The sequence below is a fragment of the Rhinoraja longicauda genome, chromosome 3 (genome assembly GCF_053455715.1).
Source record: "Rhinoraja longicauda isolate Sanriku21f chromosome 3, sRhiLon1.1, whole genome shotgun sequence".
NCBI classification, from domain to species: domain Eukaryota; kingdom Metazoa; phylum Chordata; class Chondrichthyes; order Rajiformes; family Arhynchobatidae; genus Rhinoraja; species Rhinoraja longicauda.
This window is the reverse complement of record NC_135955.1, coordinates 18,129,906-18,274,084: the sequence shown is the minus strand read 5'-3', so window position 1 is coordinate 18,274,084 and position 144,179 is coordinate 18,129,906. Positions and strand designations below refer to the sequence as shown.

General features: G+C 43.5%; 2 protein-coding genes across 9 annotated transcripts in view; both read right to left on the bottom strand.

Annotated features, from left to right (window-relative positions):
• Positions 1-52,320, bottom strand: part of ccdc171 (coiled-coil domain containing 171) — a 240,743-nt gene extending 188,423 nt beyond the window's left edge. The window contains exons 1-13 of one of the 6 annotated variants that reach the window (XM_078394873.1): positions 52,244-52,320; positions 50,518-50,704; positions 47,712-47,856; positions 43,629-43,803; positions 40,251-40,441; positions 25,499-25,645; positions 22,974-23,066; positions 16,002-16,162; positions 15,683-15,821; positions 11,458-11,560; positions 6,662-6,768; positions 2,753-2,842; positions 1,827-2,027 (exon numbers count right to left, since the gene is read on the bottom strand). In XM_078394873.1, coding sequence (XP_078250999.1) covers positions 1,827-2,027; positions 2,753-2,842; positions 6,662-6,768; positions 11,458-11,560; positions 15,683-15,821; positions 16,002-16,162; positions 22,974-23,066; positions 25,499-25,645; positions 40,251-40,441; positions 43,629-43,803; positions 47,712-47,856; positions 50,518-50,651 — 1,686 coding nt within the window. In that variant the 5' untranslated portion in view covers positions 50,652-50,704; positions 52,244-52,320. Of the gene's footprint in view, positions 1-1,826; positions 2,028-2,752; positions 2,843-6,661; positions 6,769-11,457; positions 11,561-15,682; positions 15,822-16,001; positions 16,163-22,973; positions 23,067-25,498; positions 25,646-40,250; positions 40,442-43,628; positions 43,804-47,711; positions 47,857-50,517; positions 50,705-50,991; positions 51,116-51,681; positions 51,738-51,862; positions 51,921-52,243 lie in introns of those variants that run through there. The other 5 variants (XM_078394872.1, XM_078394874.1, XM_078394870.1 and 2 more) reach the window with 5 other exon arrangements.
• Positions 52,321-75,319: 22,999 nt separating this feature from the next.
• c9orf72 (C9orf72-SMCR8 complex subunit) lies at positions 75,320-133,881 on the bottom strand. Of its 3 annotated transcripts, none has more exons than XM_078394867.1 (10): positions 133,810-133,874; positions 132,771-133,263; positions 125,903-125,998; positions 122,735-122,799; positions 103,965-104,037; positions 96,059-96,175; positions 90,046-90,281; positions 89,887-89,944; positions 88,314-88,423; positions 75,320-77,368 (listed from the first exon to the last, which is right to left on the bottom strand). In XM_078394867.1, the coding sequence occupies exons 2-10, from the start codon at positions 133,212-133,214 to the stop codon at positions 77,182-77,184; spliced, it is 1,386 nt and encodes a 461-aa protein (XP_078250993.1). In that variant the 5' UTR covers positions 133,215-133,263; positions 133,810-133,874; the 3' UTR covers positions 75,320-77,181. The 3 variants fall into 3 exon arrangements, with proteins under 3 accessions (XP_078250993.1, XP_078250995.1, XP_078250989.1); XM_078394863.1 differs by having other exon boundaries at positions 75,321-77,368; positions 133,801-133,881; XM_078394869.1 differs by lacking the exon at positions 96,059-96,175 and having other exon boundaries at positions 133,801-133,881.
• Positions 133,882-144,179: the final 10,298 nt, after the last annotated feature.

Genomic DNA, 144,179 nt, shown 5'->3' with positions numbered 1-144,179 from the left:
TCCTCCAGTTTGCTTTTGGTCTCACTCTGGCAATGGAGGAAATCCAGGACAGATAAATCAGTATAGGAATAGGAAGTGGAGTTAAAATGGTTAGCAACCGGGAGATCCAGCAGGCCTTGGGAGACCGAACACAATTCGGTGAAACGGTTGGCGAGTCTACGTTTGGTCTCACTGATGCAAAGGAGGCCACATCAGTAACTCCGAATGTGGAAGATGAAGTTAGAGGAGACATGTGAGCCTCTACCTCACCTGAAAGGACTGCTGGGGTCTCGGAATGGACGTGAGGGAGCAAGTATAGAGACAGGTGTTGCTTCTCATGTGGTTTCAAGGGAAAGTACCTGGGAAAAGGGTAGTTCGGGTGGAAAGGGATGAGTGAATGAGGGACAATAGACAATAGGTGCAGGAGGAGGACATTCGGCCCTTCGAGCCAGCACCGCCATTCAATGTGATCATGGCTGATAATTCTCAATCAGTACCCCGTTCCTGCCATCTCCCCATACCGCCACTATCCTTAAGAGCTCTATCTAGCTCTCTCTTGAATGCATTCAGAGAATTGGCCTCCACTGCCTTCTGAGGCAGAGAATTCCACAAATTCACAACTCTCTGACTGAAAAGGTTTTTCCTCATCTCAGTTCTAAATGGCCTACCCCTTATTCTTAAACTGTGGCCCCTTGTTCTGGATTCCCCCAACATTGGGAACATGTTTCCTGCCTCTAACGTGTCCAACCCCTTAATAATCTTATACGTTTCGATAAGATCTCCTCTCATCCTTCTAAATTCCAGTGTATACAAACCTAGTCGCTCCAGTCTTTCAACATATGACAGTCCTGCCATTCCGGGAATTGACCTAGTAAACCTACGCCACACGCCCTCAATAGCAAGAATATCCTTCCTCAAATTTGGAGACCAAAACTGCACAGTACGCCAGGTGCGGTCTCACTAGGGCCCTGTACAACTGCAGAAGAACCTCTTTGCTCCTATACTCAACTCCTCTTGTTATGAAGGCCAACATTCCATTGGCTTTCTTCACTGCCTGCTGTACCTGCATGCTTCCTTTCAGTGACTGATGCACTAGGACACCCAGATCTCGTTGTACCTCCCCCTTTTCCTAACGACACCATTCAGATAATACTCTGCCTTCCTATTCTTACCACCAAAGTGGATAACCTCACACTTATCCACATTAAACTGCATCTGCCATGCATCCGCCCACTCACACAACCTGTCCAAGTCACCCTGCAACCTCATAGCATCAAGGAGGGAGTTGCGGAGGAAGTGGTATCTGCACGACCAGGGGAACAGAGGTGATGCAGGTGAGGAATTCATTTGTGACGGGGTGAAACCACATTTACTAAAGAAAGAGGACATCTTGGATGTCTTAGAATGGAGTCAGTGGGTTTGCAATAGAGATCTCTATCCCCATCTCAATTTGAAGAAAGGTCCTGGCCCAAAATGTTACCTATCCATGTTCCCCAGAGATGCAGCCTGACACACTGAGTTACTTCAGCACCTTGTGTCTTTTTTTTTGGCCAGAGGAAGCATCAAGGTGGGTACAATTATAATGTTTAAATGTCATTTACACATGGAAAATAAAGGTTTGGAAGGGCCAATTGCAGGCAAATAGAAACAGCCGAGGAAGATTCCTTAGAGACAATCATACAGCATAGAATCAGGCTCTTCAGGTCTGAAGTTTCGACCTGAAACATCACCTATTCCTTTTCTCCAGAGATGCTGCCTGACCCGCCGAGTTACTCCAGCATTTTGTGTCTATCTTCGGCCCTACATATATTCAACATAAGAATTTATCTTACTGTCCATCACAATACCTCCACATCCACTTGATGAGCTCGTGTAAGCTTTTGAATTTCATTTTTAGCTTCAACAATGGATTTTTTTTCCCTCTCAAAGCAATGTTTCACATTTTGTAGGTCCATGCTCATAGCATCAATAAGAGCATCCTTTTCAGCACATTCGCTTCGCCAGTGGTTTAACTTTTTATTTGTAGCTGCCAATTCTTCCTGAATTTTCTGTGCAACAAAAATTGATGTTTATTAAAATAAGACATTCTCTACTTCTCATTTGGCATGCAAACCATAGAAAAATCAGTTACTAAATGAAGAGCATGAAAGCAAGTAAGTGTGTGAGAGAGAAATGAATGCAAGGCAACAGCAATTGGGCAAGTGGTCAAGACAGAGCAATGCTAAATACAACAGCATAAGAGAGACATGTGTGTAAAACACAAATTGGGAGGCAGCATGAGACTTTGAAAGAATGCATAAAAGTAAAAGGTATCAAACAAGGCAATGGAATATAGAACAAGGGGACAACCAGAGGAAGAATGCCTCAGGGAAGCAAAGTGCTTGAGGGAGAGATAAACATAAAGTATGCTGAAAAGTGGGTTAAAGTAGGTGAGAGGCGGGGAGGCGTATTGGGGAGGGGGAGAAAATGGGAGACAGGGGGTAGCGAGGAGGAGAAGGAAGAAAGGAGGAAGTGGAAGAGGGGGAAGGGTAAAAAGGGGGCGGGGAGAAGGAGGTGGGGAGGAAGAGGGAGGGGGAGAAAGGGGAGGGGGAGAAAGAGGAGGGGGAGAAAGGGGGACTGGGAGAAAGGGTGGTGGGGAGAAAGGGGGATCGGTGAAAGGGAGTGGGGGGAAAGGGGGAGGGGGGAAAGGGGGAAAGGGAGAAGGGGGGAGAGCGAGTGAGAGGTTTATTTATATAACTGGAAGAGTTACATCAATGATCAAAGAACGTCGTACCTCACGATTTTCATTTCTTGACCAAATCAGTTCTTTATATGCCTCACACTGCTCATTTATCTTGTCGTACAAATCCTTCACTCTGGTTAGCTTCAGCAAAAAATAAAAATATGTAGATCAGAATATGTATTAAAGTTTGGTTCTGCATAATTCAATATCTAAATGCTTCAGTTTTTGTTTCTACAGAGCCATGCACATTTCATATTTTATACCCATCCAAATGGGATCATTTTCCTTGTCACAAATTGCTTATGTTATGTTTTGCATTTAAATTTTTAGTTCAAATATTTGTACTTTCTAACTTTCATGGTTGACAAATTTGACAGCAAATCCAGCAAGAAATTGTCTGTCAAACAACAAAACTATTCCTGTTCATAAAAATTCTTGTTTTATCATCTTTTAAAATTGTTTATGCAATGATACCATCTTTGTACTGATATTTACTTGGGGAACAAAATTTCGTACACTGCTGCTGGCAACTGGATTGTGAGAGAGATGGGGAGAGTGAGAGAGAGGGAGAAGGAAAAAGGAACCAACTTAAGCACTATAAATCTATTGTTGTATTTACACCATGCTTTTGTTGAACCGCAGTATCTAACACCAACACTATTCAGCTGACAATTTTTACTCTTGGCATTGCCCATATTGCACAAATGTCAGGCAAATAAAATTTGACCACTCCCTTTTGTGCAAAAAGTGTGCAAGCTCCTATTGCATGTGGAACAAAATCAAGGCAGTAACAGATTTGTTGTTTGCAGTTTTGAGCCTTCAAATTGGTCTCAGTACAGCCCTTATTGTCTCTATAGTGGTTTACCTCAAGCCAAGACTGACTCAAATCTCAGTTAGAAATACAAAGGTATGCTCAAAAAAATCTGTACTCTCTTACTTTTTCCTCTTGCAATGTAAGCTAGGTCATATTTACAAGGAGAGACAATACTGAATAAGATATATAGACATCTGTAAATGCAGTATTTTACCCAGAGTAGGGGAATCGGGAGCCGGTGGATAAGTTTAAGGTGAGGGGGAAAATATTTACCAGGAATCCGAGTTGCAACTTTTTCACACAAAGGGTGGTAGAGGAAGTAGTTGGGGCAGCTACTATCACAACGTTAAAGAAACATTTAGACAGGAACATGGATAGGATAGGTCTAGAGGGATATGGGCCAAAAACAGACAGTTGGGACTAGTGTAGATGGGACATGTAGGTCGGCGAGGGCAAGTTGGGCCGAAGCTTCCACGCTGTATGAGTCTATGACCTGCTGGTCCAAGTCATCCTTCCAAGTTCCTGCCAATCAAAACAGATCCATAAAAACAGCACAACAGATAAGACCAACTCTTATCTGCCTGCACCTAAAAGGTGCAGAGGTGGTTCACCAAAATGATGCCTGGATTAGGGATTATTAGCTATAGGGAGAAGTTGGACAGACCTGGGATTGTTTTTTCTGTGCCTTTGTGATTGCCTGGAATGCGCAAAAAGAATGGTAACATTTGCAAGGCTATGGAGAAAGGTCTGGGTGATGGAAGTAGCAAGTTGTTTGGATCAAGAGCCAGCCCAGACGCAAATGGGCCAAATGGCTTCTTTGTCTTGCAAACATTTCACAATTCCTTGACTCCACCTCACTACGATTATCTACCTCTACAATATTCACAATAAAAATAGTAATTACTGGAAAAACTCAACATACTGTGGAAAGATAGTTAGTGTTTGAAGTTGAAAAACTGCATCTGTAGTTTTTGATTTTCATCCACAACACTGTTGAGTGGTCAGTTAACTCATTCATCCTAGAGCCCCAACTCTAAAGAAGCTGGAAAAATCTCCATCTATCGAATAATCAGGATGCATCCTGCCTACATCAGTGGAGAATGGGTTGGACTGCAAGGAAATGAACATTTGGTCGAAAAAAAGCACAAGTCACCAAGCATCATGATAGCATTGTAGCACAATGAATGACCAGCATTGGTCAGAAATTGGACTGTTTGCCTAATTGTGATCCAGTCCACTATTCAAGCTATCTTTAAATTGGAAAAGGGAACAGACACCGTCTGCTAGTGTAGAGGTCAGATGACTCAGCCTACTGTTTTGAGCTGGCTAAAGATGCACCATGCCAAAACTGTTAGCGTGCCATGTTCATGTGTGGAATCAAAAAGAAGTCTGTTGGATACTGGGGCAACCCTTGAAAATGTTTTCAGTAGAACCTTGCATTGTTTAAGGTATTATGAATGCTCAGATTGCCAGTCTATGCTTCTACAATCCATTGTTTTTTCCTCTTTAACCAGCTTCAGACAAAGCACTATTTTAGGAGTTCCAATAATTTATCTGTCTATAAGTTTGCTGACCTACAGATCACATCAGAATGGTGTCAAGAAGCCAGCTGTCAATGGACAAGTCGCTTTAATTCCTGTAGACACAAGAATCTGCAGATGCTGGTTTACCAAGGAAACACACAAAATGCTGGAGTTAATCAGCAGGTCAGGCAGCATCCCTGGTGAACATGGATAGGTGACATTTCGGGTCGGGACCCTTCAGTTTGATTGCAGGGGTAGGGGGGTAAAGAAAGTTAGAAGACTGGAGGGGCTGCCTGACAGCTGAATCTCTCCAGTGTTTTGTGTCTGCTTGAATTCCTGTGGTTGCTGTAATAACAATACACTATTATCCTTCTGATACACTCCACCAAGTCATGTGTACAAAAGCATATAAGACTTTGGATAAGTGACATTATACTTTGGGAATTAAAATGTAGTTGGGATTGTGCTGCGATATGTCAAAAGCATGTCCTCAATATGATATTAGCAAAATAATTACTCAGAAATCATTCTTGAAGATTCTTTAGAAGTTAGGTAACGTGACTGAAGTAAAAATAAATCAATCAGAACAGCTGTCAATGAAGCAGGGTGACCAACTTAAATTGGATAGATCATCAGATGCAGGCCAAAGCAACAGTCCCTCAATCCACACAAACTAAAATGAATCCTGGTGGTTAAGCAAGAATGAATCACAAATTTGAAATATCTATTGCAATTGTAGCTGGCAGATTGTGTCCTTTTATTCCTTGTATGGCTGTGAATCAGTCTTTGGCACACTGTGACAACTGTAGGGTCAGTCACAAGTCACTGTACTTGTCTATCTCAAGACAGATCATCAGTTGGACTCCAAAGCCTGTGATTTATTTTCCCCGACAGTTCATTCTTCTTTCTGTCAAACTATTCCCTTTGGCTTCCACGAGAGCCACCCGTCCTTGTCTCCACTCTGCTGTCTGGCACAGTTTCACAACTAAGATACTTTTGGAGCCAAAGCCTGCTAAATCAATCCCTTTGCACTGCTGGGGATCATATGACATTTATCCGAGTAACAATTTATCACGTTCTAGTTATTTTTGCACTCAATTGTTGAGCATCAGCAGATTTCTATTAAACATCTACTGGACTACTGTATATTCCTGATGCTGAGGCATCAAAAAGATTTTTTAAACAGCTGTTCAAAATGGATTTCTATCATATTCAATGCCCTTTGAAATGCAACATAATCATCTCAACTCTACTTTGCAAAACAAAGATGCAGACATATAAAACACATGACATTCTGTAATCTGAGAATGCAATCTTTCTGTTGGTCTGCTCATCACCAAATAGCCAAGTTAGTAAATATGCAAGGAAGCATTAGAAGATATATTTTGCAACTTATCAGACAAAAGCATCATTAGAATCCAGTGCGGCATTTAACAAGTTCATATCTGAAATGATGAGGAGGCACTATAATATGGTGTGTCTTTCTTACTTGTACTCTCCCATCAGATGTCAAAAACTATCAATGCTGGACTAAACTTTTCCATGCCATTTGTAATGAGTGGATAGTTAATATTGCCACACACCATGGGCTGGATCTTAGGCACCAAACAATGCGAGTGTTACCTCATTAGACGTATCTTCCAGCCTTCTCTGGTAATCTGCCATGGTTTGCCTCAAATTCTCAAGGATGATAGAGGGGTTTAACAGCTTATCTTTGTCCCTTACATTGACTAAAGTAGAAAAGGGAAAGATAAATAAGCTTTTAAATTTTATATCATCACAACATAGTTAGAAACCTCAGCCAAAGAGTAGACAATTTAGTCAAAAATCACAAAATTGAAATGACATAAAAAATGAAACCTCATCCCAGGTATAGGCACCTGTATCCCTGGAGTGCATCACTGGAGGAATTTCAGGAACTGAGAGTAAGCAAAAAAGGAGGGCAAAAACGGGACAGGAGATAGCTCTGGCAGACAATATTAAGGATAATCCCAAGAGATTTTATGTACATTGAAGGGAAAACGGTACTTAGAGAATGGGGCTCCTCAGGAATCAAAATGGTCAACTCTGTGTGGAGTCACGAGAGATGGGCAAGATCCTTAGAGTATTTCTCCTCTGTTTTTACCACTGAGAAAGACATGTGGACCTGCTAATGGGGCAGTCAATGGAAGTGTCTTAACGGCAGTCAGTGAGGCCCTGGTCTGTCCTTTTTTTTTGCGCTTCCAGTTTTTTCCCCTCACTCTCCCTACTACAATCAGTCTGAAGAAGAGTCCCGACCCGAAACAGAGTTCTGATCTGACTAATTGAGTTACTCCATCATTTTGTGTCTATCTATGTCATATGCCTTCTTGACATGTATTGCCATAGATGTAAACTAATGCATTTCAGAGGGACAAAGCACTGGGATATTGCAAACAATAGCAGGATATTGCATGGTATGATGGCACAAAGGGACCTTGAATGGTATGTTCACATATTCTTTTGAGTAAATTGAGGTGGTCTATATGGTAATTAAAAGGCATATATTTTCCAGATGCATGGAATAGTAGTGAAATTAGTTCAAATTATTTACAAACTTGTTTATTAACGATTTGAGTACAGGTCACAATATTGTAGGACATATGTGGTGGTGTTGGAAGTGGTACTGAGGAGATTGACAGTAAGTTGCACAATTGTTAAATTGTGAAAAGTGATAAGTGACAGAGCATGAAGATTTTCAGAAGACCTTTGATAAGGTGCTGCACCTGAGGCTGCCAAACAAGATGAGAGCCCATGGTATTAGAAGGAAGATACTAGCATGGATAGAAGATTGACAATGGCAGAAGGCAAAGAGTGGGAATAAAGTGGGCTTTTTCTGGTTGGCTACTGGTGAGTAGTGGTGATCTGTCAGGGTCAGTGTTGGGTCTGCTACTTTTCACGTTGTATATTAATGATTTGGATGATGGAATTGATGGCTTTGCGGCCAAGAATGCGGATGATACAAAGATGGGTGGAGGGGCAGATAGTGTAGAGGAAGTAGGAAATCTGCAGGACAGGTTGGGAGAGTGGGCAAAAAAGTAGCAGATGGAATACAGAGTAGCAAAGTGTGCGGTCATGCAATTTGGAAGATGGAATAAAGGTGCAGACTATTTTCTAAATGGGAAAAGGATTCAGATATCAGAGGGGCAAAGGGACTTTGGACTGTCGGTGCAGGATTCCCAAAAGGTTAATATGCAGGTTGAATAAGTAGTAAGGAAGGCAAATGCAAAGTTAGCATTAATTTCATAAAGACTAGAATATAAAAGCAGTGATGTAATGCCCAGGCTTTATAAAACACTGCTCAGACTGTATTTGGAGTATTATGAGCAGTTTTGGGCCCTATATCTGAGGAGGGATGTGCTGGCTTTGGAGGGGGTCCAGATGAGGTTTAAAACCATGATCCCGGGGATGATTGGGTTAATGTATGATGAGCGTTTGAAAAACATTGCCTGTACTCGCTGGAATTTAGATGAGAGGGGGATCTCATGAAACTTACCAATAAAGAAAGGCCTGGATAGAGTGGATGTGGAGAGGGTGTTTCCACTTGTGGCAGAGTCTATGACCAGAGAGCACGGCCTCAGAATAAAAGGAGGTACCATTAGAAAGGAGATGAGGACGATTTTCTTTATAGTCAGAGGATGGTAAATCTGTTGAATTCGTTGTCACAAATTATCAGTGATGGCAGCCTCGCCAACAGTCTGTCTGCCTTTTCGTCTTTTTTGTTATTTTTAGTGTGTTTTAAAAGTATGTGTTAATGTTCTCTGGTATGTTTTATGTGGGGGGTGGGGGAGGGGGTCGGGGGAAACTTTTATCCAATCTCTTACCTTGTTGGAGATGCGATTGTTGCCCGGATCGTATCTCCGGTTGCTCTGCGGCCTAACATAGGCTTTGCTTGAGACTGACTTTGAGCCCCACCGAGGGGGTGTGGACTTGCCATCGGAGCCTGCGATCCCTTGCCTGGGATCAACGCTCCAACCGCAGCCTGCAGATTTCAACATCAAGGAGCTCCGCAGTCTCCGGTAGAGTCGGGAAGCTCGGCAAGCCCTGACCCGGGGTCCAATCGCCCGGCGCGGGGGAAGCTGAGATCCCCCCGATGCAGGAGCTTGATCGCCCCGATGCGGAGGGACCGACCTCCGGCTACGGGAGGACAAGATTGCCCTGACAACGGAAGGTTCGAGTGCCCCGACCACGGGAGAACAAAGAAGCAAGAAGATTGAACTTTTTTTGCCTTCAATTACGGTGAGGAATGTGGGGGAGTCGCTGTGGTGGATGTTCATGTTAAAAATTTATTTGGGTGTCTTGTTGTTCTTTATTGGTATGAGTATAGGAACAAAGAGGTCCTTCTGCAGTTGTACAGGGCCCTAGTGAGACCACACCTGGAGTATTGTGTGCAGTTTTGATCTCCAAACTTGAGGAAGGACATTCTTGCTATTGAGGGAGTGCAGCGTAGGTTCATGAGGTTAATTCCCAGAATGGCGGGACTGTCGTACGTTGAAAGACTGGAGTGACTGGGCTTGAATACTCCGAATTTAGAAGGATGAGAGGGGATCTTATTGAAACATATAAGATTATTAAGCGATCGGACACGCTAGAGGCAGGAAACATGTTCCCGATGTTGGGGGAGTCCCGAACCAGGGGCCACAGTTTAAGAATGAGGGGTAGGCCATTTAGAACGGAGATGAGGAAACTTTTTCACTCAGAGTGTTGTAAAGCTGTGAAATTCTCTGCCTCAGAAGCAGTGGAGCCAATTCTCTGGATGCTTTCAAGAGAAAGTTAGATAGAGCTCTTAATGATAGCGGAGTGAAGGGATATGGGGAGAAGGCAGGAACGGGGTACTGATTGTGCATGATCAGCCATGATCACAGTGGCTCGAAGGGCCGAATGGCCTACTCCTGCACCTATTGTCTACTGACTGCATGACAAATCAAATTCCTCGTATGTTGCAAAACATACTTGGCCAATAAATTACTATTATGATTATGAAACAGCAGTGGAGGCCAAGTTTTGGGGTATTTTTAAATGTGTCTATCTTTGGTATAAACCAGCATCTGCAGTTCCTTTTTATTACCCTTTTTGATACTGTTGGGGGGTGACCCGTTGGGGGTGAACAGCAGCAGCAGACATGGCTGTGACACTGACCCTGGCTCTGAGGCACAGCGGAGAAGTGCAATGTCAGGCAGACTCCTTGTGATAGGAGACTCATTAGTTAGGAGGCCGACAGGGTATTCTGTGGCAGCAATTGAGAGTCCAGGATGGTGTGTTGCCTCCCTGGTGCTAGGTGGTCCAGAATGTCTCTGAGCGGCTACATGACATTCTCAGCGCAAATGTTATTGTGCATGTCGGCACAAATTACATGTGTTGGGAAAGGAATGAAGTCTTGTAAAATGATTATAGGGAGTTAGTCAAAAGGCTAAATGCAGGACCACCGGGATAGTGATCTCTGGGTTACTCTCAGTGCCATGTGCTAGTGAGGATAGGAGCAGGAAGATAGGACAGATGGTTGTCTGGCTGTGGAGTTAGTTCAGGGATTCAGATTTTTGGATCATTGGGATCTCTTCTGGGGCAGTACGTCTCTCCGTATAACTTAAGCCTTCCAGTCCTGGTAACATCCTTGTGAATATCTATTTCACCCTCTCTAGCTGTAGAAAGTAATTAAAAGTAAATTCACACAGTGCATTCCATGTCCATCTCTGTGAAATTCTTGGACTTTAAAATGGGAAAAAGTGAACTGCATTTATCAACCCAAGCTATTAAAATGTTTTTCAATACTATAGATTTTTTGATTTTTTTTTAGAGATACAGATTTTAGAGATACAGCGCGGAAACAGGCCCTTCGGCCCACCGAGTCCGCGCCGCCCAGCGATCCCCGCACATTTACACTATCCTACACACACTAGGGACAATTTTTACATTTACCCAGTCAATTAATCTACAAACCTGTACGTCTTTGGAGCGATCACTTCTATTATCTTCTGAGAAAACACAATGTTGTCCTAAATAACCTTCCTGAGTTGGCAACAACCAAGCTGTTTGAGAAGTTGCAGTATTTTGGCTCAAGGAACAGAGGAAAAAAAACATCTGGTTCCTTTCCAGGCATTTTACTTAGAAATCCATGAGTGCCTCTTTCCCTGCAGGAATTAGATACAACAAGCTCGCTCTTTACTGCCTGTCACGCTGACCCTGACACTTGTAAATCAAGCACTGGTTCAACAGCAATAGGCCCAAATTGTGTCACCTTTGCTCAGTCTGCTTGGCCATTGCACTGCTGGGAAGACACTCATATATCATCAAATCTTGGCATGTTGACAAAGGGGATTATGAAGGCATCTGCAGAACTCACACCATGCAATGTTGCTTGGAACACTGACAGCTACATCAGTCATTTCACACCATGAACTAACCTGATGACCATGAGCCTGACACAGCAAAATTAGCCAAAAGGAGTTCCAGCTCTCTCATGCTGCCCCCATATGCCTCTTCCAGGAAAGCATGACGCTTCTTTGCCTTATGATAAATAAAATTTGGCTTCAATAAATATATTTCCAAAGGAACTAACATTCAGAAGCATGGAACAGAAGCAAATAACATGTAATTACATTAAACCCTCATTTTAACAAACCCCTTTATAACGGATTTTGGATATAGCCGACGAACCTGCCCCCCACTCTCACCACCTCCCCGGCCTCTTAGAGCCCCGGATTCTGTTGCCATTCAACTCGCAAGGTGCACCAGCAAGCCCTTCTTCACCCACTGCTCAGTCTGGTTGATGTGTCTGTTATTGCGGCTCACATTGTGGCTCCTGTGGAAAGCTCTTTCTTCGGGCTGCCACCACTGACAGGAAGTGCTCAGTTACTGTGGGGCTCACTCCCTTCCCACCTGCCTGTTGCTTCTTTCTGTCGCCGTTGCTTTGTCTGCTCCCCGCTCGACTGCCTCCATCTCCTCCTACCTTGTCACCATGTCCACTTGGCCTCCAACCCCCACACTGGCTCCTCCTCCTTCTCCCCCAGAATCACCGACATACTCCACCTGAGATGTGGCAGCAGGTGAGGGGGGGTAGCCCCACGGTGACCAAGCATGTCATCGTTGGCAGCAGCCAGAAGAAAGCACAGTCGCCAAGGACTGCAACGTGAGCCGCAACAACACCTCTGTCGCCAGACCGTGCGGTGGGTGATGAAGGGCTCGCTGGTGCAAAACAGCGACATCGGCACCTTGTTTTCAGATAAAATGACAAAATGCTGGAGTAACTCAGCAGACTGAATCAGCCTGCAAAGTGTCCCGAAGTCACCTATCCATGTTCTTAGCGATGTTACCTGACCTGCTGAGTTACTCCAGCACTTGCGTCCTTTTGTGGAAATATTGAATATTGATGTGTTGGATGCAGAGACTGTTGGGTCAAATGTAAAGATCAGTCTCGGATATAGGCCATAAGGAATTGGATAAGGTGAGGTTGGTGTTTGGTGAGGCAGAAGCAGGTAGAAACAATTAGTCTGCAAGGACAACTCACCTGTGGATTTTGGGAAGGCGATATGGGGTTTGGGAACTATAAGCTTGGAGGCTGTGGAGGGGAGATTGGCAGAGGCGATGAGGTTGGTTACAGTTTGGAAGATGATAGCCAGGGGTTCATCCGTGTCGTCATGGTCAAGAGGTAGGTATGAGGAGATGTCAGAGTAGACAACTGGCCTCAACACACTGGAGGTCAGCCCACCAGACTACATCCTTTGTCCCTTGTCAATGGATTTGTTAACAATATTGGGATTGTTACTGAGTGAGTGGAGGGTTGCGTGTTAGAGGAGGTGTGGTTAGAGTGGGTATGGGAAGTGGAGAAGTCAAGATGGTTGATGTGCTGGCAGTCGGAAATAAAAAGGTGCAGCGAAGGTAGAGGCTGGCAGGAGGGGTCCAGGAGGTGGCACATTGGCGCAGCAGGTAAAATCCTGCCTCACGGCGCCAGTAACCCAGGTTTGATCCTGCCCCCGGGTGCTGACTCTGTGAATTTGCCTGCTCTTTCTGTGACCCTGTGTTTCCTCCTTGTGCTCCAATCCAAAATCGTTGAGACGTAGGCGTAAACTATGTCACTGCTGAGGTCGGCCATTCAGCATTGGATAGGGATTCCCAATCATGAGGGGATGGTGAAAACCTGACCTGTGTTGGGGCTGGGGTCAGACCCAGGTACGAAGGACAAAGGGGAGAAGGGGCCTAGGGTGGCACCTTGGAGGGAAGATGGGGGCTCAGAGGGGGGAGAGGGTGTGTGCAGGGTGGTGTAGGAGTGGGGGGCACATGGCTGAGTATGGCTCAATTAGTTAAAGTCAACATATGTTTATTAAAACCAAATAATGGTTTCAAAAAGATATTGACTGGCTGGTTAAATGGGCAGATGGATGGCACAGCTAGCAGATCTGCTGTGTCACAGGACCAGCGACTCAGGTTCATTCTTCAGTTTCAGCTTGTGTGGGGTTTGCATGTGCTTCTCATAACCATGTTGATTTGTTTCCTCCAGGTGCTCCAGCTTTCTCCCACATATAAAAGACAGGCAGATTGGGTGATTAATTCACCAATGTAAATTGCAAACTAAGTGTGTCGGTGAGTAGCAGTAACTGGCTGCAACTGATGGGAAGGTGGAGGTGGAAGATGGAGAATAAAATGGGATTAATGCACGATTAATGTAAATGGATGTTTGACGCATAGGATGGATTCAATGAACCAAAGAGCTGGTATCCAGGCTGTTTAATTCTATGCGTTCTTTAATGCCTCTAAGCAGAAAATTGTAGTGTTACATTTTAATATTTAGAATATCAATTTAGAATAGAGTCAATATTAACAAATGGACAAAACTCTCCGAGTCCACGCCGACCAGTGATCATTCAGTACACCAGCATTATCCTACACACTAGGGACAATTTACAATTCGCAGAAGCCAACCTACAAACCTGCACGTCCTTTGAGTGTGGGAGGAAAATGGAGCAACCAGAGAAAATCCACGTGGTCACAGGGAGAACGTACAAACTCCGTACAAAGTCGGAATAGTCCTCATAGTCAGGTCCTTGTGCTGTAAGGCAGCAGCTCTACTGCTGCACCATTGTGCCGCCCTGAGCACATTAACAAATTCGACCCCATCGAAGCCCTTGGCACTAGGGCAGTCCCAGTCTTTATTGGGAAAGTTAAAATCCCTTATGACAACCCTAGACATAAGGAACTGCAAATGCTCGTTTGCAAAAAAAGGACACAAAGTGCTGAAGCGACTCAACAGGTCAGGCAGCATCATTGGAAGACATGGGTAGGCAACGTTTCGGAACAAGAACCTTCTTCAGACTAATTGTAGTGGGGGGAATGAGCTGGAAAAAAGTTGAGGGTAGGACAAAACTGGCAAATAATAAATGGATACAGGTGAGGGATGTGGGAGAAATGGGTGCACATCTGGGTGGGGCACAGGGAAGGGAGCTGCCCTTTCCCCTTCCCCCTGCTCCCTTCCACTGATATCCCTTCCTCTGGCTTAATATTTAATTCCTTTCCTTAACATGGCCTTTTGTCTTCTTTTCATTTCTGTTCTTTGTCTGCACATCTACCAATAAAACCTCCCCTCACCTGTATCCCTTGACCAGTCATCACAACGGTATCAAAACTTGTTGTCAAGGGGAATAACCATATGCAACTGCAGAAGATGCAACACCTGTCGCTATACCTCCTCCCTCGACTCTGTCCAGCGACCCCGACAGACCTTTCAGGTTAGGCAGAGGTTCACTTGCACCTCCTCCAACCTCATCTACTGTATTCGTTGTTCAAGATGTGGACTCCTATACATCAGCGAGACCAATTGCAGACTGGGCGATCGTTTCGCGGAACACCTTCACTCAGCCCGCGTGAACCAACTTGACCTCCCGGTTGCTGGACACTTTAATTCTCCTTCCCATTCTTACACAAACCTTTCTGTCCTCGGTCTCCCCCATTGTCAGAGTGAGGCCAAATGCAAATTAGAGGAACAGAATCTCATATTTCGCTTGGGCAGCTTACAGCCCAGTGGTATGAATATTGATTTATTTCACTTCAGGTAGCTCCGGCATTCCCTCTCTCTCTATCCCTATCACTAGCGTCTCATTTTCACCCTACTAACAGCTGACGATGGCCTGTTTCCTTTATCATCGTTACTTTTTTTGCATATCTTTCATTCATTGTTCTTTATCTCCACACATCACCATCTATATCTCTCGTTTCCTTTATCCCTAACCAGTCTGAAGAAGGGGCTAGACCCAAAACGTCACCCATTCCTCTCCAGAGATGCTGCCTGGCCCGTTGAGTTTTTGGGTCTATCTTCGGTTTAAACCAGCATCTGCAGTTCCTTCTTTCGCATTACTCTTACATTCCTCTGCTTTACACTTTCCCTGGCCCAACCGTTCACTGTGAAGGCACTGGCCTGATTTGATTTCCCAAAATGCAACACCTCACACTTATTATTCTATTACGTATGTTTCACCCAGCTGATCAATATCCTGCCGTAATTTTTGAAAACTATCTTCATTGTCTAACATACCAGTGTCAGTTCTTGTAGTCATTTTAATCTTGCAAAACTGCAAGTTTAAAGGCTTAAAACCAGATACAATGCAGCTGAATGTTTTCCATATAGTTTATTCTTACTTTTGTTACTTCGTCACAAAGATTTTCAAAACTTTCCTCGTGCCTTTGAAGTCGTTTTGAAAGATCGGCAATTGCATCATTCTTCTCTTCCAACTCAACTGTCAATTGAGTTTTTGTAGCAGTATATTCCTTTTGTAATCTTAAAACACATGAAGTTCATGTTTTTGAATGTAAATAAGACAAAACAATCAAAATTGTGCTTCAATGTTCTTGTGAGATTATTAAACTTTTTACCAATGATTCACTTATTGTCCTCAAAACACAATCCATTGGAAAATCACACCCCATACTAGGCAAACTGCTCTATGTAAACGCTTACTTCTGTAATTGATCTGTCGATTCTACAACTTTTGTTCTCTCCCGTTCATACGAGAATTCAACATCCCTGAGTTGTTGCTTGATCATCTCCAAAGTTGACACTGCATTTGTATGGCTCGACTTTTCCACTTCCAATGCATTCTCAAGGTCACGTATCCGTAACTACACAAAAAAAAACTAGAATTCAAAAAATTGGTGTCATCATAATTGGGGAAACTATGATAATTGCAGCTGAAAAATTGCATAGGTATTGACCATTTCGTAGATTAATAAAATAAATGTTTAATATTGTAAAGTTATATATTGTAGCATGAATATGTGGTTTAATTGCACACATTCCAAACCTGAATATAGGTTGATTTAACACATATCACAAGTAATTGGAATAATTTTTACCTAAATATGCCGACCAATACAGTTCAAGAGTCACCTAAAATGGCGGCGCTGCCATAGCAGCTGCGGCTTACCTGCGGTCCATTTGTCTTTGTGTTTTTGTTGTTTTTTTAATCTTAATTGTAGTTGTGATGTCGTGTTTTTGTGTTTGTGTACTATGTGTGTATGTGGGGGGGAGGGGGGGAACTGTAAAATTGTAAAGAGGTGTCCCTTCCGAACGGAGACCCGACCTTTGTTTTCTGGGCCGTGTCTCCGTTCCCGCTGCGGCCTACCATTGGCCCAACTCCTGGAGCTGTCGGCCTCCAGGGCTCCGGTTCGCAGAGTCCGCAGACCGGACTAACCATCAACGGAGCCGGCCGTCCTCGGAAGCTGCGGGAGCGGCTGCGACTCGCCTTAGGCTCAGGCCGCGTGGATGCCGACATCGGGAGCTCCGGCAGCGGCAGCATGTTCGCCCGCCCCGGGTCGCGGGGCTTGGGTCGCGGGCATTTCACCGTCCGGCGCGGCCTAAAATAGGCCGTGGGATTTTTCTCTGCTGGGCGGGGGCTTCAATGTCGGGAGCCACGACCGCCCCGACGTGCAGCAACAGCGGCAGCGTGTTCGCCCGCCCCGGATCGGACTTATCATCGGCGGAGCCGGCCGTCTTCGGAGGCTGCGGGGCGGCTGCGACTCGCCTTAGGCTCGGGCCGCTGCGGACCATCCGGCGCGGCCTGCAACCACAACAGCCTGACTGCGGGAGAAGACGGCAGGAGAAGGGAAAGACATTGTGGCCTTCCATCACAGTGAGGAGAGGACTGGAGGAGACTCACTGTGATGGATGTTTCTTTGATGGATGTTTCTTTTTTTGTGTGTTTTTGGGGTTGTGTAATTTTAATGCCTATTTAGTGCTTTTGTTGTTGGACTGTGGGTGACTGAATTTCGTCCAATTTGGATGACAAATAAAGCTATCTTGAATCTTGAATCTTGAAGTGTAATGGAATGGCAAGACAGACAAAAATGGATGGAAGTTCAGGAAAATCAACAATCTCTGAGAAAGGATGTGCTGGCTCTGGAGAAGATCCAGTGGAGGTTTACAAGAATGATCCCATGAATGAGTGGGTTAACATATGATGAGCATTTGACGACACTGGGCCTGTATACGCTGGAGTGGGGGGATCCTTATAAGGATAAGGGGGGACCTCATTGAAACTTACTGAATAGTGAAAGGCTTGGATAGAGTGGATGTGGAGAGAATGTTTCCACCAGTGGGAGAGTCTGGGACCAGAGGTCACAGCCTCAGAATTAAAGGACGTTCTTTTAGGAAGGAGATGAGGAGAAATTTCTTTAGTCAGAGGGTGGTGAATCTGTGGAATTCTTTGCCACAGACAGCTGTGAAGGTCAAGTCAGTGGATATTTTTACGGCACAGATAGATTCCTAATTTGTACGGGTGTCAAGGGTTATGGGGAGAAGGCAGGAGAATGGGGTTAGAAGGGAGAGATGAATCGGTCATGATAGAACGGCAGAGTAGACTTGATGGGCCAAATGGCCTAATTCTGCTCCTATCACTTATGACGCTATGACCTGAATAACAATTAAGAAGTATAGTGGCAATTTTAGCATTCAAAGCTCATGTGCAATGTGGACAATCATGTACAATGGTGTTCAATAGAAGTTGCTGACTCCTAGTTAGGTTCAGTAAAGACTGTCTTAGCAATTTGCACACATTTTAATAGGAATTGTCCAACACACAGTACACACAGACTGGGAAAATCAGGTTGGAAATGGACCCCAGAAAAGAGAGTTTGTAGAGTGCCTTCGAGATGGATTCTTAGAACAGCTTGTACTGGAGCCTACCAGGGAGAAGGCAATTCTGGATTTAGTGTTGTGTAATGATCCTGATCTGATAAGGGGACTAGAGGTAAAAGAGCCATTTGGAGGCAGTGATCACAACATGATAAGTTTTACTCTGCAAATGGAAAGGCAGAAGGGAAAATCGGAAGTGTCAGTATTACAGTATAGCAAAGGGGATTACAGAGGCATGAGGCAGGAGCTGGCCAAAATTGTCTGGAAGGAGGCCCTAGCAGGGAAGACAGTAGAACAGCAATGGCAGGTATTCCTGGGAATAATGCAGAAGTTGCAGGATCAATTTATTCCAAAGAGGTGGAAAGACTCTAAGGGGAGTAAGAGACACCTGTGGCTGACAAGGGAAGTCAGGGACAGCATAAAAATTAATGAGAGGAAGTATAACATAGCAAAGAAGAGTGGGAAGACAGAGGATTGGGACTCTTTTAAAGAGCAACAAAAGTTAACTAAAAAGGCAATACGGGGAGAAAAGATGAGGTACGAGGGTAAACTAGCCAATAATATAAAGGAGGATAGCAAAAGTTTTTTTAGGTACGTGAAGAGGAAAAAAATAGTCAAGGCAAATGTGGGTCCCTTGAAGACAGAAGCAGGGGAATTTATTATGGGGAACAAAGAAATGGCAGACGAGTTAAACCGTTACTTTGGATCTGTCTTCACTGAGGAAGATACACACAATCTCCCAAATGTTCTAGGGGCCGGAGAACCTAGGGTGATGGAGGAACTGAAGGAAATCCACATTAGGCAGGAAATGGTTTTGGGTAGACTGATGGGACTGAAGGCTGATAAATCCCCAGGGCCTGATGGTCTGCATCCCAGGGTACTTAAGGAGGTGGCTCTAGAAATAGTGGAAGCATTAGAGATCATTTTTCAATGTTCTATAGATTCAGGATCAGTTCCTGTGGATTGGAGGATAGCAAATGTTATCCCACTTTTTAAGAAAGGAGGGAGAGAGAAAACAGGTAATTATAGACCAGTTAGTCCGACATCAGTGGTGGGGAAGATGCTGGAGTCAATTATAAAAGACGAAATTGCTGAGCATTTGGAGAGCAGTAACAGGATCATTCCGAGTCAGCATGGATTTACGAAGGGGAAATCATGCTTGACAAATCTACTGGAATTTTTTGAGGATGTAACTAGGAAAATTGACAGGGGAGAGTCAGTGGATGTGGTGTACCTCGACTTTCAGAAAGCCTTCGACAAGGTCCCACATAGGAGATTAGTGGGCAAAATTAGGGCACATGGTATTGGGGGTAGGGTACTGACATGGATAGAAAATTGGTTGGCAGACAGAAAGCAAAGAGTGGGGTTAAATGGGTCCCTTTCGGAATGGCAGGCAGTGACCAGTGGGGTACCGCAAGGTTCGGTGCTGGGACCCCAGCTATTTACGATATACATTAATGACTTAGACGAAGGGATTAAAAGTACCATTAGCAAATTTGCAGATGATACTAAGCTGGGGGGTAGTGTGAATTGTGAGGAAGATGCAATAAGGCTGCAGGGTGACTTGGACAGGTTGTGTGAGTGGGCGGATACATGGCAGATGCAGTTTAATGTAGATAAGTGTGAGGTTATTCACTTTGGAAGTAAGAATAGAAAGGCAGATTATTATCTGAATGGTGTCAAGTTAGGAGGAGGGGGAGTTCAACGAGATCTGGGTGTCCTAGTGCATCAGTCAATGAAAGGAAGCATGCAGGTACAGCAGGCAGTGAAGAAAGCCAATGGAATGTTGGCCTTCATAACAAGAGGAGTTGAGTATAGGAGCAAAGAGGTCCTTCTACAGTTGTACCGGGCCCTGGTGAGACCGCACCTGGAGTACTGTGTGCAGTTTTGGTCTCCAAATTTGAGGAAGGATATTCTTGCTATGGAGGGCGTGCAGCGTAGGTTCACTAGGTTAATTCCCGGAATGGCGGGACTGTCGTATGTTGAAAGGCTGGAGCGATTGGGCTTGTATACACTGGAATTTAGAAGGATGAGGGGGGGTCTTATTGAAACATACAAGATAATTAGGGGATTGGACACATTAGAGGCAGGAAACATGTTCCCAATGTTGGGGGAGTCCAGAACAAGGGGCCACAGTTTAAGGATAAGGGGTAGGCCATTTAGAACGGAGATGAGGAAGAACTTTTTCAGTCAGAGAGTGGTGAAGGTGTGGAATTCTCTGCCTCAGAAGGCAGTGGAGGCCAGTTCGTTGGATGCTTTCAAGAGAGAGCTGGATAGAGCTATTAAGGATAGCGGAGTGAGGGGGTATGGGGAGAAGGCAGGAACGGGGTACTGATTGAGAGTGATCAGCCATGATCGCATTGAATGGCGGTGCTGGCTCGAAGGGCTGAATGGCCTACTCCTGCACCTATTGTCTATTGTAATATATGTACATGTATTCAACATTTGCCATACAGGATCTAACATTACAACCAAGTGTCACAGTGACCAGACTGCACAAAACCCTGTTTTACTAGGAAGCCTCACAACAGGTAATACAGAAGCAGTTAATTGTTGGCAGAGAATAAACTATTTTGTAAACATTCCTCTTCCTCTGCAGACAAGATTAAATACAGCTTCATCAAAACAAATGTTTAGTGAATTGATACGATGATTGCGAGGGCATTTATTCCAGCCGCAGTGGAAAGAAAAACAGCATTTCGGATCAGAAACCCCTCATCAGTCACAGTTTTGCCATACAAAATTCCACCCTCATAGAACAGTATTGCACAGGAACAGGCCCTCCAGTGTAAGGTCATAAGGGATAGGAGAAGAATTAGGCCATTTGGACCATCAAGTCTACGCCATTCAATCATGGCTGATCTATCTTTCCCTCCTAACCCCATTCTCCTGCCTTCTCCCCATAACAGTTGAAACCTGTACTAATCAAGAATCTATCTATCTCCACCTTAAAAATATCCATTGACGGTCTCCACAGCCTTCTGTGGCAAAGAATTTCACAGATTCTGACTAAAGAAATTTCTCCTCTTCTCCTTCCTAAAAGAGCATCCTTTATCCTTAACATCCTGGACATCACAAACATAAAACGGTCATTCTCACAGACACATAGGCTCAGAGCGCACAGAAACAGGCCATTTGCCACAGCTTTTCTTGCCGACCAAGGTACTCTATCTATACTAGTCCCACCTGCCCACATTTGGCCCATATTCCTCTAAACCTTTCCTGTTCCTGTCTAAGTATTTTTTTAAATCTTGTTATAGTATCTGCCTCAATTACCTCTTTGGCAACTCATTCCATATACCCATTACAATCTATGTGAAAAAGTTGCCCCTCAGATTCCTATTAAATCTTTCCCTTCAACTTAAACCATGTCCTCTGGTTCTTGATTTCCCTACTTTGGGTAAAAGACTCTGTGCATCTACCCTATCCCCCTCCAGCTCTTTAGCACTCCACACCCCTTTCAGTCTGAAGAGCCCTGACCCAAAACATCACATGTTCTTTTTCTCCAGAGATGCTGTTTGACCCTTGAGGTAAATGGGGTGGTCAAAAAGGCTTTTGGCACATTGGCCATCAGTCAGAGTATCGAGTATAGAAGTGGGGATGTCATGTTGCAGTTATGCAAGACATTGGCGAGGCCGCATTTAGAGCATTGTGTTCATTTCTGGGCACTATGTTATAGGAAAGTTGTTGTTAAGTTGGAAAGGGTACAGAGAAAATATACAAGGATGTTGCCAGGACTCGAGATTCTGAGCTATAGGGAGAGTTTGAGCAGGCTTTATTCACTGGAGAGAAGGAGGATGTGGAGTGATCTTATAGAGGTTTATAAAATCATGAGAGGAATAGATCGGGTAGACGCACAGAATCTCTTGCCCAGAGTAGGGGAATCGAGAACCAGAGGGCATAGGTTTAAGGTATAGGGGAAAAGATTTTACAGGAATCTTTGGGGTAACTTGTTCACACAAAGAGTGGTGGATGTTTGGAACGTGTTGTCAAAGGAGGTAGTTGAGGCCGGGGCTATCGCAACAAGTTTAGAGGGATATGGGCCAAACGAAGGCAGGTGGGACTAGTATAGATTGGATATGTTGGTCAGTGTGGGCAAGTTGGGCCAAAGGGCCTGTTTCCACGCTGTATGACTATGACTATGAATAAAGTCCTAGCCTGCCCAAATCCTCCGATAGCATAGTCACTCAAGTCCTGGCAACGTCCTCGTAAATCTTCTCTGCACTATTTCCAGCTTAACATCTTTCCTATTGCAGAGTAACCATAAATACTCCAAATGTGGCCTCACCAATGCCTTGTACAAGTGTAACATAACATTCCAATTTCTATACTCTTTATCCTGACTGATGGCCTATATGCCAAAAGTTTTCTTGACCACCCTATCTACCTGTGATGCCACTTTCAAGGAAATAAATAGCTGCACTTCTGGATCCTTCTACTCTACAACACTCCCCAGAGCCCTGCCATTCACTGTGTCGGGCCTGCCCTGGTTTGGCTTCCTAAAATGCAACACCTCGCACTTATCTGAATTAACCATTCCTCAGCCCACTTGCCCAACTGATCTAGATCCTGCTGTAATCTTTGATAACCATCCTTGCGATCTACAATACCATCCACTTTAGTGTCATCAACTAAACTTCCTAATCCTACCTTGTACATTCTCATCCAAATTGTTGATACTCAACAGGTTCGATGCCTCTAAATACTTTTTGTTGCTTTGATAAGATTAAAACTGATGAAAAGTAAGATTTATGCAGCTACCTACAATTTGTTGTTTCAATTAGGATAACTGAGATTTACCTGAATAATTTCAGAGTTAAACTTTGACTCCAGATGGGCAGCCCTTTCTGCCTCAATATTTTCTTCCAATATTTTCAATCTTTGTTGTCGCATCTGAAAGTCATGCAATTGTGAGATTCAGTAATACAGTGGGTTAACAGACATGCATAGATATTCCTGCATTTTTAAACATTTAAACTTTTGGTAACAATAAAATTGAACTGGTGTGTTTGCATTTAAACAGCCCAAATATTGATGCACCTTATTTTTCTGCTTGGATTTGACATATTGGTGGGAAATTATGTGAGGATTCTGATAGCAAAGAAAATAACTGGATAACACTTAGCTTCACAACTTTCAAACGCCAAATTGTCACCCAAATTTGAACAGAGGGAACAAATTCTTTTAAGTAGACGTAAGGAACTTAAGATAATCTCTCGCACCATAAAATGGATCCAAGAAGCCACAATAGGAATGTACAAATCCAGGAATTATATCAACAGTTATAATTAAGTTCATAAAGAGAAGTCATTTCAAGCAAATTTCAACATGCACGTTGGCGAGGAGCTTTTATGGATTGTTCCACTTAATTAGGTATAGTACATAGAACATAACTGTATCGCACAGGAACGCGCCATTTGGCCCTCAATGTTTGTGCCTAACATGATGCCGTTAAACTTATCTCACCTGACAGTACATGATCCATATCCCTCTATTTCCTACACTTCCTACAATTTACAAATTCGCAGACGACACCAGCATAGTGGGCCAGATATCAAATAATATTGAGATGGAGTACAGGAAGGAGATTGAGAACCTTGTGTTCTGGTGTCAAGACCTTTCTTTTAATGTCAGCAAAACAAAGGAGATAGTGATCAGCCTAAGGAAGCGAAGTGGTACACATGCCCCAGTTTGCATTGATGGCACCAAAGTAGAGATGGTTGGAAGCTTTTCACTGTACCTTGATACACGTGTCAATAAACTAAATTAAAAAACTAAACTTGGAGTCCAAGTTCATAGATCATTAAAGGTGGCAGCGTACATACATGGGGTGGTACAGAAGGCGTGTTGTATGTTTGCATTCAATGCCATGGGGCATTGAATATAAGAGTCAGAAAGTCATGATGCAGCTTTATAGGACTGGTTAGGCTGCATTTGGGGTATTGCATATAGTTCTGGTAGCCCCATTACAGGAAAGATAGAGGCTTTGGAGAGGGTGCAGAGGAGATTTAACAGAATGATGGTTTACCGTACAGATTTACAGAATGCTGCCTGAATTAGAGGGTTTCAGCCACAGGGTTGGATTGATTTGGATTGTTTTCTCTGGAACATCAGAGGTTGAGAGGAATCTTGAAGTATATAAAATTATGAGATGCTTAGATAAGGTAGACAGTCAGAACATTTTAGCCAGGTGGAAATGTTCAACACTAGAAGCATAGTTAGAAAGTGAGATGGGGAAAATTTAATGGAGTTGAAAGGGGCAAATTATTTTCTTACACCAAGAGTGGTGGGGGTCTGGAACACATTGCCCGGGGTGGTGGAGGAGGCAGATAGGATAGTGCCATTTAAAAGGCTTTTATATAGGGATAAGGATCATGTACACGCAGATGAGATCAGTTTAACTAGGCATCATGTTTATCACAAAGATTGTGGGCCGAAGGGCCCATTTCTGTGCTGTACTGTTTTATGTTTCATGCTCTATGTTCTATAACTGAAAGCTTGTTGTACATAGATATCTCAGGTTTCAAACTGAAAGGAATGCTAAAAAATATACAAAGAGTTGGAGTACTCAGTCAGTCAGGCAATATCTCTGGAGCACATGGATAGGGACCCTTCTTTAGATTGATTTTGGTGGGAGGGGGCTGGGAGGAAATCTGGAAGAGGGGAGGAACGGGGTAAAGCCTGCCAAATTAAAGATGGATACAGATGAGGGGGAGGGTTAATAGGCAGATTGTAGGACAAAGAGCAGGGATGAAAAGACAGACGGCGTGCGACAAAAGGATTGAGGAATTGTAAATTGTGAAGCTAGAGGAAGAAATGTAGATAGAAGGGGGAGAAGGAGGTGCAAATCTGCTCAAGGTACAGTCGTTAGAATTATTAAACGACAGCATCGAGTGGAGGTTATTTCTAGTGATGAGAGAATCCAAAACAAGGGAGCACGTTTAAATTAGACTGCCAGTCAAATGAAGTCAGGAAGTATTTTGTGTCACAAAAAGTGAGCAAAAATATGGAACACACTCTAAAGGCTGGAAATAGTGGTTGAAGAGAGCTGCCCTGTCACTGCTCTGTCACTTTTTCCCAGGAGAAGTCATACTTGATACATGTATAAACATATCCTTATTTGTGGCAGAGAAGCAAGCCAGGCCGTCTCAATTCAAGCCTCAAGTGGGCAAACACGGCATTTTTTCCTGGCTGATTAAGTAACTTTGTTAAGAAAAATACTATGAAGATTATACACCGTTTTTGCAGTCACTTGTTATTTTGAGCAAAGAAATATGACTTAAGGTATAACTTTGAAGATTAACCAGAGGCCCGTATCTGCTTACCTCCAGCTCTTTTTTCAGACGCTCCTCTCGATCAATACTGTACTCAAGTTCTTTTGCCTGCCTTCGCAATGCTTCGGTGAGACTACTGCGCTCAACTTCTAGTTCTTTTAATCGTTTTTGCAGCTCAACAAACGTTTGCTCCTGGTCCTAAAGTAGAATCGTCAACAATTTAATTGATTTTTAAGAGTTTTTCTTCAAAAAAACTGTAATCTTATCCAAAAATGTTCAAAACTTTTAGATAAAAATATTTTTAACTTCAGCAAAAACAAAGGAGAGTTGTTGGAGGAATTCATGGGTTAGGCAGCATCTGTGGAGGAAAATGGACATTTGACATTTCGGGTTTAGACCCATCATCTGGTTAACGGAGAAAGAGTTGGGGAGTGGTGCCAAAGTTGGCTTGGAACAAAAGCTGCTCCACATAGCTTGAGACAGGCATAGCTGGCCCCCATGCGTCCCATCTTTGATTTGTAGAAGGTGGGGGGAATCAAAAGAGAAATTCTTAAGGGTGAGAACAAGTTTAGCTAGATGGTGGATTATTATTGAGGGGAGCCTGTTGGATCTACATTCTAGAAAGAAGTGGAGGGCCCTTTGGCATTCCTGAATGGGATAGAAGTGTATAAGGAAAGGATGTCCATGGTAAAGATGAGGTAATGGAGGCCCAGGAACTTCAAAGTTGTTGAAATAGTGAACGAATGAATGAATGAATGAGTTTATTGGCCAAGTATGTGCATATACAAGGAATGTGCCTTGGTACTCCCCTCACAAATGACAACACAAACATACAGTTAACAATTAAGAATAAAGCATAAACACATCAAAACAATAAGGATACAACAGTAAGGTCTAAACATGTGGGTGAAAATAAACCAGAGCAAAAAAGAGACTACATACTTTGGTTATTGAGTAGAACTACTACGTGTGGGGAAAAAAGCTGTTTTTATGTCTGGCTGTGGCTGCTTTGACAGCCCGGAGTCGCCTTCCAGAGGGAAGTGCTTCAAAGATTTGCGGCCAGAGTGAGAGGAGTCAGAGAAGATCTTGCCCGCTCGCTTCCTGGCCCTTGCAGTGTACAGTTCGTCAATGGGGGGGAAGGTTGCAGCCAACAACTTTCTCAGCTGATCGAACGATCCGTTACAGCCTCCGGATGTCGTGCTTGGTGGCTGAGCCAAACCAGACCATGATGGAGAAGGTGAGGACGGACTCAATGATAGCAGTATCGAATTGGACCATCATTGCCTGTGGCAGATTGTGTTTCCTCAGTTGCCGCAGGAAGTACAACCTCTGTTGGGCCTTTTTGACTGTGGAGTCGATGGTGGCCCCTCATTTAAGATCCCTGGAGATGATGGTTGCAAGGAACATAAATGACTCCACAGATGTGACTGTGGTGTTGTTGATGGTGAGTGGGGGAGGGGAGGTGGAGCTCTTCAAAAGTCTACAATTAGTTCTACTGTCTTAAGAGCAGTTGTTGCGATGGCACCAGGTCGCCAGCTGTGTCACTTCCCGTCTGTAGGCAGATTCCTCCCCATCCTGGATCAGTCCAATCAGGGTAGTGTCATCTGCAAACTTGAGGAGCTTGACAGAGGAGTCTGCGGAGGTGCAGTCATTGGTGTAGAGAGAGTAAAGGAGAGGGGAGAGTACGCAGCCTTGCGGTGCTCCTATGCTGAGGGTTTGTGAGTCCGAGATGTGCTTTCCCAGCCTTACATGCTGCTTCCTGTCTGTCAGGAAGTTGATGATCCACTGACAGAGGGGTTCAGGCACAATCAACTGGGAGAGTTTGGAGTGTAGTAGCTCTGGCGGGGCTCATGTTGTCGACCTCCCCGTGGTGAGCCCTGTCAACTGACCTCAGTCAGGCGAACGACAACAACAGAGACAGCAGAAGCAGCTTCATAACTTCTGCTGCATCAAACGCAAGAAGAAGCAGCTCTGGCACAATGGTGTTAAATGCAGAGATAAAGTCCACAAACAGAATCCTCGCATAGGCCCCCTTGCTGTCTAGGTGCTGGAGGATGAAGTGCAGGCCTCGGTTGACTGCGTCATCCCACTCTCCCCTCCTGCCCCCACTCTCCCCCTCCTCCCCCCCTACCCCCTCTCCCCCTCCTCCCCCACCCCCACTCCCCCCTTTCCGCCACCCTCCCCTCCACCCAGTCGACCGCCACGCCCACTCCCCTCCGTGGAGCCGTTGGCTGCGAAAGGCACTTACCAGTGCCCGTGCATTCAACGCTGACTGCCGACATGCGAGTCACTGCCGGGGCGGAGCGGGGCGAGAGGAGAGGCTAGGTGAGAAGGGGGAGGGGAGGGAACGACTGAGCGCGGGCGGGTGGGCGGCGGCGGCCATCTTGTTTTGGCGAGTGAGGAGCAAATGAAGTCGAACGTGGAGGATTGTGACGTCAGACGCTGAGGAGTTTCAGGAACTGGGTTAGAAAGTGAATTTTTAAACTTTAAAATGTCTGTAGCTTTAAAAATGTAGCTTCAATTTGAATGAGTTGTTACATAATATGCCCAAGATTATGGTGAGTAACGTGGTGCGAAAATTGTGGCGCTAAGGTGCACCGTTTTGGCTGTGCGAAGCACCAAAGTTATGGTGTGCACAAACACACGGACAGAGAGTTTTAGTAATAGACAGACAGACAGATAATTATGGCATTTAAAAGGCTTTGAATAGGTACTTGGATAGGAAAGGAATTAGGGATATGGACTAAAGTGGGCAAATGGGATGAGTGCAGGTAGACATCATGAAAGCATGCGTCTCTGTGCTACTCCATGGCTATCGATTTACTAAATCAAAAGCTTACAAATCATAATTTCACCTTAATTTTTTTCAATGTGCATTCATTGGAGCCAAAACGGTACAGGTGCACAGGGGGGGATTTTAAAAAGAAAATGAGTCGAGGAGAAAACTTTGTAGCCGTAGCAAGGGTAACAAGGAGTAAAGTGGGATGGGGAAATTGAGGATATCAGTTTACAGCATTATATCTAACCACTTCCAGTCCAGGAGGTCATCAACCTGAACATAAGCACCATCATACACAGGATGACAAATTTTGGGAATTCTTTACCTCAGAGGGATCTTTAAGGTGATATCACTCCTTAGATGGGGTAGATATGTGAAATACTTTGGACAATGCACTGATCTAACTCTGTAATCATACACCATGAATATTCGCAAGGTACATTGTTCATTCCAGTCTTACCTTCCTCCTATTTCAAAAACATCAGCAGTCTTACCCATTTAAATAACAGTTATGCCTTGGAAAGTTAATTTCAAGAAAGAAAATGTCTCCTGAAGTATTTTATTAATTGCTAGAAATTGAATATCATTGGCAATGCCAACATTTATTGTTCATGCCTAACTGTTCCACAAATGAGACAATTAAAAGTCAACTAAATTGGTTGTAGTCTGGAGTCATATACAGCGCGAGTGGAAAGGCAGATTTATTTCCATAAAGAGCATGACGAACCAGATATGTTTTTAAACCATAAGATTTGTAATCAGTTACTGAGATGAGTTTATTTTTAAATTCCACTAGATGGGCGTGGACCCGTTGGGTCCAAACCTCTCCTGCAGGCCCAGCAACCCCCATTGGGTCCAAACCTCTCCTGCAGGCCTGGCAACCCTCCGTCCAAACCTCTGCTGCGGGCCCGGCAACCCTCTCCCAACTGACGACACTCACCCACTCTATCCCCCCTTAAAACTCCCCCCTTAAAACTCCCCCGGGGCCGGGGGAAGAGGAAAGGGGAGAGGGAGACACTCACCTCGGCCCCGGGTGGCCAGCAGCAGGAGAGCTCACCTCACCCCCCCCCCCCATTGGCCGCTACTCCCATCACTCGGGCGGGTCCCGCCCCCCCACCGAGCGGCAACCTTCTCCAACTGCGCTTGCGCAGATCCGGTGGCCATCTTACCGTTGTGACAAAAGATGAACACACAAGTATTAGATCAACGGGCCCCAACTGCGCATGCGTGGACCCGTTGTGTTCCCATTGTGACATCGAACACGGAGGTATTACTGCACAGGCGCGGTTAACGGGCAGGGAAAGTGGAAAAGGGTTTTATTAAAGTTTAAAAAGTGATTTTAAAGTGAAAAAGTGAATAACTTTTAAAATATAACAACCATTTGAACCGCAGGCCAATGGTAAGGTTGCGCTATTGTGTACCGTTTTGGCTATATTTCGGGTATGCACAAACAAACAAACAGATAGATAGATAGATATAGATACATATAATACAAAATTCAATTTCCCATCTGCTATGGTGTGATGCATTTATATGTCCAGATCAGTGGTCCAAAACTCAAGGTGCGAATCCAGTGACTTAACTAATGCATCACCACACCTTCGAGAGATGTCCCAGAGGCAGTGTACAGAAACTCTGTACAACAATTTGGATATCTGACCCAAAAAAACCCAGATTGGAAACTTTGCAGAATTTTGACCAAAAACGTCAGCCATTCCTTTACTCCTGCAGATGCTGCTTGACTTTATGAGTTCCTCTGGCAAATTGTTTGTTGTAACGTGAACAATAGACCATTTGACATTATCCTCATGAACCAACCTGTGGCAGATGGAACTGTCCACGACAGTACGAGTAGAAGTGACCACTGCATTGCCTCTGTTTCCACATGGGCATCTTCACACCAAGGATATCCTCCATTATGCTGTGTGGTACCAGTTGGTGTGAGTGGTTCAAAAATATAATTGGCAGCTCAAAACTATGAACCATGTGCAGCAACAAAAATGTTCTCTGCCACAATCAATTACCTCAAGCGAAGAGGAAACAGAGCAAGGATGCAGAGTAGAAGAGGGTAAGTACCAAACAGTTTTGTGACACTAGAGAAAATATACGTTCCTAGGTGGACAGTGGGGCAAGATCTGAAGTATGCAAGGGAGCTTGATTAAAAAACTAATGTACAAATGAGCAAATGCAAGCTAAACATTCAATGAATAGAAAACAGTGTTTACTGTACTTGGAGAACTGTATACTGATTCTTGATTGCTTATATTGATCTAGAAAATTGGCTGACAGTACCGTCTGCTCCAGATTCAATTTCTGTTCTCAAGTAAGATTTCAAGATCAATGGATTGTCACATGTACCAATTAAGGTACAGTGAAATTTGAGTTCCATTCAGCCATACTAAGTAAAAAGCAACAAGACACGCAACCACATAAAATAAAGTTTAACATAATCAGCAGAAAGGACAGACAGACTGTTGGCGAGGCAGCCAGTGCTGGTGGCGCCACCCGGAGGGAATTCAGTGGGATGGTGAAAACCTGACAGGGATAAGGGCTGGACGGTTCTCAGCATTCCTCCCCCTCTCCCATGTACCCCACCTGGACTTGCATCTATTTCTCCCCTCCCCATCTAATTCCAGCTACATTCCTTTCTCTAGTTCACAATAAGCAACTCTTTGATCCTTTTGTCTCACACATTCTATCTCTTCATCTCTCGCCTTTGCCCACCATCTGCCTATCAAACGCATCCCCTCATCTATATTCACTTATTACATGCCAGGCTTTATCCTGTCCCTCATCTCTTCCAACTTTTTCTCCCCCCCCCCCCACCCTTCTACAATCAATCTGAAGAAGGGTCCCAACCCAAACCGTCACCCATCCATGTTCTCCAGAGATGCTACTCCAGCACTTTGTGCCATTTTATGTAAACCAGCATCTGCAGTTCCTTGTTTCTACTTCCTTAGAAGATTGTGGGGATTTGGTATGTTGATGAATACACTATTTAAGCTTCTTCACGGGTGCAGTAGGGAGCATCACGGCTTGTTTCAGCAACTTAGGAATGAAGGAGATTACAGAGGGGTCGACACAGTGGGGTCCTTCGCAGGTTCTAACCTCTCCTAAAGGTGATCCATAGGACAAACTGCGTCAAAAAGTCAGCCAATATCAAAGACCAGCACCACCCTGACCACACTTTCATTTCACTCCTACCATCTGGAAGGTGGTTCAGGAGCCTGACAACCATGACCACCAGGTTGAAGAACAGCTTCTTCCCAACAACCATCAGGCTCTTGAAGTCTACATAAAACTAGCTTGAGCCACTGTCTGGTTGCACGAAGAACCTCGGGATTTTTTTGGTTAATAATTTATTGAATATTCTTGTTGATTTTTATATATTATCTGTGTATTGCATTTATAGGTCTGTTAAGCTGTAACAAGTCCAAATTAAATTGTTCTGTTGTCAGCACACATGCAAATGAAAGACTCTTGACAAATTGAAGATCCAGCTTTCCATTAAGTCTTCCAGATGACAAAGACTGCAGACACTGGAATATGGAAGAAAATAAAAAGAATGCTGGAAGAACTACATAGGTCAAACGCCATCAGCGGAAACAAAAGGTTTATGTCCGAGAATAAGCTGATGAGGTTTGGGAGGCAAAAGCCAATGACAAGGGAAAGAATAGTATCCTCACATCACCAGTTACCTGGGTCAGTCCCAATCTCGGATGCTGATTGTGAAGAGCTTGCACATTTGCTTTGTAATTATGGGGGATTCCTCTATGCTGTAGTTTCCTCCCAGTCCCAAACTATAAACTTGTGTGTAGATGAGTGGTTGAATCTGGGGGAGCTAATGAGAATGTGGAGCATATAGTCATAGAACAGTATGGAAACAAGCCTTCTGGCTCAACTTGCCCATGACAACCAAGTTGGTACTCTGGGCGAGTCCCATTTGCCTGGATTTGGGCAAAATCCATCTAAAACTCTCCATATATATGTCCAAATGTCAGATGACCTTAACTGTGTCATAGGCACAGCAATGATTAGATCTAAGAACATTTGGCAACAGAAATATCTGTGGATTTAGTAATTATGTTCGTGAATTGGTTGATTTTTTTAACCTAAATAGCTTTGCAATCAGCAGTGTTTACATTGCTGTCACAAAAATGCATACAAACTGTTTATTTGAATTTTGATATATGAACAAAAAATAGAATCCAAGAACCATTGGACCATACTCAAGGCAAAATAGTTGTAAAAACAAAATCAAGCATACTGGGTTAAAGAATTTGACCAAGATGGAGAAGAATTTCACTGGTGGCATTTGAATAAATCAAAAAAAATCTTATAACATGTAAATTCATGCCTTTTGGGAAGACAAGGATAGCACATACACAAAGAACCCTTAGGACTACCGTGGAACAGTATACTCTGTATACAAGAAATATAAGAAAATAACTGCAGATGCTGGTACAAATCGATTTATTCACAAAATGCTGGAGTAACTCAGCAGGTCGGGCAGCATCTCGGGAGAGATTCCTTCTCTCCCGAGATGCTGCCCGACCTGCTGAGTTACTCCAGCATTTTGTGAATAAATAGAATTACTCTGTATACAATGCCCAAATACAAATTTCGGCAAAAGAACCAAAAAAGCCTTTACAAGCTTTCGAAAGATGAAATCAAACAAAGCATTTGAGGAACAGAAAGCAAGGAAAGAACTCAAGCATGAAATTCGAAACCCAAAAAGGCCGTGAAATGTCATTAGCAAGTCAGAATAAAGGAAATACATATATTAAAAAACAAGAGGGTAACCAGGGAAAAGGTGGGAATGCTCATGGATAAAGGAGAGAATTTATGCTTGGTGACAGAGGGTGTAGGTGATGTACTAAATGAGTACTTTGCACTTGTATTCACCAAGGACACAGAGGACAGCCAAGATCCAGTGGGGAAGACTAATATGCTCTGGCCATTTGAATTCAAGAAGGAAGTGTGTTGGGGCTTTTGAAGAGCGTTAAGTTAGACAAATTCCGGTCGGATGCAATCTATCCCAGGTCATTCAGAGAGGGGATTACGGGAGCTTTCACCAAGATCTTTGATTATTCTTTAGCCACAGGTAAGGTCCCAGAGGACTGGAGAATAGCCAATGTTGGTCTTTGCTTAAGAATGGAAGTAGAGATAATTCAGGAAATTAGAGGCTGTGGGCCTCACATCAGTCTCTGGGCAGAATCATCAACTTTCGTAGGTCACACAACGGGGAATACACCACGATCCTTATCAATGGGGTCAATGTGGAGAGTGTCCAGCTTCAAGTTTCTGGGCACTCACATTTCGGAGGACCTAACATGGTCCACTAACACTGCTGCACTGGTCAAGAAGGCGCAGCAACAACTGTTCTACCTAAGAACACTGAAAAAGTCTGGTCGACCCCAACAGCTGCTGATGACCGCTGCACCATAGAGAGCATCCTAACACATGGCATCCCTGTGTGGTATCTCAGCTGCACGGAGGCAGAGAGGAAAGTTCTTCAGCGGGTAGTCCATAGAGCTCAGAAGACTATCGGAACACAGCTACCAGCCTGGGAGGGCATCTACAACACACGATGCCTCAGAAAAGCCACCAGCATCCACAAAGACTCTTCACACCCCAGCAACAGTCTGTTCGAACATCTACCATCGGGCAGACGATACAAGGCCTTCTACGCCCGCACCTCCAGACTCAGGAACAACTTCATCCCCAGGGCCATAGCTGCTATGAACCGGTCCTGCTGAGCCGGATGGTCACATCGCACAGTGAACCGGCACAGATCTACTTGCACTTTATTCTGTTTTAAAACTGTTCTGATTTGTTTCATTGGGTTGTTTAAATTAATACTGATTAGCTAATTGATTTATTGCATCGTATGGGAGGCGCATTCCCAATCTCGTTGTACCCCTGTACAATGACAATAAAGATATATTGTATTGTATTGAATAGGATTTACATTACAAAGTATGGGCTAATTGGGAACCCTCAGTATGGCTGTTTACAGGAGGTCATGTCTTACAAACTTGAGAGTTTTTTTTGAGGAAGTGATGAAGGTGATTGATGAAGGCAGGGCAGTGGATGTTGGATTTTAATGAGATTTGATAAAGTATCATGGGAGGCTGATCCAGAAGATTAAGATGAAGGGGGTCTTTAATGACTTGATCAGTTGGATTCAGAACTGCCTTACTCAGAATACAAAGAGTTGTGGCAGAAGGGCATTATTCTGGTTGGAGGCCTGTGACCAATGGACTTCTGCAGAGATCTGTGCTGGGACATCTGTTGTCTGTGATATATATTAAAAAAGGACTTGGACATAAAATGGAGATCGGGTGATCAGCGAGTTTGCAGACAACACCAAAATTGGTGGAGTTGCGGATGGTGAGGAGAACCGTCAATGTATAAGCAGAATATAGATCAGTTACAGAAATGGGCAGAGTAACCACAGATGGTGTTTATTTTGAGCAAGTGAGAGGTTTTGCACTTTGGGAGGCCGAATGCAAGCAGAAAGTATCCAGTTAATGGCAGATCCTCAACAGCGTTGATGTAAAGAGGAATCTTGGGGTCCAAGTCCATAGCTCCCTGAAGGTGGCCACACAAGTAGATAAGATGGTAAAAAGGCATGTGGTATGCTGCCTTCAGTCAGGGTATTGAGTATGACAATATGAGGGATGGTGCATTTCAATTATGAAGAAGGTTGGGATTGTTTTTCCTGGACTTATGTGGTAACTGATAAAGTTATACAAAATTATGCATTGACAAGGGATACAGCTGGAAATATTCCCCCTTCACAGAGGTGTATTCAACTAGAGGGAACAGAGTTGGATTAAGGTTTAAGAGATTTGGAAAGAATCAGAGAATTTTATTCACCCAGACAGTGGTTGGATTCTGGAACACACTGCCCAAGGAATTGGTAGATGCAGTGATCTCAGAAAAAACAGGGATATTCACACTTGTATTTCTATACTGTTTTGTATTACTGTAGTGCCACACAACACAACGGAGGATATCCTAGGTGTGAAGATGCCCTTGTAGAGATAAAAAGAACACGATGCTTCAATGGTGCTTTATTTGTCACAGTGGTCATTTCTACTCTTGTCATGGACAGTTACTTCAGACACAGCTAACCTCATGAGGATAATATCAGATTCATTTACCCTTCACATTTGTTTAGATTAGAGATGGAGCATGGAATGTATGGCCCACAGAGTCCATCGATCACTAGTTCTGTCATCCCATTTTGCATCCTAGACACTGGGGGCAATTTACAGAAGCCAAACTGCAAACCTGCATGTCTGGAATGTGGGAGGAAACCAGAGGACACGGAGAAACCCCAAGCGGTCACAAGGAGAACGTACAAATTCCACATAGCATCCATAGTCAGGATTGTATTCAGATCTCTGGTGCGGCGAGACAGCAGCTATACCACTCATTGTTCTCCACCCATTTCAGACCCAATCTAGCAGCTGTGTTCTTTGGGACTTCACCTATTCTTTGATGATGGTATTTGTCATGAAGGTTGAAGACTGACTACCTTATACAACCTGCGACTTTCAGTGCTGCTCTCAAATGTAACTCAACTACATAACCCAAAAAAGAGTATGGGATAATCAGGAGAAAATTTCCCTCCCCGTGTTGGACCTTAACGCATTGCATGGATTCTGGTGGTCAATATTGCAGACTTCGACCACTTAAATAGCACTGTGCAACTCTTTCTGGCAAGATTATCCTGCTGCTGGGATAGAGATTGTGATGGAGAACTCATTACATGCCATTTCAAAAATCAGTCTGAAGGGACCTGACTAGAAAAGTCATCTGTCCATTCCCTCCATGATGCTGCCTGACCCAGCACTGTGCTTTGTCCAAAGCACCGAGTTTCATTCATCCAACATATGGACATTCCTATGTACGTGTGATCTCCCAGATTATTAAATTCAGAAGTCTGACATATGTACATACGCACATTCCCACAAACACCAGAGCTAGTTTCCTCTTTCTCTACGTAATTATTCTTCCTTATCAGTCTTGTATGCTTTTATTGCAATTCATTAAACATTGTGAAGGCATGATTATATTGAGTGACTTTTTTGTAATCTCCAAACTGAGGACAAAATCAACTGATGAATGCCTGTAAAAGTGGGACCTTTCATTACCTGGGGTCACTCTGTACTAGTTTCCTGTCCAATTCGGTGTTCATTCAACCTGCTCTTCAGAGCACATTTCAGACAATGACCAGGAGAGGTCATTCGGCTTTCGTCAATGTTTTATAGAGGACCATAAACAAATCCACCTTCCCATTAAACTTAAAAATTATGCTCTTGGTTTTTCCTTTCTCAATATTGTTTTCTTTTTAGTAGTAGTCCTCAAAAATATTACAAGAAAAACAATATAAAAAGAAAATGCATTGTGAGTTTTTGATGAATATTACTTTACCTATGTTTAGTATCATTCATTGAATAAAATAACATACAAGCAGCTCCAGAACAAGTCAATTTAAATTACTGAAAGTTAAGCATTCTTACCCTTAAAACTCACCCTTAAAACGTATAAATTTTAATTTTATTCAAAACTGAAAGTAGCATAAAATTCCAGAATAAGACGAGAAATTTTATACAGTGAATAATCTTTCAATTGTCAACTCGGAGGCTAAACAGGATGTCACAGAAAGCACAGGAAGTTAGAAACAAAGTATGGTCAAAATCAAAATGGAATAATTACAATTGAGGCAATATTCTAACCCAAGTTCAAATATTGCGGCATCGCTCAACACTCTAGGTAGCCAGGATACCAATTGTTTCCAGGACAAAAAAGAAAAATACATTAGACAGAAAGTTTGCAGAAATGTGATTTTCACTGTCACAAATACCACACTAAATAATGGAAATATTAAAAAGTGTTTTTTGGTGGATCTGGTTAGTGAGAAGTTGCATCATGCAACAGAAAATAAACAATATTTTGAAGTATGATTCACCAAAACAAAAACAATTAATTAAATAACTCATCCATATGCAGGTATTCAGTAGCTATTGCTTTGCAATGTTGCAAAAGAGAGTCACCGCTCCAACGCCAGCCCTTTTACAATTCCATCCTTCCAATGAAGAATCAATGAAAATTTGTGTTGTGAGAATATGAAAATGCAATGGGTGCTTCTTCTTATCGTGTCCACATTTGCTATATATTGTGTTTCAGCCAAAACTGAACACAACTCTTAGCAATATTGTTCTCTGCAAGGTCCTCAGCTTTGCATTCGTGCTCCAATAGAGGACATCTCAATAGGTGCTCCATAGTCTGTGGTTCAGTGCCACATATGCAGATGACGTCTTCAGTGTCTATATAACCCCACTTCTTGAGAGTCTCTTTACAACGACCAGTACCAGCTCTCAGACTGTTGAGGCATTTCCATTCAGCCCAGCTTGATTCGGCATCTGGAGGAAGTTCTTCTTTGGCACTTATGAACATGGATGTTGTTGATGGGAGATTGGCTAGTCTCCCTTCCCATAATGCAACTTTAGTACCTTCTGCTTCAGCATTTGGTTCAACTTTGTTGAGGAAGCATTTCCTGGACTTTAACTGACTCTTTGTGGGTTCATGGCCGAATAGGGGATGTTGTACATCTGTGGTCTGGCGATGGCGTTCTCTACTGCTTGCTGCACTGCGACGAATCTCTGGTGGCACTATACCAGATAGGATGTAAAGGCTGTCAGTTGATGTTGGTCTAAGACATCCAGTGATGGCGGCAAGTTGTATTGATGGCTGGATCAATCCTCTTAGCATGGGCTGATCTTTTGCCAGACTGGGCATGCAAAATCTGCCCCTTGACCCAATTGTGAACTTTGGGTTCTCAGAGTGTTTCCTAGTGTGTACTGTTAAGACCTTGAATAAACCCACTTTTTCAAGGAACTCACCACTGTTCGACCAGATTATTTAAAAATGTCAGTTCCAATCCGAGCTGTAATTAAGAGTCCCATGTGAAAGCCAGACTCAGGGTACAGGTTAAACACAAAATTCCCTCCAACACCAGGGTTCAGAAAGAGGCAAGCTGTTGAGATTGAGAGTACAGTCATGCACTTTGCTAGAGGGAATAAAAACCTAGACTATTTCTAAATAGGGAGAGTATTCAGAAATCGGAGGTGCAAAGGGATTTGGGAGTGTTGGCGCAGGATTCCCAGAAAGTTAATTTGCAGGTTGAATCGGTGGTAAAGGAGGCCAAATGCAATGCTAGCGTTCGTTTTAAGATGACTGGAATATAAAAGCAAGGATGCAAGGCCCCAGGCTTTTTAAAGCGCTACGAAGGTCATAATATCCCAACTAAGCTCATCTCCAAACGTGTGGAACCTGGAGCCAGCACTCCTCTGCAACTGGATCCTCAGCTTCCTGACCAGATTTCACTTATCCTAGGGTCAGTGAGGAAAAGTGATAAATCATCCTCTACAATAATTCTCAACACTGGTGCCCCACAGAATTCATTCTCAGCCCTCTACTATACTCCTTACACACTCATATATGTGAAATCAAATACTAATTCAATTCAATTTCCAAGTTCGTAGACAACACCAACATGGTGGGCCAGATATCAAATAATGATGAGACGGAGTATAGAAAGGAGATTGAGAACCTCGTGACTGGTACCAAGACAACAAACTCTCCCTCAATGCAGCGTGCAATTTGATGTGGACAATCACATCAAAGCTCTGGCCAAGAAAACACACCAACACCTCTACTTTGTTAGAAAGCTTAGGAAGTTTGGAACATCCCAACAACCCACGCCAACTTCTAGACATCGTGGAAAGCATTTTATCGGGTTGCATCACAGCCTGGTCTGGGAACTGCTCCATCCAAGACCACAAGAAATTGCAGAGTTGTGGACGGGGCCCAGACCATCATGGAAACCAACCTTCCTTCCATTGACTCCATCTACACCCTGCAGACTTGATAAGGCCACCAGCATAATCAAGGATCAGTCTCACCCTGGTCACTCCCTCTTCTGCCTTCTGCCATCAGCGTTTTTTTGCACAAAACCGTATTGACTCTTCTTAATTAGTACCTGTTTTTTCAAGTGACCATCAATATTGGTCCCTTAATTTTTTTCCAATATTTTCCCTAGTACAGATGCAAAGCTAACCAGCTTTAACAGTCACTTCAAAAATGTTTCCAGTGATAGATGTTAAAATAACTGCCCTGCAGTTTACTTCTGTTTCCTTCCCTATTTAAACAAGTTACTCTTGTTATTTTCCCAATTTAATGGAACCTCTCCATAATCTCAGGATATTAGAAAATCCTAATCAACTCACCAACTGTCACGGCAGCCATTTAGCTTTAGTTTTAGAGATACAGCATGGAAACAGAGATTTGGCCTACTGATTCCATGCTGACCAGCGGTCCCCATATCTTAGTTCTACCCTACACGAGGGACAATTTACAGAAACTGATTAACCTACACATCTTTGAGATGGGGGAGGAAACTGGAGTACCCGGAGAAAATCCACATGGTCACAAGGAGAACGTACAAACTCCGTACAGACAGCACCCGGATCTCTGGTGCTGTCAGACAGCAACTCTACTGCTGTGCCACAATTTATTTTAAGACCCTAAAAAAGTCCATCAGAATCCAGAAACCTGTCAACTCACAGCTTCCACAATTTCCTCAGTATCATTGCCCTGGTGAGTATTTTTCCAAGTTCAGCCCTCCCTTACAATTTACATCCTACAGCTATGCATAGGATGGATCTCAACTTCACTCAGGTGAAGATGCAGCAAAGTCCCTGCTTAACTCTGTGTATGCACTCAAGAAAGCAATGACATGCCTGATCAGATGTTGTAGAAGCTATTCAAGAACTCATAAGAACAATGCATGTTTTGAGGACATTAATCATCCAGCTCAAACTTTAAGTGCATAACACCAGCAAGATGAAGACAACATTTTTCCATTAAAGTGAAAGAAACAATTTGGAAAACATGCTGAGAAACATATGTACACACAATATTAGAAAAAAAAATATTGCACATTGTTACCTGCAAGATAGTATTCATTCGATTCCTTTCAGCTATCAGGAATTCATTTTCTGTATCCGAGTTCTGAATTATCTTCTCATGATCCTCCTGTTCACTTTGAAATCTCTGCTGATCATCTTCCCTTGCTTGTTGCAAAATTTGTAAAGTCCTTTCCAAATTCTCCACTTTCTGCTGAAGCTCTAAATTTTGTACTGTTAATCACAAAGGAGAACAATTTACATAATACCCCAAATAGTTGACTTAATTTACAGTGCTAACACTATTTACAATGCTGATCCACAGATTTAAATTTCAAATCGCAAATCATGACCATACACTAACAAGCAACTTTGGTTGCTTACTGAAACCATTGGATCCTGTGAACACAAAGTTGTGATATAAAACTGTAACCATTCTGTTAATCATATCCAAATTTCACATCTCTAATTTTCCTAGTCTATACATAGTACCAATCCAGTCATCAATTGCATAGTTGTTGAGGCCATTATCTTGCAAACCTGTCCTAATCACATCATTCCATCATCTAATAATGAAGAAAAGTAAAATTGATAATGCCAGCTTGACCAGACAGAGAAATGATTCTGGAGTTAACTTATCATGGCCATTTAAATATTAATTGTTCTCATTAATCCAGGAATTTATTCTCCCCTCGATCCACTGGAATTTTCCTAGTGACTGGTACAGCACTCAATTTTAGGGAGGTACAGCACTCAATTTTACACTTTCCACCACACCACCATCTAGGAATCTAAACAATCCTTCCAGGTGAGGCAAAGTTTCACATGCACCTATCCAACCTTGTCTAATGCATTATGACCCAAAACGTCACCTATCCATTTTCTCCAGAGATGTTGCCAGAGTTACTCCGGAATTTTGTTTCTATCTTTAGTATGAACCAACATCTGCAGTTCTTTTTTATTACATGATCCCTTTTGCACGCTTTTGGTCCATATCCATCCAAAGCTTTTCTATCCATGTATCTGTCATGATATCTGCCTCAGGTACCTCTGGCATCTCATTCTCTATACCCACCACCCTTTTGAATGAAAAAAGTTGCTCATCAGGTTCGCATTGAATGTTGCCCCCTCTTAACTTAAACATTTGTCCTAAGGGAGGTTACACGCAAACTGGAAGAACATCGCCTCATATTCAGCTGAGGTAGCTTACAAGGGTCAAGAGTGTTTAATTATCATATGTATCACAACAATTTGACAAGTACATGGATAGATAGGTTTAAACAGTTATGGGCCAAACACAGGCAGGTGGGACTAGTGTGGCTGGAACACGTTGCACATTGTTCAGTGTGGGCAAGTTAGGCCAAATGACCCGTTTTCACGCTGTATGGCTCCATCACAAAACAATTAAATTCTTAAGTGCAATAGCTTAACAAGCCTTTAAATGTAATACACAAATATACAAACCTATATATAAAACCATAATACTAGGCAACCATAATAGTGCAAAAAATTCGTAGCACAAACCAAAGACACAACCCAAAGTAGTTAATAATTGCTAAGGTCAGTGCTGTATAGAGTTCAAGAGCCGAATGCTTGCTGGGAAGTAGCTGTTCTTGTAATCAGTGGTCACGGCTCTTAAGCCGTGGAGGAAACTATGTCTGCTCAATTTCTCCTTATAGCTAATTCCATCTATTCAGGCAGCATTTTGGCGAACCTGCCAGCCTTCCTCCCACCCCCATCTCACTTTTCCAGTTTTCACATCCCTATTCCAATCAAGTCTGAAGAAGGATCCAGATCGAAAAAGTCATCCATCCATTTCCCTCTGCAGTGCTGCCTGACCAGCAGAGTTCCTCCAGAATTATGGTTTTTGCTCATGATTCCAGTTCCTTGCGTCTTTGCTCCCTTGTTGGTTGGTCAACATATTTATCAGAAAAGCATCACACAAAGATTCCCCAAACAAGGAAATGGCAGACGAGTTGAACCGGTACTTTGGATCTGTCTTCACTAAGGAAGATACAAACAATCTCCCAGATGTTCTAGTGGCCAGAGATCCTAGGGTGACAGAGGAACTGAAGGAAATTCATATTAGGCTGGAAATGGTGTTGAGTAGACTGATGGGACTGAAGGCTGATAAATCCCCAGGGCCTGATGGTCTGCATCCCAGGGTACTCAAAGAGGTGACTCTAGAAATCGTGGACGCATTGGTGATTATTCTCCAATGTTCTATAGATTCAGGATCAGTTCCTGTGGATTGGAGGGTAGCTAATGTTATCCCACTATTTAAGAAAGGAGGGAGAGAGAAAACAGGAAATTATAGACCAGTTAGTCTGACATCGGTGGTGGGGAAGATGCTGGAGTCAATTATAAAAGACGAAATTGCGGAGTATTTGGATAGCAGTAACAGGATTGTTCCGAGTCAGCATGAATTTACGAAGAGGAAATCATGCTCGACTAATCTTCTGGAATTTTTTGAGGAAGTAACTAGGAAATGGACGGGAGCGCTGGTGGATGTAGTGTACCTTGACTTTCAGAAAGCCTTCGACAAGGTCCCACATAGGAGATTAGTATGTTGAAAGACTGGAGCGCCCAGACTTGTATACACTGAAATTTAGAAGGATGAGAGGGGATCTTATTGAAACATAAGATTATTAAGAGATTGGACACGTTAGAGGCAGGAAACATGTTCCCAATGTTGGGGAGTCCAGAACCAGGGGCTACAGTTTAAGAATAAGGAGTAGGCCATTTAGAATGGAGATGAGGAAAAATATTTTCAGTCAGACAGTTGTAAATCTGTGGAATTCTCTGCCTCTGAAAGCAGCGGAGGCCAATTCTCTGGATGCTTTCAAGAGAGAGCTAGATAGAGCTCTTAAAGATAGCGGAGTCAGGGGGTATGGGGAGAAGGCAGGAACGGGGTACTGATCGAAAATGATCAGCCATGATCACATTGAATGGTGGTGCTGGCTCGAAGGGCCGAATGGCCTACTCCTGCACCTATTGTCTATTGTCAAATTCATCTTGATCCTTATTATGGCAAATTTGATTTGTCCTCTTTTTGCATGTTAAACCCTGCCAAGATTACTATTGCAACCTTTTTGTATGCATCTCTTATTTCTTTATCTGGTGGCCTATTACATATTTATACCTGCATTTGCTCTCCTTTGCTTTTCACAGCTACATCAAAATGCATTTCAATTCTGCATTATGATCAGTCAAGCAATTTCGCATCATTGCACTGATATGATTCAATCGGCTCCAGATTTAATTCTCAGTAATGAGTAGGCAATTCACTACTTTATAAAAAGCCAATGTGTCAATCACTCATTTTTTGAAATTCCACATAGGAAACTTCAATACAAATGAATTGATGACAATGATATTGATTAGTTTCCTCTACAGTGCACTTTTGATAACATTAATGTACCTTTCAATTGTGCGTGTATTTTATGTATAGACTCTATTCTGTCTTCTGAAGTAGTTCGCACCACACTGGCTTCCTTCTTAGCCACAGCCAAGTCATACTCCAGGGTCTGCCGCATTGCTTCTCCTTTCTCCAGTTGTGCTCGCAACCTAGCAACATGACTTTCAAATGCTGAACGCTAGGAAAATAAAACATCAACTGGTTAAACCAATGTAAAAAATATAGTACGTGTTCTCCTTAACTATTGCTTTGCCATTAGAGGGATATGGGTTAAATGAAATCAGCTCTGGTAAGCAACTTGAGATGAGTTGGGCCTGAGGACCTGTTTCCATGCTGTATAACTCCATGACTCTAACAGTGATCTTCAGCTTGGGACATAAAGCTGTGGACAGTAGAACAGCATGGATTACTTCCAGAAGAAAAACAATGATTCCATGAAGTATAGAATAATTCAATTCAGATTAAAAGTCCTTTGTTGTGCCAATAGAACAAAGATGTGCAATTCCTGTTTCACATAAACGTGTATCATTTACAATTCAGAGAGTTCAGTTTACACACTTTCGACAACCTGATTCCTAGCAGAATTCCCAGCATACGACAACCTTTCTCTCAAGGCTAGCAAGTCAAAGGAGATCGTGATTGACTTCAGGAAGCGAAGCAGTACACTTACCCCAGTTTGCATTGAGGGCGCCGAAGCAGATATGATTGAAAACCTCAAATTCCTCGGTGTAAATATCACCAACAACTTCTCCTGGACAACCCATATTGAAGCAACGACAAGAAAGCACACATCTCTACTTCCTTTGAAGGCTTTGAAAATTCGGCATGTCCCCTACACTCTCACCATCTTTGACTGATGCACCATAGAATGCATTTTATCAGGATGCATCACAGCTTGATTTGGGAACAGCTCCAAGACCACAAGAAATTGCAGCTAATTGTGGATACAGCCCAGACCATCACACAAACCAACCTCCCTTCCATTGACTCCATTTACCACTCACGCTGCTTCGGCAAGGCCAGCAGCATTATCAAGGATGAGTCGCACCCTGGCCACTACCTCTTCTCCCCTCTCCCATCGAGCAAAATAAATAGTGTGAAAAAGCACACCTCCAGATTCAGGGACAGCTTCTTCCCAGCTGTCAGCAGGTAACTGAACCATCCTACCACAACTAGAGCGATCCTGATCTATCTCATTGGTGACCCTCGAACTATCTTTGATCAGACTTTACTGGCTTTATCATGCACTAAACGTTATTCCCTTATCATGTATCTGCACACTGAATTACTCAATTGTAATAATGTATTGTCTTTCCGTTGACTGGTTAGCAAGCAACAAAAGCTTTTGACTGTACCTCGGTACACGTGACAATAAACTAAACCACTGATTTCTGTATCTTCTCACCATTTAGAAAATCGTCTACGCCTTTATTCCTACTACAAAAATGCATGACCATATGACGCGGGGATGGCGCCGCGGTTCGATAGTGACCACACCAACACTCGCAGTAGATTGAACTCAAATGGTTTATTCTATTTACAGTGGGAAGAAAGTCCATAACTCCAAGGTCCTATTTAGAACAATTACCTCTGTCATACGTCCCGCCCCCAGTACCAGCTTAGTTGGGTCCCCTGCTAAGTGCGAAGAATTCGCTAAATTTTTCACCAACAAAATTGAGAATATTAGAATGAACATTTCCCCTCCCACCCGTGACCTAGCTGTCTCACTAGTCTGTTCATCTAAATTGGACTGCTTCCAACCCGTCACTCTATCCTCCCTTGCAAAGCTTGTCTCCGCTATGAAACCTGCAACCTGCCCCCTTGATCCAGCCCCCACTGCCCTTCTGAAGGATGTCATTGCAATAGCCGGTCCCAGCATCCTCTCTATTATCAACAGTTCTCTGGCCACTGGCACTGTTCCAACCAGTTTCAAGCACGCGGTGGTCCAGCCCCTACTGAAAAAACCTAACCTAGACCCCACCTTGCCTAGCAACTACAGACCCATTTCCAAACTGCCATTCCTGTCAAAAGTCCTTGAAAAGGCAATCCTAAACCAATTAGTGCCCTACCTGCACCAAAACACCATCCTGGAAAGTTTCCAGTCAGGTTTCAGAGCCCACCACAGCACAGAGTCTGCCTTGTTGAAGGTACACAACGACCTGCTTCTCGCCATCGACACCGGCGATTGTGCAATCCTGCTCCTTCTCGACCTCAGCGCAGCGTTCGATACAGTGGACCACACCATCCTTATTGACCATCTCCGGTACGCGGTTGGCATTGATGGCACTGCCCTGAGCTGGTTCGCTTCGTACCTCAAAGATAGGAGTTTCGCCATCAACATAGGCAGTTATTCCTCTGCTCCAGCTAGCCTCTCCTGCGGAGTTCCACAAGGCTCCATCCTAGGCCCCATTCTCTTCTCTCTATACATGCTCCCCCTTGGCCAAATCATTCAAAGGCACGGCATTTCTTTCCACTGCTATGCCGATGACACTCAGCTTTACCTCCCCCTGAAACCCAACAACCAGTCAAATTTAAACAGCCTCTCACACTGCCTTGAGGACATAAAATGTTGGATGGCACAGAACTTCCTCCAATTAAATGAGAGCAAGTCTGAGGCCATCCTATTCGGCCCCCCTGACTCCATCAAATTGATAACAGGCAGTCTTGGAAGCCTATCCTGCCTAGTCAAACCGCATGTCAAAAACCTCGGCATGATATTTGACTCTGCATTAAAATTTGATAAGCAAGTCAACGCTGTGGTAAAAGCCAGCTTCTTCCAACTTCGAACCATAGCTAAAATCAAACCTTTCCTCCAATTCGACGACACAGAAAAAATCATTCACGCTTTCATTTCCTCCCGCCTAGACTACTGCAACTCCCTATACACTGGGATCAGCCAATCTTCCCTGTCCCGCCTGCAACTGGTCCAAAACGCCGCAGCGAGACTCCTGACGGGTACCCGTAAAAGGGACCACATCACCCCGATTCTGGCCTCTCTCCACTGGCTCCTTGTACGGTACAGAATCAACTTCAAGCTCCTCCTATTCACGTATAAAGCCCTAAATGGACACTCCCCTCCCTACATCAAAAATCTTCTAACCCCCCTCTCTAACTCCAGGTCCCTCAGATCGGCCGACTTGGGGCTATTCACTATCCCGCGGTCTAGGCTTAAACTCAGGGGTGACCGCGCTTTTGCGGTTGCAGCTCCTAGACTGTGGAACAGCATCCCTCTCCCCATCAGAACTGCCCCCTCCATCGACTCCTTTAAGTCCAGGCTCAAAACATATTTCTACTCCCTAGCGTTTGAGGCTCATTGAGGAGGCGCTGTGAACTGTTTGTGTGCTACTGTATGTTTTCATTTTTTTTCTATTGGAACCTAATCAAGTGTACAGCACTTTGGTCAACGTGGGTTGTTTTTAAATGTGACTTGACTTGACTTGCATGGGGGCCCTTGCATTAAATATATGCAAATTAGCTTCCATTCTCCTTTATACCTTATAACACCTATGCCTTGTCAAACCACTGGACTAACATAGTTGGTTTGGAGGTATAGTCAAATAGAAGGAATACTCTACCACTGTCTAATTAGTATCAATCCAACCCGACAGCACAAGCAAACCACCTCAGAGGTGATCAAGTTGTTCCAGTTCACAAGCAAACTTCCAACTTGTGCAGGTTCCACCAGAAACGCCCCGAATTCGAAAGGTCACCCTTTAGCCATGCATCTGAAATAGCCTCCTATCCTATACTCAAGAACACTAGAATTAATCCAATTGTTCCCATTTTTATTTTCCCAATTGTCAATGAGGCCTGTCCTCTTCAAAATGTCTTACTTTTGTTTTGTGAGAGTGCTCCACAAGTACAAATATTAATTGTTATATTAATGTCATGAGGCAATTCTAATGATTACTGATCTTAAGTTATGCCATCAAACCAGACACCTGTATAACAAGAAAAAACACCCAGCAAGATAATTACACACAAATTACAATTTTACTCAAGGTACATCACATTGTAATTGATGCAGTAAAATACATTAGTTTTCTCCAAAAGTGAATGTGTTTTTAAAGTACTTTGCAACCCTACCTCTTCATTAAATTTGCTGGTTAATTCCAATTTTTCTTTTTCCATTTTATTCAGCCTCCACCTGAAATCTGTAGAATTGAAGCTGCCATCCCCAGGTTGCAGATATTTCATTTGATTCTGGAGCTGATTAATATTACCGTGCAAACTGAAAAAAAAAGATATAATGCCATACATCCCAAGGCAAAAGAAACCTTGTATCACAAAACAATCTCAAATAAAATAATTTGTCTAAAGAGTCACAGATCTCCAGGTTAGATCCAGAGTTTTAAATAGGGTGGTGATTAAAGCCCATACGTTAACGCCATTTGAGTTTGTTTCAGACAGGCACATGAATCTGCAGGGAATGGAGGGTTCTGGACACGTATCAGAAGAGATCTAGCAAGTTCCTACCTACTACCAAACCTGGCCTTGTCCCAATTCAGAACTTTAACTTATGGCTCACAACTATTAAGAGCATTGGTCGCTGGTCCCAAAAGGCATGCACATAGACTCTTCAGTCACATGCCATTGCAAATTTCCTAAAATATCTCTTTGCCCTCTTCCTTCCACGGGCCGCAAATTTACCTAGACTATCGTGGACACCTCCATCCCCTTTCTTGATCACTGTCTCCATCACAGGTGACAATCTACTGACATCTATTATAAACCTACCGACTCACGGGGCGAGGGGAGGCGGGGGTGTGGGGGAGGGGGGAGAGAGGGTGCTGCACCAATGCAGGAGGGGTTTGGGCCCAACGGGTCCACTTGGTCTAGTTCATGTTAAAAACACATGTGGAATGCAATGGATAGTTCCACACACAATAGAAGTGAATTTTGGAACCACTGTTGACAGTCTTTATGGAATCTTACAGCCTGGGAATAAGGGCAGCCAACGCATCCACACTAACTGGGCCACCAATAATATTGGGTCCAAGAAGAGCTAAGTGACAGGCCTTAACGACTACCAACCATAGCACCCATATCCAAGATGAAGTGCTTCCAGAGCATGGTTTTGGCACATTATCAACTCCTACCTTAGCAAAAACCTCGACCCACTACAATTTGTCTACTGCCACAATAAAACTACAGAGGATGCAATCTCACTGGCTATTTACTCTGCATTGGACCACTTGGACAATAAGCACAAATACGCTCTGGCTGTTGTTCATAGACTACAGTTTGGTGTTCAACACCATCATCCCCTCCAAATTTGTTATCAGGCTCAGGGGCTCTGCTTATCCCTATGCAATGGGATCCTCAATGTCCTCATCAACAGACCACAATTGGTACGAATTGATAACTACACTTCCTCCTAGATAACCATCAGTACAGGAACAAGGGAACCTCAGGGCTGTCTTCTTCTTCTGTCGTATGTCTTTTAGACCTGCAGCTCCGTTGAGGCGAACCAGGCCAACGTGTCATCGTTCAGGTCAATCAGACCTCGTTCACCATTCGGTGGCCGGTATTTGGGGCAACTGGTGACTATGTGCTCCACTGTCTGTGTTGGTTCCCCACACTCGCAGAAGGCACTGTCCACGAGACCCCACCTCTTCATCGCTACTCCATAGCGTCCGACGCCTGTCCTCAAGCGATTGAGGGTTATCCACTGCTTTTGGGGCAGGTCCTGGCCAGGGACGTCCATGGGTTCACCGATGTAGCGGTGTAGCCTAGATGGTTCCGCTGACTTCCACTGGTCTCTCCATCTCGTCTTGACCCAGGTGGCCTTGGAAGTGTCACTCAGGGCTGTGTGCAACTTGAACCCCCAGGAACCGAGATTACAAAAAATAGCGGGCACCTCCTGGTTCACCACGGGTGCTATCCCCCCTACTACAGAAGGGATCTACAGGAGGCACTGCCTCAAAAAGGTAGCCAGCATCATTACCACCCCGATCACATTCTCATTTCATTCCTGACATCATGAGGAAGATATAGAAATTTGAAAACAGTTACCTGCAGATTCAAGAACAGCTTCTTCCCAACAACCGTCGGGATATTGAATGGTACAAACACTCTAAACTATGAACTACAAATTGTTTTAGTTTCACTAAGGACTTTGGGTTTTTGCATTATATTGTTGTTGTTTTGTTGTTTATTAACCTCTTGCCTGATCAGTGGGTGCCCTATATTAATCTCATTGCCCAGCACCTAGTCCATAGCCATCAATGCGTAACTAATTCACGTTTATCTGGACACTTAAGTACATTCAGCGACGCAACTTCAAACCCTCGTCCACTTCAAATATTAAAAGTTATACAATTGACAACTGAGAGTAAATTAACAGTTAACTTCATATCAGAAATGGAGCTCTTTTTAAAACAATACAGGTAAAAGATGGGTGGGAGTTAAATTAATTTTTTTAATGATCAATTTCTTAAAAGGCAAAAAAAGCCTCCTTCTCATGTTGACTTTCATAACTTTTTAATCAGGAAGACCTTACTTATTCCCATCTTTTAGAAAAAAACCTTTTATGGATAACTAAGCTGTAATACAGAAACACCCCAGAAATAGAAAATAAATGAAATAAATGAGCAATTATGCTTGCAGCAGGGTAAATGCTGGAACAACTTTACCCACATGCACCTCTTCAAATGTTGGCTAAAACCAGCCAGGATTCAGTTTAAAGTACAAGATTAACTGTCATCAATGGCAAAACAAACGATATGCCTTGGTCAATACAAATAGATTCTTTTTAGTCCTAGATTATTTCTGTCAAAGTAAACACTATTAAATACACAAAACGCTAAATGGCAAGGATCATTAATAATACAGCTTTTTATTGAATGATGCATTTTGTGGTCAGTAATAATTAACACTGAAACTACATTACCTTTCAATTTCATTCGAAGGATTTTGCTTTTCCCGAGAAGGCGTTTTTGGAATGATAATATTGCTTGATCCCATAACAGTTTTCAGTTGAATAATCTGGGAACCGTCACCTGTTCCAGCTCGGGTACGTCGCATTGGAACTTGAAGATCTGTAGCAGACAATACTTCGCCCCTACATATTTTAAATTCTGAATAAGAGGAGAAAAATATTTTCCGGATTTTCGTGAGATTAGTTGCATGACAAAAAAAATGTTATTTCCTTTGTATAAATTTCCTGGAATCTGGAATTTATGGGAACATGATTTACAAAAAGTACCCTTATTAGTTAACATGGAGCGTATGGAGTTAGTAGACGTTAAGGGGGTCTCAGATTGGGGGTCATTATGGCCCCAACTACGAATGATTTAGCTGATGGTTTCAATCAAATAATATCAAAAAGCTAGATTGCAGAGACACAAGTTCAGAAAACACTTACTACTGACTCCTTCCCGCCCACCCGTGTATTCGTCCCGGCTTTGCGACCACTTCGTGCTGGAGAGCACGGAGAGGGTAGTGTTTGTAACCAGGGGCATCTGGCTCTCAGAGGTGGGTCGAGAAGGAAAACACAATCTCTGGAAGCAGGTCAGCTGAAACGGCGGGGGGGGGGGGAGCGGTTTCCTAGCTATCAACGGGCGGCGGGATTGGGAAATCAAAGGGCGGCAAGACACAACTATTGCGTTTCACAGTTGGGCATTGTGAACAAACAGCGCCGTGTAACCCTGGCCTGACGATGCTGACCTTGGGAACCCGGGTCAGAGGAGGAGGGGGGCTGCACGGAAACCGGCTCCGTGGCAGAACGATGGACCTGTCCGAGGGAGGCCATCCCAAGCAGAGGTGAGGGTCAGATGGGAAAAGGAGAGGGTGAGAAAAGGAGAGGAGGGTGGGAAAAGGAAAGGAGAAGGGTGAGGAGAGGAGGGTGGGGAAAGGAGAGGAGGGTGGGGAAAGGAGAGGAGGGTGGGGAAAGGAGAGGAGGGTGGGGAAAGGAGAGGAGGTTGGGGAAAGGAGAGGAGGGTGGGGAAAGGAGAGGAGGAAGACCACGACGAGCGGGTCGGGTTAAGAGGGGCTGTGCAGGCTTGGCCAGGCGGCAGCAATGACAATGTCCGGGACGTGGGTAAGAAAACTTTACCGGAGTTGGTACAGGAAGGATGGAATGACAGATACTGGTTTACACCGAAGATAGACACAACATGCTGTAGAAACTCAGCGGGGACAGGCAGCATCTCTGGAAAGAAGCATAGGTGACATTTCAGGTGGGTTGGACACCCTTCCCCGGAGTGTCCCAGCCCGCTGGGGGTGGGGGGACGGACCTGCTGCGCCGCTTCTGTGAACGTCCCGCAGCCTCTCCTCGCTGCGTCGCCACCGCGGGAAGTACGGGCGGTTTAAAATGGAACCGGCGGCTCACTGACTTCCGGTCCGCGGCGGCGTTTCCGGCAGCAGCGGGAGGCGGCGGCAGTTGGAAGACGGTTGGTCGCCTGGCGACCGGTGAGAGAGAAGCCACGCGACCCCCCCCCCCGACCAACCGCCGCCTCTCGTGAGAGGGGCAGAACGGGGGGAGGGCTGCCTTGAGCCGCAGTGCCCATCGCATCTCATCTCATTCCCCGTAGTGCCCATCTCATTTCATCTTCTCCCCGCAGGCATCTCATCTCCCCCCAGTCATCACCTCCCCGCAGTGCCCATCTTCTTCTTACGTTTGAGGCAGCAGAAATTATGTAACGCCCTCCAGGCGCTGTCGCCACTGCAATGTGCTGTTGTCAAGGGCCGTGAGGTCTACCCCTCCACCAGGCAGACGGAGGACAGTGCAGTCGAAAATGACGTGCTGCGCTGTTTGCTGGTCTGCTCCACACATGGAGGCTGCTGATTAACGCAACCCCCAACAATGCATGTTGGCATTGTACCGCCCGACCCCTGTGCGGAGCCGGTTCAGGGCGACCCACTCTTTGCGGGGCATGTCCGAGCGGGGTGGGGCTGTGGTGTTCGGTGCGACAGTGAATTGAGGAGGTCGCGATGTCTGTTCCCAGCTGGTTCTCCATGCTCCTAGTACGTTGGAACCGGAGCCTCAGAAGGTGGCTGCATGACGGGAGAAAGGGTGACGAGGTGACAGGCGTTGAGGTACCAGTTGCTGTGAATCCTGGGCGAGGTGGTGCAAAGGATGTTTGGCGTCCGATGGGGCCTTGCACACCAGCCTATGAGTGAAGAACTCTCTGCGAAGCTTGGCGGGTGTGATACCTGCGAGCACCGCATGGATCCGTCGGAGTAGGGCATAGGCAGCCAGTGATGATCTGCATGGTGTTGTTGAGGGTGGCATCTAGCTTGCTGGTATGAGCGCTGCGGCACCATGCTGGGGTGGTGTACTCAGCGGCGCTGTACACGAATGCAAGACTACTGGTTCGAAGAGTAGATGTCCTGGAGCCCCATGACGATCCGGCCAAGTAACGCAGGAGGTTGTTCCGTGCCGAGTCCTTCACTGTTTTCCAGGCGGACAGAACGGAAGAATCCGGGAAATCCAAGGGCGGAGGAGTTTGCTTCATGACCAACAATAACTGGTGCAATCCTGGAAATATTAAGACACATTCTTGTTCCTGCTCGCCGGACCTGGAGCATCTGACTATCTCATGCCGACCATTCTACCTTCCCCGGGAGTTCAGCTCGGTGATCATCACAGCCGTCAATATTCCAACGCATGCGGACACCGAAGTGGCACTGTCGGCTCTACACGATGTGTTGTGTCGACACCAAAATAAAAACCCTGATGCGGCTACGGTGGTGGCTGGGGATTTTAATAGGGCAAATCTCAAAAAGGTAATGCCCAACTTCTACCAACACATCACGTGCGTCACCAGGGGGGGATAGAACTTTGGACCACTGCTACACGCCGTTCAGGAAGGGCTACAAGGCCGTTTCTCTCCCTCCTTTGGGAAAATCTGACCACGCTGCCAGTTTCCTGCTGCCGGAGTATAAACAACGGATAGTACGGGAAACGACAGTGACGAGGGACGTAAAGCGGTGGTCTGACCATTCAGAGGCCATGCTGCAAGATGCACTGGGCGATGTCGATTGGAATATGTTCCAAGCAAGTTCCAGAGACGTCTGAGTTTGCGGAAGCAGTTACGGACTTCATTGCAACAATAGCCGATAACATCATCCCCACGTTAAGGGTTAGTATCTTTCCTAATCAAAAACCCTGGGTGAACAGGTCTATTCGCGCTGCTTTGAATGCTCGCACCGCTGCTTACAACTCCGGCCTGGCATCAAGCAATATGGACGACTATAAGGTAGAGTCCAGCCGACTGCGAAGTGTGGTGAAGGATGCAAAAAGGAGGTACAGGGACAGGATGGAGTCGCAGATGTAGCAGCAGGACCCCAGGCGCTTTTGGCAGGGGCTACGGACCATAACTAACTACCGGTGCAGCCCCCCCTCAACCGGAAGTGCCGGCACCTCCTTAGCTGATGACCTGAATTCTTTTTACGCACGGTTCGAGACGGGCAATATCACCCCTAGCTCGCCATCTAAAAACAACACCGACAGTGCGCTGGCTAGCGAGGCTGGAAGGGGATCCACCGGCGGGGATGTGCACATATTCTCGGTGTCTGAGCACGACGTGAGGTGGGTTCTGACGCGTGTGAACACGAGGAAAGCTGGAGGCCCAGATGGTATTGCTGGGCGAGTACTAAAATCTTGTGCTACTCAGCTTGCTCCAGTGCTCACCACAATATTTAACCTTTCCTAGGCCAAGTCCATGGTCCCTGCATGCTTCAAAAGATCCATTATTGTACCGGTGCCAAAGAATGCCTCTCCAGCTTGCTTGAATGACTACCGACCGGTGGCCCTCACCTCGGTTGTCATGAAATGCTTCGAGAGACTAATCAAGAACCACATCTGTGCCCTCCTTCCTCGCAGCATGGACCCACTGCAGTTCGCATACCGTCCGAACAGATCCATGGATGATGTGGTCTCCCAGGTTCTGCACACCGCTCTCTCTCGTCTGGACAGCCAGAAGGGGGGCTATGTGAGGATGCTGTTCATTTATTTTAGTTCAGCTTTCAATACCATAGTCCCCACCAGACTTGCTGAGAAGCCCCTGGAACTGGGGCTTAGCACCCCTCTGTGTGCCTGGGTCCTGGACTTTCTCACGGCCAGGCCCCAAGTGGTCAGGATGGGAGAACAAATATCTAGCCCCCTCACCCTGAACATAGGATCCCCCAGGGTTGCGTCCTTAGCCCCCTACTGTACTCCTTGTACACACATGACTGCGTGGCCAGGTTCAGCTCAAACTCCATCATCAGGTTTGCTGATGACACTGTGGTGGTGGGCGGATCTCCGACAACGATGAGAAGGCCTACCGGGAGGAGGTGGCTGATCTGGCATTCTGGTGTCGGGACAATAGCCTCCTCTTGAATGTCAAAAAAACTAAGGAGCTGATTGTGGACTTTAGAAGGGCTCAACAGCCAAGGACGTACATGCCACTGGAAATAAATGGGTCGACTGTGGATAGAGTGAGCAGCTTTAAATACCTGGGAGTCCATATCAAAGAGGATCTGACATGGACAACACACATTGCCGCACTGGTGGGTAAGGCAAGGCAGCGCCTTTACCGCCTCAGACAGCTGAGGAAATTCAGTGTCTCTGAGGATCCTTCAATGCTTCTACTCTGGGGCTGTAGAGAGCATCCTGTCCGGCAACATCACAGTCTGGTTTGGGAACAGCTCTGCCCAGGACAGGAAGGCCCTGCAGAGAGTAGTGCTTTCGGCAGAACGCACCATGGGAACTACACCTGCCCCCCTGCAGGATCTATACATCAGGAGGTGCAGATCAAGAGCAAGCAAGATTATGAGGGACCCCTACCACCCCAGCAACGGACTGTTCCAGCTGCTACTGTCAGGAAAACACCTCCGCTGTCATGCTGTGAAAACGGAGAGGATGAGACGAAGTTTCTTCCCACAGGCCATCAGGACTGTTAACTATCATAACTCCAGGGACTAAATTTTTTTTCTGTATTAATTTTAATTTATATGCTGTAATTGTAATTTTTTTTTGCACCATCCGCAGGCATTGCCACTTTCATTTCACTGCACATCGTGTCTGCGTATGTGACAAATAAACTTGACTTGACTTGAGACTTTAGCACGGAGAGCTTCAAGATGTTGCTTGTAGGTCAGCTGCCGATCTAGTTTCACCCCGTGAAAGTAGGAAATGGGTTGTAGGGTAGGGGTGACCCATTGAGGATGATGATTAGCTGGCGTTGAGCTTCCTTGTTGTTCAGGTGAAAGGCCGTTGTGGTTTTTGCCATACTCAGTTTTAGTCTCCAGGTCTTAAGGTAGCCCGCGACGTTCCATATCCGCCGAGAGCACATCCTCAATATTTTTATTTATTTTTTTTTTAATTTTTTTTTTGAAAAGCATATGTACAAATCGAAATTTAAAAAAAAACACATTTGTTACAAAGTTCTTACATAGCTTCAATTTTTAAATTTTTGAAGAGAGAAAGTAAAAATAAAAATATAAAACTATAAACTTGGGGAGAGAGAGTAAGAGGGTTAAAAAAAAAAAAAAGATCTAACAATAAAAATTAACGGGAGTAGATCCGGGAGACAAAAACCACAGCTGTACATCCAACCCCCAACTCAAGTTTCAACTTTTTATTTAAATTTTTTTATTTTTTTTTATTTTAGTCCTGTGCCAAACCCATTTACTTTTCTAAAAATTCAATAAATGGAGACCATATTTTTAAGAATAACTCAGGTTTGTCGATTAAGGCAAACCTTATTTTTTCCAAATGCAGGGTCTCTGTCATTTCCATAGTCCACATTTTAATTGTGGGGGTTATTGGTTTTTTCCAAAATTTAAGTATTAGTTTTTTCGCAGTTATTAGACTGTAATCAAGAAAATGTACCTGACTTACTGTAAAATTTGTAGTATGTTCTGATAATCCTAATATAATTAATTTTGGGTCCATATCTAATTTTTTATTAATAACTTTAGAAACTATTTTAAAAATCTCCAACCAGAAGTTTTGCATTTTTATACAAGTTACGAAAATATGAGTTAAATTAGCTTCTTGAAATTGACATTTATCACACATAGGAGAGATACTAGGAAAAATCCTATTTAATTTCGTCAATATTTGACCAACTCTTGTGCGAGTGCAGTAGGGCCAAGTCATCTGCGTATCCATGCTGACGCGAGGTCATGCGTGGCAGATTGCTGATATAGAGATTGAAGAGCATGGGGGCCAGTACCGAGCCTTGGGGGACTCCGTTTCTTAGGCGTCGCAGTCGGCTAGATTGTCCGTCGCTGGTCTTGAGTACAAAACTGCGGTTGGCAAGGAACTGCACTAAATGACGGTCAGGGATGGTTCGGAGGAGCTTCAAGATCAAGCCCTGGTGCCACACAGTGTGACCCTTTTCGAAACTGTCTTCGATGTCATTGGTCAGCTTGACTATTTGGTGGGTGGTGCAGCGTCCACGCCTAAATCCGGCTTGTTCAGCGGGTAGTTGAGGGTCAACGGTTGGATCGAGCCGGGCCAGGAGAAGCCGCTCGAGGAGCTTGTACGGGACACAGAGGAGTGAGATGGGCCAATAGTTCCTTGGGTCGTCCACAGGCTTGTTTGGTTTTGGTAGCACAATGACGCAGTGCCCATCTCATCTCCCTAGTCATCTCATCTCCCCGCAGTGCCCATCTCATTTCATCTCCCCGCAGTCATCTCATCTCCCTAGTCATCTCATCTCCCCGCAGTGCCCATCTCATCTCCCCATGGTCGTCTCATCCCCCTCGTCATCTCATCTCCCTGCGTGCTCATCTCTCCCTGCAGTGCTCATCTCATAAGGTCATATGGAATATGTAAATTTCCCCAGATGAATAAAGGAATATATTAATAGTAGAATTAGGCCATTCAGCCCATCAAGTCCACGACCCATTCAATCATGGCTGATCTATCTCTCCCTCCTAACCCCATTCTCCTGCCTTCTCCCCATAATCTCTGACACCTATTCATCTCATCACCCTGCAGTGCTCATCTCCCCACAGTCATCTCATCTCCCCGCAGACATCTCATCTCCCCGCAGGCATCTCATCCCATCTCTCCACAGTGCTCATCCCATCTCCCCACAGTGCTCATCCCATCTCCCCGCAGTGCTCATCTCCTTGCGGCATCCAGAGTCACACCGTGGGAGGGTTGGCTGACTTTGCAACAGGGGTGCATTGTAGAGGAAAGGTTGGAAGACAGTTAGTCGCCTGGTGACCAGTGAGAGAAGCCACACGGTTCCCCGATATCAACCGTCATCCCTGCAGTGCTGCCGCCTGGTACCGTGACTCACGAACGGCCAGCTTGGCCAGGAGCAACCAGGACATCTTGGGTTATACCCATTCCCTTATCCTCAAAGGTGAGGATGGTGGGAGTGAAGTGTAGCCAGGATGCAAGGAGCAGCCCTTTCAGATATTCCAACAGAGGTTGCAACCTACCATCGTCTCTTGTGGGAGGGACAGAGCTGATGGGGGGTTGCCTACAGCTGCAGTGTTCATCTCTCTGCAGCGTCGAGTCACACCGTGGGAGGTGGGCTGTCTTTGTAACGGGTGTATTATGGAGGAAAGATTGATATATCACCACTCAGTAAATGCTGCACTGTTAGAAGCCCATTGCTGTATGCTGAACAACGACTATAATCAGCACAGGAGCTAGATGTCACCCATTCCTTCTCTCCAGAGATGCTGCCTGTCCCGTTGAGTTACTCCAGGATTTTGTGTCCATCTTTGCTACTGGTATTATGCATTTAAACTAGATAGGCAAGTGGGCAAGATCTATAGCCATGTTAAAGCAGATGGGAGGCTAGAAGTTGAAACAGGAGTCAGGTTCAGTTGACAAGTCAGGCAGGAGCACAGCAGGGATGGGGAAGGACTGTTCAATTAAATAGCTTTTGTTTCGAAGCTAGAAGCATGAAATGTAAGGCAGATGAACCCAGGCATGGATAGATACATGGGACTGGGATATTATAGTTATTACAGAAACATGGCTGAGGGAGGGACAGGATCAGCACCTTAATGTTCCAAGGCACATGTGCTACAGGTGGGATAGAGGTGGAAAGAGAGCAGGGGGAGATGCATTTTTGATTCAGGAGAAAATCACGACAATGAAATTACGGAGGGAGTAACAACAATGACCCACTGCGGGTATGGCAAGGCATCCAGCACATCACCAACTACAAGACCAGCAACCGCACGACTGCCGACGGCGACGCCTCGCTGGCAGAGGAACTTAACTGTTTCTTTGCTCGTTTCGAGGTGAAAGCTACAGTGGCAGACATAACACCCTCTCCAGCACCTGACAGCAACACCTTCACTGTGCAGGAGTATGATGTTAAGCGCGTGCTCAGAGCAGTGAATCCCAGGAAAGCTGCAGGCCCCGATGGTGTGACGGGCAGAGTGCTGAGGGAATGTGCAGACCAATTATCTGAGGTCTTCACAAAAATCTTCAACCTGTCCCTTTTAAAATCCACCATCCCTCCCTGCCTGAAGTCCGCCACAATCATCCCACTGCCGAAAAAGTCTGTCATCAGCGGTCTTAACGACTACCGTCCGGTAGCACTCACACCGGTCATCACAAAGTGCTTCGAGAGACTGGTCCTGCAGCACATCAAAGCCAGCCTCCCACCCACCTTCGACCCACACCAGTTTGCCTACAGAGCAAATAGGTCTACAGGGGATGCCATCGACACTGCTCTCCACACTGCACTGACCCACCTTGAACACCAGGGGAGCTATGTGAGGATGCTCTTCCTCGACTTCAGCTCTGCCTTTAACACGGTCATCCCGAGCAGACTGGTCACCAAACTTTCTGACCTTGGATTTTCCCAAACCATCTGCCAATGGATCAAGGACTTCCTGACCAACCGCCCCCAGACCGTCAAAATAGGCCCTCACCTCTCCTCCACCATTACACTGAGCACCGGCCCACCACAGGGCTGTGTGTTGAGCCCCATCCTTTACTCCCTCTACACTCACGACTGCGCCCCCACCCATCCCACCAACACCATCATCAAGTTCGCGGATGACACGACTGTGGTTGGACTCATCTCAGGAGGAGATGAGACAGCCTATAGGGATGAAATCCAAAGGCTGGCAGCATGGTGTTCAGTGAACAATCTGGTCCTGAACTCCTCCAAAACAAAGGAACTTATAATTGACTTTAGAAAAACCAGTGTAGAATACGACCCACTCTACATCAATGGGGTCTGTGTGGAAAGGGTACCCGCTTTCAGGTTCCTGGGTACGCACATCGCAGAGGATCTTACCTGGTCTACCAACACCATCACCACAGTAAAGAAGGCACAGCAGAGACTCCACTTCCTGAGGATCCTCAGGAAAACCAACCTGCAGGAGAAGCTCATGTTGTCCTTCTATCGCTGCTCCATCGAGAGTGTGCTGGCATACTGTATAACCACATGGTATGCCAGCTGCTCAGAAAAGGACAGGAAGGCCCTTCAGAGGGTCATCACGATGGCCCAGAAGATCATCGGCTGCTCACTGCCCTCCCTGGAGCACCTGTTCAGCCTACGCTGCCTCAGTAGAGCAGGCAAAATAATAAAAGATCCATCCCACCCCGGCCACCGTCTGTTTGTTCATCTGCCCTCTGGTCGACGTTTCAGGTCGATCAAATCCCGAACAAACTGACTTAAGAACAGTTTTTACCCCAGGGCCATACGAGAACTGAACACTACCTTTGCACTAGGCAACACCGTTAAAAAATCTTGTACTTAATATAATTGTATTTATGTATTTATTTGTTTTTGCATTTATTGCATATATGTTTGTACGCACCGTCAGGATTGGCTATTTTTTAATTTCGTTGTACTCGTTGCAATGACAATAAATGAATATTATTATTATTATTATTTAGGGGCGGAGTTGAGAAATAAAGTGACAATGATCACCTCGCTGGGATTATATCGTAGGCCCCAAATGGACTAGAGGAATTAGAGGAACAAATATGGAGAGTTGCAAGAATATTTGGGTGGTCATTGTTGGGGATTTTAATTTTCCTCATTTGGATTGCCATAATGCAAAGGGATTAGTTGAACGAATTTGTGAAATATGTTCAGGAAAATTTTCTTCGGCAATACATTGAGGGCCCTACAAAGGAAAGTCAAAGCTATATAAGCATGGAACCAGGCCTTTCGGCCCAATTTGTCAATGCTAACCAAGTTGTCATTCTGGTCTAGTTCAATTTGCTTGCATTTGGCACATTTCCCTCCGAAGCCTTCCTATCCATAGATCTGCCCAAACATCTTTTGAGAGTTATAATTGTATCTGTTGTATTAGCTGCCTTGAGCAGAGACACACTGCTCTGTGCGAATAGTTGTACCTGCATCTTAGATCTATGGTCTTTCAACTTAGAATCCTCTACCATGGGAAAAAGACAGCATTCATTTTACCCTTACCGCTCATGACTTTGTATACTTAAATGTGGCCACCCCTCGGCCTCCCAGGCTCCAAATAAAATAGTCCCACTTATCTAGCTTCTTCCTATAACTTAAGCCTGCAAATCAAGGTAATCAAGGCATGGAAACAGGCCTTTCTGCCCACTGAGACCACGCTGATCATTGATCACCTGTTCAACCAATTCCATGATAACCCATTTTCTCACCCACCCCCTACATGCTCAGCAATTTGCAGAGGTCAATTAACCTATAAACCCACATGTCTGGGATGTAGGAGGAAACCAAACCACGGCAGGAAACCCATACAGTCACAGGGAGAACATGCAAAGTCCATACACGCAGCACCCGAGGTCAGGATCAAACCCGGGTCTCTGGCGCTGTGATCTTGATCCTATAGTAAATCCAATTTGCCAGCTCACCTTGGATTCCATGTGATCTAAAGTTCTAGACCAGCCTACCATGTGAAACTTTATGAAAGGCTTTGGGAAACTCCATATAGGCAACGTCCACTGCCCTGCCCTCATCAATCCTCTTGGTGACCTCGTCAAAAATCTATCATGTTTGTTAGACACAATTTTACACGCACAAAGCCATGCTGACTATCTTTAATTAGTTCCTCCCTATCCAAATGTAAATCCTGTCTTTAGAAACTTCCTCCAAAAACCTACCCACCACAAACCCGGCTAATCAGCCTATAGTTCCCCGGCTGTGTAGGAAGGAACTGCAGATGCTGGCTTACACCGAAGATAAACACAAAATGCTCAGTAACTCAGTGGGACAGGCAGCATCTCTGGAGAGAATGGGTGACGTTTTGGATCAAGACCCTTCCTCAGACTGAGAATTGGGAGGGGTGGCAAGGGTAAGTTGTGAAAATGACAGATCAAAGCAGACGATGATCAAGGAAATGTAGAATGGTTCATTGTTAGTTGGGGGGAATGTGACAATGAGGCATACAATCAGAAAAATTAATCAGCAGTACAATGAAACTAGTCGGAGAACTAGGGTGGGGGAGGGGACAGAGAGAGAGGGAAAGCAAGGCTTACTTGAAGTTAAAGAAATCAAAATTTATATCGCTGGGTTGTAAGCTGTGCAAGCAAAATATTAGGTGCTGTTCCTCCAATTTGCGTCATACCTCACTCACTCTGACAGTGGAGGAGGCCCAGGACAGAAAGGTCAGTATGGGAATGGAGGGGGAGTTAAAGCGTTAACATCCAGGAGATCGTGTCAGCCTAGGCGGACGGAGTGGAGGTGTTTAGCGAAACGATCTTCGAGCCTGTGCTTGGTCACGCCAATATATAGGAGTCCACACCTGGAACAACAGGTACGATAAATGAGGTTGGAGGAGATACAGTGAACCTCTGCCTTACCTGAAAGGACTGTCGGGGTCCTTGGACGGAGTCGAGGGAGGAGGTCTCATACTGTCCTTCGGTGTAAACCAGCATCTGCAGTTCCTTCCAGCATGTCTATGTGTCTATCCTCTTAAATGCCACTCTAGTATCTGCCTTCTCCACTACCCCTGTCAGCCACCAAGCTTTGTTCCAGGCACCCACCACTCTTGTAAAAAAAAATGTCCTCGCATATCCTTTAAACTTTGCCCCTCACCTTAAAGCTGTGGCCTCTTGTCTTTGACATTTCCATGGTGGGGGAAATGATCCTGACACATCTACCCTCTGGTCATGCAGCACGTTCATGCTGATCAAGATGCCCCATCTACACTTGTCCCACCTGCTCCTGTTTGGTCCATATCCGTCTAAACCTTTGTACCTATTCATGTGCACAAAAGGACACAAAATGCTGGAGTAACTCAGGCAGCATCATTGTCCTAGCCTGCTCAACCTCTCCCAATAGTTCAGCCCCTCAAGTCCTGGCAACATCCTCGTCCATTCTTATCCAAATAGTTGATATAAACCTATCTATGCAACTCATAATTTTATTATGTAGTCATAATATGTACCATATTTTTGTACCAAATTATGTACCATAATCTTATATACTTCCATGAGGTCTCCCCTCAACCTCTGACATTCCAAAGAAAATAAATCAAGTTTGTATAAACTCACCTTAGAGCAGATATATTCTAATCTAGGCAGCATTCTGGTAAACCTCTTCTCCCCCCTCTCCGAAGCCTCCACATCCTTCCTTTATTGTGACGATAAGAGCTGCACACAGTACTCCATATGCAGTCTAACTAAAGTCCTATACAGTTGCAACATGACTTCCTGACTATATATAACAGAAATTGTGGACAGTCATTGTGGATCCCATGCATCTTAATCTCTATCAGCCTGCCACAATGGACTTTATAAATGCCATACTAAAATCAATGTAGACAATATTTATTGCCCTATCCTCATCGATTACCTTCAACATCTCCTCAGAAAACCCCATCAACATCTGTCATGGACAAATCATGCTATCCCCAACTAGCCCATTCGCTTTCAAATGCGAGTAAATCCTATCTTGAAAAATCTTCTCCATGCTACCCTAGCACTGGTGTGCGGCTCACCGACCCATAATTTCCTGGATTGTAAAACCATAATATAGAGGAGCAGAAATAAGCCATTCAACCCATAATGTCTGCTCCACCATTCGATCATGGCTGATCTATTTTTCCCTCTCATTTCCTGCTTTCTCCCAGTAACCTCTGATGCCCTTACTAATCAAACACCTACTGTATCAATTGCTGCTGTAAAAATACCCAATGACCTAGCCTCCACAGCCATCTACGGAAATGGATTCCACAGATTCACCATCCTCTGGGTAAAGAAATTCCTCCTCAGCTCCATTCTAAAGGTATGTCCTTTTATTCTGAGGTTGTGCCACTTGGTCCTAGATTATATCACTGCTGAAAACATCCTCTCCACATCCACTCTCTCAAGACCTTTCGTTATTCAGTAGATTTCAATAAGATTCTCCCACATCCTTCTATTCACAAAATGCTGGAGTAACTCAGCAGGTCAGGCAGCATCTCGGGAGAGAAGGAATGGGCGACGAAATGCTGCCTGACCTGCTGAGTTACTCCAGCATTTTGTGAATAAATGCCTTCGATTTGTACCAGCATCTGCAGTTATTTTCTTATCCCACATCCTTCTAAATTCCACCAATTACAGGCCCAGAACCTTCAAAAGCTGTTCATATGTCAAACCAATCATTCTCGTAAACCTCCTCGGACCCTCTTCAAAGCCAGCAGATCCCCTCAGACACGGGGCCCAAAACTGCTCACAAAATTTGATAATGTGGCCTGACCAGGGCCTTAGTCTCAGCATTACCTCCTTGTTTTTATATTCTAGTCCTTTCAAAATCAATGCTAACATTGCATTTGCCTTCCTTACCACCAACTCAGCCTGCAAATTAACCTTTTAGAATTCTGCACCAGCATTCCAGTCTCTTTGCACCTGCGATTTCTGAATCGTCTCCCCACTTAGAAAATAGTCTGCGCCTATATTCCTTCCACCAAAGTGCCTGACCGTACACATTGCTATGCAATAATCAATTTGCCACTTCTTTCCCCACTCTCCCAATTTTCCCTTCTGCAGACTCCCTGCTACCTCAACACTACCTGCCTTTCTGCGCATCATCTGCAAACTTATCCATAAAGCCATCAATTCCATCATCCAGATCATTAACATTTTTACGTGAAAAGTAGCGGACCCAACACCGATACCTGCGGAACACATTGGTGCTTGTGGACCTGTTGGGCTGAAGGGCTTGTTTATCATGCTATATCTCTCTTTAAGCACCACAAGTCACTGGGAGCCAACTAATGTGCCCAGGTTCGATTCTGACCTTGCGGAGTGGAGTTAAAATGATTAGCACTGCTATCACACAGCGGGAGATCTAGGTTCTATTCTTTGGTGGCATCTATGTGGAGTTTCAACGTTCTCCATGTAACCACACAAATTTCCGTGACTACTTGGGTGTCTTCTTCCCAATTCCCGAAGATGTGCTGGTTTGTAGGTTAATTGACAATAGACAATAGGTGTAGAAGAAGGCCATTCGGCCCTTCGAGCCAGCACCGCCATTCAATGTGATCATGGCTGATCATTCACAATCAGTACCTCGTTCCTGCCTTCTTCCCATACTCCCTGACTCCGCTATCTTTCGGAGCTCTATCTAGCTCTCTCTTGAAAGCATCCGGAGAATTGGCCAAAATTCCCTGACTCCGCTATCTTTCGGAGCTCTATCTAGCTCTCTCTTAAAAGCATCCGGAGAATTGGCCTCCATGGCCTTCTGAGGCAGAGAATTCCACAGATTTACAACTCTGACTGAAAAGGTTTTTCCTCATCTCCGTTCTAAATGGCCTACCACTTATTCTTGAACTGTGGCCCCTGGTTCTGGACTCCCCCAACATGGGGAACATGTTTACTACCTCTAACGTGTCCAATCCCTTAATAATCTTATATGTTTCAATAAGATCTCCTCTCTCATCCTTCTAAATTCCAGTGTATACAAGCCTAGTAGCTCCAGTCTTTCAACATACGACAATCCCGCCATTCCAGGAATTAACCTAGTGAACCTACGCTGCACACCATCAATAGCAAGAATGTCCTTCCTCAAATTTGGAGACCAAAATTGCACCCAGTATTCCAGGTGCGGTCTCACCAGTGCCCTGTACAACTGCAGAAGGACCTCTTTGCTCCTATACTCAACTCCTCTTGTCATAAAGGCCAACATGCCATTAGCTTTCTTCCCTGCCTACTGTACCTGCATGCTAACTTTAAGTGATTGATGAACAAGGACACCCAGATATCTTTGTACTTCCCCATTTCCTAACTTGACACCATTCAGATAATGATCTGCCTTCCTGTTCTTACCACCAAAGTGGATAACCTCACATTTATCCACATTAAACTGCATCTGCCCACTCAACCTGTCCAAGTCACCCTGCATCCTCATAGCATCCTCCTCACAGTTCACACTGCCACCCAGCTTTGTGTCATCCGCAAATTTGCTAATGGTACTTTTAATCCCTTCATCTAAGTCATTAATGTATATTATAAATAGCTGCGGTCCCAGCACCGAGCTTTGCGGTACCCCACTAGTCACTGCCTGCCATTCTGAAAGGGACCCGTTAATCCCTACTCTTTGTTTCCTGTCTGCCAACCAATTTGGCCTCTGCAAATTGCCTAGTGTGTAGGAGTAGATGAAAAAATGAAGTAACACAGAACAAGTATGAATGGGTGATCGATGGCATGCATGGATTCTTTGGCATGGCTTCCATGCTGTATCTCTAAAATAAACTAAGCTTGATGATGTTGGTTTATTCACAAAATGCTGGAGTAACTCAGCAGGTCAGGCAGCATCTCGGGAGAGAAGGAATGGGTGACGTTTCTGGTCGAGACCCTTCTTCAGACTGATGTCAGGGGGGCGGGACAAAGGAAGGATATAGGTGGAGACAGGAAGATAGAGTGAGATCTGGGAAGGGCGAGGGGAAGGGAGGGGCAGAGGGACTATCTAAAGTTGGAGAAGTCGACGTTCATACCACTGGGCTGCAAACTGCCCAGGCGAAATATGAGGTGCTGTTCCTCCAATGTCCGGTGGGCCTCACTATGGCACTGGAGGAGGCCCATGACAGAAAGGTCAGACTGGGAATGGGAGGGGGAGTTGAAGTGCTCGACCACCGGGAGATCAGTTTTGTTAATGCGGACCGAGCGCAGGTGTTCAGCGAAGCGATCGCCGAGCCTGCGCTTGGTTTCGCCGATGTAAATAAGTTGACATCTAGAGCAGCGGATGCAATAGATGAGGTTGGAGGAGGTGCAGGTGAACCTTTGTCTCACCTGGAAAGACTGTTTGGGTCCTTGGATGGAGTTGAGGGGGGAGGTAAAGGGACAGGTGTTGCATCTCGTGCGGTTGCAGGGGAAAGTGCCCGGGGTTGGGGTGGTTTGGGTAGGAAGGGACGAGTGGACCAGGGAATTACGGAGGGAACGGTCTCTGCGGAACGCAGAGAGGGGAGGGGATGGGAAGATATGGCCAGTGGTGGGGTCCCGTTGTAGGTGACGGAAATGTTGGTGGATGATATGTTGGATCCGCTGGCTGGTGGGGTGGAAGGTGAGAACGAGGGGGATTCTGTCCTTGTTGCGAGTAGGGGGAGGGGGAGCAAGAGTGGAGCTGTGGGATGTAGAAGAGACCCTAGTGAGAGCCTCATCTATAATGGAGGAGGGGAAGCCCCGTTTCCTGAAGAACGAGGACATCTCGGAAGCCCTAGTGTGAAACACCTCATCCCGGGCGCAGATGCGGCGTAGACGGAGGAATTAGGAGTAGGGGATAGACTTTTTGCAGGGGACCGGGTGGGAAGAAGTGTAGTCCAGATAGCTGTGCGTCAGTGGGTTTATAGTAAATGTCCGTCACTAGTCTGTCTCCTGTGATGGAGATGGTGAGGTCCAGAAACGGGAGGGAGATGTCGGTGATAGTCCAGGATGATGTTGGAGTATGTTTTACTTTCATTTTTTTCTACCGCCTGGGCTGCCTTCTTAGGTTCAATGGGTCAATGAGTGTTTATTGTCACGTATGCATAGCAGTGAAATTCTTTTGCGCAACCCACAAATGCACAATTGTCATATTTTGGCAATGAGGAATTTCTTTAGTCAGAGGGTGGTGAATCTGTGGAATTCTTTGCCACAGACGGCTCTGGAGGCCAAGTTAGTGGATATTTTTAAGCCAGAAATAGATAGATTCTTGATTAGTACGGGTGTCAGGGGTTATGGGGAGAAGGCAGGAGAATGGGGTTAAGAGGGAGAGATAGATCAGCCATAATTCAATGACAGAGTAGACCATGAGCCAAATGGCCTATTTCTGCTCCTATCCCTTATGACCATTTACAAACAATAAGTCCAAAGCCAAAGTCTGGTCCACATGTTGGAAGTACTGGAGCTCCCCTGATCCAGGTAAGCCCCAGGCTGCAGCAGGCCCACAACCCAACATACCTTTTCTCGTCCGACCACCTCTGCCTCCAGCAACTTACCCCGAAGGCGCTGGAGGCTATACTCTGGTTCTTCTCCTAGCAGCCCACTCCTTGCGTCCATTGGCACTAGTAGACCCTTCCTCGACTCTCCGGTCTTAGGGACTTCCGAGCCTCCCCCTGCAGCGGCCCGTTGGGTCCATCTTCGCAGAGGCACATCAGGCCTATCGCTGCACGTGTCCGTGGGCGGCCCGCTATGTCTTAGTTCTCTGTGGCCGCTGTGTCTTTTTTCTCGTTGGCTGCCAGGTTCACGCATGCTCTTGGCGGGCTGCTGGTTGTTCTCCTCAACTGCCAGGTCCATTCTTGCACGGCTCTAAGCCGGCTACTGGGTCCATTCTTGCATGGCTCTACGACGGACACTGGGTCCACTCCTGCACGACTCCACTCCGGCTCCTGGATCTGCTCCTGCAATGGCCCCATGCCGGTTGCTGGGTCTACTCCTGCATGGCTCCACGACGGCCACTGGGTCCACTCTTGAATGGCTCCATGTCGGCCACTGAGTCTGCTCTTGCAGAGCTCCACACCAGCCGCCGGCGCCAGACTCAAGAACCAGAGGACAAGTGAGGGGGAAAAATGTAATTGGAACTTGATGGGCAAAGTTTGTGTGCACAAAGGGTGGTAAGTATATGGACGAGCTGCCAGAGGAGGTAGTTGAGGCAGGTCCTATCACAACATTTAAATAACATTTGGCCAAGTACATGGATAGTATATGTTTAAATGGATATGGGCCAAATGCATGTGGGATAAGTGCATGCTGGTTGGCGTGGACAAGTTCGGCCAAAGTGCCTGTTTCCATACTGAATGACTATCAGGCATTGTGAAAATACAGAAGTGTATGTTGTAAAGTAGCATTAGGTCCATTGAAATTACACTCACAAACCTGAAGATGAGATCAGTTGTTTTAAAAAAGGAATTGTAAAGTAATGTTTTATGGTCATTCAAAACTTAATTTAGTGTTTCTTTTTCTAAAATGCACCAATATTTCTCCTTCATCAAACTTTTTATCTTCCTCTCTCATTTCACTCCTATTCATCTCCTCTTTGATGTCCTTATTCTCTTCTTTTACTCTGCACGGGTGCTGGAGGCAGCCCGATGCTGCGGAGAAAGAGTTGGGGATTGTGCCAGTGTACGCCTGAAACAAGGACTGCTCGCTGTAACCAATAAAAAGGCCAGGAAAACTGGGGCCCATGCGAGTGTCCATGGCTACACTTTTAACATGAAGAAAGTGAGAGGAGTCAAGAGAAGTTGTTGAGGGTGACCACAATTCCACCAGGTGGAGGAGAGTGTTGATAGAACACGATTTGTAACGGAAATTAAAGAACCACTAAAATGTTACATTGGAAATTGACGAGCAGGAAAAAATAATGTCTTAGAAAAAAAATTTGGAAGAAAAACCTCTTTACCTGTAACCTCCCCACAGTAATCAGACACCATTGTCTGCGGAGAACACAGCTGCTAAAATCCTGGCCGGACATTAAAATTGACAAGCAATCACTTTTATTGACACTTGTGCATTAATACTTTCTTAAACAATGTAACATATAGCCTTCAATATTATTAACCTGCAGTAACAAAATAAACATTGCTATGTTAAAGACCTTTTTGAAAAATCTGTGGAATAATATTGTTATTTTAAGTGTAAAATTTTCTATAACATAAGGTTTCACTGTAGCATATCTATCATGTTATAGCAGTACTACCTGTACTCATTGAGGACCTACCTCACTGTCTCCCCACTCAGATGTCCACACTGATCCTTATGGGACCCATTTATTTTCCTAGTTGTCATTTTCTGCCAGGGACATCTCATGTTCCCTTCTTAACCTCTCAATTTCCTTCTTATGTGTACTCCTCCAACCCTTGTACTCCTCAGGTTTTCATGAGATTTTGGTAGGCTCTTTCCAAAAATTAAAGCACCAGTGTAAACTCGCAATGTAGATGATTGAGGCACCATTCCAGTACTTCAGCACGGAGGTAAATGCTAGTTAGTCACCATCTGTTTCAACACTTAGCAAAAATGTTAAAATATGTGCTTAATTCATAAATTTATGTCAGTGATCTCTTGAGAGCTGTGCACTGAATGCTTATGTCATTCCAGTTGCTTTTGTAACATATTCAGCTGCAACACTTGAAGTTTTAACATATGCAGGTGAATTTGAATCTCCCCAAATTACTCTTCCAATGGTTTCTCAGGCCATATGTTCATGGTACCCAAGAAATAAGATGATACTCATGCAGGAGCATTGCTTATCCCGAGAGGAAGATATTCTAAATTTTCTTTACATAGAATGTCTTTTGGAGAACTGCAGTGTATTGTACATCATTCAGCCTGGAACGATCTGCTCAGCTAGTAAAAGGATTTCTTAACCTTTTTTGGCTCACCTTCAATCTCATCTAAGATCTTTTGAGGGATAGGGATGTCAAGGTTTGTGAATACACTAATTTTTGAGACTATTGACATTTCTTCAGACAGTACAAAGGCAAAAGGTTATTGTATTTCATATGAAAGTGACAGAAATATTTTAGTGTATAGATCAAGGGAAACATATTGGCATCAACTCTATTGGTGGAGTCAGTCATTCTAAAAGAAAACATTGAGAGAGAAGTACTTCTTGGCAGTTGCTGCTCATCTAACCAAACAAGACTCTCCCACAATGGAAGTTTTAATTGAAGAAAATGTGAAAGATTAACATCCAGACCCCCCCCCCCAAAAAAAAACTTACATTCCTTAGGTGCTAATGAAATCCCTTTGGAAGATAGTCAATGCTGTGCAGTAAGATAAGGGGTAGTCTATTTGTCCAGAACTAGTTCCCATAAACAACAGTCTTCTCTTAGTCTCCCCAATGCCGAGGATAATTTGCGGTGCATACCATATACTAAATTGAAAGTGCTAATACACAGGGGTGCCAGCACATTATTTTTGCTGGGCTGGACACAAATCAACATAATCGAATCACACCTGAGGGGAATTGCTAGTAACTAAGCCACAGATTTTAGTTTAGTTTAGATACAGCATGGAAACAGGCCCTTCAGCCCACCAAGTCCACGCCGACCAGCTAGTACAATTACACTAGTTCTATCCTACACACTAGGGACAATTTACAGAAGCCAATTAACCTACCAGTCTGAAGAAGGGTCTCGACCCGAAACGTCACCATTCCTTCTCTCCCGAGATGCTGCCTGTTCCGCTGAGTTACTGCAGCATTTTGTGTCCATCTTCGATTTAAACCAGCATCTGCAGTTCTTTCCTACACAGCCTACAAACTGGCACATCTTTGGAATATGGGAGGAAACCGGAGCACCCGGAGAAAACCCATGCGGTCACAGGGTACAACCCATATGCAATACAAACCCATGCAGTACAAACTTCATACAGTAATACACTAAACATCAACATACAGAAATCATGATACATATCAGTATCTAACACATATTAATGGATAACCATGTGGCTGTATTATATTAATAATCACAACTCCAATTAAAATTAAGGCAAGTGAGCCTAATTAAGCAGGTGGTCAACTGTTGGGCAGTTGCACATTGTGTCTGTTCCATATAACGCCAATTTGCAGCCTATTTTCTGTGCAGCTCACAGCATATCTGATTTCCCTGTAGATTTGGCTACATAATTAACATAAAATATTGATATATTTTGCTACTGAAGATAATAATCACATCAAACGAAGTTCTGTAAGACACATACTGATTGCTGTATGTTTATTACAAATGAACATCACATTATTCATACCATTTCCTGAATGTTATGCACAGGGGAGGGAGCTGTTCACAGCAGGTGAGTCACAGAAATGAATACTAATAAGGAATTAATTTAAAACAAGTCTGCACAGTTTTCCAGTGCAGTCAAAACTGAAGAGATGAAGTGACTATGACATTAAAAAGATATTTTTTCATGTATAAGAGCTATCACTACAGCACCAAAAATGTATATGCAAAACCCTGGAGGTATTGAGCTATCCATAAATGCTATAATTTTATGTGAATATTCTTTTGAGGGACAGTTAGTGCTTCATCTTTTTTTTTTAATAGACATAAAAAGAATCAGATGTCTTCATTTTGGTGCTTTGGGGAGGAAGTAAACAGTATTTTGACAAAAAAAATGACAATTATAGTTAGTTCTCAAGAAATTGGGATTTGCAGCTTTTATGTATATTAGCTAAATCAACATTTTTCCATGTCAGGAAGTCTTCGTGTTGATAACAACCTTCTGCAAATTCTCCATGGCAGGTTTTCCTAATAAGGTACACTGTGGCACACCAAACCATCAATACTAGGAGAGTATGGAAACTCTTCCGTGCACCGCATACGTCCTGGACCACTCAGATCATGCAATGCCAGTAATCGGAATGCATACAAGGCATTGCCCATAAAGTATAAAGGCATCATGAGTGGGGTTGGAGCAATGAAGAAGGGATCTGTTGAGTGGAAACATAGAAAATCAAAGAGAAAGATCAAGGTGATAGTATCAGGGAGCAGAAGAGGTAATGAAAACCTGACAATTAGAAAAGTACAGAGTACACAAACATTAGAGAATATCAGTAAATAGTGTCAGAGGAAGGAATGATGGTAAAATAGCAAAAAATAGTAGTCCTTTATTTGAATGAACACTGCCTTTGCAACGGGGCAGATGATTTGTTGGTTGAAATAAAAATGGGTATGTAGTGACACCCATTACAGCGTCTGGCTGCAAGATGACCAAAGCTGGGACATCGGTATTATGGGTACTTAGCATTTCAAAAGGATAGGCAAATAGAACTAAGAACTAAGATAGCTCTGTTAATAAAAAGACGAGATCAGTGGGGGTGAAATATGAACATGACTGGCAGTCAGCTGGTTGCAAGTACAAAGAAAGGGAAAGGTCATCACTTGTGGGAGAAGTCTGTAATTTTAAGTCACTACAAATCAAGAAAGAACAAAGGCTTGCAACAAAGATAGAGCAATATGAGCAAATTCAATTTTCTTATCAATTGGGCAAGTTAAAATTGTGAAGGTAGATAGGGATAACTTCTGAGAATGGCATCCTGCGGAACCAACCAAGGACAGGATTTTGTAGGTCTGATCATTATGTAATGATCTCATTGTAAAGGATCCTCTGAGGGACCATAACATTCATGTTGAAAATGAAAAACTATGTCAAACTAATACTTAAATAAATGTAAATACAAAGGCATAAATATATTTGCAATCTATATTGTATTGAATCACAAGAGTCCTAATTTGTGATAAAATACTTGCATTTCTCGTCCAATCACAGGGACGCAGACCCCCTTCCGTTGTTTAAAAAGACATCCTGCTGTGCCAGAAGCTGGTGCAAAAGCCTGTGCGCCACTAGAACTCTCACAGCAATAAATCATCACACACCTTGGTATGGAGAGGCTGTCAAAAAGGGGTAGTGTTGGGTGGGCTGGGACATACAGTGCGGTTGCTCATTGCCAAGATGTGGCATTCAATGTTTGCATCCTGGCCAGCACAGTGGGTGCAGGGGAGTGTTGGGGACCTGCGTCTGCATCATCTATTATTTGCAGGGGAAGAAAGCTTCTTTCTTCTCTTCTTTTTGCTTAGATGTATTTCTTCCCAGCCCTGACATTTCTTAATGGTTGTCTCAGAAGAATAAGAGGTGATCTTATTAAAACATAAGATTGGAGGGCAGGGGAGATAAGCAGGGTGCATGCTAGTCAAGATATATTTAATAAGGGTACATTTGTTTCAGTATACAGGGTTGCCAGTTTATGACAGAGATGAGGGATACAGTGCCCTCCATAATGTTTGGGACAAAGACCCATCATTTATTTATTTGCCTCTGTACTCCACAATTTGAGATTTGTAATAGAAAAAAATCATATGTGGTTAAAATGCACATTGTCAGATTTTAATAAAGGCCATTTTTATACGTTTTGGTTTCACCATGTTGAAATTACAGCTGTGTTTATACATAGTCCCCCCCCCCCCCATTTCCAGGCACCATAATGTTTGGAACACATGGCTTCACGGGTGTTTGTAAGTGCTCAGGTGTGTTTATTTACCTTCTTAATGCAGGTATCAGAGAGCTTTCAGCACCTAGTTTTTCCATCACCTTTGGAAACTTTTATTGCTGTTTATCAACATGAGGACCAAAGTTGTGCCAATGAAAGTGAAATAAGCCATTATAAGACTGAGAAACAAGAATAAAACTGTTAGAGACATCAGCCAAACCTTAGGCTTACCAAAATCAACTGTTTGGAACATCATTAAGAAGAAAGAAAGCACTGGTGAGTTTACTAATCGCAAAGGGACTGGCAGGCCAAGGAAGACCTCCACAGCTGACGACAGAAGAATTCTCTATATAATAAAAAAAAATCCCCAAACTCCTGTCCGACAGATCAGAAACACTCTACAGGAGTCAGGTGTGGATTTGTCAAGGACCATTGTACGCAGAAGACTTCATGAATAGAAATACAGAGGCTACACTGCAAGATGCAGCTACTGGTTAGCTGCAAAATAGGATGGCCAGGTTACAGTTTGCCAAGAAGTACTTAAAAGATCAACCACAGTTCTGGAAATGGTCTTATGGACAGATGAGACGAAGATTAACTTATATCACAGTGATGGCAAGAACAAAGTATGGAGGAGATAAGGAACTGCCCAAGATCCAAAGCATACCACCTCATCTGTGAAACACGGTGGTGGGGGTGTTATGGCCTGGGCATGTATGGCTGCTGAAGGTACTGGCTCACTTATCTTCATTGATGATACAACTGCTGATGGTAGTGGCATAATGAATTCTGAGACACATCATATTTGATCAAGTTCAAACAAATGCCTCAAAACTCATTGGCCGGCAGTTCATTCTACAGCAAGACAATGATCCCAAACATACTGCTAAAGCAACAAAGTTTTTCAAAGCTAAAAAATGGTCAATTATTGAGTGGCCAAGTCAATCACCCAATCTGAACCCAATTGAGCATGCCTTTTATATGCTGAAGAGAAAACTGAAGGGGACTAGCCCCCAAAACAAGCATAAGCTAAAGCTGGCTGTAATACAGGCCTGGCAGAGCATCACCAGAGAAGGCACCCAGCAACTGGTGATGTCCATGAATCACAGACTTCAAGCAGTCATTGAATGCAAGGGATATGCAACAAAATACTAAACATGACTACTTTCATTTACGTGACATTGCTGTGTCCCAAACATTATGGTGCCCTGAAATGGGGGGACTATGTATAAACACTGCTGTAATTTCTACATGGTGAAACCAAAATGTATAAAAATGGCCTTCAATAAAATCTGACAATGTACACTTTAACCACATGTGATTTTTTTCTCTTACAAATCTCAAATTGTGGAGTACAGAGACAAATAAATAAATGATGGATCTTTGTCCTAAACATTTTGGAAGGCACTATAATTTCTTCTTTCAACCAATTTTGATTCCTGTAAGTTCTCTATCCCAGTGAGGTGTGAGATGGATCTATTCCAGTACGAAACTAACATATTTTTGGTCAATCGTAGGAATTATCAGGGAAAGTGGAGTTTTGAAAAAGGAGTACACCATATTACCTTGTGTACTTTTCACAGAATACTTCTCAGGCTTTTCATCGTCACCGAATGTTACTGACAACTAAATTATTTGGGGACCACAGGAGCACTAAGCAGCCAAACAGCAATCAAAGGAATATTCCATTCAAGGTATGACTTATGAACCAAGTTCCCAGTCATCCAAGTTCCAGCATCCATTGTATATCGTGTTAAAGAAAAATACAATGGTGGAGAATAACCCCTTTAACAGAACAAAAATGAAATTCTTTAAAGTATAAACATTACATTTTTGAATTTTATTTTTAAAATACATTTATTCTCAACAATACTCCTAGATTGGATTATGCAGTTGTATAACAAATCTTTCATAATATGCAATCTCTGTGAAACTGATCTTCAAGTTTGGGAGTCTTTTGCCTCGTTCATTGAAATCAAGGGAAAATAGTTGAAATGTCAAAAATAAAATCAGATATTCATGAAGTAGTCCTATCAAAAAATACATTAAATGTCTCTATTTATCATCAGGGATTCAAGTGTCAAGATACAATTATGTTACCTTAAAAAAACACATTTATTTGGACAGTACGCCTCTCACACACATAACTTTGAACACTAAAAAAATTAAAAGATTAAATGCTGAAATATCAAGTTTCTTAATGACCAAGAAAATGCTTTGAACATTAGCTAAATATTGTGCTTTTTTTCTTTCTATTTGCTACCTCCAAATTCTTCACTATAATTTGATATCCAGCCAGCTGAAAGACATCATAGCTGCTCTCACTAGGGATCCCTTTGAGCTGATTTATAACATGCTTAAAAAAATATTGTCCACATCAGAGATGACCAGATCTTTGTGCCAGCTTTCTTAGATGCAAACAATAAGTACCAATATCCAAAAAACCCAATTATAACAATAATTTGCATTTATATATTATTTTAGTGCAGCAACATGTCCCACAGGAGCTATACTATTGGCCAACTTAAGTAATCACAAGGTGCTAGTACCATGTAATATATCGACAGCAACATTTTGGCCTCTTTGAAAATAGTTGGACAGCAGTGTTATTGTGAGAGTGAACAAAGGTGGTGACTTGAGAGTTTAATTTAAATAGAAATGTTGAAGGATGTTTGGGAGCCTCCTTGCTCAGGGCAGAGGAGGGAAATGGAGCAAATTTGGCTCAGTTGTAATTCCTGAATTCTCAAGTACAAGTAGATTTAGGTCTCGCATGATCCAATTTAATGGCAAAACAGGCTCAAGTGATTTGAGATTCATTACATGGCAAAGAAAACACAAAGCTACATGGATATGGATGTGGTGCCATGTCTTATATGTTATGATTGAAGCAAACATCATTAATAATTGAGTATTGATGGAATTATTGTAACAAGTAATTTACAATAAAAAGTCTTAAAGTATGTAATTTAAGGTTAGATTCATTTAGAAATGCTAAGCAAATACTGAAACAATGTTTTAAATGAAAATAGCCTGTGTGAACAAATATACAAGCAAAAGTAAATGCTGTGAACTTGAGGCAACAAATACATTTATTTGTTTAAACATCATTGCATTGAGTATAACTTCTGTATCCTTTATGGTTATAGGACATTGATTTTAACAAGTAACAAATAGACATTTCCAAGAAATAAATTATTCACATTAATGTAAAATACAATTTAGATTATTTTTCTCTACATAATTTCTCTCTAAAGTGACATTAGTACATCGCGTTCTTGTACGCTTGTATGGAAAGATTTCCCGAAGATAAATGAATGGAGGCCTGGTTTTAATTTCTCAGCCATGGCCATTATAATACTTAAGTCACCTTCCACTGTAAGGTCAAGGTCAACTTTCAAGTTGCGTAAGGATTTGAAAGGCTTCTTACCCCTCTGGCTGAAAAAGTAGAACAAAACAGTTTACTGTAATGATCAGGATCAATATTTTATAATCAATGAGGTGTCTATTCAATCAACCCAAAAAGAAAACTTGCTTTGCCGTGCACTTATTTTGCAAATTCTTTTTACTGCCTTTTCTAAATCATAGATTTTGCATCCATGTTGTTTCTACTATGCTTCTGACAGTTAATTCATATGCTAAAAGACCACTAAAACCTTGCTGAGAAAGCTTAATTGCTTTTGCTGAGAAATTGTACAAGTAGTTTTTCCTTAGCATCTTTAACTGTTCTCACTTCAACTTCAAGAAATATCCAAATGTAATGAAACAGATTAACTGCACAAATTTAGCATTCCCCCTTTTCTTTAATTCTATAGACTTTGTTTAATGAAAATGTTTAAAACACAGCGCTAAATCATTGAACCTTATGCACAGAAGTGGTATCCACGATAATTCTATTTGCCTGCACTAGGCCCGTATCTCTCTGCTCCCTTCCTATTCATCCACCTTGTTGGCCGGTGTGGGCACGTTGGGCCAAAGGGCCTCTTTCCACACTTTATCACTCTAGGTCTCTAAAGAACTGAATGAATTAATTCTGAAATCTCTGCCTTTTAAGATTGATGATTTGTCAGATATTTTGTGCTTTTTCTAAAATACACATCTTTTACGTATGCTGGATGATGAAGGAGGTCTCAACTGCCAACAAAACCTGGAGCGTATATACAAATACTCCCACTCACTTTGAACAAAGTCAACCAGTGTGGCGGCTCCCAAGGGTAGGGCCATACTACTACCGACCCCTCGGCACGGGAATGGACCAGTCCCGGGAGGCGGTCCTGGACAAGGTTTGGGCGCCAAGCCATTCCGGCAGACTAGACCCGTCTGAGACCCACGACACAATAAATATACCTTCCCGAAATACCTGGCTCCTTGCCTTTATCAACACGCTACATTGGTGACCTCGACGGTCCATTCATTAGGATGGACAGAAAAGCATATTCCGACCGCCCGTCCGGCTCGCAGGCCGACCAGGCCCCAGCTGTCGACGCGGTAGGAATCAAGCTCCCGACCTTCTGGACCACCCGGGCTCGCGTTTGGTTTTACCAAGCGGAGGCCCAGTTCCAGCTGCAGGGCATCACAGTGGATAACACCCGGTTTTTCCACCTGGTGGGAGCCCTTGACCAGGACACGGCTGAAGAGGTAACGGAGTTCCTCCAGGACCCACCGGCCGATGGTAAATATGAAGCCCTTAAGGAGCTGCTGCTCCAAACCTACGGGCTAACCCGAATGGAGCGGGCCGAAAGGCTCCTCCACATGCCAGGCCTCGGTGACCGGCGCCCATCTAGCCTCCTGAAGGAGATGGTCGCGCTGCTCGACGGGCACAGACCGTGCCTGATGTTTGAATATACGTACCTGCACCTGCTGCCGGCCGACATTCGCCTGCAGCTCACCGACGCCTCCTTTGCAGACACCCGGGCCCTCGGCAGGCGCGCGGACGCGCTGTGGGCGGCGCGCCGTGATGACGTCAGTGCGCTAAACGTCACTCGAGAAGCGCCCGATTTTCTCCGGTCGGGCGGGGGAGCTGTGGAAGGAGTGACAGCTACGTCCCGGAGGCCTGCGAGATCGCCCCCCGTGGCCATTGCGGGTCGTGCACCTGCAGTCCCACACCAGCAGGCTCCAGCCAGCACCAGCAAGAGGTACTGGTGTTATTACCACCAGCGCTGGGGTGCGGCAGCCCGACAATGCCGCCAGCCGTGCACATTTTCGGAAAACGCCCGGGCCGGCTACCAATAGTCCCTGCGGTGGCCGGCCAGATTCACCGCCTCTTCGCCTGGGATCGGCGGTCCGGGAGCCGCTTCCTCGTGGATACTGGGGCGGAGCTGAGCGTCCTGCCCCCTTCGCCGCTGGACATTCGTTCTGGGAAGCGGGGGCCCATCCTCACCGCGGCAAATGGGAGCATTATCCAGACATATGGCGTCCGCACGGTCCACATCGTTTTCGGCGCCAGTCATTTTACGTGGCTGTTTACGATCGCCGACGTCTCCCAGCCGTTGCTCGGGGCCGACTTTCTGCGGGCTCATTCTCTCCTCGTGGACGTCAGGCAGCAGCGCTTGGTCCACTCCGCCACGATGGAGCCCATCGCGTTGCGGCTGAATGACCCCATTATACGCCCGCTATCGTCCGTGGACTCCCATTTCGCTCGGGTGCTGGCGGACTTTCCGGATATTATGGCCCCGCAATTCCGGTCATCGACCCCCAAGCATGGGGTGTACCATTATATCACAACTACCGGCCCACCCCTCCACGTACGAGCACGCCGACTCCCGCCTGAGAAACTACGCCTGGCACGACAGGAGTTCCGCACAATGGAGTCCTTGGGGATCGTCCGCCCTTCCAACAGCCCATGGGCATCTCCACTCCACATGGTCCCCAAGGCAAACGGGGGCTGGAGGCCTTGCGGGGATTATCGGCGGCTGAACGTCGCTACCGCCGAGGACCGATACCCCGTGCCCCACATCCAGGACTTCAACGCCCATTTGGCTGGGGCCACGATATTTTCAAAGGTGGATCTGGTGCAAGGTTACAACCAGATCCCGGTCCACCCGGAGGATGTACCCAAGACGGCAATCATCACGCCGTTCGGACTCTACGAGTTCGTACGGATGCCGTTCGGCCTCAAGAACGCCGCGCAGTCATTCCAGCGGTTAATGAACGGCGTGTGTCGCGGGCTGGATTTCCTATTTGTCTACCTTGACGACATGTTGGTAGCCAGCCGCTCGCGGCAGGAGCACTGTGCCCACCTCCGGCAGCTTTTCCAGCGGCTCAGCGAACACGGGTTGGCCATAAACCTCGCCAAGTGCCGCTTTGGCGTGGCCACAATCGACTTTCTCGGCCACCGTGTGTCCTCGCAAGGAGCGGTTCCCCTGCCGGACAAAGTAGACGCCATCCGCCGGTTTCCCCGTCCGTCCTCGGTGCGTGGCCTGCAGGAGTTCGTCGGCATGGTGGCATTTTATCACCGGTTCCTGCCATCCGCGGCCCACATCATGCGGCCGCTATACGAGCTGCTGGCGGGCAAGCGTAAGACCGTCGTGTGGACCGACGAGGCCGTAACAGCCTTTGACGGCGCGAAGGAGGCCCTGGCTCGGGCTGTGCTGCTTGTTCACCCACGGGAGGATGCCCCGACAGCCCTTACGGTGGACGCCTCAGAGTTGGCGGTTGGTGCCGTACTGGAGCAACTCACGGACGGGGGTTGGCGCCCCCTGGCCTTCTTCAGCCGGCACCTCGACAACGCCCAGAAGAAGTACAGCGCTTTCGACCGCGAGCTCCTCGCCCTGTACCTGGCCGTTCGTCACTTCCGCTATTTTCTGGAGGGCCGCCCGTTCACCGCTTACACGGACCACAAGCCGCTCACTTTCGCCCTGGCAAAAGTCTCCGACCCATGGTCCGCCCGACAGCAGCGCCAGTTGGCCTACATATCAGAATTCACCACCTCCATCCGCTTTATCGAGGGGAAGGAAAACCGGGTGGCCGACGCATTGTCTCGCCCCGCCATCAATGCCGTGTTAGAAGTGGCACCCGGCATTGATTATTCTGCCCTGGCGGAGGCCCAACTAACGGACGGGGAGATGCCCGCCTACCGGACTGCCATCTCTGGCCTCCGCCTTGAGGATGTTCCCCTCGGCCCCGGAGCGACGACGATACTTTGCGATGTGTCGGCAGGTCAGCCGCGCCCCATCGTCCCGGCCGCGTGGCGCAGGAGGGTGTTCGACGTGGTCCACGGGCTGGCTCACCCATCCATCCGGGCGACGATCTCATTGGTAGCTGCGCGGTTCATGTGGCATGGTCTGCGCAAGCAGGTTGGCCAATGGGCCCGCACCTGCATTCCGTGCCAGACGTCAAAAATTCAACGCCACGTCCGGGCGCCACTCCAAGGGATCGGTCTACCCTGCCGCCGTTTCGACCACCTGCACGTGGACATTGTGGGCCCGCTCCCGCCGTCCCGGGGCATCACCCACCTCTTCACGGTGGTGGACCGCTTCACGCGGTGGCCGGAGGCCATACCACTGGCTGATACGTCTACAGCCACATGCGCTCGTGCGTTGGCCGCGCACTGGATTGCTCGCTTTGGTGTGCCGGTGGTCATCTCATCGGACCGGGGGCCACAGTTCACCTCCGAGCTGTGGTCGGCCATGGCCCACCTGTTGGGCGTGCGGCTGCACCACACCACGGCCTATCACACGCAGGCAAACGGCTTGGTGGAGAGGTTCCACCGGCAGCTGAAGGCAGCGCTGAAGGCGCGACTCGCCGGCCCCGACTGGATGGACGAGCTACCATGGGTTTTGCTGGGCATCCGGACTGCCCCCAAGGAACACCTGGCTTCATCCTCAGCGGAGCTCGTCTACGGGTCTCCGCTCACGGTGCCCGGGGAGTTCGTGCCCTCGTTGCCGGGGCGAGAGGAACCGCCCTCATCCACCCTACAGCGCCTCCGAGAACGAGTTGGCAAGCTCGCACCCGTGCCGACGTCCCGCCATGGGACATTCCGCCCTTACGTGCCATCGGCCCTCCAGGACTGCGCCTTTGTGTTCCTGCGCCGTGACGCCCACCAGGCGCCACTCCAGAGGCCGTATGAAGGCCCGTACCGGGTGCTGGAGCACGGGCAGACAACCTTTGTTTTGGACATGGGGGGCCGGCAGGAGGCCGTGTCAATTGACCGCCTGAAGCCGGCCCACTTAGACATCGACCAACCGGTGCGGGTGGCCCAGCCTCGGCCACGAGGTCGCCCCCCTTTGCGGGTCCCACCGCCTGTCTCTCCAACTGTGCCTCCGCCGGCCCCTCTGTCGACCGATTACCGTACGCGGTCCGGTCGGGTTGTGCGACCACCAGTGCGTTTCGTGCCTCCGGATCTGGGGGGGGGTACTGTGGCGGCTCCCAAGGGTAGGGCCATACTACTACCGACCCCTCGGCACGGGAATGGACCAGTCCCGGGAGGCGGTCCTGGACTCAGGGATATAAGGACAAGGTTTGGGCGCCAAGCCATTCCGGCAGACTAGACCCGTCTGAGACCCACGACACAATAAATATACCTTCCCGAAATACCTGGCTCCTTGCCTTTATCAACACGCTACACCAGTATATTAAATAGGTTGATTTAGGATTCTTAACTGAATAGAGGAAACACAATCTCATCTGAATAAAACAACCTTCTTAATAATGCTAAATATTTCAGTCAGTTGATAGAATAAATGAAATTGTAACAGTAACTAACAGTAACTAACAGTGAACATGTAATATCACATTCTGACAAGTACAGATACTTTCGAATATCTCATTGCCTAAATACAGCAAACTCTAGTAACTCGCAATGGTTGATCGTGATGTGTGGAGGGGATTTAAAATTATGTTTACTCTGATAGACACTATTGAAACAAGGACTGTCTTTGTCAATGCTTGATGAATGGGGACACCTGCTGGAGATATCTGCTGCACAAGAAAATGGTGAACAATGGTGCAATACAGTACCTGTGCACAGTTTAAAATTAAAATTACAACATAGAACAGTGCAGCCAAACATGATGCCAAGACCATCACTTATGTACCTGCATATAAGCCATTTCCCTCCATTCCCTACATATCTATATGCCCATTCAAGTCTTTTAAATGCCACTAACATATTTGCTTCAACCAACACCCCTGGCAGCATGTTCCAGGCATTCACCACCCTCTGTATAAGAGACTTGCCCCACATATCTTCTTTAAACTTTGCCCCTCTCACCTTAAAGCTATTCCCTCTAGTATTTGATTTTTTTCGTCCTTGGACAAAGATTCTGGCTGTCTACTCCATCCATGCCTCAAATAATTATATATGTACTTCTATCAGGTCTCCCCACAACCTCTGGCATTCCAGAAAAACCAATCCAAGTCAGTCCAACCTTTCCTTGTAGATAACATTCCCAAATTCAGCCATTACGGTGGTAACCTCCTCTGCACCCTTTCCAAAGCCTCCATATCCTTCCCGAAATGGAGCGAGCACAATTCACACAAAGTTCCAAATGCAGCCTAACCAAAGCTGCATCATGGCATCCTGACTCTTATACTCAATGCCCCAACCAATGAAAAGCATACCGTATGCCTTCAATACCACTCTATCTACTTAAGAGCCATACAGCATGGAAACAGGCCCTATGGCTCAGCCAACTGATGCCGACCAAGGTGCCTCATCTACACTAGTCGCACCTGCCCATGTTTGGCCTATATCCCTCTAAACCATTCCTATCCATGTACCTGTCCAAATATCTTTTAAAAGTGTTGCTACTTTCAGGGAGTTATGGACTTGGACCACAAGATCCCTCTGTTCATCAATAATGTTACGGGTCATGTCATTAATTGTATATTTTCCCCTTACATTTGATCTCCCAAAGTGCGACACCTCATACTTGTTCAAATTAAACTCCACCTACCAGTGGAGTATAATGGTAGTGCAGCAGAGTAGAGTAGCTGCCTTACAGTGCCAGAGTTCGAACCAGACTATGGTGGCTCTCTGTACGGATTTTTTACGGTCTCCCCATGACCATGTGGGTTTTCTCCGAGAACTCTGGGTTCCTCCCACTCCAAAGACGTATGTGTTTGTAGGTTAATTAGCTTTGTACAAATGTAAATTGTCCCTAATGTGTGTAGGATCTGTTAATGTGCTGGTTAGCGCGGATTCGTTGGACCAAAGGCCCTGTTTCTGCGCAGTATCACTAAACTAAACTACCATTTCTCCGCCAATTTTTGTAACAGATCTATATCCTACTGTATACTTTGACTACCTTCCTCGCAAACGGCGACTCCTGCGATCGTGATGTAATCTGCAAATATTCTAACCAACCTGTCTATGTTCAAGTAATTTGTATTTATTTATATATGTGTGTGTGTATTTAACATATATGTATATTGTATGTGTATATATACACATACATATACAGTAAACCCTCTGTAACAGACCACACAGGGGTGATGGTGTCTGTTATTACCTATTGTCCACTATAACTGATTAAGGGGGTTAATATGTACAGCACTAACGGAAAGACAACCAATAAACATACACTACATAAGAAACAGTAGAGGACACAAAACACACAATACCATGGAACGGCACAGTGGCGCCATGCTAAAGTTGCTACCTTACAGTGGCAGACAGCCGAGTTTGATGCTGACCTTGGTGCTGTCTGGCAGAGTGGGATTCCTCCTGCATTGTGGAGAAGTGCAGGTTTGTGGTTTGGCTGACTTGTGTGGGTCGCTGGTGGAGCCACTGCCTTGCAGCACCAGGGGCCCTGGTTCGATCCTGGCCTGTGGAACTCCATGTGACTGCATGCGATTCCTCCAGGTGCTCCAGTGCACTGGTTCTATGCTATGCACCGAGTTGTCCCTAGTGTATGGGGTGGAGCTGGTGTGCCGGAGCGCCCAGGGGACGGGGGCTTGCGCAGTCATGGAGGACACCTGGGGCAGTGGTTCTGCCGGCAGTTCGTGGGATTCACAGAGGCCAGTTGGGCTGCAGGCCTGCACCCCTTAGCGGGGGGTGCCCAGGGGTTTAGGATCCACAACGCCAGAGGGAAACCCACACTGTCATAATGTCTGCCTTTGCAATGTGGGAAGAAAGATAGAACCACTTCGGTAGTTCTATCTTACATATTGTGAATTGTCCCTAGTGTGTAGGATAGAACTACTGCAGTGTATTTCTATCTTCCCCACCACATAACGTATATGGGTGATCACTGCTCGGTACGCACTTGGTGTTTCCACGCTGTATCTCTTAACAAAACTAGGATAAAATGGTCCACTTGGACATACACGTAGACAGGTTGGCTAGTAAACTTGCTGATGATACCAAGATTACTGGGGTCACCATCTGTGAGGAAGGTTGGCAAAGTGTACAGTGGGATGGATACACACATGCGCACACGCACACACAGTATATATATCATATATTCATACTTGCTCAGGTTAAACTCCATCTACCATTTCTCCGCCCATTTCTGCAGCTGATCTATATCCCGTGGTATCTTCTTACAACTGTAGCTCCTCCAATTTTGGTGTCAAACTTACTCACCAGCCCATCTACATTTACATCCAAGTCATTTATTTTCTTCACATACAGCACAAGTCCCAGCACATATCCTTGCAGAACTCCACTAGTCACAGACCTCCAGCCAGAATATCTTCCTTCCACCACAACCCTCTGTCTTCTATGAATTAGCCAGTTCTGAATCCATGCGACTAAGTCATTGTGAATCCCATTTAATCTTCTGAATCAGCCTACGAGGGATCTTATCAAAAGCCTTAACAAAATCCATGTATACAGCATGCACTGCCTTACATTCATCAATCTCTTTCGTCACTCCTCAAAAATCTCAATCAGTAAGTAGGATATGACCAGCCATGTACAAAGCCATGCTGGCTATTCCTAATTATCCCAATCTCTTCCAAATGGGAGTACATTCTATTCCGAAGAATTCTCTCCAATAATTACCTAGTAGTAGTTAGGTTTCCCTTCCTTGTCTAATATGAGATGGGAACTCGCTCAAGTTGATTGGAGTAGGTTACTTGAAGGCAAAGGAACATCCGGAAAGTGAGATGCTTTTAAAAGTGTGGTGAAAAGAGTTTAGGGCATGCATGTTCCTGTTAAGAGTGAAGGGCAAGGCAGGTGGGAGTAAGGAAGCTTGGATGACGAGAGAAATGGAAGCTCTGGTCAGGAAAAAGGAGGCATGGGACTGGTATTGGAAACTGGGATCAAGTGTATCCCTGGAGGTTATGGAACTGAGGAGCTTACTTAAGAAGGAAATCAGGATAGCAAAAAGATAGCTCTGGCATATATTAAAATTCAAAGATATTTTATGTGCAGTAAGTGAAAGAGGGTGACTAGAGAGAATAGGACCCTTCAGAAACTAAATTGGGCATCTCTATGTGCAGCTGCAGGAGATGGGCAAGGTCCTGAATTAATATTTCTCTTGTGTTTACCAAGACTGAGGAACTTGGGACAGTTAATGGAAGTGTCTTGAGGACAGTCAGTATTACAGGGCAAGGCAGGTGGGAGTAAGAAAGTCTGGATGATGAGAGAATTGAGGTTCTGGTTAGGAAAAAGAAGGACACTGGCCAGATATAGACAGCTGGGATTAAGCATATCCCTGGAGGAGATTGGGGAACTGAGGAGACTACTTAAGAAGGAAATCAGTAGGACAAAAATGGGGCAAGAGATAGCTCTGGCAGATAAGGTGAAGGAGAATCCAAAGATATGTTATAAATACATTAAGGGAAAGACTATGTGAGGAGCTGCAGGAGATGAGCAAGGACTTCAATAAGTATTTCTCCTCTGTTTTTACTGTGGAGAAAAACATGAAGACTAAGAAACTTGTGGTAGGAAATCGAGATGTCTTGAGGACATTCCTAATTACGACTTGATCAGATATAATCGAGAACACTGTGGAAAGCTAAAAAAAGAAATTGCAGTAGCCCTTACTGAGAATTATGAATCATCATCAGGTATGGGTAAGGTGCCGAATGACTGGAGGGTGGCTAATGTTGTGCCTCTGTTTAAGAATGGGTGCAAAGAAATGCTGAGGAATTATAGACTGCAGTGGATTTTGGTTAGGCTGCATTTGGAAGAAGCATGTGGAAGCTTTGGAAAAAGTACAGAGGAGGTTTACCAAATTGATGGCTGGATTGGGGGTATTAGTTACAGGGAGAGGTTGGACAGACCTAGATTGTTTTCTTTGGAATACTGAAGGTTGCATGGGAGACCTGATTGAAGATTATAAAATTATGAGAGGCATAGATAGGGTCGACAGTCAGAATTTTTTCCCCAGGATTGAAAAATCAAATACGAGAGAGCATAGTTGTATGAGTGCCAAACTTTAAAGGAGATGTGCAGGGCAAGTTTTGTTTTAACAGAGGGTGGTATGTGCCTGGAATCTGCTGGCAGGGGTGTTGATTAAAACAGATACATTAGTGGCAATTAAAAGACTTTTGGATAGGAATACAGTGTTCAATGGCTAACGATGCTTCGACTTGTGATATTTCGACTTTGCGATGGTGTAAACGGCAGCGACCTGTAGTGAGCCACAGCTCGCTTCCGGCCATGTGATCGCGTGTATTAAATGCATTTCGACTTACAATATTTTCGGTTTGCGATGGGCTTCTCAGAACAGAACCCCATCCTAAGCTGAGGAGCACCTGTGTAGATATGCAGGGAATGGAGGGATATGGGTAATGTGCAGGTAGATAAGTGATGGCCTTGGCATCATGCTCGGCACAGATATTGTTGACCGCAGGGCCTATTCTTGTGCAGTACTATTCTATGTTAATCTCTTCTGCTTTCTGCTCTTGTTTTCACCTTCTCACTGGGAAATGTTAGTGGTGTACTGATTTTATAATGCAAAAGTTTAACAACCTTTCAATGAACACAATACAAGTTTTCAAAATAAATCTGATATTGCCTAGAAAACCCATGGACTTGGCACATTACATACAGCAGACCTTATGTACACTCTTATCTTTCCTAGATTTGGGATTTCGTAGCCATTCCTTTTTAGAAAAATGTAGAGAAGCGAGGCAAGACCAGTTGACTTCCTCAACAAATGTTTCAAAGGTCTTTTATTGTCACGTGTACCAATGAAGGTACAGTGATATTCGAATTACATCCTTAAACTTTTCAACTTAATTGAGAAAACAGATTTGGGCATCCTGTTTCCCTCAACAATCTACTAATAATGATCAATTTGACCATTAAAGGCAAAAGCAAAGCAACAAAAGGGATTAGAAATATGAGGGAGCGAAAATTAATTTAAAGCAGTTCAGCGTGCAAGAAGTTACAAAGAAAAATATATAAACAAAGAAAACCATTTCTCTAATGCTGCAGTGTATGGAAGTTTAAAAATAATATTGGAAACAGAAGGTAAATATGACATACGTTTCATCTTCTATGTATTTTATCACTGTCTGGGCTTTTCTGTGAAGTACAAGAAGAAATTGTGCCAAGAAAACGTTCCTGAGGGACAAACCAGACTTGAGCTGAAATATCTGAAAAATAAGCAATTTTGTTGATAATTTTAACCGCACAAATTTTAAAATTTACATTAAAGTTGATGCACAGAGCTGGAAAATGGCATCTTGTCATAATGTTCATTCTTTTCCAACAAATGTATTTTTTTGTGAAAAAATAGCAGAACAATAATAGGCCAAATTGTGAGACTACTAGCAAAGCAATGTGCTCACAAGCTGTCCACAAAGACCTTGCAGTCTCTTTGAGTTGGCTTTACTTTTTCCAACATAAGCTACTGCCAATGGGATCTCTGGCATCCAGCAACAATGAAACAGAGAAAAAAGAAATGAGGATATATTTTTAAATTAACATTTATGGAAAGAGGGGGCAAACAAAAGACTAAATTGGAAGCCAAAATATCAAAAACAAACTGAAAATATTAAAAATGAATTTTGAAATTTGTCAAATGTCCTCACTAAATAGCAAAAAAAGCAAAACACAAGGATGTTGGAGTAACTCAACGGGTCAGACGGCATCTGGATTGGTGAAGTTTTGGGTTAGGACTTTTCTTCAGACTGATTGTAGTAGGGGGAAGAAAGTTAGTAAAGAGATGGGGGCCTGGCAAATGATAGATGGATACAGGAGAGGGGGGTTGATTGGCAGATGGGTGAAGTGACAAACCCTAGAGATGAAAAGGAGAAGCCAAAAGAGTGTCAGATACGGAGAGGAGTGAAATTTAAAGATGGATGTAGATGGAAGGGGACTGGGGGAGAGGGAGGAGGGTGGAAAGAGGGGCAGGATAGTCTAAGAAATGCATTTATACTGGGTTGGGGGGGGGGGGGGGCACAGGAATGAGAGAGATAATTAAAATCGGAGAATTCATACGGTTGGATTGTAAGCTACCGAGGCAAAATATGCAGTGCTGTTCCTCCAGTTTGTATGTGCTCTCATTGTGGCAATGGAAAAGGCCAAGGCTAGAAAGCTTGGTATGGGAATGGGAAAGAGAGTTAAAATGGTTAGCAATGGGGAAATCTAACAACCTTGGAGGACAGACTGTAAGTGTTCAGCAAAACAGTTATCTAGTCTATGCTTGGTCTCGCTAATGCAAAGGAGGACACATCAGGAGTAAATGCAGTAAATTATCTTTGAAGAGGTACATGTGAAACTCTGTCTGACCTGGAATGGCTGCTGGCCTCACTGGATGGATGAGGGAGGAGGTTTAGGGGCAGGTGATCTCCTGTGGTTGCAGGGGAAAGAAGCTGGTGAGGGGGTCATTTGAGAAGGAATGGCTAGTTTCATCATAGATTCTAGGCATTTATTTCTATTACTAAACCCTTAACAAATCTCCTACAATCTGAAGAAGGGTCTTGACCTGAAACGTCACCCTTTCCTTCTCTCCAGAAATGCTGCCTGCCCAGCTGAGTTACTCCAGCTTTTTGTGTCTATCTTCCTATAATCACAGATCAGTTAACTCTGGCATCTTAATTCTAATACATCTTACCTGATCCAAAAATGACTTGACTAATGTGTCTCGATTCATCACATCCTGGAAAATATTCCTGAGAGAATTTCATGAAAAGTAATTTAGAAAATGTGGATTCAAGGTTGTAGACAAAACAATAACAATCTGTCAAAAAACACAATTGATTTCAATACATACAGATTAGGGGTAAAACTTTCATCCATATGAATTATGGTGTCAGGAATTACGACTTCTTCTGATGCGGTCTTTTGAAGTGTGACGAGTTCCATACTCATATAATTCTGCTGGTTATATATATGTTCATGGCATGGGGCCATCTGCTTCACTGTGTTAACATCAACATCAATGTGCGTGGTTGGATATGGAGCATACATAATCTGACGATAAGGCAGCACAAAACTACCAGTAGCATCCTGAAAAGGTTCATATTTGTAGTTATTAGAGGCATCAATATCCAGTGATTTAAAATCCCATTGATTGAAGGTATATTGGGTGCACTGAATTTTAAAATATCAATTTCATGTTACTGTCGTTGCTTTGATTCAATTGAAAATATCTTGAAAATTGGAACTGATTCAAATGTTCGTAGGTCCCATTGTTACAATTATATTCTTATTCAATACTTGAACAAATATTTTATTTCTAACCTGTGGGTTAATACTACAATTTGGAGGGTTAATATTTGGTCATGATTCACATTTAATTAAAATCGTTAGGCCTTATGCACCAAATTTGTTCTTTTCTCATTCTCAAACTCTAATATTGCTGTAAATATTCTTTGCAATATTTGGAGTTACCCCTTAGATAGGAACACTTACATGAATTAGGACACCAGGCACTCAAACAAATGTTAATATTTTCAAAATGCTCTATTAAAAATAAATAACATGCAAATATACAGGTAGTTCTGCAAATAATGTGATAGTTGTGCTTCAAAGAAACCTCACATTATACAAAATACAATTATTAAAACAATTGTTTCAATGGGGAAATGGGGGATAGAAGCTAGAATGTTTCTGACTCGTAATTACCAAATTATTTTTCCTGCAGGATTTTAAGTCTATGAAAGTGTGATTAACATGAGTATTTTCTACCTTAAATGAAGACACATTGCATAAAATTAAAGAACCATTGAATAAATGAGTGAAATAAATAAAATTATTTTAGAGTTATGGCAAATGAGTAGTGGATCATAAATATCAATGAAGGACTGGCTGATGGGGCTGGAGATCTGTCATGAACAAGGCATTGAATGTAGATGGCTGCAGTCGCTGTGTTTTTTCTTCTTTGCAGTTTTGACACTTGAAGAATGAGTCTATTTGTTGCTGCTTTGATAAACTTTTCTCATGGAGTAGCTCACAATGGGGTGAAAGAGCAGCTTTTACAGGACAAATTACTTTTGTGCTGCACTCAGCATTATATTCATTGTCCTCAAACTATGGCAGCTGCTTTTATCAATTTCTTGCAAGGCAGAAGACACAAGTGTAAAGCTCTCAAAGCACCATTTAATAAACATCATCAACATCATCTGCAAAAGCTACTGAAGTGTCATAAACCAAACTGATGCAGATCTTCAGTATAAAGTTCTTTTTCATTGGACTCCAGCAACTCTTCAACATGGTCCAGCACCACCTCTTCAAATCTGACTTGCTTAGCCAAGGCCACAGACAGATCACTTAATTGGGGAAATTCCTTTAGTGGTTCAAAACCTTTAAAGTTATCAATAAGATCTGGAATACGTTTACACCATATTCCCTGTTAGCGATCCCTTGTGACATCAACCCCAAGCCTCTAAAATGATGTCTATGCTGTTCTATCAGTGAAGATTTTTTCAAAATTCACCATTGCTTGATTTGTCCTTGCCACCTGTAGTAGCCTTCTATGTGCCTCCGATAGTAGCCTTGAATGTTGCCATTATTCCTTTGCCAAGTAATATATCATATCATATCATATATATACAGCCGGAAACAGGCCTTTTCGGCCCTCCAAGTCCGTGCCGCCCAGCGATCCCCGTACATTAACACTATCCTACACCCACTAGGGACAATTTTTACATTTACCCAGCCAATTAACCTACATACCTGTACGTCTTTGGAGTGTGGGAGGAAACCGAAGATCTCGGAGAAAACCCACGCAGGTCACGGGGAGGGAGGTTCATCAGTTCATAAGTTGTAGGAGCAGAATTAGGCCATTCAGCCCATCAAGTCTACTCCGCCATTCAATCATGGCTGACCTAGCTTTCCCTCTCAACCCCATTCTCCTGCCTTCTGCCCATAACCCCTAACACCCTTATTAATCAAGAATCTATCAATCTTCAGGTGGCTTTCGGAGGCAACACTAGAACTTTTATATGTTCTGACAGCTCTTCAATTCCAGGTGGATGACTCAGTGCATTGTCTATGAGGAGAAGAATTTTACAGTCTATATCTTCTTTTTGTAGTAACATTTGAATACTCAAAAATTTCAATGAGATCAGAAAAAAAATGGTCCATTCATTAAACCTCTATTGCTCGATTAGAAATAGATACATAGACTTGACCTAATCAAGCCTTTCAAGGCACAAGGATTGGCTGAGTCATACACAATCATACACTTAAGCTTTAAATCTGCTAGCATTTGTTTCTAACATCACAGACCTTTGCTGCCTTGAAACCAGGAGCTTATTGTTTTTGCTACACAGGACCCAGAGGTTAATCTGTTTCCAAAATAAATCAGATTAATCAAAATTAAATATCTGATCCAGAGTTTAACTTTCCTTGTCAATTAATTTCATTACAATAAGAGGAAGGGTTTTTTTCAGTACCTTTGTCCTTCACATAATTTCACACTGTGCGTTTCTTAAATCCTGCAAACCAGCCATTGCTGGGTTTGAAAGGCACCAAACCACCAAGATTTTCAGATTTTATTTTCAAGTCTTCATAGATTGCCAAAGTCTTCTATTAATGACAAAAAAATGTATCCCAGAATATTTCCTTGTTTGTCCTTCAACCCTCAGAGACCTCTCGGTCCCATCCATCAGCTTAGCCTTGCGAGTTTTACTTGTACTTACATTTGCGCCAGAAAGACAACTTTCTTTTATCCCTACCAGCATTATCCCTTAGCATTGTGTAGACTCCTTAAGCCAACTAGTTTGAATGATATCGCATGGACTTTCAAACTTTCATTACTTTTTTGATTAGTATGAGTGGCAGAGATTATGGGGAGTAGGCAGGAGAATGGGGTTAGGAGGAAGAGATAAATCAGTTATGATTGAATGGTGGAGTAGACTTGATGGGCCGAATGGCCTAATTCTGCTCCTATCACTTATGATCTTATGATCTTACAAAACCATTTGATGACCATTGGTTTTTCATCAAGAGTAAAGGTCTTCCTTTTCCTACCACACTCAGCAGTATGATTAGCATTCCGCTTCCTATACACCTTCTTATTATCTATGTCAATCACTTATGATATACAAAACAAAAATTGAAATAAGGTAAAAATAAACAAACAAAATCTTAATATATTGCAGCACAGTTCTCAAAGCAGCTGTGTATTCCTACACTGCATGCACAACAGTTTTTTCTTACTACTTGGTACCAGTTCACAATCGTTTTATACCAGATATGCCCCTTGTAATACATAGTGTTTTCCAATTCATCCATCACGTTATATCCAGTTTACACTGTGAAAAATGTTATAGCAGAACTACCTGTATGCATTCTGTTCCATCTTTATATTATGCCTATTTAGAGAAATAGAATCAGAGTTATACAGCATGGAAACAAGCCCTTCGGCCCAACTCATCTATGCCGACCAACATGCCCCATCTACACTAGTCCCACCTGCCCACATTTGGCCCATATCCCTCTAAACGTTTCCTATCCATGTACCTGTCCAAATGTCTTTTAAATGTTGTTATAGTTTCTGCCTCAACTACTTCCTCCTGCAGCTCATTCCATATACCCATCACCCTCTGTGTGAAAAAGTTGCCCCTCAGATTCCTATTAAATCTTTCCCCTCTTACTTTAAACCTGTGTCCTTTGCTTCATCATTCCCCTACCCTGGGTAAAAGACACTGCATTTACCCAATTCTCTACCCTCTTGATTTTTTATACCTCTCTAAGTGCACCCTTCCGCCTCCTACTTTCCAAAGAATAAAGTCATAGCCTGCCCAACCTTTCCCTATAATTGAGGCCCTTGAGTCCTGGCAACATCCTCGTAAATCTTCTCTGCACTCTTTCCAGCTTAATGACATCCTTACTAAAGGAGGGTGATCAAAACTGAACATTGTACTCCAAATGGTCCAAAAATCTGAATCCCTGCCCCTGCACCAATTTTAGTTTAGTTTAATTTAGATATACCGCGTGGAAACTGGCCCTTCGACCTATTGAGTCCATGCCGACAAGCAATCCTCGTATATTAGCACTATCCTACACACTAGAGAGAATTTACAATCTTTACTGAAGCCAATTAACCTACATACCTGTTAGTCTTTGGAGTGTGGGGGGAAACTAGAGCACCCAGAGAAAACCCATGTAGTCATGGGGCGAACGTACAAACTCCGCACAAACAGCACCCATAGTCAGGATCGAACCTGGATCTCTGGCGCTGTAAGGCAGCAAATCTATTGCTATGCCACTGTGCAGCCCTTTACTCTTCTGCAACCGATTCACCTGTAATATCGTCCTGCTTTTACCCTCATTAGCACATGGCTCTGAGAGCAATCCAGAGATTACTATCCTCAGTCCTTTTAAACCTTTTGGCCTGCTCCCTGTATTCTCTCTGTGGGACCTCATCCCTTTTCCTAGTAATGCCATTTTGCCAATGTGCGCAGTGACTTCTGGCTTGTCCTTGTCCCCCTGACCTGCAGCTGCTCAGAGATATCCTGAGCTCTGGCACTAGATAAGGAACATACCATCCTGGAGTCTCAACTGCTGCAACACAATCACCCACCACAGAATCACTTGTCTGTCCCCTAACTAACAAGTCACCTATCACTATGGCTCTGCTTGTCTTCACCCTCTCCCACTATACCTCAGAGCTAGGCCCAATGTCACAGATCTGATCGCTGCTGCAACTATTTATTTACATTAACTACACAGGGTGATCTTGATTATTGAATCAATTTATGTTTTGGAATTATTGACAATGATAATAAAATCAATCAATAGAATGCTAAATATTAAATTATGCTATTTTTCCCTTATAGTCATTGTCATACAGCATGGAAGTTGGCTCTTTGGCTCAATTTGTCCACACCGACAAACATGCTCCATGCCACTAGTCCTACCTGCCCATTCGGCCCATATCCTTCTAAACCACTTTAATCACATATATAAAACAAATACAATTGATCATTAAGGGAGATGAATTCATTTATTTTAAAAAGTCACATTTCTGCTTCATTAATCTCATCCCCAATCCACTCTTTACCAGTGCTCAAAAATAAATTCCCAGAAATGATCTAATATTAGATTCAAGTCAAGAGACGGGGCCGAAGAAAAAAGATCTCATGAAGAGTATTTTAATTCAGATTATTTAATGTTTAATTCAGCTGAGTACAGAAGACCTGTGCCAACTACGTTTGGTCCCTGTTAGCACTATAATATTGCATATGCAACATGTTCTACTACAATCAGGCATTGGTATGGAGAAACATTAAACAATGTATTTTAATTAAGAGATTAAAATCAAAATGCATCAACACATTGATGTATGGAGTAACACCTGCTCATAAAATCACGAAAATCAATTCCCTCACACCAAGTGTAGCTCTTCAGTTTAGTTTAGAGATACAGCGTGGAAACAGGCCCTTCGGCCCACTGAGTCTGCGCCGACCAGGATCACGCATACACCAGTTCTATCCTAGACACTAGGATAGAATTTAAAGAAGCAAATTAACCTACAAACCTGCCCTTTGGAATGTGGGAGGAAACCAGAGAAAACCCACGTGGTCACAAGGAGAACGTACAAACTCCGTACAGACAGCACCCGTAGTCAGGATCAAACCCAGATCTCTGGCATTGTAAGACAGCAACTCTACACTGTGCTGCCCCAAAGCCAGAATAAATAATCTGATATGCAGAACAGACCTACCTGTTTTATAAGCATAGTCACCAACAATAAAACAGAGTTGATAAAATAATTAAATTTGGGAAAGCAGCAAAATTGATGGAAAGCAACAGATGTTCTGTGGAAACAATCGTACCTTTAAAAGGCCCTGAACAAAGAGTCCCGAATTATATTTGAAAGAACCACTAGTATTAGCATGTCGTGAGCACTTCCGTTCCGTTGGAGTCAAGAAAAGGCACAGCGTGCGAACCATCTGTCAATGTACAGAAATATTTATAAGCTCATATGATAATGCACAAATAAATGAATTAACAGCAGTAATCCATTTAGCCCCTCCAATCAGCTCTGGCATTTAATAAAATTATGGCTGATCTGATTGCTCCTTCATCCCTGGATTGCTACTCCATTCCCTCATTTATCTGTTCAGCAGAAGCTATCATTCCCTTGATTAACAATAATCTGCTTATGCTCAAAGGCCTGGCTTCTCCTGTTCTTTGAGGAGTTATAAAGATTCATAAACCCCTAAACGAATGTTGCTTCATTTCTGTTATTTGAGGGTAATTCCTTACATTTAGATACTGACACCTAGTTCTAGATTCTCCCACAAGAGGAACCATCCTCTTCATATATCCCTGACAAGATATCTCCAGAACCTGTCCTCTCTCTCCATTCAACTTTAATAGATACAAACCTAGACTATCCAACTTCTCCTTGGAAGACAACCCACTCATTCTAGCTGATATAAATCTTTTCTCGAACTGCTTCCAAAGCATGAACTTCCTTAAATTCTAAACAAGACAATTCACAATATTCCCGATGTGTATTTACTATTGGCCCAAAAACCTAAGCCTAACCTTCTGACACCTGTAGCCATCTCCTAATTCTTAGAAAATTAACAAGTTCTATTATTTTTTCCAATTATTAACTGTAAAAACACACTAGCTTTTTGTATATTGCACATCAGGACATTTAGATTGCTCTGCATCTCAGAGTTCGGTAATTGTTCACCATTTATATTCGCAGTTTCCCACATTTTCTGCCAAATGGACATTTACATATTTTCCTATTTTATCAAACCTAGCCTCATTCATAATTTATTTTCTTCCATATCTAGCAGGCACTATCGCAACATTTAAGAAACATTTAGACAGGTACATGGATAGGACAGGTTTAGAGATATGGGCCATATGCAGGGAGGTGGGACTAGTGTAGATGGGACATGTTTCCACCATGTAAGACTCCATGACTCTATGTGCCAACGGTAAATTCAGCAACCATACCTTCAGAACCTTCAAAGTCATTTCATATAAAGAGGTGTTGAGATCACAGCACAAATATGTGTGGCTCACCACTCATTACCTGCCAACCAGAAAAAATAACAGAGATACAACACTGAAACAGGCCTAACGGCTCATTGAGTCCATACCGACCCACAACCAAGCATTTTGAATTAATTCTATTTTAATCCTATTTAAAAAAAATTCTTCCCACATTTCTTTCAACTCCCCCCAAATTCTACCACACATCAACACAGATGCAATTTACAGTGGACAATTTAACCTACCAACCCAGACATCTTTGGAATGAGAGAAAAAACTGATCACCTTTTAGTTTAGAGATACAGCGTGGAACAGGCTCTTCGGCCCAATGTGACCACGCCGAACATAGACACTTTCTCTATTATCTCACTTTCTCTGCACACAGTGGTCCTTACACACTCGGTTTTACAGAACCCAATTAACCTACAACCCCACATATCTTTGGGATGTGGGAGGAAACCCGAGCATCCAGAGGAAACCCACACAACCACAGAGAGAATGTGCAAACTCCACAGACAGTATCCCAGGACAGGATCCAACCCAGATCTCTCTCGCTGTGAGTCAGCAGCTCCGTTGGCTGAAACATGGTGCCACCCTGGAGGAACCAACATTGTGTCATGAAAGAATGTGTGAACTGCACACAGACAACATAAAAGATCAGAACTGAACCCGGGTCTCTGAGCTGTGAAGCTTTCTATGCCGCTGTGCAGCCTTGCCTTCAGAAATAATTGAAAGGCTGACAGAGGTTACCATTATTTATCTTCCTCAGGGTTGGCAAGGTTCGAGTTTGAGCACAGAAATCAGGGAGTGGTTGTCTGTTCCTCCACAAACACTGCCATTGCATCATCTTGGAGAATTAATACCTGAAGTTATTACTTTGTGATGGATCCCAATTTACTAGCCAGAAAACATTGGAGCTTTTTAAAACTTACATGTTGCCAAGCCAACTTTCAAACACCAAAAATTAACATTGAATTAGAAAATGTATCACACAAAGGGGTGATTCATTCTGTCTTTGCCAGTCAAAAAAGTAGGTGTGGCATAGTGGCGCAGCAGGGGCAACACAGTGCACAGCTGTAGAGATGCTGCCTTACAGCACCAGAGACCCGGCTTAAATCCTGATGACAGATGCTGTCTGTACGGAGTTTGTACCATCTCCCTGTGACTGCATGGGTTTTCTCTGGGTGCTCCAGTTTCCTCCTACTTTCCAAAGACGTGCAGGTTTGTAGGTTAATTGGCTTCTGTAAATTACTATATGTGTGCAGGATAGAACAATGTACCGCTGGATGGCGTAGACTCGGTGGGCCGAAGAGCCTGTTTCCACCTGTGAAAACTAAACTAAAGCCCATCTCTAAACTAAACTAAAGGAAATAGGTACCATGTAGAAACAAAAAAACTGCAGATGCAGGTTTATACCAAAGTTAGACACAAAGTGCTATAGTAACTCAGCGGGTCATAGAGTCTTGCAGCGTGGAAACAGGCCCTTCGGTCCAATTTGCCCACACATACCAACATTTCCCATCTACACTAGTCCCACTTGCCTGTGTTTGGCCCATATCTAAACCCTCTAAACGTGTCCTATCCATGTACCTGTCTAATTGCTTCTTAAATGATGCAATAGTCCCTGCCTCAACTACCTCCTCCGACAACACGTTCCATGCGTCCACCACCCTTTGTGTGAATAAGTTACCCCAAAATTTCATATAAAATCTTTCCCCCTTTACCTTAAACCTATGCCCTCTGGTTCTCGATTCCCTTCTCTGGGCAAGAGATTCTGCGTGTCTACCCGATCAATTCCTCTCATGATTTTATAAACCTCTATAAGATCACTCCACATCCTCCTTCTCTCCAGCGAATAAAGTCCCAGCCTACTCAAACTCTCCCTATAGCTCAGAATCTCGAGTCCTGGCAAAATCCTTGTATATCTTCTCTGTACCCTTTCCAACTAACAACATCTTTCCTATAACAGTGCCCAGAAATGAACACAATACTCTAAATGCAGCCTCACCATTATCTTATATATCTGCAACATAACATCCCGACTTCCATACTCAACACTCTGACTGATGGCCAATGTGCCAAAAGCCTTTTTGACCACCCCATTTACCTGTGGCACCACCTTCAAGGGCCAAACAGCATCTCTGGAGAAAAAAGAATGTGTGATGTTTTGGGACAGGGCTCTTCTTCAGACTGAAAGGGGTGTGTGGTGCTGAAGAGCTGGAGGTGAGAAAAGACCAGGACCAATCAGGGCCAGCCACAAATGACCTCAGACAGGGTGGTGTCCTGGTAGGTCCATTGTTGGCTTGGGAAGGTGTGATCTCAAGAGGGAAACAATATGGAGAAGGATAGAAACATAGAAAAATAGGTGCAGGAGTAGGCCATTCGGCCCTTTGAGCCAGCACCACCATTCAATATGATCCTGCTTTTTCTACATATCCCTTGATTCCGTTAGCCCTAAGAGCAAAATCTAACACTCTCTTGAAAACATCCAGATAATTGGCCTCCACTGCCTTCTGTGGCAGAGAATACCACAGATTCACAACTCTGGGTGAAAAAGTTTTTCCTCATCTCAGTCATAAATAGCCTACCCCTTATTCTTAAACTGTGACCCCTGGTTCTGGACTCCCCCAACATCAGGCACATTTTTCTTGCATCTAGTCTGTCCAATCCCTTAAGAATTTTATGTTTCTATAAGATCCCCTCTCATCCTTCTAAATTCCAGTGAATCCAAGTCCAGTCGACCCATTCTTTCATCATATGTCAGTCCTGCCATCCGGGAATTAATTTGGTGAACCTATGCTGCACTTCCTCAATAGCAATAATGTCGTTCCTCAAATTAGGAGACCAGAATTGCACACAATATTCCAGGTGGGGTCTCATCAGGGCCCTGTTCAACTGCAGTAGGACCTTGCTCCTAAACTTAAATCCTCTCGCAATGAAGGCCAACATGCCATTAGCTTTCTGCACTGCCTGCTGTACCTGCATGCTTACTTTCAGTGACTGATGTGCAAGCACACCCAGGTTTCGTTGCACCTCCCCTTTTCCTCATCTGGCACCATTCAGATAATAATCTGCCTTCGTTCTTGCCACCAAAGTGGATAATCTCACATTTATATCCATATTATACTGCATCTGCCTACTCACCCAACCTATCCAATTCCCTCGTCTAAATCGTTAATATATTGTAAATAACTGGGGTCCCAGCACCGAGCCTTGCGGCGCCCCACTAGTCACTGCCTGCCATTCTGAAAAGGACCCGTTAATTCCAACTCTTTGCTTCCTGTCTGCCAACCAGTTCTCTCTCCATGTCAATACCCTGCCCCCAAGAACTAGTGAAGAAGGTAAAACAACTAGTGGAGGAAGGGGGTAAGGGGAAGGGGAGTATAAGTAGAAGTTAGTTAAAATTAGAGAATTCAATATTCATATTGCCGAGTTGTCAGCTATCCGAGCGGAATATGAGGCTCTTCATCCCACCCCATACTTTCAGTCTGAAGAAAGGCCCTGACCCGAAACATGATCCATCCTTTTGCTCCAGAGATGCTCCAGCACTTTGTGTCTAACTACGTCTAAACAACTACCATGCCTTTCAGCACCAGACCGACAGCCTTGCAATCATGAGTCTTCAAGAACACATACAAATACTTTAAGAATACTTTGCCTCTCGCAAACTTTCCGACAAGTTTCAGACTCACACCACCTTTGAGAATTTGTTTCTCATTATCCCTCTAACCATACAATGTGTCCCCGGGTTGCTGATCTACCTGATAAGTGAAATATGTCCTTCCTAATTTTTTCTAATTAGGCCCCTCAATAAAAACTCTCCTTGGCATTCTGTGTTCGAGGTAAAACTACTCTAACCTATAATATTCCTTATATAGCTACGATTTTCAATCCTTGACAATTACTTTGTATATCTCACCTGCACACTCTCCATGTAAACTTTCTGCAAGGTGGTTTAATAGAACTATACTTGGTGCTCTAGCTGTGGTATAACTACACACACAACTTCCCAGCTTTTATGTTCTCACACCTTGGCTGATAAAGGAAGCCATCCCATGTTTTTTTACCTATCTTTTTGTTCCGTTATGCTATTTTTACAAACTCTGCGCACATACATTAAATCTGAAGAAGGGTCTCGACCTGAAACGTCACCCATTAGAGTCTGAAGAAGGGTCTTGAACCAAAACATCATCCATTCCTTCTCTCCAGAGATGCTGCCTGTCCAAATGAGTTACTCCAGCATTTTGTGTCTACCAATTTAAACTAGCATTTGCAGTTCTTTCCTATACACTAAGTATATATTGAGTACAGGTTCCATAGCATCTTCCTATACTCAACATTCTCTCCTATATTGCATAAAGCACCTAGTCAAAGCAAAACTTCACATTTTCATAGGTTATTTTCCACATTTTGAGAAATTAAATCCCACATTTTGATAGATTAAATTCCACTGACCACTTTTCTCACGCGTTTATCTATTTCGTTCTCGAGTCTGAACACTTTCACCTTTATTGTCAACCCACATTAAAGCCTCGTTCATTCAGATTTAAATTTTTCATTCCAGAAAAGGAATTTTTAAACTTTTTTTATACAGGGACTAATACAATGTAATTAATTTTGCTACTTATGTGGTGTATTAATTCTACTGTAAAAGGTTTTCTGTGAAGTTTCCATTCAATAGTCTTAAAGTCTGCACAATTTTACAATGTAACTTAAAAAATGGACTCTTTCATTCTTCTCTAAGTAAAAGATTTGAAATAAAAATTTCATGCAATATTCCATTGATACAAAATATGTATATTCCATCATTATGTAAATAAAATTGGTCAGAGATTATGTGAGAATAACAAACGATAATACAGTAAACCCTCATTATGAAGTACCTTAGGGGGACACCAATGGACCATGGTGTCTGTTATTGCTGACTGTCCACTATAACTGAGTAAAGAATTACCAAGTAATGGAGTTATCATTGTATAAGCAGTTGAAACAAAGAACTGCAGATGCTGGTTACAAAGTGCGGGAGTAATTCAGCAGGTCAGGCAGTGTCCCTGGAGAACATGGATAGGTGACGTTTCAGGTCAAGACTCTTCTTCATACTCTAGAACTTGGTCTGGAATCTAATTGAGTTGACGGCCCCGGCCTGGTGATTGCCGGGGGAGAGGCAAGGATTGGTGGAGGCATTGGTCGTGGCTGGCAGGTGGCTGGAGTGCAAGTAAGGGCCAGCGGTGACAGTGGCAGCATGCACGGCAGGGAAGAAACCGAGGATGCTGAGTGGGCAGGTGGTGTGGCTTGGAAGCGTCCGAGGCTGTGCAGACAGCGGCGGGCATCGGCAGCCTGGCCTGGCAGTGAAGGTTGGTAGGTCCATCCGCTACAACCGAAATCCGTTATATTGGGGTCCATAATAACAAGGGTTTCCTGTGTACTTATTGTGCACAACTATTCACAGGATTACTGATGTAACAGCAACATGATATCATCTAATGCAAAGAGATTTGATTCATCTCTCATGGAGGTAAAGCATAAAGATGGCCACTTTTCATTTAAAGATCCTTAATTTAAATTATCTGCTGCATCTATTTAACATATTTCCTTAGGATGTAGGAGGCCACAATGCATTCCCACTCCCCCAATACTTTTCCCTGTAACCTATCCACTCCATATTGAATAGCATAATTGCTTTCAGCTAATCATTTTGAATAAATAAGGAAAGGATTTCAATGTATTCTAGAAATGTATTATAGAAGCAGCAAATTTTATCTTGCAAACTCTTGCATAACTCCTGAAGTGATGCTGTGGCAATCGAAACTTTATTGCCAACTAACGTGATTCCCTGAAGAATTAACATACAGCACATAAACTTATCACAATATCCGTGCCAAACGCGATGGATGACAAGGTAAACTAATCTCCTCTGGCCACACAAGATCCATATCCCTTCATTCCATGGATTTCCATGTGTCCACCCAAAATCCTCTTAACTGCCACTATCATGTCTTCTTTCCCCACCATCCCTGGCAGTGCATTTCAGGCACCCAGCACTCTGTGTAAAAAAATTTGACTTAAAAAAAATAATTTGCTCCTGCCTCCTTAAAACTATGCCCTCTAGTCTTTGACAGTTCCACCATGGGAAAAATGTTCTGACTCTCATAATATTATATACTTCTATCAGGTATCCCCCCAGCATCTGACACTTCAGAGAAGACAATCCAAGTTTATATGCCAGCCAAATTATTTATAAAGCCAACTCTGCAATGATCATATTCTCATTTACCAATCATGTGAATACTTTAATTCAATGTTACATATTATACTTGATATAAATATTCACTTCAATTTATATTTTATCGAATATTAATTAGCGGAGATGCGTTAAAAATACTCTTTTACTACCTTGATTTTGAGTATTTCCGATGAATCAAGCAAACACAATATGAACTAAATAGTTAAGGAAACCGAATACTGGAAATTACAATGGAAAGAATAGAGAGAATAATCATTCTGTTAACTTCCATTTGTGAGAAAACCTAAAATGGAAAACCTCTACTTATTGTAATATTCACCTACAGCATATTGTCAATTTTAATTTGACAACTGATATCTAGAATAGAACAATTCCTTTAATACAAAATTAACAAACAAAAAAATAGCTTACAGTACAAATACAAAAAAACACATTCATTGTGCCGAGATAAAACCATGGTTTTTGATTGCCGGAAATACCTTGTTTACTTTTAGTGGATTGCTTCCAACAACCACAGAACATCCACATGTCTGCAGATGGGAACTAATCGCCCTGCGAATCACAAGTTTTTGTTATTAGAAGCAAATACATGAGATTAATGCTTGATGACACTAATGTTTAATATGAAAAGTAGGTAAAACGTTTAAAAATTTAAACATATTAAATGGAATAATTTGTACATAAAAGAAACTGGTCCAACTTAACAACAAATATTTTCACCCTAATTAAAATTGATGCAACTACATTACCACATGTGATTTATTACTTATACGAGACACAAAGAGTTACAGTTGCTGATTTACAAAAAAAACCAAAGTGCTAGAGTAACTGAGCAGGCCAGGCTGCATCTCAGGAAGACATGGATAGTCAACCTTTTGGTGTCGGGATTCCTTCATTCCTGAAGGGTCCAACCTGATATATTGTCCATCCAGGTCTTCCAGAGATGTTGCCTGGCCCGCTGAGTTACTCCAGAACTTTGTGTTTATTTTTATTGCTTGCATAGTACGTACAAATAATCCAAAACACAACATTTTTAAACATTGGAATTGCAGAACATTTTAAGGCCAATTGCGGTGTCCCTTAATCCTGGGGCATGAGAAAGGAGATTCTGTGATTGTAATGCTAAGACTTTTGGGCACCAGAGTAATTGTTTTTGAAAAATTTTCAGACTGTTGGTTTTGTTTAAGCCAATTAACTACAAAATATTTTAAAATCACGTTTGCATAGCTAATGATGCCTCAGAAAAGCCACCAGCATCCACAAAGACTCTTCACACCCCTGCAGTTGTTCGAACTTCTACCATCGGGCAGGCGATACAAGGCCTTCTACGCCCGCACCTCCAGACTCAGGAACAGCTTCATCCCCAGGGCCATAGCTGCTATGAACCGGTCCTGCTGAGCCAGATGGTCACATCGCACAGTGAACCGGCACAGATCTACTTGCACTTTATTCTGTTTTAAAACGGTTCTAATTTGTTTCATTGGGTTGTTTAAATTAATTCTGACTAGCTAATTAATTTATTGCATCGTATTGGGAGGCGCATTCCCAATCTCGTTGTACCCCTGTACAATGACAATAAAGATATATTGTATTGTATTGTATTGATTTAGATACAGATACAGCGCGGAAACAAGCCCTTCGGCCCACCGAGTCCGCGCCGCCCAGCGATCCCCGCACACTAACACTGTCCTACACACACTAGGGACAATTTTTACATTTACCCAGTCAATTAACCTACATACCTGTACGCCTTTGGAGTGTGGGAGTAAACCGAATATCTCGGAGAAAACCCACGCAGGTCACGGGGAGAACGTACAAACTCCGTACAGACGGCGCCCGTAGTCAGGATTGAACCTGAGTCTCTGGCGCTGCATTCGCTGTAAGGCAGCAACTCTACCGCTGCGCCACTGTGCTGCCCTTGTATTGTATTGTAGAGGTTCATGATCTTTGATAATTTCATTAGTAACAGATACTTAACTTCACGAATAAATCTGGATGGATTACGTCACATAAAGTTAAACCCAAATTGGAGCAAGGTTGATTTTAACAACGCAAGAAAGGACCTACTAGAAGTAGATTGGGAGCAAATGTATGTGGGATAAACGACCTTTGACAAGTGAATGTCTTTTGAAAAGGTTAGCAGGGGGTTCAGGACCAGTCTATTATGGTAATGGAATGTATGGGATTAAAATTTAGATATTAGAAACACAATGTTTCGAAACAGGCCTTTCGGTCCACATCGACAAATGATAACCCCTAACACAATCTTACACACTAGGGACAATTTATGAATCTTTACTGAAGTCAATTAACCTACAAACCTGTACATCTGTGGAGTGTAGAAATGGGAGTGCCCAGAGAAAACCCACTTGGACACTGTGAGAACGTACAAACTCCATACAGACAGCACCCATAGTCAAGATCAAACCCAGGTCTCTGGCGCTGCATGGCAGCAGCTCTACCTCTACGCTGCCCTTTTCTGCCAAATTAAAACATTAATGGACATTCATGGATTTATAACTGGCTCATTCATAGAACACAGAGGGTTATGGTGAAAGGCAGATTTCCACAGGGATCTGTGCTGGAAAGTAGATGGGTTCTTGAACGAGTTTGTTGATAGCACTGAAATTGGAGGAATTACAGATCGTGAGGACTGCTGTCAGAAATGGATGGTAAATGGCAGATGGAGTTTAACCAGAGCAAATGTGAGGTGCAGCACTTTGCAAGGTTTAATGTAAGAAAAGCATAAGGTAAATGGCAAGACTCTTAAGAGCATTGATATGCAGAGGCATCTTGGAGTCCAAGTTCATAGCTCACGAAAGGTGGCAGCACAAGTAGATGGGGTGGTAAAGAAGGCATATGGTACGCTTGCCTTCATTGCTAGGGGCATTGAATATGGAAGTCAGGAAGTTATAATGCAGCTCTATTGGACTTTCGTTAGGCCACATTTGCAGTATTGCATTCGGAAGCATGAGGCATGATCTCATTGGATATACTTGAATTGTTTTCTCTGGAACTTGAAGTTGAGGGGAGGCTTGTATATAAAATTATGAAGCATAGATAGGACAGACAGTCAGAACCTTTTTTCCCCTCATTGGAAATGTCCAACACTAGAGGGCATAGCTACAAGGTGAGAGGGGGAAGTTTTTGTTTTACACAGTGAGTGGTGGGAACCTGGTAGGCATTGCCATGGGCAGTGGTGGAGACAGATACAATAGTTTTGTTTAAGAGGCTTTTAGATAAACACATTAGAGTGCATGGAATAGAGGGATATAGATCATGTCAAGGCAGATGAGATCGGTTTAGCTAGGCATCATGTTCAGCACAAACATTCTGGCCCGGAAGGCCCGATCCTGTCCTTTGTGCTTTATAAAGATGAAAGGCAAAGATGACAAGATTAGGGAACCTTGGATGTTGAGGGAACTAAAAGAATATTCAAAGTTTGGGTCGGCACAGTGGTAGAGTTGCTGCCTTACAGCGTCAGAGATCTGGGTTCGATCCTGACTATGCTGTCTGTGTGGAGTTTGCACGTTCGTGGACCGCGTGGGTTTTCTCCGGGGGCTCTGGTTTCCTCCTTCATTCCAAAGACGTGCAGGTTAACTGGCTTTTGTAAATTGTCTCTATGTGTAGGATAGAACAAGTGTACGGAGTGAACGCTGGTCGGCACGGTCTCTGTGGGCTGAAGGGCCTGTTTCCACGCTATATCTCTAAACTAAAACTAAAGTTTGTGTACACATGCGTCCACCCGATCTATTCCTCCCGTGATTTTATACACCTTCATAAGATCACTCCTCCTCCTCCTGTGCTCCGAGGAATAGAGTTCCCGCCTACTCAACCACTCCTTGGAGCACAGGCAGATGAGGGGTGATCTTATGGAGATGTATAAAATCACGAGAGGAATAGATCGGGTGGACGCATAGTCTCTTGCCCGGAGTGGGGAAATCGAGAACCAGAGGGCATAGGTTTAAGATGTGATGGACCTACAACAACTATCTTCACTTGTCCAAGTTATGACCAACCATCAAATGGGAAAAAATTATATAAGAATCTAAGGGGTAACTTTTTCACGCAAAGGATGGTCGGTATATGGAACGAGCTGCCAGAGGAGGTAGTTAAAGAAAGTGCTGCATTATTTAAAAGACATTTGGACAGGTACATGGATAGGAGGGGTTTAAAGGGATATGGGCATTAATTAGGAGCATTGATGTACAGAGCGACCTCGAGTGCAAGTCCATAGCTTCCTGAGAATATAGGCACGTGGGTAAAGTAGCAAAAAAAAGGCCTTGGATACGCTTGCCTTCAAGCGTTGGGCAAAGCCTTCAAGCATTGGGCAACACGTTTCAACAGTGGTTGACTGCACTTGTGTACACCATTCTGTCGACATACTACATTATTTAGTCGTGATAGAATGCAGAAGAGATTCACTAGGATGCTGCCTGGAAGAAGCATCCCAACTGGAATTTTTTGAGGATGTAACTAGGAAAATTGACAAGGGAGAGTCAGTGGATGTGGTGTACCTCGACTTTCAGAAAGCCTTCGACAAGGTCCCACATAGGAGATTAGTGGGCAAAATTAGGGCACATGGTATTGGGGGTAGGGTACTGACATGGATAGAAAATTGGTTAACAGACAGAAAGCAAAGAGTGGGGATAAATGGGTCCCTTTCGGAATGGCAGGCAGTGACCAGTGGGGTACCGCAAGGTTCGGTGCTGGGACCCCAGCTATTTACGATATACATTAATGACTTAGACGAAGGGATTAAAAGTACCATTAGCAAATTTGCAGATGATACTAAGTTGGGGGGTAGTGTGAATTGTGAGGAAGATGCAATAAGGCTGCAGGGTGACCTGGACAGGTTGTGTGAGTGGGCGGATACATGGCAGATGCAGTTTAATGTAGATAAGTGTGAGGTTATTCACTTTGGAAGTAAGAATAGAAAGGCAGATTATTATCTGAATGGTGTCAAGTTAGGAGGAGGGGGAGTTCAACGAGATCTGGGTGTCCTAGTGCATCAGTCAATGAAAGGAAGCATGCAGGTTCAGCAGGCAGTGAAGAAAGCCAATGGAATGTTGGCCTTCGTAACAAGAGGAGTTGAGTATAGGAGCAAAGAGGTCCTTCTACAGTTGTACCGGGCCCTGGTGAGACCGCACCTGGAGTACTGTGTGCAGTTTTGGTCTCCAAATTTGAGGAAGGATATTCTTGCTATGGAGGGCGTGCAGCGTAGGTTCACTAGATTAATTCCCGGAATGGCGGGACTGTCGTATGTTGAAAGGCTGGAGCGATTGGGCTTGTATACACTGGAATTTAGAAGGATGAGGGGGGATCTTATTGAAACATATAAGATAATTAGGGGATTGGACACATTAGAGGCAGATAACATGTTCCCAATGTTGGGGGAGTCCAGAACAAGGGGCCACAGTTTGAGAATAAGGGGTAGGCCATTTAGAACGGAGATGAGGAAGAACTTTTTCAGTCAGAGGGTGGTGAAGGTGTGGAATTCTCTGCCTCAGAAGGCAGTGGAGGCCAGTTCGTTGGATGCTTTCAAGAGAGAGCTGGATAGAGCTCTTAAGGATAGCGGAGTGAGGGGGTATGGGGAGAAGGCAGGACCGGGGTACTGATTGATAGTGATCAGCCATGATCGCATTGAATGGCGGTGCTGGCTCGAAGGGCTGAATGGCCTACTCCTGCACCTATTGTCTATAAAAAAAAAAAAAAAAAAAGGGCTGTATTTATAAGGAGAGATTGGATAGACTGGGCTTATTCGCAGTGGGAACAGGAATTTGGGAATGCACCTAGCTAGGAATGGTATGAAGGAATATGGGCTTAATACAGACAAATAGGAGATAGGCATCATGGTCAGCAAAGACAAGGTGGGCTAAAACAGCCCATTTCTGTGTTGTACGATTTTATGAAGTCTCATGAAATCAGGTCAAACATGCACATGGAAATCTCTTCCCAATTTCAACCTACGTCCTCCCTCAGCTGATGATTCACTGCTTCTCCATGTTAAGCAACACCTGGAAAAAGCAGCAAAGGCTATGGGTCTAGACAGTATCTCAACTGTGATACTGAAAACTTGCGCTATAGAACTAAGCTGTGCCTTTTCAGTCACACGATCTGCATTTACCCAATAGTATGATAAATTACTCAAACATAGCTTGCTCACTAAAACAGATACAGCTCAGTTAATTATCACCCAGTCTGCTCTCAATCCAGACCATCACAATCTAGGTCAAAACATTAACCAAAAAGCTGAATTACAAATGTGATGCAAACATGACTACCCTTGACATCAAGGCACCATTTCACAGAATGTGCCGCAAGGAAACCACAGAAAGCTGAAGTTAATGGGCATCAAGGAGAAAATACTTTGATGGTTGGTCATAACTTGGACAAGTGAAGATAGTTGTTGTAGGTCATTCATCCCAGCCTGAGGACATCACTGCAAGAGTCCCTACGGGCAATGCGCTAGACACAAATATCTTCAGCTGCTCTATCATCTGCAATGATTTTCTTTCCATCACAAGTAAGGACAATTGCTGATGAATTCACAAGGTTCAATTTCATATGCATCTCCTCAGCAAATGAGGAAGTCCTTGCTTGCATGCTGCAAGATCTAGACAACATTCAGGCATGTCCTGATTAAACATTCATGTCACAAAAATAACAATCAATTACTTCCACTTCCCTTCACATTAAAATGGTATTACCATTCACAGATTCCCACTGTCAACATCCTTTGTGTCACCACTGGTGAGAAATGCAAATGGACATAGGCAGGGAGGAGGTTGGTATGCAGTGGCAGGCGACTTACCTCCTGACATTCCAATATCTTTTACTATCTTCAAGGCACAAATTAGGAGGATGATGGAATACTCTGCATATTCCTGACTTAGACTGCAACTCCAAATCTTACAAGAAGCTCGATGACATACAGGACAAATCAACCTAGTGGCACACTAACCACTCATTCCCTTCATCACCATCACACAGTGGTTGCGGCATGCAGCACTGCAACAGCTTGCCCAGATTGCTCCAACAACAGTTCCAAAATCTGCAAGCACTGCCTAGGGCAAAGACAGCAGGGCCATGGGACCAAACCATCTGCATATTATCCTGACTTAGAAATATATCACTCTTCCTTCACCATGGGGTCCAAAACCTGCACTCACTGCCCAATGCAAGTGGTTTCATCAGAAGGACGGTAGAGGCTTAAGAGGTTGCTCATCATTACCACCTTTGCATGGGGTATAAAGGATGACACATCCCAAAAATAAATTAAGAAGCAATGTTATCTATTCATTAATATTACCAAAAGGAGAAAATATATGTACACTGTGGCAGTAAAAATAATTCAACTGAGAGGAACAGAAGCATTTGGAGCAGAAAAATAAGAAGATTATTACATTAATGAAAGATAGGACCCGCCAATGGAAGGAGAATAAGAATAAGACATCTGGGGAGGGAGAGGTGAAGGAAGGCTTTGGGATTGCCAATAAATAAATATCAATGGTACCAATGAACATGTGATGGTTGGAAGCAACCCATTTGTAGATTATTGTGGAGGTGAATTTGTGCAGTACATCAGCAGTGTTGTTCCAAATTAGTACATTAATACATGAGCAGATTTCTATTCTAGTACTGTGCAATAAAAAAGGGTTAAAGGGTTATCAGGTTTTAAGAGGACTTCAAGAAGCAGTGATCGTCACAGAATTTTTGATCTAAAAATTGAAAGTAATTATGTTCAATCTGAAACCAGTGATCGACTCTAAAGAAAACAAAGTCGAAAGGGATGAGGACGAAGTTGGCTATGGGAACTGGAAGGTATATTTCGAAAGGTTCAACAGTACACAGGCAATGCTAACCTTTAAAGAATACATAGTTTAAGGTTAATAGATACCCCCTTGAGGACAGAAAAGGATAAGCAACCCAACATTGCTGTCAAGAGAAGTTAAAGATGGTAAAGAGGAAAGGTTTCCAAACAAAACTACGCATAAATGTTGGGAAAAATCCCAAAATTCAGTCATGGTTAAAAGTGAAGAATGAGAACAATCTAACCAGAAACAAAAAGAATGTAAAAATGTCTTTAGAAATGTCAAATTATAAAGAAAATGATTTGACCACAGGAATTAGAATGTTATCAGGGAGTTTAGTTTAGTTTAGCTTAGAGACACAGCGTAGGAAGACCCTTCAGCCCACCAAGTCAGCGCCGACCAGTAATTACCCATACAGTGATTCTATCCTGCACACTGGAGACAATTTACAGAAACCAATTAACCTGCAAACCTGCACATCTTTGGAATATGGGAGGAAACCGGAGCACCCGGAGAAAACCCATGCAGACACAGGGAGAATGTACAAACTCCTTACAGACAGTACCCATAGTCATGTGTCTATGCTATGTTACTCTATTACTCTTTGACTCTGTGGCTAATGTTAATAAGGGTCCATAAGACCATGACATAGGAGCAGAATTAGGCCACTCCACCCACCGAGTCTACTCTGCCATTCAATCATGATTGATCTATTTCTCCTTCTCAACCCCATTCTCCTGCCTTCTAACGTAATCTTTAACACCATTACTATTCAAAAACCTATCAATCGCCGCTTTAAAAAGAACTATTTTCTAGTCCCTGCAGCTGTCAGTGGCAATTAACTCCACAGATCACCATAAAGAAATTCCCCCTCATCTCCATTCAAAAGGTACATCCTTTTATTCTGAAGCTGTGCCCTCTGGTTCTACGACAATGACAGGGCGTACAGAGAACTGATCAAGAGAACTGATCAAGGAGTTTGTGGACTGGTGCCAGCGGAACCGCCTCCAGATCAACGCAGGGAAAACCAGGGAGATGGTGGTAGATTTCCGCAGGCGCAGCCAGGTTCCCCCGACACCGGTGAACATCCAGGGAATGGACATCGGGAGGGTGGACTCTTATAAGTACCTGGGTGTTTACCTCAATAATAAATTGGACTGGACCAAAAACACCGATGCGCTATACAAAAAGGGCCGGAGCAGACTTTATCTGCTAAGGAGACTCAGGTCCTTTGGAGTGCAGGGGGCACTCCTAAGGACCTTCTACAACACAGTGATTGCATCAGCCACTTTCTATGGAGTGGTCTGCTGGAGCAGCAGCATCTCAGCGGCGGAAGGGAAGAGACTTGACAAGCTGGTCAGGAAGGCCAGTGCAGGCGGTGGAAGAGAGCTGGATAATGGCAAAGTTAACATCACTGCTGGACAATGACTCCCACCCCATGCAGGACACTGTCACTCCACTGAGTAGCTCCTTCAGTGACAGACTCCTTCACCCCAAGTGCGTGAAGGAGAGATATAGGAGGTCCTTCCTTCCCGCTGCTGTGCGACTGCACAACCAGCACTGCTCCTAGCAGACTAATCAACAGTAACAGTTAAGGAATACAATTTATCCTTGTCTTTACTTTTATTTATAATAAATGATCTCTTGCTATCCACTTGCTGCTGTAACACTGTAAATTTCCCCGGTGTGGGACGAATAAAGGAATATATTATTATATATTATTATTATTACACTCTCATTACTGGAAACATATTTTCCATGTCCACTCTATCTAGGCCTTTCATTACTTGTATGTAAATGTAGATGGGTTGGATAGCAAGCTTGTAGATGACACCAAGATAGCTGGGGGCGCATGCAGTGAGGAAGGCTGTCAAAGTATCCAGCAAGATAAAGATCAGCAACAGAAATTGGAGCAGAAACAGCAGATGGAATTTAATCTGAGCAAGTCACAGATGTTGCACTTTGGGTGGTCGAATGTATGGGGAAAATATACAATTAATGGAAAGACTCTTAACAGCAATGTACAGAGGGATCTTGGACTCCAAGTCCATAACTTCCTGAACATGACAACACAAGTAGATAGAGTGGATAAGAAAGCATATGATATGCTCACCTTCAGTGATTAAGGCATTGAGTATAAAGAGTCAGGAATTAGGAATTTTGGTCTCCTAATTTGAGGAAGGACATCCTTGTAATTGAGGCAGTGCAGCGTAGGTTCATGAGATTGATCCCTGGGATGGCGGGACTGTCATATGAGGAAAGATTGAAAAGACTAGGCTTGAATTCACTGTTTAGAAGGATGAGGGGATCATATAGAGACATATAAAATTATAAAAGGACTGGACAAGCTAGATGCAGGAAATATGTTCCCAATGTTGAGGGAGTCCAGAACCAGGGGCCACAGTCTTAGAATAAAGGGGAGGCCATTTAAAACTGAGGTGAGAAGGAACTTTTTCACCCAGAAGTTGTGTATTTGCGGAATTCTCTGCCACAGAGAGCAGTGGAGGCCAAATCAATGGATGGATTTAAGAGAGAGTTAGATAGAGCTCAGGGGACTAGTGGAATCAAGGGGGCGGCACGGTAGTGCAGCGGTAGAGTTGCTGCTTTACAGCGAATGCTGCGCCGGAGACTCAGGTTCGATCCTGACTACGGGTGCTGCACTGTAAGGAGTTTGTACGTTCTCCCCGTGACCTGCGTGGGTTTTCTCCGAGATCTTCGGTTTCCTCACACACTCCAAAGACGTACAGGTATGTAGGTTAATTGGCTGGGTAAATGTAAAAATTGTCCCTAGTGGGTGTAGGATAGTGTTAATGTACGGGGATCACTGGGCGGCACGGACTTGGAGGGCCGAAAAGGCCTGTTTCCGGCTGTATGTATATGATATGATATGATATGATATGATATGGGGAGAAGGCAGGCACGGGTTATTGATTGTGGATGATCAGCCATGATCACAATGAATGGCGGTGCTCGCTCGAAGGGCCGAATGGCCTCTTCTTGCACCTATTTTCTATGTTTCTATGAAGTCATTATACAGCTTTATGGGACTTTGGTTAGGTCACATTTGGAGTATTGCATACATTTCTGGTCACTCCAGTACAGGAAGAATGTGGGGGCATTGGAATGCACGCAGCGGAGATTTACCAGTATAATGCCTACATTAGAGGGTATTAGCTACAAGGAGAAGTTGAATAGACGAGGATTGGTTTCTCTGGTACGCTGAAGGATTTAGAAGTAGATAAAATTATGAGAGGAGTAGATGGTAGACTGTAACAGGACCTGTGCAGATCAGCTGGCAGACTACTCACAGACATCCTTGACTTCTCACGACATTATCCTGAAGTCCCCATCTACTTCAACACTATCATCCTGATGCCAAAGAAAAGTACAATAGCATGCCTTAATGACTACCGTCCAGTGGCTTTGACATCCACCATCATGACTAGTGACCGACATCTACTACAAACCTACCGACTCCCACAGCTATCTTTTTTTTTTTTTTTTTTTTTTTTTTGAAAAGCATATGTACAGATGGAAATAAAAGACAAATTTGTTACAAAGTTCTTACATAGCTTCAATTTTTAAATTTTTAAAAAGAGAAAATAAAAATAAAGAAGAATGAAGAAAAAAAAAAAAAAGAGTTATAACTATAAAAATTAAAGGGGGTAGATCCGGGAGACAATAACCACAGTTGTACATCCAACCCTAAACTCAAGTTTCAACTTTTAATTTAAAATTTTTATTTTAGTCCTGTGTCAAACCCATTTACTTTTCTAAAAATTCAATAAATGGAGACCATATTTTAAAAAATAAATCAGGTTTGTCAATTAAGGCAAATCTTATTTTTTCCAAATGCAAGGTCTCTGTCATTTCCGTAATCCACATTTTAATTGTGGGGGTTATTGGTTTTTTCCAAAATTTAAGTATTAATTTTTTTGCAGTTATTAAACTGTAATCAAGAAAATGTACCTGACTTGTTGTAAAGTTTGTAATATGTTCTGATAATCCTAATATTATTACTTTTGGATCCACATCCAATTGCTTGTCGATAACTTTAGAAACTATTTTAAAAATATCCAACCAGAAATTTTGCATTTTTATGCAAGTTACGAAAATATGAGTTAAATTAGCTTCTTGAAATTGACATTTATCACAAATAGGAGAGATACTAGGAAAAATCCTATTTAATTTCGTCTTCGAATAATGTAGTCTATGTATTATTTTAAATTGTATTAAGGAATGTCTAGTATTTAATGAACATTGGTGTATATGTTGTAAACTTTCATCCCATATATCTTGCATTATGAGTTGGTTCAATTCGTCCTCCCATGCTCGTCTATATGATTCTGATGACGGAATGTCAGTATCTAGGAGAGTATTATAAATAAAGGATATTAATTTATTTGAATTATAATGTCGATTCAGGCATACATCAAGAGTTTCTGGACCTCTAAATTTATATTCTTGCATGTGTAATTTTACATAATCTCTAAGTTGTAAATATCTAAAATAATTATTAACATGTAATCCGTACTTCTGCTGTAAATCCTGAAAAGAAAGAAAAGTTCCCTTATGATAAAGATCTCCCACCATTTTAATTCCATAACTTTTCCATTGAGCAAATCCTCTATCTAAGACAGACGGTTTAAAAGAAGGGTTATTCGCAATAGGGAGGAAAGAGGATAATTTACTCAGTTTTAAAGTAAGTTTTAATTGTTTCCAGGTACGGATAACACTATGTATAATCGGATTACCTCCATATGTTTTTTTATTTAAATTTATTGGAGCTAAGAGGATCGCACCAATATCAAATGGTAAACAATCCTCTTTCTCCATCTTTAACCAATCCGGTTGTTGATCAGTGTCATCCAACCAGCAGGTTACATTTTTAATATTAACCACCCAATAATAAAATAAGAAGTTAGGTAAGGCAATTCCTCCATTAGTTTTAGACTTACGTAGATGTCTTTTATTTATTCTATGAGTCTTGTAGTCCCAAATAAAATTAGTAATAATTGAATCGATTTAAAAAAAAAACTTTTTTGGAAGATAGATCGGAATTGCTTGAAATAAGTATAGTAGCTGTGGAAGAAAGATCATCTTTATAGCATTACTACGACCAACTAATGATATAGGGAGTGTTTTCCAAAATTGGATATTTCTGTGTAATTTAGTAAGTAAAGGAGGAAAATTTAATTTAAATAAAGAAGTATATTTCCTAGTCACGTAAATTCCTAGATATTTAAACTTTTCATAGGCAATTTTAAAAGGAAATTGTTGAAGTATGGCCGGATTTTGCTCCATTATTGGCATAATTTCACTTTTGTACCAGTTAATTCTATAACCTGAAAATGAACCAAATTGAGTTATGAGATTTAATAAATTCGGAATGCTAATTTCAGGATTTGATCTGGATTTGATCTAATACTCTCAGCAAGTGGTTCTATAACGAGGGCAAATAGAAGCGGAGATAGTGGGCATCCTTGTCTACAACCCCTAAATAAATGAAATTTGGATGACAGCATTTGATTAGTTAATATTCTAGCTGTTGGGGATGTATATAAAAGTTTCACCCATGAACAAAAATTTTCACCTAATTGAAATTTTTCCATCACTGAGAAAAGATAGGGCCATTCTACTTGATCAAATGCTTTTTCAGCATCTAGCGAAATGATTGCTAAATCTTCGTTTATTATTCTATTTGAATATATTATATTGAACAAGCGTCTCAAATTGAAAAATGAATATCGTTTAGCTATAAAGCCTGATTGGTCGGGGTGTATCAATTTATCTATAACTAGACTTAATCTATGAGCGAAGATTTTCGCTAATATCTTCTGATCAGTATTTAAAAGAGCTATCGCTCTGTACAAACCAGGGTCTTCAGAATCCTTATCTTTTTTAGGAATAAGTATTATTGTTGATTCAGTCAGAGTTTGTGGTAATCTCTGTTGTTTAAAGGCGTAACTATATACAGTTTGCAAACGTGAAGAGATCAAATCACTACATTTTTTATAAAATTCATTATTTAAGCCGTCAGGGCCAGGGGTCTTCCCATTTTTCATGGATTTAATGGTCTCTTCAACATCTTTCATAGTTATTTCTGCGCCCAATAAGTTTCTGTCACTCTCATTCAAACCAGGGAGGTTACATTCCTGCAAAAAGTTTTGCATCTGCGCAGAGCTATCTGTTATTTTTGATGAATATAATGTCTGATAAAATTGCAAAAATATCTGATTAATGTCCTTGGGTAGTTTAAGCAAATCTCCGTTATCTGATCTAATTTTATGAATTGTAGATTCATCTTCTAATTTACGGAGTTGACGTGCTAGCAATTTCTGTGGTTTATCTCCAAATTCAAAATGTATTTGTTTAGTATATTGAAAAAGCCTTAAAATGTGAGCTGAGAGTATATAATTTAACTTATATTTGAGAGCAGCGATTTTATTATGTATTTCAATAGAGGGAGCGATCGCATTTGTTATGTCTAACTGTTTTATCTGTCTTTCTAGCTCATGTTGTACAACCCGCTTCTTCTTGTTTTGAGACGCTTGAAAGGCAATAATACATCCTCTCACAAACGCTTTAAATGTTTCCCAAAGCAGGGACGCAGGTGTTTCACGAAGGTCATTTGCGTAAAAAAAGGTTTCAATTTGCGATTTAAGATAGTCATAACATGCTGTTTCATTTAAAATTTGAGGATTAAATCTCCAATTGGTCTGTTTCCCCGTTACTCCTTGGAGTTTTACCCTAAATGTTAAAGGGGCATGATCGGATATAATAATATTATGATATTTTGAATTATACGTATAAGGAATAAGTTTGGAATCCACCAAGAAATAGTCAATTCTTGAGTAAGTTTTATGCACTGGTGAATAAAATGAATACTCTCGGCCTGAGGGGTTTTCAATTCTCCAAACATCTTTTATATTTGCACTATTTATATAAGAGTTTAATAATTCACACGACTTGGATTTTGTTTTCCTTTGAGTTGACGATCTATCCAAGTAAGGATCTAGTGTACAATTTAAATCTCCTCCAATTATCAAGTTATATTGTCCAAATTCTGGAATGGTATTAAATATATATTTTTTAAATAACGGATTATCAAAATTTGGTGCGTAGACATTCACCAATATCAATTTTGTGGAGTATAGTTCTCCCACTAATATAACATATCTACCTTCAATGTCAACTATAGAGGAGGTATGTATAAATGGTATACCCTTACGAATTAAAATGGCAACACCTCTTGATTTAAAGGGAAATGATGAGTGAAATAATTTATCAATCCATTTGCCTTTCAGTCTGTTATGTGCTACGTTTTTGAGATGGGTTTCCTGAAGGAACATTATATCAGCATCAATAGATTTTAAATGTGAAAGTACTTTACCTCTTTTAATTGGTTCGTTAATACCCTTGACATTCCAACTACAAAATGTAATACCTTTACCCCCTGTTTTCATAGTAGTATCTTGCATCTTAACCGATAAATAATCTATAATAAAGCAAATGGCCTGGCACCCGAACTACAACATTTTTCTTGAATGAAGGGTGGATGATCTTTTGTACTACGTGGAATGTCTCCCGGAAATATCTCCCAAAAGTATATAAATTCTGAGTAATAACATAATAATAAAAATTGAATCTAAAAAAAAAATCAATATATAAAAGGTTAAAAGAGTGCAGGAAAAAAAAAGAAACAACTAAAACTACAACTACAATTAGTGCAGTTAGTGATAGCCACCCTAAGGTGGCAAAAAATCTAAGGACTTCCGTGGGATGTAAAAAAAATAATAATACTAGCTCCGATTTTTAACGGTTGTTGTTTTTTTTTAATAAAAGAGAGGTAAACGGGGCATGCCCGAAACTAATTAGTCTATAATAAGCCGATTTTTCTGTCTAAGGTATATTAATTAAGTGTTCGGAATAAAGTTTACATAAATCAAATATTACTTGTACTTCTTATTAGTAATGATTAATAATAATATATGTTTTTTGATTAATAGTAATTAGTTACGATTAATATTCGTATAGTATGTACACTAAGCTTAAATCTTTAGATTGTAATATCTTAAAGTCCAATCAGTTGTCTGCCAATTAGTAAAACCGTGAAGTGATATTCAACCCTTCAGCGACCTTTCGATCTCCCGAGCGAATTCCAGTGCTTTGTTGTGGTCAGTAAAAAAGGATTCTGTTTGATTGTAGGTAACTCGGAGTTTTGCTGGATACAACATACCAAATCTGAGTGATGGGATCTTCCTAAGAATAGATCTTGACTCATTGAACAGTACTCTTTTCTTGACCACCTCAGCAGGATAATCTCTGAAGATGCGAATCTCATCGCCTTGAAATGATAAAGTTCTGTTGATAGCAATTCTCGACAGCATATCTTCTAAAACGTGAGGATAATGCACCTTCAGTATCAAATGTCTTGGAGGGGCGTTAGCGCCTGGACGTGCTCTCAGTGCTCTATGGGCTCGATCCAGCAAGGGCTTTGAATCAATTTTCAAAACTTCTTGTAAAAGCTCAGCAGTAAAGACACGGAGGTTTTTAGCTTTCTCTTTGCCTTCTTTAACTCCAAGAATTCTTAAATTTTGTCGTTTAGAATGACCCTCTAGGTCAGTACATTTTTCAGTTAATTTCATTAATAGATCAGATAAACGCTGAGTCTCCGTCAATACTGCTTTTGTTGTTTCAGCACTTATCTCGGCTAAAGCTTCCAACTCACATATAGCCTCGTCATGTTGTTGTATTGACGCAGTGATGTGTTTCACCTTACCGGAAAAATCGGAGTCCAACTTTTGTAGCTTGGAGGTTACTTCCTCCATGTGTTCATTCATGATTTCACATATTTCAACCTTTGATGAAGCTAACTGGTCCTTAGTAATAGTTAGTATTTCCCCCTTCATTCCTTTAAGCAATATTAATTCAGCTTTCATCTCTTGGAGTTCAACCGTAATATTCGTTACTTGAGACTTCATACCTGAAAGCTCCTCACCAACAACGTTACGAAATTCTTCCAAACCAATTTTTTTTGGCTGTGGCTTCCGGGGTAGTTTGGAAGTTTTTTCTTGAGTCAACGCTGAAGTTTGGGCTGCAGCAGAGGCTTCCATCTGTCCTGGTTCTTCTTCTTCCAACAGTCTTGTTTTAACCGTTCGTTTTGTAACGGTTTTTAGCGGGGGGGTGCGACTTAGCGACATTTAATGTTAAAAGTCGCGATCTGATGACGTCACCCACCCTTCGTTAAGAATTGCCGGTAAGTTACAACGGGCCCGTCCCGTTCCTCTCTCCTTAAGTCGAAATTTTCACGGAGCTAGTTGGCGTGCGACTTACGCAGTCCATAGCGCCACAGCTATCTTGACTACACTTCTTCCCACCCTGTCTCCTGTAAAAACGCTATCCCCTACTCCCAAATCCTCCGTCTACGCCGCATCTGCGCCCAGGATGAGGTGTTTCACACTAGGGCATCAGAGACGTCCTCATTCTTTAGGAAACGGGGGTTCCCCTCTTCCATTATAGATGAGGCTCTCACGAGGGCCTCCACTATATCCCGCAGCTCCGCTCTTGCTCTCCCTCTCCCCATTCGTAACAAGGATAGAGTCCCCCTTGTCCTCACCTTCCACCCCATCAGCCAGCGTATATAACAAATTATCCTCCAACATTTCTGTCATCTCCAACGGGATCCCACTACTAGCCACATCTTCCCATCTCCTCCCCTTTCTGCTTTCCGCAGAGACCGTTCCATCCGTAACTCCCTGGTCCACTCGTCCCTTCCCACCCAAACCACCCCCCCCCCAGGTACTTTCCCCTGCAACCGCAGGAGATGCAACACCTGTCCCTTTACCTACCCCTCGACTCCATCCAAGGACCCAAACAGTCTTTCCAGGTGAGGCAGAGGTTCATCTGCACCTCCTCCAACCTCATCTATTGTATCCGCTGTTCCAGGTGTTAACTTCTCTACATCGGCGAGACCAAACGCAGGCCGCCTTAACCAACCTGATCTTCCGGTGGCTCAGCACTTCAATTCCCCCTCCCACTCCCACTCCCAGTCTGACCTTTCTGTCATGGGCCTCCTCCATTGTCATAGTGGACCGCAAATTGGATGAACAGCATCTCATATTTTGCTTGGGCAGCTTACACCCCAGCGGTATGAACATTGATTTCTCCAACTTCAGATAGTTCCTCTGTCCCGCCCTTTTCCCTCCCCCTTCCCAGTTCTCCCACTGTCTTCCTGTCTGTCTCCCACTACATCCTGTCTTTGTCCCGCCCCCTCCCCTGACATCAGTCTGAAGAAGGGTCTCGACCCGAAACATCACCCATTCCTTCTCTCCTGAGATGCTACCTGACCCGCTGAGTTACTCCAGCATTTTGTGATATCCACCATCATGAAGTGCATCCAGAGATTGTTGATGACGTGCATAAACTCCAGCCTCCCAGCCAGCCTTGATCAACTGCAGTTTGCTTATTGTGCAACAGTTCCACAGTGGACACAATCTCCCTGGCCCTGAACTCATCACTGAAACAACTAGATACCAAGGATTCCTACATTACACTCTTATTTATCAACTATAGCTTCACCTTCATCACAATAATCCCATTTAAACCTATCTCTAAACTCCTGCACCTACGAATCAGCACCTCCTCTGCCATTGAATCCTCAGGCACGATGGCACAGCGGTAGAGTTGCTGCCTTACAGCGCCAGAGACCCGGGTTCGATCCCGACTACGGGTCCTGTCTGCACAGAGTTGGTCATTTCCCCCCCCCGTGACCGCGTGGGTTTTCTCCAAGATCTTCGGTTTCCTCCCACACTCCAACGACGTACAGGTTTGTAGGTTAGTTGGCTTGGTATAAGTGTACATTATCCCTATTGTGTGTAGGATAGCGTTAGTGTGTGGGGATCGCTGGCTGGTACGGACTTGGTGGGCCGATGGGCCTTTTTCATCGTTGTATCTCTAAACTAAACCAAACTCAACCTGCTGACCCACATATCACAATTAGTGAGGAGAGATGACAACAAATCCTCCGCAACAATTCTCAACATTGGTGGCCCATAAGGATGTGTTCTCAGTCCCCTACTAGTCAATAGTAAGGAAGGCAAATGAAATGTTAGAAATCATTCCAAAGCGACTAGAATATAAAAGCAAGGATGTAATGCTGAGGCTCTACAAGGTTCTGATCAGACCACATTTGGAATATTGCGAATGGTTTTATGCCTCATATGTGAGGAAGGATGCAAAAGGAACAGATGGGAATCAGTGTGACTCATCTAACCATACTCATTATTATGGAATTGTGGGACATTTGGATTAGGTTCTTTAAAAAATAGTACTGCTTTACACTCATGCTGAAGGCCAAATAACTTTCGCTGCAAACCAATAAGTGTACTTCAATGTTCTCCGATCAAACAATTTCTATCAGTAAAGACACTTACTTATGCAGAAAATCTTCATGGCAACTGTCACCAATGTCATCATCATTCAAAACAGTATCCTTAATCTGAATCAAATTAACATCCAAGTTAGTATTAAATTATTTTCCCATAAATTTAATAACAGCAATGCAAATGTCATCACTCCAAAGATCTAACAGAAAGAAAAGCGGAAAGAGATAAAGGATTTTTTAAGTCTGATACAAATTAATGCAAAGAATATCGTCCTGAAGTTTATAGAAGGGAAAGAATGTGAAATATTTTGAAAATAATAAAGGCTACAATTTATTGGTATGAAGTTTTAAGGTAGGATGGAGATTGGAATCTTTCAAGAGAATAACTGATTGCCTTCATGCAACAATTTAAAGGGGAAACGAGACTCATGTTGTACAACTGAGATAAGGAAATTGTAAAAGAGTACCAGAGTACCTCTGATCTCAGGCCAATTGGATTTATATTGTGTTAAGGTCAGAATAACACTACACCTGCTTGAGCTGTCATTTTGAAATTATGAATGCAAATGTAGATCAAATGAAATAAAAAATATAAGAAACGAATTTAACAAAAGTAAATTACTGTTAATAAGTTAATCATCCAAGCAGCAAATAAAATAGATCTTTATTCCAAACAATTAATTATGGAGGATAACACACCAAAGTAGGTATAACTAATAGTTGCTAGAAAGCAAAATGAGAAATTAGAAAACAGTTAAAAGATTTTGTACGATGAATACAAGGCAATGCTGTGCTCACAGGAAGTTAAAGAAGAGTTTTCAAACAGTGTAATGGTAACTTTCAATAATTTTCACTGCAAAGAGATTTTGGAGTGTTTCCTTACCATTAACTGGAGTGGTAGAATATGCATCAGAGCTTATTTGAAAGAAAATATTGGTTAATAATAAAATGCTGTGATTCTAAGTTTACGTAAGGACCAAATTAAATAAATAACTTGATAATTATCTGTGATCTACTTTAACAGCTGCAACAGAAACATAACAACTTAACCAAAACACAAAATACTGAAGTAACAGCGGGTCAAGCAGCATCTGTAGTTGAAATGAATAGGTGACTTTTTTGGGTTGGGACCTTTCTTCAGACTGATTGTAGTAGGGGCGTGAAAGCTGAAAGAGTTGGGGCAGGATAAAGCCTGGCAAGTGATAGGTAGATACAGGCGAGGGAGAGTTTTGACTGTCAGGTGGGTGGACAAAGGCTAGAGATGAAAAGGAGACAATAGGGTTCATACCGTTAGGTTGTAAGCCACCCAAGCAGAATATACTCTGCAATAAAGCATACTTCAAGAATTTTGTTAACAAAACACTTTGTCTTAATGTAGCACAGTTTAGCATCTGCCCGCAGAATAGTGTCCAATGACGACCTTGCCCATCTCCTGTGGCTCCACACACAGATGTTCACTGATTTCTGTGGGGCCCTATTCTCTCTCTGGTTACCTTTTTTCCCCTCTGGATTATCTTTATCTGCCAGAGCTATCTCCTGCCCTCTTTTTGCCTAACTGATTTCCTCAGACCCCAAAGTCCCTCCAGAGATACACTTGATCCCATCTTCCTATACCTGTCCCATGCCTCCTTCTTTTTCTGGACCAGAGCCTCAATTTCATGTTCCTGAGTCATAGGAGTAGAAGTGAGGAACTGTAAAATGTCTAGGAAGGAGGGGGGGGGGGGGGGGGTTGGGGGTGAGGGAGTAATAATGTACTGATATAGCTCTTAGGGCTAACAGAATCAAGGGATATGGGGAGAATGCAGGAAAGGGGTACTGATTCTGGATGATCAGCCATGATCATATTGAATGGCAGTGCTGGCTCGAAGGGCTGAATGGCCTACTCCTGCACCTGTTTTCTATGTTTCTATGAATACAAGGATTACTTGAAATTAGGGAAATCAATATTCGTACCGCTGGGTTCTAAGCTGCCCAAGCAAAATATGAGGTGCTGTTCCTCCAATTTGTGTGTGGCCTCATTCTGACAGTGGAGGAGGCCCAGGTCAGAAAGGTCAGTATGGAAATGGGATTGGGAGTTAAAATATTTGGCAACCGGGAGATCACGAAGGCCCAGGTGGACTGAGTGAAGGTGTTCAGCGAAACGATTGGCGGATTTGTGCTTGGTCTCGCTGATATTTCGGAGTCCACTCCGAGAACAACAGATATAGTAGATGAGGCTGGAGGAGGTGCAGGTGAAGCTCTGCCTCGCCTGAAAGGACTGTCAGGGTCCCTGGATGAAGTTGACGGAGGAGGTATAGGGACAGGTGTTACATCTCCTGCAGTTGCAGGGGAACGTACCTGGGGAGGGGGTAGTTTGGGTGGGAAAGGATGAGAGAACCAGAGAAATGCAGAGGGAACGGTCTCTGCGGAAAGTGGAAAGAGGTGAAGATGGGATGATGTGACGAATGGTGGGATCCCATTGGAGGTGGCAAAAACGTTGGAGGATGTTGGTGGCATGGGAGTATTGTGTGCAGTTCTGGTTACCTAGCTATAGGTAGGATGTCATTAAGCTGGAAAGGGTGCAGAAAAGATTCACTGGGATGCTACCTGGGTGGGAAGGTGTGAGTTATCAGAAGGCAGAAAGGCTGGGATATTTTTCCCTGGACAGTAGGAGACCAAGAGGTAACCTTACAGAGACATACAAAATCAGGAGGACATAGATAATGTGAATGTGCAATCTTCTCCAAGGGGGAAATCTAAAATACTAAAACAGGGTTCTCTGTTCTACAATTCATTTTAGGGTCTCACCATTTCTCTGTGACTGTAATGCTAAATCTAGAGGACATAGATTTAACGTGAGAGAGGAAAGATTTAAAGGTGACCAGAGAGACCATTTTTTCACCCATACTTGCCAAAGGTCCTGGTCGAGGCAGGTACAAATAGAATGTTTAAAAGACATTTGGACAGGCACGTGGAAAGATTGAGAAGGATATGGACTAAATGAAGGCAAATGAGACCAGCTCAGGAAGACAACTTGGTCACCATGGACAAGTTAGGCCATACTCTAATGCCTCCAAGACAAAAGAATTAAGGATTTAGAAAGTGGTTTGGTAGCACTTTTGCTGTTGTTCCACATCAACAGGACTTAGCAACAATCTGCCATGTGAATACGGCATTTGGACAAATTCTCAAATGAAATTTCATTCCATGTACTCTATTATTTTGACTAAAAACTCACTTGAACTTCTTCTGGGACTCCATGTGTTTTCATAGATGAAAATAATTCCATGATGGGTGTAATTTCTGTAGTTAAAAAAGAAATAATGCTCTGGCCCTAGAAGAAAGAATGGTGCACATTATTAACACTTTATGAGTTTTTATGAAGATGGAGTAAATGAGAATTAAAAATAATGACCATCAAATGACTTCAACAATGTCAGATAATGAATGACCCTCTTTTCGCTGTTTAAAGTTGAATACAAGCCGTCATGTCATACCCAGAATGGGTCCTGATATTTTTACTTGGAACTTTTAACTTTTCAACCAATATAGCAGTAAACTGCCGCTACTGGCATTCATGTATGGAGTCGCAGGATCACCTAACAGATGTATCTAAAATTATGAGGCAGAGATAGGGAATACAGTCAGAATCCTTTTCCCAGGATGGGAAAGTCAAATATTAGAAGTTTTTTTTTACACAGAGGGTGGCGAAAGCCTGGAATGCAAGGTCAGGGATGATGGTTGAGGCAGACATGATGGCGGCATTTAAGAGACTTTTGGATAAGCATATGCATTTGCAGGGAATGGAGAGATATGGAAGAGTAGAAACAAAGAAGTACTGATGCTGGTTTACAAAATAAGACACAAAGTGCTGGAGTAACTCAGTGGGTCAGGGAGCATTCCTGGAAACATGGATAGGTAATGTTTCGCTTTGGGACCCATCTTCAATGATTGTGGGAGAAATGAAGGCAAGAAGAGAGGAGGGGCAGGTTAAAGTGTGGCAGGTAATTGGTAAACGCAGGCGAGGGGGTATTTTGATAGGCAGATGGTTTAACAAAGGCCAACAGAAAGGGCCTGTTTCCACACTGTATGACTCTAGGGCTATGAAATGAAAAAGGTGAGAGATTCAAGGATTGAACAGTTGTGAATTGTGAAGCCAGAGATAGGAATATAGCAGGTGGGGGGAAGTAGTCGGTGCGAGTCCAGGTGGCACTCATGGAGGGGGGGGGGGGGAGATGTGGGGTGGAATGTATCATATCATATCATATATATACAGCCGGAAACAGGCCTTTTCGGCCCTCCAAGTCCGTGCCGCCCAGTGATCCCCGTACATTAACACTATCCTACACCCACTAGGGACAATTTTTACATTTACCCAGCCAATTAACCTACATACCTGTACGTCTTTGGAGTGTGGGAGGAAACCGAAGATCTCGGAGAAAACCCACGCAGGTCACGGGGAGAACGTACAAACTCCTTACAGTGCAGCACCCGTAGTCAGGATCGAACCTGAGTCTCCGGCACTGCATTCGCTGTAAAGCAGCAACTCTACCGCTGCGCTACCGTACCGCCCTTATGAGGTATGTTTGTTAGGGGTTACTTAAAATTGGAGAATTCATACCGTTGGGCTGTAAGCTATCCAAGCAGAATACGAAGTGCCGTACTATGGCAATGGAGGAGGCCCAGGACAGAAAGGTCAGTAAGGGAATGGGAAGAATGGTTAAAATAGCATTTTAATAAGACATTTAAAGGAGATCGGGTAGGCCATGGTACACCAAGCGCAAGTGTTCTGCAAAAGACTCACAGAGTCTACAATTGGTCTCACAGGAGACCACATTGGGAACACCGGATGCAGTAGTTGAGGTTAGGGATATGGAATGCATGCAGGTAGATAAGAGATGGATTTGGTGTCATGTTTGGCACACACATTATGGGCTGAAGGGCCTGTTCCTGTGCTGTACCGGTTGATATTTTATGTCTAATATTGCAAAGGAACATAGGAAATATTCTCTCAATCCTCCTTGGCCTACATGATATCCCGGATGTCAAACACTTTAACTCTCCTCATATTGATTTCTCTAACCTCAAGTAAAACTTGCATCCGCCCTCTCCGTCCCTCCCCCTCCCTAGTCGTCGTACTAACTTCACTGTCTGTATAACTCATTACCACCTACCCCACAGCCAACAATGGACCACTATTGGCTCCATCTTTCTTTGATCATTGTTGCTTCCTGCATATCTTTTATTCATTTGTCCTATATACCGCCTATATCTCTCGTTCCCCTTTCTTCTGACAGTGTGAAGAAGGGTCTCAACCCAAAATGTCACCTATTCTTTTTCTCCGGAGATACTAGCTGACTCGCTGAGTTACTCCAGCTATTTGTGTCTAAAATAGGAAGCATTACTATTGGTATCACAAATTGGCTTGGTTATAATTCATTACACCAAGAAGATTTGTGCTTTTCTGTAGGACATTGGTTTATCTTTACAGCTTGACCTGATCAAATCTAATCCATTTCCGCCACTCTGTTCTCTCTCAGTCTCTCTCTGTTATTGAGGCAAGAGAGGAGATGGTAAGGCCCCTGACAAAGATAGACAATAGACAATAGGTGCAGGAGTAGGCCATTCGGCCCTTTGAGCCAGCACTGCCATTCAATGTGATCATGGCTGATCATTCACAATCAGTACCCGGTTTCTGCCCTCTCCCCATACCCCCCGACTCTGCTATCATTAAGAGCTCTATCTTGAAGGCATCCAGAGAATTGGTCTCCACTGCCTTCTGAGGCAGAGAATTCCACAGATTTACAACTCTGAGTGAAAAAGCTTTTCCTCATCTCCATTCTAAGAAGGGAAGTAGATAATCCTCGAATTTATAGGCCAGCGAGCCTCACATTATTGGTAGGAAAGCTATTGGAGAAGATTCTTTACAGAATTTACTGTCACTTGGAAAAGAATGGGCTAATTAGGGACTGTCATCATGGTGATTTCTCACAAAAGTTAATTGATGTGGGTAGGGTAGTGGACGTTAACTAAATGGATTTTAATAAGGCATTTGAAATCCCTCATGATAGGCTGATCCAGTAGATCAAGATGCATGGGATCCATGGTGTCTTGATTGTTTGGATTCAGAACTGGCTTATCCATAGAAGACAGGTTGTGAAGGACAATATTCAGGCTGGAAGCCTGTGACCAGTGATGTTCTGCAGGGATCTGTGTTGGAACCTCTGTTGTTTGAGATATACCAACAGCCCACGTTATAACAAACTATAGTGGGGAGGGGAGGCTAACCCTCATTACAATGGACCACAAGGAGGGACGATGGTGTCTGTTATTGCCGACTGTCTGCCATAACCGAGTAAGTGATTCGCTCCAACTACCTAGCATTCACTCCATGAAACGACGAGTTGTTATCAAACATAAAGTTCTTTTTAACAGCTAAAAATTTATTTTTGTTACTGCAAGCTAAAAATACCAGACTGTTACATTAATTGAGTATCATTGCACAAGTGTTGATCAAAGCAATTGCTTGTCATTTTCTATGTAACTAACAGCCTGTGTTCTTAAACAGACAGTCTGATTACTGTGAGGACGAGAACGCAGATGAACTCTGGCCATGGATAGGTACTTGCAACTGGGACTTTGCAGTTATTACAGAAACCTGGTAAAGAGAAGGACAGTCAGTACTGTCAACTTAATGTTCCAGGGTGTGGACGCTTCAGGAGAGATAGAAGTGGGGGTAAAAGAGGAGAGGGTGTTGTTTTATTGATTAAGGAGAATGTCACAGCAATGGTCAGAGATGATATTATGGATGGTTTTATTCCTTTTCTTAATTCTCAGCTCCACCCATAAAACCAGTGAGTTATATGGGTGGAGCTGAGAATTAAGAAAGGGATGATCTTGTTGGAAGTATACAATAGGCTTCCAAATAGTCAAGAAGAATTAGAAGAGCAAATATATCAAGGTTGCAAGCACCTGCAGGACCCATAAGGTTGTCATAGTAGGGGATTTTAAACTTTCCCTATATAGACTGGGACTGTCAAAGTGCAAAAGGATTAGATGGGGCAGAATTTGTCAAATGTGTTTAGGAATATTTCCTCAGGCAATATGTAAAGGGCCCTACATGGGAGAGGGCAACGCTTGATCTTATCTTGGGAAATTGGGAGGAGCAAGTGGATGAAGTGTTTGTGGATGAGCCTTTTGGGACATGTTCGATCAGGTTTGATAGTTATGGACAGAGATAGGGCAAGCCCATGAGTTAAAATTCTAAATTGTGGCAAGCTATGAAGGTATTAGACAGGAACGTGCTCAAGTTGATTGGAGTACGTGGTTTGAAGGTAAAGGAACGCCGAGAAAGTGGAATGTGTCCGTCCCTGTTAGAGTGATGGGCAAGGCAGATGGGTGTAAGGAAGCTTGGATGACAAGAGAAATTTATGGTCTGGTTAAAAATAAGGAGGCATGGACGGGTATAAGGAGCTAGGATCAAGCGTATCCTTGGAGGAGTTTCAAGAACTGAGTTACACGTTAAAAAAGGAAATCAGGTGGCCGAAAAAGGGGCAGGAGATAGCTTTGACATATAATATTATAGATAATCATATCTAATAAGTACATTAAGGGACAAAGGGTAACCAGAGAGAGATTAGGGCTCCCCCCGAAATCAAAGCGGACAACCCTGTAGGGAGCCGCAGGAGATGGGCACGGTTTCAATGAGTATTTCTCCTTTGATTTTACCCTGGAGAAAGACATGAGGATCAGGGAACTTGAGGGAGTCAATGGGTGTCTTTAGGGCAGTCAATATCATGGTCGAGGATGTGCTGAATGTCCTAAAGCGTATGACAAATCTCCAGGGCCTGATCAGATATATCAGAGGACACTGGGAAGCTAGAGAGGAAATTACTAAGTGCAAAGTGAAATTACACATCTTCCAATCTCCACCCATTTCCGCATTCCAGACATAGAGGACAGTGAGATCAGTGTGGAGAATACTAATATGCACGGGCAGTTTGAGATTAAGGAGAAGGTGGTATTGGGGTTCTTGAAGAGCATTTTGGTGGGTAAATCCCCAGGACCTGATAGGATCTATCTCAGGTTATTGAGAGAGGCAAGAGAGGTTCCAGAGGACTGGAGAGTAGCTAATATCGTTCTTTTATTTACAAAGGGGAGAATCCAGGGAATTATAGGCCGGTGTGCATCACATCAGTGGTAGGGAAGTTGTTGGAAAGGATTCTTCAGGATAGGTTTTACTCCCAAATGGAAGAGAATGGCTTAATTAGGGACAGTCAACAAGTCTTTGTACATGGCTGGTCTTGTCTTAGTGATTTAATTTGAGTTTTTTTAGGAAGTAACGGTCATCAATGAGGGTAGGGCAGTTATCTATGAATTTTAGTAAGGCATTTGATAAAGTCCCCCTTGGTAGGTTGATCCAGATGAAGCTGCAAAGGATTAAAAGTGTCTTGGTCGTATGGATTCAGAACTGGCTTAATGATCAACAGAGGGTTGTGGTTGAAGGACAATATTTAAGCTTGAGGTCGGTGATCAGTGGAGTTCTAAAGGAATCTGTACTCGGAATTCTGTTGTTTTGTTTTATTTATCTACACTTGTGCCTCTTTATTTTTATAAATAAATGAAGGGGCACAGATTTGTTGGTTAGTAAGATTGCAGATGACACTAAGATTGCTGGGGACATAGATTTACGAGGAAGGCTGTGAGAGTATACATCCGGATATAGAACACCTACAGAAATGGGTGGAGAAATGGCTGATGAAGTTTAATCAGAGCAAGTGTGAGGTGCTGCACTTTGGGAGGTCGAATGCATGGGGAAAATATACAATTATTGGCATGACCCTTAACAGCATTGATGTGCAGAGGGGTCTTGTGGTCCAATTCCATAACTCCCTGAAAGTGGCACCACAAGTCAATAAGAGTGGTAAATAAGGCATCAGGTGTGCTTGCCTTCATAGATTGAAGCATTGAGAATAAAAGTCAGGTCATGATACAACTATATAGGACTTTGGTTAAGCTTCATTTGAAGTACTGCGTGCAGTTTTAGTTTTACCTTAATTTTAGAGTTACAGCCCCGGAAATAGGCCCTTCGGCTTACTGAGTCCGCGCCAACCAGCGATCCCCACACATTAACACTATCCTACACACACAAGGGGCAATTTACATTCATACCAAACCAATTAACCTACAAACCTATACATCGTTGGAGTGTGGGAGGAAACAGAAGATCTTGGAGAAAACCCACGCGGTCACAGGGAGAAAGTACCAACTCTGTACAGACAGGACCCGTAATAGGGATCGAACCCCGGTCTCTGGCGCTGTAAGGCAGTAACTCTACCGCCGCGTCACTGTGCCACCCCTGATCACCCTGTTGCAGGATGTGAAGGCTTTGGAAAGGGTACAAAGGTTTACCAGAATGATGCTTGGATCAGGGGGCATTAGCTACAGGGAGAGATTGGATAAACTTGGTATTGTTTTCTTTGCAACAGCAGAGGTTGCAGAGAGATCTGATTGAAGTGTATATAATTATGAGAAGCCTAGATAGGGTGGACAGTCAGAAACTATCCCGGGAGAGAAAAATAAAATACTAGTGGGTATAACTTTAATGTGAGAGGGGCAAATTTTAAAGATGTACAGGGCAAGTTTTTTTTTTACAAAGATGGTAGGGGTTGCCAAGAACAAGCTGCTGAGTGAGGGCAGTGGATACAATAATGGCATTTAAGATATTTTTGGATAGGCAGATGGATCTGCACGTAACGGAGAGTTATGATTATGTTCAGGCATATAAGAGTAGGTCTTGACATCATATTCAGCGCAGACATTGTGGCCTAAAGGGCATGTTCCTGTGATGTACTATTCTATGTTCTATCCATGTTTATCTGATTAGGTATTCCCTTTTTTCTCGTTTCTTGGATCTGTTCCAAACAACTATCAAAAACACATAGTTCACAATCAGGTGCATCTTCCAGAAGATTTTAAAAATACTTTGGAGAGAAAATAAATTATAATTAGTACACATATTTCTTTAATCACTTAAATGGAGACTCAGACATTTCACACTCAGCTCATGAATTAAAAATTGCCTTGTAATACATAAACAAATTTACCTTGTACATCCATATTCGTCCTTTTCTAATGATGTGTGTTAGTCGATCTACACATAATCTGTGCAGAGGTAGGTAGAAACCCAGTTCCGTTTGAGGCAGTATCACTGACAGAGCATAAGTGCTGCGGTCCCCATTCATGTTACCATCAAATATCAATGAGATTATGATTACTCCTTTCTCTGAGAGTACAAAAAATTTCACATCGATAGCACCACTTTTGGCACTCCGCAGGATCTCTCCATTTAAAGTGTGGTTGGCCAAAAATGTTATTTCCCCATCACTCAGCAGCAGCTGCTCACATTTTGGAGCCCAAATGTGTCTGACTCTCGGACCAAGAATATTGTCCCAGTAAGCAAAAGTAGCAGCCAGCAATGGCGAGTCTCCATCCAATATGATTTCTGTTTTGGCCACTGCTGGAGATTGAGGTGGACAGGCAGCACACATGTTGGCAGCTCAGTTGTCACTAATTCCCTTCGTAAACATCTTCTGCAGGCTAAAAATGATGTGATGTTATGACAATTATAATTTAATCATAATAATAATTCGTCAGCCTTTCCAGTTAAAATCCACCATCCCAGAATAAAAATCCCTCGCCCCTAGAAGCTCCTATCCAGGTTATGCACAAATTCTCTTCCCAAAGTCTCCACCCACACACACACACCCACGGACCCACCTCTTCCTCGTTAATATGCGTTACCCTGGTCCTTCCACTCGCGTACCCGGCCACTCCCCCAAGCCCCTCCCCAGCACAGTAGCCCGTCCTCCAAGACCACTCGCCAGGCAGACACGGTCGCACCCGGACAAACAACCACAAACAGCCCCTCTGCTCTGTCCTTGCTTAATCCGCTCCCTCAGCAGCGCAACCCGAAACCAAAACACTGCTCCATCCACAACGTCGCGAGTTGCAGACCGGGCCCGTCCATTCCACCACCTCCGAAATAAGCACAGACGGGCCCGGCCCGGCCCGGCCCGGCCCATCCAGCCGTCCTTGTATCCCACTCATCTTCACATAATCGCTTTGCTCGCCTACCGTCTTTACCGCAAAACAATTCCGCCCCGAGCAGCAAATCTCCACAGGCACCCTTGCCAACCGACAGGAAGTCGTGATGCGCTATCCCGTCACTTCCGCTATGGGCAACGGGCAGTTTGAAATGGGCAATAGGTAGATTGAAATGGGCAATATGTAGATTGAAATGGGCAATAGGTAGATTGAAATGGGCAATAGGTAGATTGAAATGGGCAATAGGTAGATTGAAATGGGCAATAGGTAGATTGAAATGGGCAATAGGTAGATTGAAATGGGCAATATGTAGATTGAAATGGGCAACCGGTAAATAGTAGATTGAGATGGGCAATCAGTAAATAGTAGATTGAAATGGGCAATCGGTAAATAGGAGATTGAAATGGGCAATCGGTAAATAGTAGATTGAAATGGGCAATCGGTAAATAGTAGTTTGAAATGGGCAATAAGTAAATAGTAGATTGAAATGGGCAACAGGCAGTTTGAAATGGGCAATAGGTAGATTGAAATGGGCAATAGGTAAATAGTAGATTGAAATGGGCAACAGGCAGTTTGAAATGGGCAATCGGTAAATAGTAGTTTGAAATGGGCAATAAGTAAATAGATTGAAATGGGCAACAGGCAGTTTGAAATGGGCAATAGGTAGATTGAAATGGGCAATAGGTAAATAGTAGATTGAAATAGGCAATAGATAAATAGTAGATTGAAATGGGCAACAGGCAGTTTGAAATGGGCAATCAGTGAATAGATTGAAATGGGCAATCGGTAAATAGATTGAAATGGGCAACAGGCAGTTTGAAATGGGCAATATGTAAATAGTAGATTGAAATGGGCAACAAGCAGTTTGAAATGGGCAACAGGCAGTTTGAAATGGGCAATAGGCAGATTGAAATGGGCAATAGGCAGATTGAAATGGGCAACAGGTAGATTGAAATGGGCAACAGGCAGTTTGAAATAGGCAACAGGCAGTTTGAAATGGGCAACAGGTAGATTGAAATGGGCAATAGACAGATTGAAATGGGCTATGGGGGGTTTGAACAGGCGGTTGGTGTTGGTCCACTACTTTTCATGTTGTATATTCTTACAGACCCTTTCTCAGGCTGAGAGTCGGGGGGGAAGGAAACAAATGATGGGGATGTAGCGGAGGTATAGAGCAAATGAATCAAAGATTTGCAAAAAAAGTAATGATGATTAAAAAAACAGGCCATTGTTAGCTGTTAGCTAGGTGAGGCCGAGAAGCTAATGCGACTTGGGTGGGGGAGGAATGGAGAGAGAGAGAGGGAATGCAGGGGTTACTTGAAGTTAGAAAAATCAATACTCATACCATTGCGTTGTAAGCTACCCAAGCGAAATGTGAGATGCTGTTCCTCCAATTTGCATTTAGCCTCAATCTGACAATGGAGGAGGCCCAGGACAGAAAGGTCAGTGTGGGAATATGAAGAGGAATTAAAGTGTTTGGCAACTGGGAGATCAGGTAAACCAGGTGGACTGAACGTAGGTGTTCAGCGAAAAGATCGCCAGGTCTACCTTTGGTCTCGCCAATACAAAACCAATGGATTTCAGGAGAAATAAATCTAAAATACCTTATCTTGGCCTTACCGCATGCGCTTTTCACTAAAATCCAGTGTTTGCCAAAGCCCTTACTTTAACCTTCCAGCAGTACTGGGAGGCACCATAGTGGTGCAGATGGTAGAGCTGCTCTTACCATGCCAGAGAGCCAGGTTCAATCTTGACCTCGGGTGCTGTCTGTGTTCAGTTTGTGCATTCTCTGTGACCGCGTGTATTTTCTCCGGATGTTTTGGGTCCTTCCCACATCACAAGGGCATGTACGTTAATTGCTCTGTAAAATTGTCCCTATTGTGTAGAGAGTGGATACAAACATCGGTTATGTAGAACTAGTGTGAATGGGTGATCGATGGTCGATGTGAGCAGTGGGCCGAAGGGCCTGTTTCCATGCTGTACCATCTCAAATCAGTTGCTCTGCTGGAGCATGACTCCCTTTCACTTGCTACTAAAGCTGTCAGGCCTGATAAACCGAGTTCTTGCCAATGCACAAACATTTAAACTTTTTTGGCTCCTCCTCTCCACTGCTACAGAATGATACGCTTGCATGTGAGGTGGTTCAGAAAAGATTTATCAGCTGGGCGAGAACATAGAACAGCTAGCACACAAATAGGCCGACAATTATACAAATTTAACTCAGAGAGCAGCTAGCACACAAACAGGCTGACAATTACACTAATTTAACTCATCCCAACTGCTCGCACATGTCTATACCCAGTGCTTTTTTTAGACTAACAGAAACCAGTACACACGATTAATAAACACATGTGTCACACGGTCAGGAAAAATAATCATGGTGTTTCGCTTTTTGAGCTGCAAAAGTATGCTGTAGTGTCTTTTCCTCTTCCCTGTCTGTTCATGTGTCCGTCTAAATGCCTCTCAAATCTTGCAGTCCCATGTGCTTCCACCACCTCCCGTAGAAGTGCATTCAGGCATTTGCCACTCTGTAAAAACAAAACTTTCCACACACATCTCCTTTCAACCTCCTCTCGCCTTAAAGGTATGCCTTCTAGTATTTACCATTTCCACCTTTGGAAAAATTCTGACTATCTTATCTATGCCTCTCATTATTTTATACATTTGTATCAGGTTGACCCACAGCCTCCAATGCACCACTGAAAACAATCCAAATTTATCCAACCTCCTCGAGCAGCTAGTGCCCTCCAATCCTGACAGCATTCTGGTAATCGTCTTCTGCACTCTTTACAAAGCCTCCATATCGTTTCAGTAATGGGGCGATCACAATGGGTGGTGGGTGTATGGAACGAGCTGCCAGAGGAGGTAGTTGAGGCAAGTACTATCGCAACGTTTGAGAAATATTTAGACAGGTACATGGATAGGACAGGTTTAGAGGAATATGGGCCAAATACAGGAAAGTGGGACTAGTGTAGATAGGGTACATTGGTTGGTGTGGGCAAGTTGGCCAAAGGGCCTGTTTCCACACTGTATGACTGTATGACTAGTGCATTGGGCTCATTGACATCCTTGGGGGGAAGACATATGGTCCATCTGATCAATTCTATTTTGGACTAGAGACATAGCAGAGAGATCTAAAAAAGGATATTGACCCGAAACATCACCTATTCATGTTCTCCAGAGATTCTGCCTGACCAGTTGAGGTACTCCAGCACTTTCTGTCCTTTTATGTGAGACTACCTCTCCTTGCCTAGGAGTTGAGTTGAGATTGGTCAGAACGACAAATGCCACTGTGTATAACGCGATAAGAAAAAAAAGAAGCATACAGGACGAATGGGCTGTCCAACATTTAACGGGTGTGTCTGTGTGTGCATACACTGAATCCTGTACGTCACAACATGTTTCCATTTCATATAATCCACTGAGCTTTTCCTTTATGATGTATGCCTGGTAACGACAGTGCAGACAATAAGTGCTGACAGCATCTCCTGTGTGCCCTTGGATTGCTCAGCACCACACCAATCCTATAATGACAGGAGCACATTGACTTTTCCGTCAGGTTTACAAACATGATCCATTGTATTCAGTGACAATGAGGCACCATGTGCATTTTTAGTTTAGTTTAGTTTAGAGATATAGCATGGAAACAGGCCCTTTGGCCCAACACGTCTGCGCCAACCAGCGATCACCCCCATACACTAACACTATCCTACACACTTGGGACAATTTACAATTACAATTTTTACTGAAGCCAATTTAACCTACAAACCCTTTCTCTTCTTCTGACCTATCAATAAGGAAATGGTTTATCTCATCTGGAAAACAAGGGTTCTATCATGACCCAAAACAAAAACACAAGGTGATCGAGTAACACAGCGGGTCAGGCAGCATCTCTGAAGATTATGGATAGGTGACGTTTTGGGTGGAGATCTTTCTTCCAGCTGATTGTAATGGGAAAGAGGGGAGGGGGCGAAAGCTGGGAGGAGGAGCAGGACTTTTTTTGTAAACCAGCTCCTGCATTTCCTTGTTCTAATACCTATTACGACCCAACTTCTTGCACTATTGTGAACTTGCTTTTTTAATTTCTAATTATGTTTTTGCAATAATATTTTGGGTTTTTTGCACAGCTTTCTTTTAGAATTTTATATATAATTTACGTCTAATTCATGTTTCACTGTTTGAGTCCATGTTATCAGAAAATCCAGTTTTACTCTGCCCAATGACAGGTTGCAACCCTGCATTGCTGCATGTTCACAACTCATTAAAAGTCTCTTTCCCCTCCCCCCTCTCGTCCCGTTCCACCTATATTGTAGGGGCGGCACAGTGGCACAATGGTAGAGTTGCTGCCTTACAGTGCCAGAGGCCCGAGTTCAACCCTAACTTTGTGTGCTGCCTGTACACAGTTTGCACGTTCTCCCTGTGAACACGTGGGTTTTCTCCGGGTACTCCGGTTTCCTCCCACATTGCAAAGACATGCAGGTTTGTAGGTTAATTGGCTTCTGTAAATTGTCCTTAGTGTGTAGGATAGAACTTATGTATGTGTCATCATTGGCCAGCGTGGACCCGGTGGGCCGAAGGGCCTGTTTTCTTCCCAGCTGCGATCAGGCAACTGAACCATCCTATCACCAACTAGAGAACGGTTCTGACCTACCATCTACCTCATTGGAGACCCTCGGGCTAAATTTAATTGAACTTTACTGGACTGTATCTTGCACTAAACGTTATTCCCTTTATCCTGTAACTGCACACTCTGGACAGATTAATTGCAATCGTGTGTGAGTCTTTCTGCTGACTGGATAGCACCCAACGGAAAAGGTTTTCACTGTACCTTGCTACACTCGACAATAAACTAAAGTAAAGTAAAAATAAGGTAAAGTCGAGGTAACTAAAACTTGGATCAGGCCTATAATTCTGTGGTCATTCCCCCCCCCACTGAGTTCAGCTGGTGAATGTCCCTTTAATAAATGAACGTTTTCCTATTTCCAATGCAGTCAGTTCATGCCACACTCTCATCAGCCTGAAATATCCAATCATAAAGAGCTACAGATCTTGACAGCTTCTGTGACCGATGGCACAATGCTCCCAAAATAGCTAGCGTGAGACTTCATCCCAAGTGGTGTCGATAATTAGCCGCGCTGTTGCTTTGGCCAAGCGGACAGTTTGCAATCCTTCCCCCAACCAACAGCTGACACCGCATGTAGCATGCCCCTGAGAGTGAGCTCTGTTTCTGTGGGATCTCCTTTCTCCCTCCTCCTCTCCCCTCATTGACCCTGATCACAAGGGGGGGGGGGGGGGGGGGTAGTGCAAAGTATTGCACAGGTGGTTTGAGCAGTCGCTGGCAATCAACACAGAACTCCAGGCAGCAATGGGTTAATTATGTACATCGGCACACGTTCCCTGCACTGTCGTTGGTGTTATTTTTAAGCGGCTAAGCTTAAACAGAGGGCAAGCGTGTTCTTTGATGGTTTTGACATCTCCATGGCCTGGAGGTGCATCACGGAGTAGGGCTGGATAGAGACGCGGTCATACGGCAAGGATACGGCCCTTCAGTCCAACTAGCCCATGCTGACTAAGATGCCCTATCAACAAAAGTTCCAACTACCCAGGTTCGGCCAATATCCCTCTAAACCTTTCTTGTCCGTGTTCCTGTCTAAATTGATTTTTTTATATTGTTATATATTTAAAGGACATCTCTTTCAATTTCCTAATCTACCTGTCCAAATTATTTTGGCCAAATGGATGAGCTTGTAGGGACTGAACAGTAAGAAAGGGCCGACATGTGTTAATTCCAAGTCTGATCCTGTGCTCACTCTCCAAACAATGTTACATTCAAAAAGAGACATAAAGTGCTGGAATAACCCAACAGGTCAAGCAATATCTCTGGAGTACATGAGTAACTGATGTTTTAGCGTCAGGAACTTTCTCCTTTTGTAAACCAGCATCTGTAGTTCCAATTTCATGTGTCTCTACTTCTAATTTAGCAGACTCAAATGAACTGGTTGCATCACAACATGGTTTGGTAACTCGAATGCCCAGGAATGAAGAAGATTACAGAGAGTGGTAGGCAGACACAGCCCGGTCCATCACGGGTACTGACCTCCCCACCATCGAAGGGATCTATACGAGGTGCTGCCTCAAAAAGGCAGCCAGCATCATCAAAGATCCACACCACCCTGGCCACACTCTCATTTCTCTCCTACCATCAAAATCATGAGAGTGTACAAAATCGTAAGAGGAACAGATAATTCCACGGAGTTTTCTGTCCAGAGTATGGAGAAATTGAGACCCAGAGGACATAGGTTTAAGGTGAGGGGGAAAGATTTAATAGGAACCTGAGGGGTAACTTTTTTTACACAAAGGGTGGCAGCTGTATGGAACGAGCTTCATGAGCAGGTAGTTGTGGCTGGGACTATCGCAATGTTCAAGAAACATAGAAAAATATGTGCACGAGTAGTCCATTTGGCCCTTCAAGCCAGCACCGCCATTCAATAATGATCATGGCTGATCATCTAAAATCAGTACCCCATTCCTGCTTTTTCCACATATCCCTTGATACCTTTAGCCCCAAGAGCAAAATCTAACTCTCTCTTGAAAACATCCAGAGAATTGGCCTCCACTGCCTTCTGTGGCAGAGAATTCCATAGATTCACAACTCTCTGGGTGAAACAGCTTTTCCTCATCTCAGTCATAAATGGCCTACCCCTTATTCTTAAACTGTGACCCCCCCCGGTTATGAACTCCCCCAACATCGAGAACAATTTTCCTGCATCTAGCCTGTCCAATCCTTTTAAGAATTTTATTTGTTTCTATAAGATCCCCTCCCATCCTTCTAAATTCCAGTGAATACAAGCCCAGTCGACCCATTCTTTCATCAAATGTCAGCCCCGCCATCCCGGGAATTAACCTGGTGAACCTACGCTGCTCTCCCTCAATAGCAATAATGCCCTTCCTCAAATTAGGAGACCAGAATTGCACACAATACTCCAGCTGCGGTCTCACCAGGGCCCTATACAACTGCAGTAGGACCTCCTTGCTCCTAAACCTCAAATACTCCCACAATGAAGGCCAACCTGCCATTAGCTTTCTTCACTGCCTGCTGTACCTGCATGCTTACTTTCAGTGACTGATGTAAAAGCACACCCAGGTCTCGTTGCACATCCCCTTTTTCTAATCTGACACCATTCAGATAATAATCTGCCTTCCTGTTCTTGCCACCAAAGTGGATAACCTCACATTTATCCACATTATACTGCATCTGCCATGCATCTGCCCACTCACCCAACCTATCCAAGTCATCCTGCAGCCTTATAGCATCCTCTTCGCAGCTCACACTGTCACCCAGCTTTGTGTCATCCGCAAACTTGCAGATATCACATTTTATTCCCTCGTCTAAATCGTGAATATATATTGTAAATAATTTGTGTCCCAGCACCGAGCCTTACGGCACCCCACTAGTCAATGCCTGCCATTTTGAAAAGGACCCGTTAATTCCTACTATTTGTTTTCTGTCTGACAACCAGTTTCCTATCCATGTCAATACACTACCCCCAATACCATGTGCTCTAATTTTGCACAAATCTGTTTAGAGTGGATTTAGAAACATTTAGACTGATACGCAGATAGAATAGGTTTAGAGGGACATGGGCCAAATGCAGACAGGTGGGGACTAGGGTAGATGGGACATGTTGGTCGATGTAGCCAAGTTGGGCGGAAAGACCTGTTTCCATGCTGTATGACTATGACTCATCAGGCAGTATGTACAGGAGCCTGAAAACTGTGACCTCCAAGTTTGAGACAGCTTCTTCCCAGCAACGATCAGGCTCTTGAACTCTGAACACTACACAACACTGAACTCAACAATGAACTTCTATGGACTGCCTTTGGTTTGTGATGACTCAGCAGACAGGCCAGGAGAAGCCAATGACCAGCACCACAAACTGAAAATTACCGGAACCCTGGGCAGAGCCACAGTCAAATGAGAAACAGCTGTGTCTCATTAGCAGTTAATGGATCAACTCACCTGCACCTCGTTAGCTTTGCTCCTTACAATCCAAATGAGGACGAGCCAGGGGTGGAAGAGAGAGGGTTAGGTTAGCAAGATCTTAGCACCAGTCTGCACACCAGGAATCATTTTTACAAAACTGGAGCACCTGGAGAAAACCCATGCGGTCACAGGGAGAACGGACAAGCTCCGCACAGACAGCACCCGTAGTCAGTTTCGAACCCAGGTAAGGCAGCAACTCTGCCACTGTACCTCCCTTGAGCTGCCAGAGGAAGCCGTAGAAGCGGATAAAGTTATGACTTTTAAAAGACATTTGGACAGGTATAAGGACAGGAAGTGTTTAGAAGAGTATGGGCCAAGTGCAGAATTGAACCTGGGTCTCTGGAGCTGTAAGGCAGCAGCTCTATCACTGTGCCAATGTTCTAAATCTCTGGGAACTATAAATTTGCCAGGATTGGACTGAGTTCCTGGTAGCACAGCAGTTAAATACTTAAACCAGTATTCATTGTGTTCAAATCCCACCATGGCAGCTGAAGAATTTTCATTTAAGGAAACTAAAACAGCTAGTGCCAGTAATGTTGCCCACAAAAATTACTGGATTGTTGGTACAAACCCATCTGGTTTGATTAGTTCCAGGGAAGGGATTTAAGCAACCTTACCTTGTATGACCGATATGTAACTCCAGATCTACTGATAAAAATGACCCTTAACCGCCCTCTGAATTAGCCCAGAAGGCCATTGAGCTCAGATGGAAATTAGAGATGTATTGTTAATTCTGGCTTTCCTAGTAACATCCACATCCCAGTTATAAACTGAAGGAAAATACAAACTGTCCAGTTATAATAGCTTATGATATAACAGCAGTTATACAGCATGGAACCACCTAGCCTATGCTGACTATCAATCAAGAGTGGTGCAATGGTAGAGTTGCAGCCTTATAGCACCAGAGACATGAGTTTAATCCTGACTATTGGTGCTGTCTGTACGGAGTTTGTATGTTCTCCCAGTGACTGTGGGGTTGTGGTTTTCTCCACACACTCCAGTTTCCTCCCACACTCCAAAGACGTGCGGGTCTGCAAGTTAATTGGTTTTGGTAAAAATCATAAACTGTCCCTAGTGTGTCAGATAGTGCTAGTGTATGTGGTGATCTCAGAGAGTAAAAGATAGATCTGCCATAATTGAATGGCAGAATAGATGAACCGAAAGGCCTAATTCTGCTTCTGTCATTTACAATGTGCAAACTCAGTACAGACAGCACTTGTAGTCAAGATCGAACCCGGGTCTCTGGCTGTGAGGAGCAGCAGGTCTACTGGCTACGCTGCCATTTTATTCTCCCCACATTCCCATCAACTCCCTCCAGGATCTACCACCCCCACCCCCCCCACACATCACGGTCAACTTTACTGTGTCTGATTACCTACCGTCCAGCATGTCCTTCGAGGGCGGGAAGAAACCAGAGGACACCCAGGTCGTCGTGTGAGGAAGCCATTTTCTCACAGAGACCTGGCGACAATGTGCAAACTCCACACAGACCGCACTGGAAGTCAGGATCGAACCTGGGTCATTAAAGCTGTGAAACTACTGACTGCACCATCGTGCCGCACCCAGGACTTTTTTTTAACTAGGTATTTTTTTTACTCGAAGGATTTTTTAAAATTCTAAGGACTTTTATTATAAAGACTTTTTATAAAGACTTTTTTACTATAAGGACCCATTTTCTCAGAGACCCGGTGACAACATGCAAACTCCACACAGACAACACCGGAGGTCAGGATCAAACCCGGGACACTGCAACTATGAAACTACTTACTGTACTGTTGTGCCGCGCACAAGGCTCTATTTCTGTACGAAAAGGTGCCAGTACACAGGTCAATCCTTGCTGTTGGTGTCCAAGGTTGGTTGTTGTCCTATAAGCAGTTTAAGTTATTTGAGGGCCTGATCGCCTAATTTAATGAATGGTTGATTTTTAAAGCTTCAGTAATCTTTTAGTAATTTTAAAATTGTAAATATCTGAAAATCTAGTCTTTACCATTTTAGAGGTGGCGTTATTGACATGTACCATCACAAAAAATAGCCATGCCTATTGCAAACCCCATTCTTTCACATAAGAACTCCATTGTAATTTATTTTCTTTCTAGGGATCCTGGAAAAGGCAAATGTTCACAATCATTTTCCCACACCAGAAGATTGGAGGGCATAAGATTAAGGTAAGAGGGGAGAGATTTACGAGGGACCTTGGGTGCAACCTTTTCACTCAAAGGGTAGTCCGTACCTGAAATGAGCTTTAGACTAGAGATACAATGCAGAAACAGGTCTTATGGCTCACCGAGTCAGGTCGAACAACAATCACCCCATACACTAGCCGTACTCTACACACCAGGGACAATTTACAATTAACAGAGACCAA

Excerpts from the sequence above, each read along its gene's own strand:
- c9orf72 (XM_078394863.1), bottom strand. The coding sequence starts at position 133,214 with ATGTGTGCTGCCTGTCCACCTCAATCTCCAGCAGTGGCCAAAACAGAA. Across the intron at positions 104,038-122,734 it reads CATGAAGATTTTCTGCATAA|GGCGATTAGTTCCCATCTGC; the intron begins GTAAGTGTCTTT and ends TGTGATTCGCAG. Across the intron at positions 90,282-96,058 it reads TTGTTCAGGGCCTTTTAAAG|GATGCTACTGGTAGTTTTGT; the intron begins GTACGATTGTTT and ends GAACCTTTTCAG.